Below are 144,179 nucleotides of genomic sequence, written 5' to 3' on the forward strand. Positions count from 1 at the left end.
ACGAAGCCGTGTCCCCTGCATCAGCAGGCGGACTCTCAACCACTGCGCCACCAGGGAAGCCCAATATTATGTTTATTTTAAAGTTTTTAGAACTCTTTGTTGTGTTCTAGAACAATGTAAGTTACACTGAATTAATCTATACTTTAAAAGTTTGATAAAATTTTCTAGTAGAACTATTTGAGTCTGATGATAACCTTGAAAAGCAGCTATTCAACGACTCCACTTTTTTATTCTTAAGTCAGTTTTTGCAGATTGTATTTTCCTAGAAATTAGCCATTTTAACTAGGTTTTCATTTCTTTCTTTTTTGGGTCTAGATTTGAGCAAAGTAGTGGTTTATCTTTATCCTTTCTTATCTATTAATGTATTCATATATTTAAGACTTTATCTTTTCCTCTGAGTAGTGCTTATGTGGAAACTATAGGAAGTATGTATAGTGTTTTCATGATCATTTCTTATAAATTCTTCAATTTCAATTTCCTCTTTGATTTAAGAGTTGTTTGAAAAATTTGGAAGACGTGGGTTTTGTTTTATTTTAATTTCTGGATTTTAGAGATTTTATTTTTCTGGTTTTGCCATTAAGTTCTAATTTTATAGTACTATGATGAAGTTTTATCTCTATTATTTCCAAATTTTGGAAATTTACTGATGTTTTCCTTGTGACCTAACATATGGTCAATTTTTGTGATAGTTTCATTGAAGAAGATAGAACTGGAGACGTAGTCTGTTTTCAGAAGACAGTGTTAATATGTATATATATCAATATTTTTTTCAATATACTTATTTTCAATAAAAGTGAGAAAGCATGATTTTTTCTTTTCTTTTCTTTTTTTAAACATCTTTATTGGAGTATAATTGCTTTACAATGGTGTGTTAGTTTCTGCTCTATAACAAAGTGAATCAGTTATACATATACATATGTCCCCACATCTCTTGCCTCTTGCGTCTCCCTCCCTCCACCCTCCCTATTGCACCCTTCTAGGTGGTCACAAAGAACCGAGCTGATCTCCCTGTGCTATGTAGCTGCTTCCCACTAGCTATCTGTTTTATGTTTGGTAGTGTATATATGTCCATGCCACTCTCTCACCTTGTCCCAGCTTACCCCTCCCCCTCCCTGTGTCCTCAAGTCCATTCTCTAGTAGGTCTGTGTCTTTATTCCCATCTTGCCCCTAGGTTCTTCATGATAATTTTTTCTTTTTTGTTTTTTTTAGATTCCATATATATGTGTTAGCATATGGTATTTGTTTTTCTCTTTCTGACTTACTTCACTCTGTATAACAGACTCTAGGTCCATCCACCTCACTACAAAACACTCAATTTCGTTTCCTTTTATGGCTCAGTAATATTCCATTCTATATATGTGACACATCTTCTTTATCCATTCACCTGTCGATGGACACTTAGGTTGCTTCCATATCCTGGCTTTTGTAAATAGAACTGCAGTGAACATTGTGGTGCATGACTCTTTTTGAATTATGGTTTTCTCAGGGTATGCGCTCAGTAGTGGGATTGCTGGGTCATATAGTAGTTCTATTTTTAGTTTTTTAAGGAACCTCCATACTGTTCTCCATAGTGGCTGTAAAATTTACATTCCCACCAACGGTGCAAGAGGGTTCCCTGTTCTCCACACCCTCTCCAGCATTTACTGTTTGTAGATATTTTGATCATGGCCATTCTGACTGGTGTGAGATGATATCTCATTGTATTTTTGATTTGCATTTCTCTAATGATTAATGATGTTGAGCATTCTTTCATGTGTTTGCTGGCAATCTGTATATCTTCTTTGGAGAAATGTCTATTTCGGTCTTCTGCCCATTTTTGGATTGGGTTGTTTGTTTTTCTGATATTGAGCTGCATGAGCTGTTTGTGAATTTTGGAGATTAATCCTCTGTCTGTTGATTCATTTGCAAATATTTTCTCCCAATCTGAGGGTTGTCTTTTTTTTTTTCTTGCGGTACATGGGCCTCTCACTGTTGTGGCCTCTCCCATCGCGGAGCACAGGCTCTGGACGTGCAGGCTCAGCGGCCATGGCTCACAGGCCTAGCCGCTCCGCAGCATGTGGGATCTTCCTGAACCGGGGCATGAACCCATGTCCCCTGCATCGGCAGGCAGACTCTCAACCACTGCGCCACCAGGGAAGCCCCTGAATGTTGTCTTTTCGTCTTGTTTATGGTTTCCTTTGCTGTGCAAAAGCTTTTAACTTTCATTAGGTTCCATTTGTTTATTTTTGTTTTTATTTCCATTTCTCTAGGAGCTGAGTCAAAAAGATCTTGCTGTGATTTATGTCATAGAGTCCTCTGCCTATGTTTTCCTTTAAGAGTTTGATAGTGTCTGGCCTTACATTTAGGTCTTTAATACATTTTGAGTTTATTTTTGTGTATGGTGTTGGGGAGTGTTCTAATTTCATTCTTCTACATGTAGCTGTCCAGTTTTCCCAGAACCACTTATTGAAGAGGGTGACTTTTCTCCACTGTATATTCTTGCCTCCTTTATCAAACCTAAGGTGACCATATGTGCGTGGGTTTATCTCTGGGCTTTCTATCCTGTTCCATTGATCTATATTTCTGTTTTTGTGCCAGTACCATACTGTCTTGAGTACTGTAGCTTTGTAGTATAGTCTGAAGTCTGGGAGCCTGATTCCTCCAGCTCCGTTTTTCGTTCTCAAAATTGCTTTGGCTATTCGGGGTCTTTTGTGTTCCCATACAAATTGTGACATTTTTTCTTCTAGTTCTGTGAAAAATGCCAGTGGTAGTTTGAAAGGGATTGCATTGAATCTGTAGATTGCTTTGGGTAGTAGAGTCATTTTCACATGTTGATTCTTCCAATCCAAGAACATGGTATATCTCTCCATCTATTTGTATCATCTTTAATTTCTTTCATCAGTGTCTTATAATTTTCTGCATACAGGTCTTTTGTCTCCTTAGGTAGGTTTATTCCTAGATATTTTATTCTTTTTGTTGCAGTGGTAAATGGGAGTGTTTTCTTAATTTCACTTTCAGATTTTTCATTATTAGTGTATAGGAATGCAAGAGATTTCTGTGCATTAATTTTGTATCCTGCTACTTTACCAAATCCATTGATTAGCTGTAGCAGATTTCTGGTAGCATCTTTAGGATTCTCTATGTATAGTATCATGTCATTTGCAAACAGTGACAGCTTTACTTCTTCTTTTCCAATTTGGATTCCTTTTATTTCTTTTTCTTCTCTGATTGCTGTGGCTAAAAGTTCCAAAATTATGTTGAATAATAGTGGTGAGAGTGGGCAACCTTGTCTTGTTCCTGATCTTAGTGAAAATGGTTTCGGTTTTTCAGCATTGAGGATGATGTTGGCTGTGGGTTTGTCATATATGACCTTTTTTATGTTGAGGAAATTTCCCTCTATGCCTACTTTCTGGAGGGTTTTATCATAAATCGGTGTTGAATTTTGTGAAAAGCTTTCTCTGCATCTATTGAGATGATCATATTGTTTTTCTCCTTCAATTTGTTAATATGGTGTATCACGTTGACTGATTTGCATATATTGAAGAATACTTGCCTTCCTGGGATAAACCCTACTTGATCATGGTGTATGATCCTTTTAATGTGCTGTTGGATTCTGTTTGCTAGTATTTTGTTGAGGATTTTGCATCTATATTCATCAGTGATATTGGCCTGTAGTTTTCTTTCTTTGTGTTATCTTTGTCTGGTCTTGGTATCAGGGTGATGGTGGCCTCGTAGAATGAGTTTGTGAGTGTTCCTCCCTCTGCTACATTTTGGAAGAGTTTAAGAAGGATAGGTGTTAGCCCTTCTCTAAATGTTTGATAGAATTCGCCTGTGAAGCCATCTGGTCCTGGGCTTTTGTTTGTTGGAAGATTTTTAATCACAGTTTCAATTTCAGTGCTTGTGATTTGTCTGTTCATATTTTCTATTTCTTCCTGGTTTAGTCTCAGCAGGTTGTGCATTTCTAAGAATTTGTCCATTTCTTCCAGGCTGTCCGTTTTACTGGCATATAGTTGCTTGTAGTAATCTCTCATGATCCTTTGTATTTCTGCAGTGTCAGTTGTTACTTCCCCTTTTTCATTCTAATTCTATTGATTTTAGTCTTCTCCCTTTTTTTCTTGATGAGTCTGGCTAATGGTTTATCAATTTTGTTTATTTTCTCAAAGTACCAGCTTTTAGTTTTATTGATCTTTGGTATCATTTCCTTCATTTGTTTTTCATGTATTTCTGATCTGAACTTTATGATTTCTTTCCTTCTGCTAACTTTGGGTTTTTTGTTCTTCTTTCTCTAATTGCTTTAGGTGTAAGGTTAGGTTGTTTATTTGAGTTGCTCTTTGTTTCTTAAGGTAGGATCGTACTGCTATAAACTTCCCTCTTAGAACTGCTTTGGCTGCATCCCATAGGTTTTGAGTCATTGTGTTTGAATTGTCATTTGTTTCTAGGTATTTTTTGATTTCCTCTTTGATTTATTCAGTGATCTCTTGGTTGTTAAGTAGTGTATTGTTTAGCCTCCATGTGTTTGTATTTTTTACAGATTTTTTTCCTGTAAGTGATATCTAGTCTCATAGCATTGTGGTTGGAAAAGATACTTGATTCGATTTCATTGTTCTTAAATTTACCAAGGCTTGATTTGTGACCCAAGATATGATCTATCCTGGAGAATATTCCATGAGCACTTGAGAACAATGTGTATTCTGTTGTTTTTGGATGGAATGCCTTATAAATATCAATTAAGTCCATCTTGTTTAATGTATCATTTAAAGCTTGTGTTTCCTTATTTATTTTCATTTTGGATGATCTGTCCATTGGTGAAAGTGGGGTGTTAAAGTCCCCTACTATGATTGTGTTCCTGTCGATTTTTCCTTTTATGGCTGTTAGTATTTTCCTTATGTATTGAGGTGCTCCTATGTTGGGTGCCTAAATATTTACAATTGTTATATCTTCTTCTTGGATTGATCCCTTGATCATTATGGAGTGTCCTTCTTTTTCTCTTGTAATAGTCTTTGTTTTAAAGTCTATTTTGTCTGATATGGGAATTGCTACTGCAGCTTTCTTTTGATTTCCATTTGCATGGAATATCTTTTTCCATCCCCTCACTTTCAGTCTTTTTGTGTCCCTAGGTCTGAAGTGGGTCTCTTGTAGACAGCATATATAGGGGTCTTATTTTTGTATCCATTCAGCCAGTCTATGTCTTTTGGTTGGAGCATTTAATCCATTTACATTTAAGGTAATTATTGATATGTATGTTCCTATTACCATTTTCTTAATTGTTTTGGGTTTGTTATTGTGGGTCTTTTCCTTCTCTTGTGTTTCCTGACTAGAGAGGTTCCTTTAGCATTTGCTGTAAAGCTGGTTTGGTGCTGCTGAATTCTCTTCACTTTTCCTTGTCTGTAAAGGTTTTAATTTATCTGTCAAATCTAAACGAGAACCTTGCTGGGTAGAGTAATCTTGCTTGTAGGTTTTTCTCCTTCATCACTTTAAACATGTCCTGCCAGTCCTTTCTGGCTTGCAGAGTTTCTGCTGAAAGATCAGCTGTTAACCTTATGGGGATTCCCTTGTGTGTTATTTGTTGTTTTTCCCTTGCTGCTTTTAATATTTTTTCTTTGTATTTAATTTTTGATAGTTTGATTAATATGTGTCTTGACATGTTTCTCCTTGGATTTATCCTGTATGGGACTCTCTGTGCTTCCTGGACTTAACTATTTCCTTTTCCATATTAGGGAAGTTTTCAACTATAATCTCTTCAAATATTTTCTCAGACCCTTTCTTTTTCTCTTCTTCTTCTGGGACCCCTATAATTCAGATGTTGGTGTGTTTAATGTTGCTCCAGAGGTCTCTGAGACTGTTCTCAATTCTTTTCATTCTTTTTTCTTTATTCTGCTCTGCAGTAGTTATTTCCACTGTTTTGTCTTTCAGGTCACTTATCCATTCTTCTGCCTCAGTTATTCTGCTATTGATCCCTTCTAGAGCATTTTTAATTTCATTTATTGTGTTGTTCATCACTGTTTGTTTGCTCTTTAGTTCTTCTAGGTCCTTGTTAAACGTTTCTTGTATTTTCTCCATTCTATTTCCAAGATTTTGGATCATCTTTACTATCATTATTTTTCTGAATTCTTTTTCAGGTAGACTGCCTATTTCCTCTTCATTTGTTAGGTCTGGTGGGTTTTTACCTTGCTCCTTCATCTGTTGTGTGTTTCTGTCTTCTTATTTTTCTTAACTTACTGTGTTTGGGGTCTCCTTTTCACAGGCTGCAGGTTCATCGTTCCCATTGTTTTTGGTGACTGCCCCCAGTGGTTCACTGGGTTGGGTAGGCTTCCTGGTGGAGGGGACTAGCACCTGTGTTCTGGTGGATGAGGCTGGATCTTGTCTTTCTGGTGGGCAGGTCCATGTCTGGTGGTGTGTTTTGGGGTGTCTGTGGCCTTATTATGATTTTAGGCACCCTCTCTGCCAATGGATAGGGTTGTGTTCCTGTCTTGCTAGTTGTTTGGCATAGGGTGTCCAGCACTGTAGCTTGCTGGTCATTGAGTGGAGCCGGGTCTTGGCATTGCGATGGAGATCTCTGGGAGATTTTCACTGTTTGATATTATGTGGAGCTGGGAGGTCTCTTGTGGACCAGTGTGCTGAACTTGGCTGTCCCACTTCAGTGGCACAGCCCTGACGCCTGGCTGGAGCACCAAGAGCCTGTCATCCACACGGCGCAGAATAAAAGGGAGAAAGGAAAGAAAGAAAGAAAGAAGATAAAATAATGTAAAATAAAATAAAATAATTAAAATTAAAAATAATTATTAAGAAAAAAGTTTTTAAAGTTAAAAAAAAAAACAAAGAAGTGACAGACAGAACCCTAGGACAAATAGTAAAAGCAAAGCTGTACAGAGAAAATCACACACAGAAGCATACACATACACACTCACAAAAAGAGAAAAAGGGAAAAATATATATATATCGTTGCTCACAAAGTCCACCTACTCAATTTGGGATGATTTGTTGTCAATTCACGTATTCCACAGATGCAGGGTACATCAAGTTGATTGTGGAGATTTAATCTGCTGCTTCTGAGGCTGCTGGGAGCAATTTCCATTTCTCTTCTTTGTTCGCACAGCTCCTGGGGTTCAGCTTTGGATTTGGACCCACCTGTGTGTTTGTTGCCTGAGGGCGTCTGTTCTTCACTCAGACAGGACGGGGTTAAAGGATCAACTGATTCGGGGGCTCTGGCTCACTCAGGCCTGGGGGAGGGAGGAGTACAGAGTGCGGGGTGAGCCTGCGGGCTGCAGAGGCTGGCGTGACGTTGCAACAGCCTGAGGTGCGCCATGTGTTCCCCCCGGGGAAGCTGTCCATGGATCACGGGACCCTGGCAGTGGCGGGCTGCACAGGCTCCCAGGACGAGAGGTGTGGATAGTGACCTGTGCTCGCACACAGGCTTCTTGGTGGTGGCAGCAGCAGCCGTAGCGTCCCATGCCTGTCTCTGGGGTCCGCGCTGATAGCTGCAGCTCGCACCCGTCTCTGGAGCTCTTTTAAGCAGCGCTCTTAATCCCCTCCTCTTGCGCACCAGGAAACAAAGAAGCAAGAAAAAGTCTCTTGACTCTTCAGCAGCTCCAGACTTTTTCCCAGACTCTCTCCCGGCTAGCTGTGGTGCACTAGACCCTTCAGGCTATGTTCACGCCGCCAACCCCAGTCTTCTGTCTGCAATCTGAACTCCGAAGCCCGAGCCTCAGCTCCCAGCCCCCGCCTGCCCCGGTGGGTGAGCAGACAAGCTTCTCGGGCTGGTGAGTAGTGGTCGGCACTGATCCTCTGTGCGGGAATCTCTCCACTTTGCCCTCCGCACCCCTGTTGCTGCGCTCTCCTCCATGGCTCCGAAGCTTTCCCCCTCCGCCACCCGCAGTCTCCGCTCATGAAGGGGCTTCCTAGTGTGTGGAAACCTTTCCTCCTTCACAGCTCCCTCTCTCTGGTGCAGGTCCTGTCCCTATCCTTTTGTCTCTGTTTATTCTTTTTTCTTTTGCCCTACCAGGTACGTGGGGGTTTCTTGCCTTTTGGGAGATCTGAGGTCTTCTGCCAGCGTTCAGTAGGTGTTCTGTAGGAATTGTTCCACATGTAGATGTATTTCCGATGTATCTGTGGGGAGGAAGGTGATCTCTGCATCTTACTCTTCCGCCATCCTGAAGCTCCTCCCTGTATATATATCAATTTTTAACATCATGGTTTAGAGTACAGACTCTGAAGGCAGACTAACAGGATCAAAATCCCAGATTCATTACTGGAATCTTAGGCAAATTACTTAACTTCTCTATGCCTCAGTTTCCGCATTGTAAAATGGCTATAATGATAACATGTACCTCTAAGGGTTGTTGTAAGGATTAAATGGATTAATATATGCAAAGCATTTAGAACAGTGTCTAAAATGAAATAACCACTATATATGTATTAGCTGTTTCAATTATTTAGATTTACCTTGTTGATTTTTTAGTTCTTCTGGAGCAGCACTGTCCATGTGAGATATAACACAAGTCACATACACAATTTACAATTTTATGGTAGCTATGTTAAGAAAGTGAAAAAAATGGTAAATAAAATATATTATTAAAAATAATTTTAACTCATTATATCAAAATGTTATCATTGCAACATATAATCAATGTACAAAATTTCTTAATGACATATTTTAGCTTGTTTGTTGTGCACTGTCTTTGAAATCTGACACGTTTTATACATATAGCACACCACAATTTGGACTTACCACATTTCAAGTGCTCAATAACCACATGTGGTCAGTGGCTACTGTACTAGATGGCATAGGTCTAGCAACTTATTTTTTGTGTACTTGGTGCTTGGTATATCATGTGCTGAGTAAGGTGAAAATAAATGTCTTATGCCATTAATATATTTCTGTGTATTTCTCCTTGAATTGCCTTTAGTTCCTGTTCTATAAATGTTGATGCTCTGTAATTTGGAGCAAAAATACTCAATTATTAAATTTTCATTGTGAATTGTATCCTTTAGCATTAAAAATCAGCCTGTCTTTGTCTCTTTTTGTGCCTTTTGCCTTAAATTTAATTTTGTATGATATTATATTTATGACTAGTGTTTTCTCGTTGCATTTGCCCATTATATCTTTGCCTATTTTTTTTTAACCATCTGAATCACTCATGAGAAGTCTCATGTACACATAATAGAATTGAATTTTTCTTTGTTATCAGTCTGAGAATCTTCTTAAAAAATCGTTGAGTTTAGCCCATTTATATTTATATGACAGATATGTTTGAACTTAGTTATGTCTTATTTTAGGTTCTGTTTTCTACTTTTATAACAAGTCATAGAGAATCTCTTTGTTTTGGTTTTTGTATTTATTCTGATATTTAGAAAGATTTAGAGATTTTTCCAGTGTTTACCTTTATAACTATGTAGAATTGCATTCACCTTATATTTCTTTAGAAAGAATTACTAAGAAAAGTCATCCAGAACCTGGAAATAAGGCAAAAGATGGCTGCACTCTCCTTTGGATGTCATTCTAGAGCAGTGTCTAAAGAGTGGCTTAGGAGTTAGCTGACTTCCTAGAGCAGCAATTCTCAAATGCAGTACTCAACTAATAGAATCAGCACTCAGCACTGCCTGGGAACTCATTGGAAATGCAAGTTCTCAGGCCCTCCCCACCCTGACAGAAACTCTGTGGATGGGGTCCTGCAATCTGTGCTTGAGCAATACCTCCACATGATTCTGATGCATGAGCAGTGGTTCTCAGACAAGAGCAATTTTGTCCCAAAGAGGACATTTGGAAATATCTGGAGACATTTTTGATTGTCACAACTTCAGAGGGGAGACGGAGTACTACTGGCATCTAGTGGCATACCCTACAATGCACAGGACAGCCCCCACCCCTTTCCAACAATAAATTATACACACCAAAATGTCAGTAGTGCAGAGGTTGAAAAACTCTTCTAGGAGAATGTAACTTTGTTTGATATACTATTTATTATGGAGTAGGGCCCAGATGCTAACTTGAAGAAAATTTGTTAAGATGCAAATTATTTTTATCTAATAGAGGTGCAAATTATTTCTGTGCAGTAGAGAAGATAATCCAAACGTTATGGTTTAATCACCAAGTAGGGTATTTTGTGTAATAAAACACCCTAAAACTTAGTAGCTTAAAACAATAAGCATTCACTGACATATATACACTACCAAATGTAAAATGGATGGCTAGTGGGAAGCTGTTGCATAGCACAGGGAGATCAGTTCGGTGCTTTGTGACCACCTAGAGGAGTGGGATAGGGAGGGTGGGAGGGAGGCTAAAGAGGGTGGGGATATGGGGATATATGTATACATATAGCTGATTCACTTTGTTGTACAGCAGAAACTAACACACCATTGTAAAGCAATTATACTCCAATAAAGATATAAAAAAATAAGTTTATTATTATCATGGTTTCTGGGATCAGGAATTCATTAAGTGGCTTTAGTTCTTAGCTTTGTAACAGCGATATTTGTTTGTTTTTCTGGTGAGAGGTCTCACATTTAACTATCCTTTTTTTCCCTCTAGTATGTTCTGGGTTTTTTGTTTTGTCTTAACCATTTTAATTTTGAGTTCTTATCCAAAATTTGTAGGAAGTTCCTGTAGGAAAGAAGCCAGGATAATATCCAGGCCAGGTGAAATTTGTCTTATGATCCCAGGTTTTACATGTAACTTTGTTTACCAAAGGCTAATTGGCAGGGATTGGCAACTGTGGGATTTTTTTTTTTTTTTTTCCATCAGAAGGACTCTCTAGCAGTTTGCTATCTTAGAGACAGATCACTTCTTGCCAATATTCCATCTGTGTGTTCCTTCCCTACTGCTTCTCAGAACCAGACCAGATCCAGGAAGCTACCACCACCTGCTGGTATCCACTCCTTTGGTTTTAAACAATGGATTGAGGATTTGCACTTCAGACTGTGCCCCTCTGTGCTGAGAGGGGTATTTGTCGCTGCCTGCTGTTTCTTTGTTTCTTTATATTGCAGCTGCTAAATCCCTCTCCACTAGAGCAACTTCTCTCCATGTTCTCCTGCAAGCCTCTCTGATCAATCTCTGATGCTTTTATCTTTCCTCTGTTGGGCCTAGTATTTCAGATCTCTTCTAGTTTCTCTGCAAATGGAGCTTGGCTTTTTTGTCTGTTTGTTTTTATTTTCATGGTTGCTGTTTTGATGAATTCCAGTAAGAGAAGCAGCAATTTTTTTTTTCCCCACAACTTTTAAAAACTACAAACCTTCAGAAAAGCCTTAAAAATAATACAGTGAGGGCTTCCCTGGTGGCGCAGTGGTTGAGAGTCTGCCTGCCGATGCAGGGGACACGGGTTCGTGCCCTGGTCCGGGAAAATCCCACATGCAGCGGAGCGGCTGGGCCTGTGAGCCATGGCCGCTGAGCCTGTGCGTCCGGAGCCTGTGCTCCGCAATGGGAGAGGCCACAACAGTGAGAGGCCCACGTACCGCAAAAAAAAAAAAACAATGAATATCCATATCTGTTTGTCATACTAGCATTTCCTGATTGACAAACGTATGCTTTAGTCTTCCTCTCCTAAGAAGGCAAAGTTAGGTAAACTTAGACTGCCCAGCAATTAATGTTCTAATATTTTATCCTATTTGAAATGACCCAGATAGTCAATGAATTCTCTTCATTTAACTTAGTTTAGTTTCAAGTTATGAAAATCTGGAGAGACTATTTTAGTTAGACATTCCCAAAACATAATTATTCCTATAGAGTTTATCTAAAACTCTTACCTCATTTACCTCTATTTACTTAAAAGCTTTGTCATATTGTTATCTTTCTTGCTGACAAACTTTGTAACAGGAATAATAAGGTCTTATTTTATTTCTAGTAGACCTAGGTACCATAAATGTATTATACCTAAATTGATGACTCTAAAGACATGTCTGTATTAATCAAACAAGCAAGCTTAAGCTAACTTTAATACCAGATATTAATTCAATACTGAATATTTCCTAGATCACATGAACCCAAAATTCATTCTGGCCAGTCTTTTATGTTTGAGTATTTATATAAGTGCTTAATTTCCTTTAAGCTAATTAAATAGAGCTCTTTTACAAATTAATTTTGGCAGTGCCATGCATCTATAACACACATACAAACACAGGAACCTCATAGTTCCCATTCCAAAATTTCAGCCATGAATCAGGTATAACAATGTAAAACCCATCAGTTACAAAAGAGATTGGATTCAAATTGGGTTTCTGGCAGATGGGAGAAATCAGGATCACCTGTCTAGATGGCTAAACCATTTTTACTAGTATTTATGGAAAAGACACTTCTATTTGTAGCTTTTGGTGATTTTAGGAGTCAAGTGGAAACTTTCTCTTCTCCCTGGGAATGTCCCACTCTTGGACAAGAACAGACAGGGTTTTTTGGGTTTTTTTCCTGATTCTTTCCTCCATTTGACAACCCTCAGAATGGGTGAAAATATTTGCAAATGAAGCAACTGACAAAGGATTAATCTCCAAAATTTACAAGCAGCTCATGCAGCTCAATAACAAAAAGCAAACAGCCCATTCCAAAAATGGGCAGAAGACCTAAATGGACATTTCTCCAAAGAAGATATACAGATTGCCAACAAATACATGAAAGAATGCTCAACATCATTAATCATTAGAGAAATGCAAATCAAAACTACAATGAGATATCATCTCACACCATTCAGAATGGCCATCACCAAAAAATCTAGAAACAATAAATGCTGGAGAGGGTGTGGAGGAAAGGGAACCCTCTTGCACTGGTGGTGGGAATGTAAATTGATACAGCCACTATGGAGAACAGTATGGAGGTTCCTTAAAAAACTACAAATAGAACTACTATATGACCCAGCAATCCCACTACTGGGCATATACCCTGAGAAAACCATAATTCAAAAAGAGTCATGCACCACAATGTTCATTGCAGCTCTATTTACAATAGCCAGGACATGGAACCAACCTAAGTGTCCATCGACAGGTGAATGGATAAAGAAGATGTGGCACATATATACAATGGAATATTACTGAGCCATAAAAGGAAATGAAATTGAGTTGTTTGTAGTGAGGTGGATGGACCTAGAGTCTGTTATACAGAGTGAAGTAAGTCAGAAAGAGAAAAACAAATACCGTATGCTAACACATATATATGGGATCTAAGAAAAAAAAAAAAAGGTCATGAAGTACCTAGGGGTAAGACAGGAATAAAGACACAGATCTACTAGAGAATGGACTTGTGGATATGGGGAGGGGGAAGGGTAAGCTGTGACAAAGTGAGAGAGTGGCATGGACATATATACACTACCAAACGTAAAATAGATAGCTAGTGGGAAGCAGCCGCATAGCACAGGGAGATCAGCTTGGTGGTTTGTGACCACCTAGAGGGGTGGGATAGGGAGGGTGGGAGGGAGGGAGATGCAAGAGGGAAGAGATATGGGAACATATGTATATGTATAACTGATTCACTTTGTTATAAAGCAGAAACTAACACACCATTGTAAAGCAATTATACTTCAATAAAGATGTTAAAAAAAAAAGTTTTAAATATCACAGAATTGATTTGGCTGTAAATAGAGAAACAGTACCAAACAAAATAAAATGAAAAATCCAAAGGACAAACAGAAAATCCTAAATAAACCCTCAAGTTTGGTCTTGGGGTTTTACATACACCAACGACACAGGAGACCATAAATTGTGTAATTAACACAGCAAGAGTAGCAGTACATGGTGCACAGGGCCGCAGGATAACCCTGCCTAAACTCCTGACAGGTACAATGGCTACACATTTTTACAAAAAAATATCATCTTCCTCTCACCCATGGGTTCATAGCTACAATCAGATCACTTATCCAAAATGTGCCACACAGGATTTTCTTTAGGGATAGTTGAAACGTTCCCCATTTTTAAAGACAGAAATTCAAGACAAGCAAAACACAAACTATACACACAAATGCTATCATCCAAAGAAACAAATGAACCAGTTCACAAATTGGGTAAAAGTCCAACAACCCTTCTCTCTCATCAACAGGGTACCCCGCTCAAATACAAAATAAATTGGCTTATTCCAGAGAAAAAGTCCCAGGGAGGAAAGAAAGTGCCAACTGTACTCACCAGAGTGACCTACCTGCTGTCTGGAGCCCATCGGCTCCCAAGTGTTGATTCCTTGCTCCAACTGCCAAGTGTTGGGGCAACCAGTGCCACTTTGGGGAAATCTGAAAGGAGGATCTTCAGGGCAAGTGACCCCTGCAGCTGCTAGGGCCTTAACTGAAAATTCCCCAACCAGGGCTGGCTAGCCACGAGCAGCAAGGCTCCTGGCTGACTGCACCAAAATTTGTTACCAAGTCCAAGCTCATACTGATCACTGCACGACAGGCCAATAAATCAAGAGACTTGCTGGGGCAAGGAATAGCGACTTTATTCAGAAAGCCAGCAGACCGAGAAGATGGTAGACCCGTGTCCCAAAGAACCATCTTGCCTGAGTTAGAATTCAGGCTTCTTTTATCCTAAAAGGGGCGGGAGTAAAGTCAAACATTTCCTGGTTCTGGTCAGCCTCCGGAAGGGGTGTGTTAACTTCTTCCTGCCTGCAGTCATTCACAGGTGGGCCTGGTCAGGATGTTTCCTGTGAGCTAAACAAAGGTATTTTAGCTTAAGGCTCATTACCTGGGAGGCAGGTTTCCCAGAGATGGGCCGTGATGTATAATTTAAGCTGATAGGGAACATCCCTTTAGTGATTAACTTGTAATAGCCCTAACTACTTCACCAGCTATCTCCTAAAAATAAAGACATTCTCCTACATAACCATAAAATCATTATCATACTGGAGTGAATTAACATTCATTCCATGTCATTTAATATGTAGTTCACATTTAAATTTCCACAGTTGCCCTCCAAAAATGTCTGCTTTATTTATTCTTTGGTTCAGAATCCAATCAAGGTTTACAACACTGCATTCTGTTGTTGTGTTTTGTTTGATCCATAACTGCTCCTTTCATCCTTTTTCCTTTTTTTTTAAGACATTTTATTTTTGAAGCATTCAGGTCAACTGCCTTATAGAATGCCCCATGTGATGCTTTCCTTATGCTATTATGTATAAACTGCAAGTCACTTAAATAGATGTGAATTCCAACGTGCATGCCATTAACATTTTAAAAAGAGAATAAATATTGTTGTTTGAGGTCTGAGTACTCTCTAAACTTCAGCAAGCAAGTTTTGGATGAAGCATGGAGGAAGATATTTCCTGAATGAGCCTTAAATTCCAAGTAGTTTCCTATCATTACCACCTTCAATCGCTATAAAATACATTCTAGTTGTCAAATAAATGGAGTCCTTTTTATATGAAAAGTTAATTTTTATTTTCCTCGTCTCCCTGTAGTAAAATAAATTCTTCCAAGAGTCAGCCTCTTAAGCACATTTATACTTTGACCTATTTTTCTCTAAGCTTATTTACATTTTACCCATTTGGTTTCTTAATCTTGTCTACCTATTTTCAAACAGAGTGAGAATAGCTAATGTTAGAAAACAGAGCAGAACTGACCCTATACACACACAGTGCCAGGCGTAAGAAAAACCCCTGTGAATATTTTTTTTTTAATTCTTTGACACAAAATTTAGTTAAATGTTGGATTTAGAGCCTCCAAAGAACACAACCATGTAAACATGTAGTCTGAAGACAATTGTAGAGAAGAACCTTGTTTAACTGTAAAATAATATTAATTTATAAGGTCTTTACACAGTACTTCTACATGTACTATTAGACTTGATCCTTACAACAACTCTATGAAGAAGGTTGTAAAATCTCTCCTTCTCAAATGTGAAAATTGAGGCTCAACTAGATGTATATGACTTGCCCAGGATCTCATGACTACAACTAGCATAGATGGGATTTAAATCTGGCTGTGGATTGCATGCCAAAGATATGCTGTGGGAATCTCATTTGACTGAATTTACCTCCTCAGTCAAAAATCAAGGTGTTTATCTTAGGAATGCTTAAGCTTCTTGCCATCAATAACAGTTTGGTACTTCCTTCTGTAGGAGTCCTGCCTTCATTGTTAAACAGTAAACCTCTCTGTCTTTTGGAGAGGCTGTTTTACCATGGAAATCTGGGGACATTACTGCTTCAGGAAACACCACTCAACATAAAATGTTCAAATACCGGTTAGGATCACTCTCTGATTTAGGCAGATCTCAAAAAGCATCAATACAATTAGCACATCCTTCAATGAAGACCCAGTTGCAGTATCTAACATTTCCTCTCTTGGTATCTAATATTATTAATTTTTTTTTTTTTTTTTTGCTGTGCCATTCAGCTTGTGGGATCTCAGTTCCCTGACCATGGATTGAACCCGGGCCACAGCAGTGAAAGCCCAGAATCCTAACCACTAGAGCACCGGGGAACTCCCAATATTCACTGTTAAGATTTTGATTTTGTTTTTGCTTTGACAGTGATCATCAAACCTACAAAAGGAAGGTCTGGAGGAACCAACCATCATAGTTCTTTTTGCTCCACCATGGGTTTGCCTAATTTACTTATTTTATTGATTATGGGAAAATTGACATATTGGAAACATCAGAGCCACCATTGGTTATGAGTAAATGATATAATCAAAATTATAAAGCAGCTTTATTATGGACTCGAATTCCTCTTCAGCAAAGTAATAATAGTAGTATGTGTGTGTATGTGTGTGTGTTTGCATGCCTGTGTATACATATAAACACATATATACACACATATACAAAAATAGTTTACGTACATATATACACATAATATGTTAGTTTTATTATTTTTTTGGTTTGTTTTTACTCGAGGTTCATTTAGTATCGTTGTAACAGGAAGGCTGATCCTATAAAACTCTTCTCATATGTGAAAAATCAAAAATAACCCAAACTAAGTGGCAAGTGAAAAAACTGCTTTGAGAAGAAAAAGAATAGTCTTAACATTCATTAACAAAAAAAACACACACACAAGAAGGGTTTCTTGTACTTAAATTGCCGTTTTCTCTTTTTAATTTTGTTAACATGTATTTCATTGCGTTTATGAATAGGAATAGAGGGTATATATACATGGAACCAACACTGGGGATGGCTATTTGCTTCCTGAGGTGCTCGCAAATGGTGAGTTCTTACATTTTTGAGCTTAATCACAACTCCCTCACCTAATAACTTCATTTAACTTGCAATATCTCTGCAAATTGATCTCTGAATCTGTTTGGCATGATTAAGTCAGTTCTACCTAATTTAAAACTCTATTTTAAGGGGTCATCTTGCCTTAAATGCCCATGGGCTCTCAGCTCCCAAGGGCAGAGACGAAGAGTTGTTCCTCTTTGTGCATCTAACACAGGACCTGCCCAGAGCAGGTACTCAAGTGTTTGTTGAACAGAACTGTCTTCATTTACCTAATGGAAAATGAGAAGAAAGGCATTTTTTTATTGAAGCGACTGCCCCAAAAGAAACAAATTCAGTCTTATGTGGATTATATATACTTAAACTACCAAATGCAGACCAATGCGCCTCTGTGGGTCCAGTTTCTGACTGGGCACTTGGTAGCAGGTCATTCTCCTCAGCCATAGGCTCAAACCCATCTCTATTTTTGAACGTCTTCAACCAAGTTCTTTCTTCTCTCATCATGTAAGAAACAGACCCACGTCTAGTAATGTTGGGTCAAAGGAAGATATTCAAAATATTGATACTTTAAAAGTTTAAATGAAATGTTAATCAAAGGTGGTTTGTGATGATTTGCTTTCTATGACTCTTCTTAATCATGATGGCAATTTCTGAGGAAGAGCATGAGAGCTCTCTTTCACAACCAGAAAGTTTTCTTTTATAACAAACAAAATTCTCAAAACTATTTTGAGGTTTTAAAAATTGCTGGTTGAATTTTAAAAATTGTATTTCAGTAAGGGGTTTGAGGGATGGTGTGTTTTTCTCCTGAATTTTATTCCCAAAAACTTGAATTGATTTTTTTAATTGTTATTCATACTTCTTAATAGCAGTCTTATGAAAGATGGCTAAACCTAGTGAGATGGGACATGTATTTAGTTAATTTTCCCCCATGGCAATGATAAATATTAGGATAGTTTTCATGACTGTGTCGTAGCTACCTAGTGATACAGAATTGGCAAGACTTATATGATTATAGAAGTGTGACTTGTTACACATTATAATAGCAACTGTATGGTAAGAACAATGTAAACAGCTTCTCCTTGCAGCAGATCATCATTAGAAGAACCACTGCCTTCCAAGTCTGGAAGAGCTTCCTTGTCCCTCAAAAAAGTAAGTCCTGGTCCCGTCCAAAAAGCCCACAAAAAGACCCCTAAATCGACTCCTCGTTAAACACCCCCCTCAAAAGTTTATAAAAATACTGAAATAACATTCTCACAGAAAAAGCAAAGTCTGAGTTTAGAGAATGAATATCAAGTACATGCACAAAAGCTTTCATTTCACCCGTATATAAATGGCTCTAGAGAAAGATAGGAGAGAAAACTACCAACTACATAACACAGTCTTTGTGGCACCTCACTAGGAGCAGGGAAGGAGGAAATAAATAGTTCATAGGGTAAGTCCTCTGTCCCATAGTTCAATCAGGGAGATCCCACAGTGTCACAAGGCAGTAAATGTCCAGATATCTTTTCAGATAACTTCCTGAGTTTTGGAGTGTTCTTCAGAGCATCTCATCTTGCTCCTTCCAAATGCCAACACAGTTGCCTTCAGTGTCCTCAGCCTGAAGTCAGCCTTCCTGCAATACGAATCAGAACCTGTTGTATGGCTGCATCTCATTTAAAAAAATAAGACTACTCCTAGAAAGCAGTTTATCAGATAATTTCAAGGGAACATCTCAAATGATCAGTGCCTTGTATACTCAAGATTCATAGAGGGAAATAAAAGACCATGTAGTCCACGCAACACATGATGTAAATGTTCTGAAATTAGATTGTAGTGGTGGTTGTGCAACTCAGTGAATATACTAAAAACCATTGAATTATACACTTTAAATGGGAAAATTTTATAGTACATAAATTATATCTCAATAAAGCTGTTTTAAAAGTTGGTGTTAGGGCTTCCCTGGTGGCGCAGTGGTTGAGAGTCCACCTGCCAATGCAGGGGACACGGGTTCGTGACCCCGTCCGGGAAGATCCCACATGCCGCGGAGTGGCTGGGCCCATGAGCCATGGCTGCTGAGCCTGCGCGTCCAGAGCCTGTGCTCCGTAACGGGAGAGGCCACAACAGTGAGAGGCCCGTGTACCACACACACAAAAAAAAGTTGGTGTTAAAAGAAAGGAAACAATGGCTCAGAAGGAACTTACGATAAACTTCATACTACTGAAGACCATGTGTGGCATCCTTACTAATTGTCTTCGATGAGGAAGGAACTAGAGGAATTTTGGTTAAAGGTCATTGGCGATTTTCTCATCATAGGAAACTATGGAGATTGTGCGCTTAGATCTCCTGAGGACAGGTGGAATGTGGAGGACCAGTCATGAGAAAAAAGAGCACTGACTTGATCCAGTAGGGTCTCTACCTAACCTAATATTCTGTTTATGAAAATGATTCAGTAGGGAGGCAATGGCTTCCCTCCATGACATTACTTTTAGGTTAGGAATGTGACACCAATTTCCCCAAATCCTTTTTCTTAATACACTATGGACTGTTGACTAATACATTTATCTAAGTCCATCTTGAATCAATTTATATTTTCAGCTTGTTCTAACAAATTCCATATGTTTCCCAATTTGCTTTGGATGATTTGAACATACTTTTTGTGTGGAGGCAAAGCCTGACACATAGAACGCTGAGGTCCCCATGTCTCTGATATTCACCACCCTCTCCTCCATGATGCTGTCAAAAGCCTTTTTTTAATTATTTTTTAAGTAGGGGCAAGAGTTTCCAGCTCTCCTTCTCTATCTACATGTCTTTTGCTTTCACTGCCTCCTCTGAGTTTGGACCCTGATTCTAGCTTGGAAAACTAAGCTGATGGGTATAGCGTACTGTTATATTGGATACAAGCAACAGTCAAGGGTCCCTGGACATCATGTCAGTATACAGACACAGAAACCTTCACTGAGTTTTAGAACCCATTCGGTTCAGTTTTATACATCATAAAACTGATGTCCAAGGAGAAGAGACCATTTGTCCAGAGTCACATAACTAGCCAAAGACAAGACTAAAAGTGATATGTCTTGATTCCCAACCATTCTGCTTTCAAAACTACCAGGCTGCCTTGTGGACTCACTATAACACTCATCTCAGCTGCTTTCAGCCTCCCTCTTCTGATTTTATTTGTGGTTTGACCAGCACTGACCTCACCGTCCTGTCTGGTCTCAACCATGTCAGCTTCATCCTGGTCTGGTTCGAACGCAGTGCCTCGGTCAACAACATCCACACCAGCCTGCACCCTGGGCTTCTCATTTTCCCACTTGGCAAAGCCTTTGTCCTTTGCTGCTTTGTCATGGAACTTGGACTTCATTTTGGGGAAGGTGTGGGACCCTGAGTCCCCCCAGCCAGCCTCTGACCACACAGGCTCGGTCTGGGTGGCCTGGCTGGTGGTGGCCCGCTGCAGCCGCACGGAGATCTTGCGAGAGGAGCCTGTGACCAGTGTGATGGCTCTGCTGTCCAGGTCTCGGTGTCCAGCTGCGACGCCAGGGAACTCGAAAACCTCATCCTGCACTGGAAGGGGAAAGATTACTGTGATTATTGTGATTAATCATACATCTGACTGCTTCACAGCAAACCGTCAAAGTGGGTGCAAACAACAGGAGTCTTACGGGTAAGGTCCTAGAGGAACAGACCAGAGGTGAAATGAAATTGACCTCAGGTGAACTGCATGTTATTGAGACCCAAAAGCCAAAAGGAGCATGTAGGGTTCAAGGGTCTTTAGCCACTGCTGCTTACCCTGAAGACCTTTATGCTTATAATGGCTCTGACTAGCTTTAGATCCAGAACCCAACCAAAGTGCAGGCATGGAAGGTGAGCAGAGAGAAATTGCAGTAGGAAAGAAAGTTGAGGACATTACCTGGAGGCAACGAAGGACTTCCAGGCAGTGACCCATGACCGCTGCCTAAGGAGGGCGCCCGGGCAAATCTCCGGCAGGCCAGAACCAGGAGGTCTTTGCACTGTTTATGACAGTTGGCTCCACAGTCTGACACAACCAAAAGTATCACAGGTGATTAGTGTGAACCACATGTCAGGTGCTGATCAGGCTTCCAGGTTGGCGTTTGGGCTCTTACGCCTCCCCTCCCCCACCCTTGTTTCTGTGTTTAATCTCAGGTCCACAGGGTGTGTCTAGGTCTAGTAAAAGGGCCAGTGGGACTCTCTTCCCTTCCTGGGGTTCCTAAAGTTCTCTCTTGTATTTGTTCAGCTGCTTCTTCTACACAGTTCACTGAAGTGCTGGGGAGCAACAAGCAGGGGCAGCCTGAATGGGGAGTTGCCTTTGCCCAAAACTAAATGCAAATTACATGGAACTGGGGTTCTTCTCCAGACCAAGATGGATTCCCCACAAAGAGGCTCCCTGAGCCAGAATGAGGGTGAGAAGTCTCAGCATCTAGTCTCTCCCAGGACCTACAGTTGCCTCTAAATATTGACAGCAAGCTGTCCCTCCATTCAGTATTTGTCTGCATTTTCTATTCTTCTTCATTTCCCAAAACCTTTTCCAGAGCAAGTGATTATATCTTTTGCTTCCTTTCTTGGCATAGAAGCAGAAGACAAGGTGAGCATATGCTCAATAAACATGTCTCAGATTTGACTATGGCTTGGAAATGGCATGCAGCAGATTCTGTGGCCTTCCCATTAGATGCTTTAGTTAAGAAAGTAGATATTAATTGCTACTTGGGGTACAAAATTTGGCCACTTTGGAAGATAGCAACACAATTACTTCATACGATGAGGGTCCTACATTTCTCTGAAATCACTGAACAGATATGATCATTTTATAGGGTATATTTCTTTCACCATCAAAGAGGAATTTTCTCATTATTTCCAATACCCGTTTTCCCCTAAATGGTCTTGTTTCAAATGGTTTTTTAATAACATCAGGGAAAGATCAAATTGCAATGACATGTCTGGTCTATTTTAATTAGACTTTTCACTCTATATGTCTTTAAGAGAAATACCATCTGAACAGAGATCCTAGGGTTTAATTGATTTTCATCTTCACAAAATTGTGTGTGTGTGTTTGTCTGTGTCTGTGTGTGTCTAGGGGATAAGGGGCAGAAACCAGTATCTCTGCTGCTTGAAAGTAAAAATTCAAGTTAGACTAAGTCAACTGATTCAGAGAACAAAAGGGAAGGGTTTTTTTGTTTGTTTTTTGAGCACTAAAAGGTGGCTCCCATAGAGGTTCAAGGAAGTTCCCTGTCCATGTAAAATGAGGGCCAAATACTGAAAGACAGCTAGAGAAAAAAGGCATCACAAGGGAACATTATTAATCTGAAGGCATTCTGTGATTAAGATATTTCATTTTGTGGCTTTATTATATTTTTCAAGAGCATTATCAGATTCTTAAAAGAACCAGTATAAACAGTCTGCATAAAATATCCAGCAGTTTTCTGAACACCAATAATGTGTAATAATCATATATCTACAAGTAGCCAAACATTCCTATTGCATTTATCAAATATATATTTATTCAATTGCTATAAATTTCAATTAAATGGGGGAAGTATATGAACAAATTCATTGAAAGGGGCAAATGTATCTCCTCTTTTCTCATCATCATCTGTGATTTAGTAGAGAAAGGAATAACTATGTGAGAGTAGAAAGAAACGCATATGTATTACAGAAATGAGCATGGGGTTTTTTTTCCCTTGAAGGACAAAGTTCTTATATACAGTATTTCCATTAGGCTTGCCCTCCTCAGAATTCCCACCTTAAATGTGTGCTGATGATGGGCAAGACATCTTAGAGATAGGGGTTAGATGTGTGTGGGATAATAAGTGTGGTTTCCTTGCTCTTTGTAACAAGCGGTAAAATTCCAGCCTGGGATCTCCAAAACTTCAGGGAGTCCTTTACTGGACCGTTAACTCTTCAGTTGCCAGTAGCCCCAAAGCCCCAATTTCTCTGTGATGCCAAGAGCTTTAAAGTTTCCCTCAGAGGGCTTCCCTGGTGGCGCAGTGGTTGAGAGTCCGCCTGCCGATGCAGGGGACACGGGTTCGTGCCCTGGTCCGGGAGGATCCCACATGCTGTGGAGCGGCTGGGCCCATGAGCTGTGGCCACTGGGCCTGCACGTCCAGGGCCTGTGCTCCACGGTGGGAGGGGCCACAGCAGTGAGAGACCCGCATACGGCCAAAAAAAAAAAAGTTTCCCTCAGACAAATATGATTCCTGACCCAAAAGTCACATTTAAAAATTTTAACAATGGGAGATTGGGATCGACATATATACACTACTATGTATAAAATAGATAACTAATGAGAACCTACTGTATAGCACAGGGAACTCTACTCAATGCTCTGTGGTGACCTAAATGGGAAGGAAATCTAAAAAAGAGGGGATATATGTATATGTATAACTGATTCACATTTCTGTACAGCAGAAACTAACACAACATTGTAAAGCAACTATACTCCAATACAAATTAATTTAAAAAATAAAATAAAATAAAAATTTTAACAAAGTAACATTTACCTTTGCATTTGTATCCTTGCTTGATTATGCCCCAGAGCTGTAACAAAAGACAAAGTAATGTCAGGGAATCTGGAGAGAAATCTGGAAAGAAAACAAGGCCACAGAGAAGGAAGCCCTGGGAAACGTGATGCCTGGTAGAGCACAAACAGGATGTAGCTGCTCCTGACACCCTTCCTGTCAGATAGAAGGACCCTCTCCCAGCCCACCGCAGCTGGGGCAATAACAGGAGTTTTGCTTCCCTTTTCTTTCTGGGAGCCAAACGGGAGCTGGGATGGGAAACTGACGTTGGTGCATTTATTGGACTTTGGCATAATGCGCTCTCAGCAAAACTCACAGGGAGACTCTGTCACTCTGCCTTTGATAGCCCCTGGCTCCCTCTGCTTTTTTTTAAAATCACACTAGCTGCTCTTGGCGCCCCCTACGGTAAATTAAGCGACCCAAGCAATGCATCCCACTAAAGCATTTGGATTTTGCTTGATTCTCTTCTGAGAAGCATTTCTACCTTGAAAGAATACAGAAGAGGAAAAGATTTTGCATTTGTTTGTGTATTTATTCTCTGCATTTGCTGCGTGTTTGGCCTGTGCTGGGGCTGTGGGAGATGCAGAAAAGGCTCAGATTCTGCCAAGCAAGTAAGGAGTAGGATGTAGGAAGTGACGAGAGTCTCAGGAGAGATGTGAGGGCCTACAGTTTAACAAGGGAGTGTTTGCCCAGGCGGTTCAGGGGCATCATCCTGGTGGTGGTGTCTTCACAAACCTCTGCCACACTGTAATCTCTGTGAAGAAGGGAACTTCCCACATTCTTTCCCAGGCCTCCTGCAGCACTTGCATATGGGAACCAGGGGCATCAGGAACATACAGTGCTGATGAATTAAACGGGCTTAGCTCAAGTTGGAGAAGCTCCATTTCTACACTTTGAGTGGTTAGGCTAAGTGGCTGATATCTACCTAATAAAATAATTTTGAAAGAAAGAGGGCTGGTGGGCTACTGGCATTGATGGGAGTGTTGTTCACAATGTGTTATAGCAGAACAATGCCCTGAGTGTGGGCATCATGGCCCTAGGAGAGTAGCTACTGATGTGAAGGGATTCAAGGCTTTGGGAAAGTTGCTCCTTACTCTCTTTCTGACAAGGAAATTCCATCAGTGGAGAGTGATTCCTTTGAGCCTTAAAAGTTATTTGGTCCTCCAGAAAACATTATTAAAATGCAAATGTCTCTTGGGACAGGGCAACACTTTGCCTTGGAGACAGGAAGGATTATTAAGACAACTAACTGGAAGCGAGGCCTCAGGTGCCTAGGATGACTGGAAAAGGGATGGGGAGGTGTCAGTACGGAAAAGGAAAGTGGGTGGGTAGGCCAATCACATCTGTCAGAGCTATAAGGATCTTAACGATAATCCAGTTTGCTTCCCTTTTATAAAAGGTGAGTGTGATGATGCAGGAAGTTAAATAATTTGCAAGGTCCCACATCTGGGAAACTTTGTAGCGATGAGAAATCGTTTCCTCACAGAGCCCTTGGTAATAGTAATAACAAAAATAACAATGATAGCTAACATTTAATGAACTCTTGCTATGTGAAAGGCACAGTTTTAAGCTATGTGTAGCAAGTCATTTTTTTAATTAATTAATTTATTTATATATTTTTGGCTGTGTTTGGTCCTCATTGCTGCGCGCAGTCTTTCTCTAGTTGTGGCGGCGGGGACTACTCTTCGTTGCGGTGCACGGGCTTCTCATTGTGGTGGCTTCCCTTGTTGCAGAGCATGGGCTCTAGAGTGCAGGCTTCAGTAATTGTGGCACATGGGCTCAGTAGTTGTGGCTCGCGTGCTCCAGAGTGCAGGGTCAGTAGTTGTGGCGCATGGGCTTAGTTGCTCCATGGCATGTGGAATCTTCCCGGACCAGGGATCGAACCCATGTCCCCTGCATTGGCAGGCGGATTCTTAACCACTGTACCACCAGGGAAGTCCCATGTAGCAATTCATTTAATGCTCACAATATCCTTATGAGATAGGTAATAATAATTTTCTCATTTTTACAGATGAGGAGACTAAGCTACAGAGAGGTGAAGTCATTTGGCAAGATCTCATAGCTAGTAAGTAGGAAAAGAAGAATGTGAAGAGTATGTCACTTCAGGGAAAGAGAGGAAGCCATTGCTCCTGGGAGTTTTGTGTGTGATCAGAACAAAAGCCGCTGATCTGGGACAAGACAGGATAAGGTTTAAGAAGCATCCAAATCTCTGGCTATGGCACGTTATTAGCACAGCTGCAGAAACTGCTGAAGAAGATAAAGTCAAGCATGAGTCCCATGAGGCGGGCAAGTCAGGGCGTTGCTTGCTAATGCTTACTTAAGAAGCAGGGGGTCTTCCCTGCTGGCGCAGTGGTTGAGAGTCCGCCTGCCGATGCAGGGGACACGGGTTCGTGCCCTGGTCCGGGAAGATCCCACATGACGCGGAGCGGCTGGGCCCGTGAGCCATGGCCGCTGAGCCTGCGCGTCCAGAGCCTGTGCTCCACAGCGGGAGAGGCCACAACAGTGAGAGGCCCGCGTACCGCAAAAAAAAAAAAAAAAAAAAAAGCGGGAGACAACACGAGGCACGAAGAGGCTCTGGGTCAGCGTGCCAGCCAAGGACAGGAGAGGGTACTTCCCACAGTCTCTGATTTAGAGACCTGAGGCTACTGTAAGACTTGGAGTGACTGTGGTGGGAGGAGCACTCGACTGGGAGTAAGAAGAACTAAACATGAGTCATGGTTCTGCTGCTAGTGATCCATGTGACCTTAGGGAAGTCACTTAACTTCTCCAGAGCTCAAAATAAGGGAATTAGCAAAATTCTTTCAGCTCTGGAATTCTAATTCTAAAATCAATGTATTTCAAGCAGTGTCTATTTGTCTTCCTTACCCTTAAAATGGAATTTATTTCAAAAGCAGGTGGTCCAAGCACTAAAAAATAGTTCCTTCTATTCCCCCACAGTTCCTTTCAATGACCCAGCTAGAGCATGGTATTTATAAATCCCTTTGAAAACCAAAGAACTTTTTAAAAAAGGTGTGTGAGTAAAGATCAATTCAAATTATAGCAAGGAAATTAAGTATATTTTGAAAAATAAAAAGGGATATTAAAACTCTGAATGAGTTAATTTCGATAAAACTCCAAAAGCATAAAGGAACACTAAAAAAAGAGAAAGATTCACTCTGAGCTCTGTGGTATGCAACATGTCTGATATCATTTAATACCACAACAACATGGCAGGTAAGTCTTAACCCCCTCTTACAGATAGGAAAACAGCGACTCAAAGATGATCAATAATTTGGTCAAGGACATAGATTAATAAGGGGCAGAATTGAGATTCAAAGTCAGAGTTCTGGACTCCAAGTCCAGAGCTTTCGACCTGATCACAGCTGCATCAAAAACCTAGCGCCAGCAAATCCGCTCTGATGAGTTGGGGAGGGAAGTGTGTGGAAGCTCCCAAGAAAGCCTACCTTGCTGCTTCTATAGAACCAGAGCCTCCATGGAAGGGAGAGACATCCAGAAGGACTGGAGAGCAGAGACAAGACCTTGAGATTTGATAAGGACCTACCAACTCTCACACCACACCATGGGTCAGATGTCTCAGCCTGACTTTTGGCTGTGCCAGGCCAGGGCCAAACAGATTCCCTGGGCCTCACTCTGCAGGAGAGAGTTACACATGGCTCCGTACCACTTGAGCATTTTTCAGGTCTAGATACAGGCAAACATTCCCATCAGAAGAGAGATACATGAAGAAGGAAATGTATTTGTTTGATGATAAAATGGTCAGGTGATGCAATCCCAGTGGTGTAGCTGGTAGGAGAACCTCTCCTTCCCTGGGGTGGGCTAAGAGAGCTGGTTAGGCTGCCTTGCCCCTTGATCACAGCAGCTTCTATGATCATGGGGGGGCCATCTTTGAGGTAACCACTGCCTCTAATTTACCTTTTCTCAGCGGGGTGTGTGCTTGAATTCAAACGCCTGCCCTTTGGCTCCCCAAAGCCAGTTATTCAAGACTGAAAGCGAAAAATGTAATTTAATGGGAGCGTATATGATATCAGCTACGAATTCCATACGGGTCCACAGGGGGACATGACTGCTGAATGAAGCTAACAAAACTGAGCTGGCATCTGGACAAATGCCACTCACCTGGCTGCTGGGCTACCCTTGTGTAGAGTACTACATTTTCCATCTTACGTTACTTGGATATCAACTAGAAGATGTTCAGAGCTCGAGGGTCTTTGTTTAACACCAGGGCCAAACATGACGTTAGTTGCTAAAGGATCATCAGATGTGGGGAAGTGAGGTGTACAACCTTCATTTGTTGCGGTGGTGTAGGTAGAGCCAGAACACTAGAGTTTGAGTCCTGGCTCTAGTCATTACTGGCTGTGAAAACCTGGGAAACTTGAGTTATCCTCTCTGGACCTCTCTACATTCATATGCAAATGGGGAGAGTAAAAGGCCCACCTTATGGGCTAGTTATGAGGATTAATTACACTAATGCCTCAGGAAATATTTTATTACTGTCAAATGCCAAGTAAATGTTATTTATTATTATAACCATCTTCTCTTCGAAAAGATTTTTTTTCCTTTCTGAGTTATGAATTATGGAGCCATATCATGATAGATTTCTAGTGACTGACACCATATGAGACAAGAACTGAGAGGAACCGGCTATAATAAATATACCACTTAACTGCACTCAGTGATGGGTGCCATGGCTCATTGGGCAGAACTTTTCCCTGGCAGGTATTAACAGACAAACTGCTCTCCTGAGTTAATACGCCTCACCAACCTTCCCTGTCTTCTCCAGCCCTGCATTCCTAGAAAGAACATAGCTAAATCTGCAGATCTTGCTTTCGTTTTTAATTGCATGTTTAATTTCAGGGAGCCATCATGTTTTACTTTGGATCTAAGGCAGACAATGGACTCTGTTCATGTATCATTTTCCCACATTCTCAGAATACTGCACAAATCACTACATAGAAGAGAAAGCAATGGAAAACAGACTTACAAATCCTGCACAGTGTTCACAGAAGGTTGGCTTGAGATAGGTCATCTCCTGAAAATTATGGACAAATCCCGGTCCCATTTTACAGTGTAGTTGGGACTTAGCTCTCAGGAAGTAAGCCATCATTTCATCCTTACTAATTAGACCATCCCTGTGAAGAGAATCAAAGAAGAGAGGGATCTTTGAATGCCATGTTGCTAAGTAATTGCCACACTTAAATCACTCACCTCCCAAACCTTTCTGGACAAAAGCGGGGGGTGGGGGGTGGGGAATGTTCACTTTCCTGTCACATCTGAAAAGAGAGAAACTCAAAGGACAGCTTTCAGTGTCAAAGGCTTTCTTAGCAAGCAGAAGATATGTGTGTGTGTGCGTGTGTGTGTGTGTGTGTGGCTTGTGCACTGCAGCACAGAAAGTCTTCTTCATTACCAAGTAGTAGCTTCCAGAAAGACATCTCCTTTCTAGCCTTTGCCTCATAATAGAGTTTGCAAGAATCAGGTTGCTAGAGAAAGGCAGAAAACTGTGAAAACTGGACCTACCATTCTCATATTCATTCTGCCTGATGTCATCCAGGCCACTACCACTGGTAATCTTTTCATTCATGTCTTACTGGCTCACAGATCATTCACTAGAGTGATTCTTCCAGATCTTCTCCACATAGAAGCTCTGGTTGCATCTACCACCACACACCCTGACTTCTTGTTTACCAAAAAAGATCAAATCCATTGGCGTAAGGGAGCTGCATATTGCCTTCTCTCCATACCCTTCCATGCCAGTTCAGAATTCCTTTATATCTCGTCGGTCCTCTCTTGGGGGGTTATTCTCCCCCCCCCACTCTCCAGCCTCTCCAGGACCATGTTTCTCCTGCTGCATCTTGTCACCCACTCTTTCCTCTGTTTACAAATACACTCAGGACTTCCCCTCCTTACAAATGTCTTTCCTCAATCCTGCCTCCATTTCCAACATTTGTCTTTTCCCTTTTTCTTCTCTTACTCCTGCAGTTTTCAAGAAGAGTACTCGTTAGAGATTTTTTCCATTTCTTTCAATTACTCTTTCCTCCATATAACCAGGTTTCTAACCCACCATTCTACTGAAACTGTCACAGTGACATCCTCAGCAGCCTTTTCTCATTCCTTGAACTTGACCTCCTGGCAGCATGTGACATGGGACAGGTTTCCTCCTTTTTGACACTCCCTCCTCCACAGTCCCCTGTGATTCCATGTAGCCCTGGTTTCCCTCCTGCCTCTTATGCGCCTCCTTTGCCAGCTCTTCTGCAGGATCCACGTCTTCCTTTCAGTTGCTGCACGTGGGGAGAGGAGTCCCTGAAGCTGCATTCCTCAGGTCCCCGTGCTCATGTTCCTCTAAACTTTCCCATCAGACTGTGCTAACACTCCTGGAACTCCAGCTAACACGACTGGGCTGAAGACCTAACAATCTACGTCTCTTGCCCTAACCGTTCTACTGAATCTTGGCGCCATATCTTTGACAACTTGTTAGACTCTTCTCCTGGATGGTCCATTCTTCTCTCAAAATCAACATATCTAAGCCTGTCTGACAAAAGAAATCATGTAAGCTATGAATACTTTAAACCTTCATTTTTAGGGGAAAAAAGTTTTTTTAGGAAAAAAAATATATCTGCTGGGACACTCTGTTCCAAACAAGAACCGGCAGAGAAACAAAATGAAGACTGGGAAGTGATTTTAAGTTCATGTTCTACGAACATGTCACTGACAGAAACAAACTGAGGGAAGAAGTGGGTAGTTAGTGGGAAGTAAGTTTTATAAAATAAAACTTAAGTTTTATTTTATAAAGGAAGTGTATGTTTCTAATAACTTAATTTTATTTTAAAAGTATTCTCTATTATACAATGAAGATGGATTAAGGTTTTAAGATGTTTATGATAAAGTACCAAGGCTTTAATTTTCGTTTAATTCTCACACCAACAAAAATATTAGAGAATTTTAATGTGATATAACTTGGACATTTAACCAATATAAAATCCAGCATTTCATTACAGATGATTTTTAAACTAGGAACTGATCTCACATAACTAAAAATGAAGTGATAAAATTATTAATGCCAGGGTTTCTTGGCAAATTTTTTTTTAATCATTATAATTTTTTAATGATCCAGGTTTTAGCCTCTGAAGTTATTTAATCTCCCATGAATCATTTGAAGCTAAAGAGAAATATATTTTTTCCTTTGTTTCTCAAGACAACCTCTGAACTAGCAAATGAAAAAACAAAGCATAAACACTTCTTGGCTATCTGCAGCCATCACCGGCTCTCCTGAAGATCGTAAGTAACGTAAAAAAAGATCTTACTTACTTGATGACTTTTAAGATTGCCCCTGGGTGCACTGATGCTGAGGATTCCACCATGCTAGATCTAACTATATTTAGTCTCTATTCTTTTTTGATGGAGGTTTTGGGGTTGATGAACTAGCTAAGTTGCAGCAGTAATAATCGGAAATGGAGAGCTAGGCTAATTTGTAAGTGAGCACTTGTACTTAACACGATGATGTGGTCTGCCCTGTGATTCCATCCAGCCAGTCATGTTTGTGGACACCAAGAAAAAAATCAGTGAAAAGACACCTTAGACACCTTTCATCAATACACTAGGATCAACTCTGTCAAGACATAAATTAAAGGTTTCCCTGCTCTCCTTTCATAGTAATTTTCTGCTTCGGGACAGTTGCATTACAATAAAACAAAATTAAACTTACTGATCTTTGTCCAGCACACAAAAGGAATCCAAGAAGGGAAAATTGGCAGCTATACTTTCAAAGTCCTCTTGGGAGATGTACCCATCCTGGTCATGGTCATAATTTCTAAACACAGACTGCAAAGGAAAGGCAAATATTTATTGAATGACTATTTATGAATCAGCCTCTGAATTGTTACTGGGAAAGCAATGATAACTAGCATATTATTCTTTCTATCAAGGAGCTTGGAATCTAGTAGGAGATAACAAAATTGAGATGCCTTTATGGTATAATGAGATAAGTGCAACGCTGAGGATAAAGACAGAGTGCTGGGGGAGGGGGAAGGGAGATTTTAAAATGTTTCCTGGAGAAAGCAAGGTCTCAACTGAGACCTCAGGGTTGAGTAGGAGTAAGGCTTGGTGAATTCACAAATGCCAGTACCATGACAATAGAAAATGAAACTTTAAAATGTTAAATTATCTCAAAAATCAAAGTATACATTTAATGTAATTGCAGTCAAAATCCCGGTGGGAATTCGTTTGAAATGAACAAATTGATTCTAAAGTTCCTATAGAAGTGAACATGTTGAGAATAACCTAAAATTGTTTAAGATGAGGAGTAATGATCTCAGGCAAGGGAAACAAAAGCAAAATCAAACAACTGGGACTATATCAAACTAAAAATCTTTTGCACAGGGAAGGAAACTATCAACAAAATGAAAAGGCCACCTACTGAATAGCAGAAGATACTTGCAAATGATATCTCTGATAAGGGGATAATATTCAAAATATACAAAGAACTCATACAACTCAATATCAAAAAACAAACAACCCAATTAAAAAATAGGTAGAGGACCTGAATAAACATTTTTCCAAAGAAGACTTACAGATGGCCAACAGACACATGAAAAGATGTTCAACATCACTTATCACTCATCTCAGGGAAATGCAAATCAAGACCACACAGAGATACCACCTCACACCTGTCAGAATGGCTATGATCAAAAAGACAACAAATAACAAGTGTCGGTGAGGGTGAGGAGAAAAGGGAACCCTCATGTACTGTTGTTGGGATTACAAATTGGTGCTGCTACTATGGAAAACAGTATAGAAGTTCCTCAAAAAATTAAAAACAGAGCTATCATACAATCCAGTAATTCCACTTCTGGGTATTTTTTCCAAAGAAATCAAAAACACTAATTTGAAAGATATATACATCCCTGTGTTCATTCCAGCGTTATTTACAATAGCCAAGATATGGAAGCAACATAAGTGTTCATCAATAGATGAATAGATAAAAATGTGGTATATAAATAAAATGGAATATGACTCAGCCATAAAAAAGAATGAAATCTTGCCATTTTTTGACAACATAGATAGACCTTAGGGTATTACCCTAAGTGAAATAAGTCAGGTGGAGAAAGACAAATATCATAGGATTTCACTTGTATGTGGGATCTAAAAAACAAATGAACAAACAAAAAAAAACCAGAAACAGATTCATAGATACAGAGAACAAACATGTGGTTGCCAGAGGTGAGAGGAGTGAGAGGATGAATGAATAGGTGAGGGAAATTAAGAGGTGCAAACTTCCAGTTATAAAATAAATGAGTCACGGGATGGAAAGTACAGCATGGGTAATATAGTCAGTAATATTTTAATATCATTGTATGGTGACAGATGGTAACTAGACTTATTGTGGTGATCATTTTGTAATGTGTAGAAATATTGAATCACTATGTTGTGCACCTAGAACACCTAGAAGGTCAGTTATATTTTAACTAAAACAACGACGGGTAATGAGGGGCAATGTGCCCTATCAGAAATCAAAGATACATTAGTCAAAACAACATGGTATTGCAACTTACTGCAGAGAGTACAGTCCAGAAACAGATCCTACATATGTATGTAAGATACATATGTATCTTACATATGTATGTAAGAATTCAGAATATCCAAAAGTATCTATTCAAATCCACAGGGAAATTATGGGTTACCTAATAATTGCTGTTGAGTTAAATGGCTGATAATCTTATAAAATAAATTGCCCCCAAACTAAATTCCAGATGCCTTAAATATTTTAATGTAAAAATTAAGTTATAAAAACCCAAAGGTAAATAGATAAAAATATTTTTCATGTTTTATTATCTTTGAGTAGGAAAGACCTTTCTTAGGATGACATCCAAGTCAGAGGTCATAAACAAAAGTATTTCATTACAATAAAATGCAAAATATCTGAATCAAAAAAGCTCAATTAACAAATTTAAATATAAATGACAGAGAAAATCATTTGCAACACTTAGGAGAGGACACAAAAGGAAAACAGAGGATCACCAAAGTAAAAATACAAATGGACAATACATTCATGGAAAGACATTCAATTCTGCTAGTAATTATGGAAATACTAATGAAACTTTTTTTTTATCTCTCAAATTGGAAAACATTAAAACAATTGATAATTTCCTAGGGTTATGAGAAAATAGGCACTCTCTTATCAAGTTGGTAAAGCAAATAGCCACAATCTTTCTGGAGGACAATCAGTGCTTACTCTGACACAGCAATTCCACTTCTAGGAATTGTTCTAAGGAAATAACTGAACAAGCTTTCTCAAAGATATACATGTATATATGTGTGTGTGTATGGGGGGGGGAGAATAAAATCATATAAGATGATCTACAATTTACCAGTGATTAACCCTAGACAGAAGAGACATCAAGTCCTGAAAGTAAAACTTTCTATTTCTGAAATGTTTTAATATTCAGCTTTTTAATTTTTTTATTTTTTTGCTGCACCACGTGGCTTGCGGGATCTTAATTCCCCAACCAGGGATTTAACCTGGGGCCATGTCAGTGAAAGTGCTGAGTCCTAACCAGTGGACTGCCCTGGCTTTCTTTATAATCAGAGAAAAATAAGGAAGATTTTTTTGGGCTTCCCTGGTGGCGTAGTGGTTGAGAGTCTGCCTGCCGATGCAGGGGACATGGGTTCGTGCCCTGGTCTGGGAGGATCCCACATGCCGCGGAGCGGCTGGGCCCATGAGCCATGGCCGCTGAGCCTGCGCGTTCAGAGCCTGTGCTCCGCAACGGGAGAGGCCACAACAGTGAGAGGGCCGTGTACAGCAAAAAAAAAAAGAAAAAAGATTTTTCCATTGCCCTCTGCTAAATTGGATTTTCAAAAAGTTTGTAAGTTCTCCCTGCAAACACATGTATGCAAACATTTGACTTAGAGTCCAGTTATAATGAAGCAATCTCTCTTTCCCCTGTGATTTCTTTTTTTTTTAAACATCTTTATTGGAGTATAATTGCTTTACAACGGTGTGTTAGTTTCTACTTTATAACAAAGTGAATCAGCTATATATACACATATATCCCCAAATCTCCTCCCTCTTGCATCTCCCTCCCACCCTCCCAGGTGGACACAAAGCACCGAGCTGATCTCCCTGTGCTATGCGGCTGCTTCCCACTAGCTATCTATTTTACACTTGGTAGAATATATAAGTCCATGCCACTCTCTCACTTCGTCCCAGATTACCCTTCCCCCTCCCCGTGTCCTCAAGTCCATCCTCTATGTCTGCGTCTTTATTCCTGTCCTGCCCCTAGGTTCTTCAGAACCGTATTTTTTTTTTTTTTTTAGATTCCATATATATGTGTTAGCATATGGTATTTGTCTTTATCTTTCTGACTTCACTCCATATGACAGACTCTAGGTCCATCCACCTCCCTACAAATAACTCAATTTCGTTTCTTTTTATGGCTGAGTAATATTCCATTGTATATATGTGCCACATCTTCTTTATCCATTCATCTGTTGATGGACACTTAGGTTGCTTCCATGTCCTGGCTTTTGTAAATAGAGCTGCAATGAACATTGTGGTACATGACTCTTTTTGAATTATGGTTTTCTCAGGATATATGCCCAATAGTGGGATTGCTGGGTCGTATGGTAGTTCTATTTGTAGTTTTTTAAGGAACCTCCATACTGTTCTCCATAGTGGCTGTATCAATTTACACTCCCACCAACAGTGCAAGAGGGTTCCCTTTTCTCCACACCCTCTCCAGCATTTATTGTTTGTAGATATTCTGATGATGGCCATTCTGACTGGTGTGAGGTGATACCTCATTGTAGTTTTGATTTGCATTTCTCTAATGATTAGTGATGTTGAACATTCTTTCATGTGTTTGCTGGCAATTCCCCTGTGGATTCTGTTATATATTATCTGTATTGCCTTAGGGCACAACTGCTTCAGGAGTATTTTGGGAAGTAGGCAAAGTATAAATGAACAAATTACTTAATTAAAAATATGATTGTTTAGCACCCATTACAAGTTTATCCATAAATAACTGAATTTTTTTGCAAGTCTCACTATCAATGCTTATCCATAATCAAAATTGCTTAAAAATGAACTATTATGGAGTGCTTACGATTTATAGTTTAATACCTGTATTTATACTGAGAGTACAAGATTTTTTTGGAATAAAATTCATTATGGAAATTCAAATGAAACCCAGTCATTTATTCAATTAAATCAATAGTACTCAATCTAACCAAACTGGGCCAACCTTCCCCCATGAAACTGGAATTGGAGAAAACAGGTAAGGTACAAAGGGGTGGGGGAGAAAGAGGCTCCTCGTGTGGAGCAAGGAAAGTCTGTCTGCAGAGAATGGAGTGAGCATTCAGAGAAAAGCAGAGGAGAGAGTAGGAGAAAAAATACTTCATTCATTTCCTGATTCTAGACCTTCCTGAGCTGCAACTCCATGCACCCAGATCCTTTGCCCACCTTCCCTGGCTCCAAGTTGGGTCTGTCACTACCACATCATCACATGGTCTCCACTGGACCTTATGGCTGTCTCATCCCCTTCCCTCACCCTTTCTAATCTCCCCTTCCTGACTCCCATGCCCCATGCAACTTTTCTTTCAGCACTTCATAGTTCCATGGATAATCCAAGATATAGAACATTCTTTTTCTGTAAACGTCCTTTCCCAGCAAAGAGCACATAATATCCCAAAGACTTGTTCCTATTGCATCTGAGGATGTACTAGTCCATGAAGGGAGATGTTTAATCAACAATCACAATTTCTAGTGTCTGAGATATTTCCATCTTTCCCACATTGGTGCATCTACTCTTTTTTTGTTGTTTTTAATATGGAAAATTCTGACACAATCTTGCCCTTCATTAAGTGATGTTTCTGACCTAAATGCTGTTGCGCTGCGGTGTCACAGACCCCCAAATATATACAGCTGGAGAAACTACTCAACTTACAGTCTTTTTTCCTACCCTCAGGTAACCAATTTATCCAGCATTTTATGGTGACCCATGTGGGTTTTTTTAATTATAAATAATAAACTTATTTATTTATTTACTTATTCTTGGCTCCATTGGTTCTTTGTTGCTGCCTGAGGGCTTTTTCTAGTTGCGGTGAGCAGGGGCTACTCTTTGTTGCGGTGCACGGGCTTCTCATTGGGTGGCTTCTCTTATTGTGGAGCATGGACTCTAGGTGTGTGGGCCTCAGTAGTTATGGCATGTGGGCTTCAGTAGTTGTGGCACACAGGCTCAGTAGTTGTGGCTTGTGGGCTCTAGAGTGTAGGCTCAGTAGTTGTGGCGCACGGGCTTAGTTGCTCAGCGACATGTGGGACCTTCCTGGACCAGGGCTCAAACCCATATTCCCTGAATTGACAGGCAGATTCTTAACCACTGCACCACCAGGGGAGCCCCCATGTGGGTTTTAATGAGTAGATTCTAATCCTCAAACAGTCCCTTGGGTTGCAGGAACAATGACAGAAGTGTCAAATGCCTGGGGAAGTGAGGGGTTCTAAGTAGCTGAGAGTATTTGGGCAAGTGAGAACTGACAGACAGGAAGGGGAAAGGGGGACTTCCTGGGAGGTTCTTCCCCAGAAGCCAGTGCCAGGTAGAGCTAAGTGTCTACTGAATTGCTCTTACTTGCTAGAGGGCTGTTTTCATGGACTCCATCTGATTCCTGGGCAACCAGAGAATATTCTGGAAAGAGAAAGGGGCCTCCTTTTAACTGCTCGCATTTAACTGTCCCTCAACCACTTACCTCAACTAATTTCCTTATGTGTTTGTTGATGACTGTAGGATCTGGCTTTGGCATCACGCCTGAGGCCCACTCCAGGGGCACCACGGGCTTGGTGGGCGTCGTAGGGGAGGTAGGCTGCTGACAGAAAACACACACATTTTTCAACTTTATCTGGGGCCTCGAGCAATTTGGACCAGGGACACTGAGAAAGCCATATAAGTTTTGCATATTAATATCAGTAAAAACTTCTGTTTATGTAGTACTTAAATATTTTGAAAACATCAGTGAAAATTTTGTTAATGCAATATTTTGTCTGTAGAATCTAATCTGTAACTAAATACATATTTTGTTTAACAGCAGCCTAGATTGTATTATTTTAGGTGGAAAAAAATATTGCTCTCCCAGCTCACCCAAAAATCCTATCCAAGTTCCCCAGATACTACTAAAACACCCTTAAACATCTCTGTAACAATCCATACAATTTTTTGCTTGTATAATACAAAGCACATAAAACACCAGTTATCTAATTCTTTAATAGTTAGTGCTAGTGATAAATTAGGTGTGTGCAGTAAGTGGCCAGCAGTGCACAGCCAAGTTTATGTCATCTTACCAGCATCTCTCAATATGCTTAATCAGTTCTTGACGGTTTGGCTAATCATTAGCTCTCTCGAGCCCCGCTTTGGTGAACTTGTTTCCTCCACAGGTTCGTCCACATTCGTGCAAGACATTTTCACTTAATCATGTGGAGAAGATGGTAGTAATAATATATAACTCGTTTACACAACACAAGTGTGAAACACAATCCTATTGGGAGCCAAGAGTGCTGTGCACTTCGTATCCTCTCCCTAGGGATCTCATATGATGAAATATTTTTGCTGGTGCATGCATACAAGCCTGTATTAGCAGGTTGTTTTTAAATTTGATACCGAGTTGGGGATAACCATTTTTGCAAGAGGAGTTGAGGCGTAACTGTAAAGATTTAAGCCTCTACCAATGTTGTGAGGTGGGTGCTGCTGTGAGCTACAAACAGGACAAAAAATTATCTGCCATCTGAATATGGTCACTCTCACACACAGTTTCTCTCTCTCTCTCTCACACACACACATGCACACACACAAGCCTTTCATCTTGTCGATATAATAAAGGATTAAACCCTTGGTTCCCAAACTATACAGCAAGGCACACCCCTCCTCTGGAGCACTGCGACGAACTCAGAGGGTTACCGAAAGATATTTCAAACTTCTGAGGGAAATACAGCAATACTCAATATTTGTCAATAGCACACGAACTACCAGCTTGAAATAGTTCACAATTCACCCATCAGCTCATGCCATCTTTCTATCAATGATATCATGCCCCTGAGAAGCAAAAAATCAATGTGGAACAAGCAATAAAGGTGACAGTATCCAATCTGATTCCAAGATTTAAGAAATTGCACCATGCCCAACAGGCACACATATCCATTAGTAATTGTGGTTATTTAAGAATGAAATTAAAATGTTATTGTTTTCAATCTGTGTGTATTATTTTTTCAGGCAGGTAATAAGCCATTAGAACATCAATGTTTATACATATTTAGTTGCTTGGACCTAACTATTCTATAAGTGAAACTGTTAGGTATTTCTTCTGACCTAGAGGGAGCATGAAAAAACTGAGACATGAATTAAAACACAAACAATTATGAGGCACTAAAGGTGCCATGAACAGAATAAGGTTGAGAAGCTCTGGGACTAACTAGGTGAGGTTGGCCAGTGCTAACTGTAAGCACATTAAAGCTACAGGCTCTCAGGAATATAATCCTGACGGGAAATTGTTCTTAGTTACCAGTATGCGTCGAACACCAAATACAAAATAAGGTGACATTCCACTTAGAGAAGAGACAGAAAGGGATTGGGAAATGTGTTTTCATAGATTCATGGGATTTTAGCACTTGGAAGGGGCTTTGAAAGCTTCTGCTTTTACAAGAGATAAAAAGACTTTTTTATGTTGGATGGAAATGTCTCCTAAAATTGGTAAAACTTAATCCTGAAAATAAACCAAAGTAAATCTAAAAGGCACAGATCAGGCATGTGTGCTAAAATGGTCATTCTTACCCTGTTTCTGAACAAGGGGTGGTGGGAAAATAATGGGCAGCATCACGCTGTAGAAAAAGCACAGGCAGTGAAGGCAGACTCCTGAGACCAGTCCAAATTCTCCTACTGACTGGCTCTGTGGTCTGTGTAAGACACCTATGCTCACCAGACTCTGTTTCCTTAACAGAGTTGATGAGATAACATATATATTATGACCTGCCAGGCATCCAACAACCAACAGGTGGCAATTAAGGTGCCTAGTTATAGGTAAAGGAAGGCGTCAGGAGGTGGCAATGCTGTGTGTGCATGTACAGGACAGCTTCATCACACCAAAGCTATGGAATGAGGGAGGAGCTTACGAATTCCTTTTTTTCAGTAACATTACTTTTCTTTCTACCTCTCTCTTCATCATGCGAACTTTGAAGAGTTTGGTCCTAACCCCTCCCTTTGCCTGTGCTGTATCTTCCCATATGGCTGCCTTCTGCAGTGTCCCCCGGAGATGGGCTTCTTGGGGTTGGCAGGGAGGGGAACATGGTGATGGACCATCACAGACATTATTTTAAGAACAGATGCTACCAGGTCAACTGACTCAGACTCAAGTTCATAGTCTCCCACCTGGCCTTTACTGTGAACAGCATTCACAGTCATTCTGCCTCTTTCAGTTCGATGGTTCAGAATGGTAGTAGGTATTAATAGATGGACAGACTTAGGCCCTAGGGTTTGCTGGCAACGTGCCACAGAACTCAACTGGTACGGAGGTAATGAATGAGACCTTCATAAGAAAACAGATCTCAGGATATAAGAAGCAGACAGAAATTTTTTTTCAACATGCAAACCTCATCCTCATTGTAAATTTCATATTCACCCAGATATTTGTTTTTTTACTAGTGCAAAGCATATCTGAGCTACAGTCCACTTGATAAGAGTAATGAGCAGTGTACATTCAGTAATTCAGTTTCTTCAACTCATTATATAATGTTTCTTTACTAAGACTCAGCTATCAATTAAGTGAGACTCTATCCAATGTGATACTGAAATTCTGAGCTGGATGAATCATTAGTAGAGAAATTTGTGAATTATGATTAGGGTATTTAAAATTTATTAATTCTAATTTTATGTAGAATCAGTTTTTTTAAAAAAAGCCTAGAATGGTCATTCAAATTATTGTTCCTTCTTTTTTGGGGGCGGGGCAGGTTCTCAGAGGGAACATGGAAGATCAACAATAAAACAGAGTAACTGGAAATGATGTTCTTCTTTGTTAGCTTCTAATGTGAAGAAATAATTATCTGTCAGGGCTAAGCTGTTCCATTGGTAAAATGGGAAGAATATAGATTTTTTAATTCTTCAATCTTTAGATCACAAAGCACTATTGTAATGGTCAATTATTGTAAATATAAAATAATGGTGTTTGTCACTGAACCTGACAGAGAAAACAATACTCACCGATTTAGAATTTCTAGGCTCCAGCACCAGTGATAGTTTGTAAATATCATCTTCTGTGTGATAGAGGTCCAGAGAAAGCTACAACAAATTAGAAGGGATAAATAAGGATGTTGAATCATTTATTTACTTATTTACATTACTGAAATTTTTCCAAACTGAATGCTTAAGCTCAATGTCTAATAACTTGAGTGAATGTAGAACGTTAAAAAGATAGCATGCAGAGGTGGAAAATGAAATTTTTTTTAAAGAAGTTTTAATATTTTATTTTTTGGCCACGCAGGATGTGGGATCTTAGTTCCTCAACCAAGGAGCAAACCCACGCCCCCTGCATTGGAAGCGTGGAATCTTAACTACCGGGCCGCCAGGGAAGTCCCAGAAAACGAAATTTTAAAAAGAAAAAAGTTAAGCCTAGTGTGGTCATCAGCATCAACAAGAACCATTGACTCAATTTTTCTTGATAATTATTTAGTAGCTCCTAAGCACCAAGCACTGAGCTGGAGGTAAGGGATCCTTGATGTTACAGGCTAGGACTGGGGACAGGTGTATAAAATAAGACTTGGAAATGGAATAAATGGTGTCTTGGAGGTTTGACTAAAGAACTGCAGAAATGAAAGAGCAATGAATAGGTTTCTATTATTTCAGGGCATTGTGCTAAATTCTGGTGATATAAAATGGTATAAAATCATTCCTGCCCTCAAGGGCCAGACACCTTATTTGACTAAATAGGACCTGAACACAAAAAGATATATTCACATCAACAAAAGGCAACACATGCTAAATGTGAAGGAAGTTGCCCCACTCTAAGTGCTATAGGAATTTTTCAGGGAGGCGGCGTGTAAAGCATGAGGGAGAGGTTTTGGAGACCGGTGGGTTTGCGTTCAAATTCTGAGCCTGCCACTGGTTAGCTCTGTGGCCTTGAGCCAGTTATTTCCTCTCTGACACTCAGTTTCCACTTCTGTAAAATGATCGCGAAAGTCCCTATCTAATTGGATTTTTATCAGGATCAAATGAAATAATGCATGTAAAGTACTTTACACAGGACCTAGTACACAGTGAAATCTCAGGAAATGTAATCTGGTGTTGTTGATGTTATTGTTATTATTATAGCTGTTACAACTACTTTTATTATTATGTGTGGGGGCCACTGAGGACAGAAATGATCAGGATGGATTCACAGAGGAACTTGTGAACTGGGACCTAACTGGGAGGACTTGGAGAAATAAAGACAGAGAGAAAGATTAGGGTAGGCAAGGATAAGAATGTAAATGAAGATTAAACTGCGTGGATAAAATCTGCAAAACCTTAAAATGCATGGTCCCACTTACCTAAAACAGAAGTCATAAGATTTAAAATAAGCCTGGATAATTCCCACACGTGCCCTTCAATGTTAAGAACCTGATGAATCATACCATTTTATCAACAGGGAAGAGAACCAGGTGCCCTGTCCTTTCTCTGACCATTTTAAGCATGAAAATTTTCCTTTGACATATTTTGTCTAAAGATAAAGGCTTAATGTGAGAGGCTTTATTCCATTTCCAAGCCTTCTTTTATACACCTGTCCCTGGTCCTATCCTGTAACATCAAGGATCCCTTATCTCCAGCTCAGGGCCTGGTGCTTAGGAGCAAGAGAAAACTCAGAGGCACAGGATGTCTTTCAAGGACTTATCTTGCTGTTCTATCTCATTTTTTTAAAAAAGAAACTGGCATTATAAACTGTCATTTTTGCATCATTCATTCAACAAATATTTATTGGTCACCTAATATATGGTGGGGACCATTGTAGTCACTATTCTAGCTACTAAATACAGCAGTTAAATTAAGGATTTCACATATCTGGTCATGTATTGCATTATCTAGACTTTGTCATCTAAAGGTTTTTTTAAGCATAATAAAATTGACTTTACTATAAAATTGCCCCAGTATCATTTCAGATCATGAAAATCATGCTCACAAAGAACGCACACTGTATCCACCTTCCTCTGAACAGCAGTCACTTCTATGTCCGGGCCCTGCCTTTTTTCAGGAGAGGAACTGTCCCCACGTCACAAACAAATGCTTTGAGGAACCAGTCCACCATATAAAAGAGTGAAGGGAGATGCATGAAAGGGATATTGTGATAGAGACATTGGTATAACAATGTATTTGGTAAAAGAGTTTTGCAGATATGATTAACTTGGGGATCTCTCCTCATAGCTCAACAATAAGAAAAATTTGTGCTGATAAGTGGAATTTGACACTGGATCTCTGGGTTAGGGAAGCAATAGGGGAAGGTGTGATCACTGATAAATGGGAGATAGCCACTACTCATCTAAGGCAAATTGTTGTCAGTTTGATGACAATTGCCACATCTAATTTGTCAAGAGAAGTCAGAAATCTAGAGTTTTATATAAAAAATCCTCATTTTTAAGCACTGGCAACTAATAACAGATTTTTTTTTATGATTCCATGTGGGCCAAATAAAACACATCTGCCATGGGCAGTTGCCCACTGTTTTGTAAATTCCACAACAGAAGACTCTACTGGTCTCTAAGCTTCATAAAAGGAGACAGTGCATTTGTAATCCCACCTCTATAATCCCAGTCCTAGTTTGCTATCTTGCACTGTGAATGTGACATAGACAGAAAACTGACTGACTTCTTCCTTTTGACTTCCTTGTTGTCAGGAGTTAATCTGGGCTTTGATGAGTATGTTCTTGTCCTCCTGACTCTTCCTCTGATGACAGCACTGGCATCTGCTGGAAAGGAGATGCCAGCAGTGCAAGAACATCCAACCAGAAACCCAAATAAGCCACACACTAAATAGGGGAGATGCTCTTTCAAAAGACACAGAACATCCCTGAGTATTTTCATACGTCACATGGACAGATATCTGACTCTATGATGGAAATATTTTTGTTGTCTCCCAATGTTTGCTCTCCATTTATTAGTGGTCGTATGAACCTAGGCAAGTCATTAATCTTCTTGAGTCTGTCTCTTGAGCTGTAAAATGGGAGTCATCAATAATAGCTCCCTCCCAGGATTGTTGTGAGGATTAAATGAGCTAATGGTGTCCAATGGGATTTGTTTAGAGGGCCACACAGATGGGAACTGCAGGGTTTGGCTCCCAATCAGTGCAGCAGCCAAATGCCACTGTGCTCATCCACGAGTGCAGAGCCACCTTCTGGGTTAACTCTAGCCATCTCTCTGCTTTCCAAGCTGCGATCCTACTTGCTTTCTCGGATCTCCTCTGGGCCTTATGGCCCTGCACAAAGTGATCTGTTCTACTTCCTACACACCTTTTAAATAATATAGGCAGCTTGTCAATGGGATCTGTTTTTGTGTCTAACATATCTTAAGCTTGTTTGTTTCTAAAAAATGTTCTGAGTCACTGTTTCAGGTTGTTGCTTTTACAACCAAGCCTATCAGCAAAGATGGCTGTGGATTTAGTCTGCACCTCAGGACCGACATTGTCTTGACTGGAGAATTGTAAAATAACACACACTTGGTCATCAAACTATCTCCAGTCACCATTTTTGCAATTCTTCCTTTTCCTCCTCCTCTTCTTCTTTCTTCTTTCTTCTTCTTCTTCTTCGATTGTAAAAATACAGGGGCTTTCCAGTAATTTGCATATACTCAGAATGGTAAATGTAACTGATAGATCTAAAAATACTATGAAAAAAAATCAGACTATTTTGTATACCATGAAACAAGAAGCGTCAGTTTAAAAGCTCCTGGTTACATGAATTGGGATCACAGTGGAAAATGTTTTCTCCAGATCTTCCCTAAAAAGGGGAACAATACAAATCCCAACAGTTTGGCGGTGTGGTCCTCTTTCCTTCATGTGCCCAGTACTGTTCAGGGGGCTCAGATTACAATGATAAAAATGGCAAACATAGTCCCTGCTTGCATAGATTTCATTTTGTAATTAACTCTTTCTTTACACACCCATGAAGAGGGAGAGAGATTATTTAATTTTCACAGATGCAAAATAAAGTAAATGTCAGCAATATTCCCACATTACAGAGTAAATGTCCATCAGAGAGAGAAAGAGAGACACACACACAAACTGGGATTCAGAAGTTGGCTATTTGCAAGCCTTTTGTCCGTTATGAATCGCAGCTTCTTCATTTCTAAAATAGGAAGGGGCAGGGGTGATGTTACACCCTCTGACCTGCCCAGGCTACATCACAGGGTGTGTGTGTGAGAATCTACTGAGGAAATGTATGTGAAAAGTGCTGTGAAAACGGTAATCAACTATTACAGAAAGTTCAAGCATTGCTATACAGCCTACTGCACAGAGCAGGCATTTAGCAATTGTTCATTAACTTAAGAGTTCTCATTTTCTTTCTTCCAGGGCTCTCAATCATATATCAGCTTCCTCACCTGGGACCATGTTTAGAAGCAGTCACTTCAGGCAGAAACTTGACCTAGAGTCTTGGAGCAAAAAGGATCACCCCTTCAATGCTGTGCTTAATAAGAATGACCTCACATGCATTTGGGCAGCTGCAGTCAACGTATGGTTCTAATCTCAACATGTATGTGGTTCATGAAATGCTCACTGGGCTCCAGTGAACACCTCCTGGGAGTCTCCTCCATCCTCATTCTGAGGAGATTAATCTGCCTAGGGCCAGGAAGAATGAATGCACCGAACTTTCTCCTTGGTTGTGGGGAGAGAGGAAGGCTTTTGGCTTTAAATAGAAACTGGCTTGACAATTGTGCTCATCTGCGGAACTGTGCTATCCTGATGAGCCACTGGGCCGGAACCACAGAATTAGGTTGACACTTGGTTCCTTAGTCCCAAGGCTCCACCATTCCTTACATCTAGCACCACAGAAGTTTAGAGCTGGATGAGATCTTACAAATGAGCACAAAACCCTTTAGGAAAAATCCAAAGTCAAGACTAGTTAGCAAGGAGACAAAGCTAAGTAACTGCAGAGGCAGGACAAAAAGTTATGTCTCCCATCTGAGACTCTTGCCATTATATTACACTATACTATACAATGCTGCTGTGACTAAATATGGTGCTTGGTGGCTTCTAAATTTTCCTTCAATTCCTGAGAGAGAGAGAGAGAGAGAGAGAGAGAGAGAGAGATACACAGAGAGACTGAGAGATTGAGTCTTTTTCTTTTTTCTTTTGTTTCCAGCAAAAATGAATTATTTCTTAGCTTTTACTTCTGGAGTTCAGATTTTCCATCTGCAGCCCCAAAATTTCATTCCAAATCCTTTAGTATTTCTCAAATATCTGTCCTGATGTTGCCTGCTGCATTTACAATTCAAATTTCTTTTCCCTACTCCATCATTATTTTTTATCCAGATGAGGAATTGCCCAGCATAGGCAGCTGCTCATGAAGTTCTCCCCCAGCTCGTGGAGGCAGCCTGAGCACAGACACTTGGAGCCTAGGCTACCCCCTGAGACTGGTCTTCAGACATCACCTGTGGCTGTGGGGTTACAGTCTGATTGGGGCTGCAATTCTGGTCACTTATTCATGGAAACAGATTTACATGGCAAATGGTTAATAAAGGCAGCTGCCTGGATTATTGTGAGGTTCCCCCACCCTAACAGAGAATGTCTGGGTGTTTACTATTTGTTACACAAACTCAGCCCCAAGAGATTTGTGCTTCTGTGTGTTGGCTACTTCTGCTTTATACAAAGAATGCAGCTACCATTATTGCCTACACCTAGGGGTTCTCTTCCTTGGTAAACAATTCTGTGTTCTAGGAACAGTTTGTGAGAAGGTCTAGGAACTGCACTCTTATCCCAATGCAGCAGTCCTAGAGGATTTAGCTCTTTGGAGTTCCAGAGGGCTTCTTGTTTTCATTCCCCATGGCTACTGGAGGAAAGTAGTCAATTCGGTATTGCAGCCAAGTTTCAGATGCTACAGTGTCAAAAACCCAAACAAGGAAGTTGCTCCTCCACTTGTTTAAGCAAGGGTGAGAGAATTTGCTTATGCCTCTTTCCCCCTGACAAAGAAGCAGCCAATGGGAAATGTTCTCTACTATACACCTGTGTGTCTAAAAGTGCTAGGACCTAGAGACCAGCTAATGGTGCGTGCCGCCAAGGCCAAAACGTATGAGCAGTAGGTGAATTTCTTCCAACCCACTCCTAAATACAGCACCCAGTTCATCTGCTGAGTTCCTAAATATGCCAGGTATTGGGTGGGCCAAAAAGTTATTTCAGGTTTTTCCGTTAAGATGTTATGCAATACTATGAGAGGTGCTGGGGACGGGCGATGTATAAGGCAGGTAAATAGAAAAAAAATCTAATGTCAAGTGATACCTCCTATAGATAAGAAAGTACAAGGGCAACGCATGTGACAGATGCCTTACTGCTTTGGAAGGAAACAGAGAATGCTCCAGAAAGATAGAGGCTTTTGAATTTAAGCTAGTCATGGTGGGGTTGGGGGGTGGGTAAGGAAGGAATTTTCCAAGAAAATGCAAAGCCAGAAAGTAGAAGGCAGCAATTTGTGGTGGAAAGTATAAGTCCCACATTCCTCAAAGGCAGGTGTAATGCGGGATCAGGTGATGACAAACGAGGAGAAACTGATAGTCAGAAAACAAGTTGTGAAGGGCTCCAGTGGCAGACTGGGACCTGTATCTGGTGGCTTGGGGAGGTTGGTGGGGGTAACGGGGAGGGAGATCTCAGAGGAGGTCCCCGCATTACTCCAGGCTTCAACTACAGCAGTGCAGTGAGGATCAAGAGAAGCCGATGAGTTGAGGGCATAGAGAAGGAGGTGATGAATTAGATGAGTGTGATGAGGCACTGAGGACAGGGCTGGAGGGCCTCTCTAAGAACTGCAGAAGCCAGAGCCGTGGAGGCTGAGACTGGGACCCTCAAAGCAAAGGGAACTTTCTTTGCTCGGAGATTGGTGTCTCAAGTCACTTGGGTTACAGGTGTGTTTCCCTCCCTTCATCCTTTGAGATTTCTTCCCATCTACTGACCCTGAATTCAACACCTCCCCCACCCCCATTGTGAATTGCTGGCATAGATCTTCCTGCATACCCTGGGAAGTGAGGTGCAGGAGAGTTATTAGCACAAACTCTAGTCCGTTGGACTCACCGTGAGCAAGTTGATCAAATCCAGGTTGGGTTCCAAGTGGTGAGAGGCATTCTGTAGGGAGACCAGTTCACTCAAGGTAACGGAGAGCTGGTGCATTTTCACAATGTTCACTTTGTTCTCCTCCATCCAGTCTGGGAAAATGACATGGACTGCTATCAAGTCTTTCAAGTGGACGCCAAGGATTGGGATTTTGAAGCCATCACAGTCGGCAAAGGCCTTGCGGTAATTACAGTAATTGCCGTTGGAGGAGACCAGCTCCGTCATTTCATTCCAGTTCTGGGAACAGATGGAAAAGTAGTATTTTCAAACAGCCTTCCCTTCTGCCCACCCTCAGGCCCAACAGTGTGTGGCTAGGAAATTCCTCGCCTACTGAAAGAAGTATCAATTGCACCAACGTTGATGCAGGGAAATATTAACCAGGGAAAAGAAAGTTAGAAAAATGTACTAGGCTTGGCTATGAGTTGGACAGCCTGTTCCATTCTGCGTCAAAAGAGAAATAGCCCACAACTCTGCCTACCTACTAGGGGTGTTGAGATGTTAAATAGCATCATGTATATATAAGTATTTTGTAATTCATGGAAATATTACAATCCACAAATACAAGCATGTATTGTATTGAAGTATGTAGTATATTAAAATTTCCTAGTTGTTCCAAGAAAGTTGCATTCAAGATATAACTTGAAGGGGCCAGTATGGGGTAGGAACAGTCATACTGATGTGTGAGATAGCTGTGGTTTTGGACTCTGCCACTAACTAGGAGGGTGACCTTAAGCAAGTCACTTCACTTTTGGGGACCTCAGTTTTCTTTTCTGTAAGAAAGGGGAGTTCAAATAAATAATTTTTGAAGACACACTGGTGGTTGCAAGCTTCTATGAGCCTCCACTGAATTCTTATTCTTTACAACATTTAAAATATGTTTTGCTCTTTACTGGAAATTCATTACTAATCTAAAGGAAAATGAAACACATAATGAGCCCCATTATACTTGGAAAGGGTGCAGTGTTTGAGGTCACTCAGCAGTGCTTCTGTGGTTTATATTCTCCTGTTTATATGCACAAGCTATTGTTGGTTGCCTAACGGCAGCCATACCTTCCTAATAGACCCATGTGTCTACTTTTGATCAGTCTACTCTTTCCCATGTGTCTCGGATGACGCTGTTTCCGTGCCCAGATCCAAGGATGGGTTCTGATCTACCATCTTCATAATTCCATCCCTCTGGTTTGTGATTGGTTCAGGAACACAGAGTTAAGCCAATCAGTACATTGTATTCCTCTGGATACTGTTATTGGCCCAGGGGTGGGCATGTGATTTGAGATGGTCCAATCTGTCTAAAAAAGAAGGTCTTTTATTCCATGGGTGCAGAGCTGAAGAGAGGTTTTCCCTATCTCCAACTTCCATAAACAAGAAAGCATAATTTTCCCGTTGCTGCAGACAGCCCAATCAGGAGGGAAACCAATCCGATGAAAAACAAAAACTAAAACAAAAACCTCATACTCAGAGGAATACAGAGCAACTGAGCCAGAGCTCTGATCAGACCATGCCTGGACTTGGCCTTGCCTCTGGACTTTCAGGTATGTGAGACGATCCATTTCCTTATTGTTTAAGCAATTCCAAGATTTTTTTTTTTTAACTTACAGCTGAAAGTGTCCTTACTGATATAACAAAGTACACGCTTACAAGGAAATCTTTTCATAAGGACGAAATGTTCTTTTTTGCTCAATAAGGAAAAATATTATTGTAGTCTGGAAATAAATATGGCAGAAAAAGTTCAGTTTGGGAAACAATCATTGCTTAAATTTTTTTTTTTTAATCCCTGAAAATTGAGCTATAAATCTGAGGGCTTTCTGTACAAAAGATTTCTTTCTGCCTCCCCTTCCTTTGTGTCTTCCACCGTGTTGAACACAGTACTATGAAGAGAGCAGGTGTTCAATGACTTCATTTGAGGACGGGACGGTAGGAATGATTTCTGTCATATTTGCCTTGTAACCCCCATGTATTTCACAATGCCTATCACATAGTAAGCACCAAACACATATTTTTTGAATATTTACAACTGCAGTATGTTAACAGTGTTCAAAGCATTCCTATTAGGACACTTGTTGCCACCTCTAATCTGTTTTTCCAGGTGGTATGGCTGTAACCTCCTATTGTCTAAGAAGAAAACTTTCCCCTTCTGAGTGACATTTGTTAGGATCATCCTACCCCCAAACAATTTACAAACAAACTTTCTACTTGGGTTATGATCTGATCCACTGTACCTTTGTAACTTCTGAAGAAAGATGAGAATGGGTCTCTTTGAGCCGGGAAATGGAACTATGACTAAGGCCTCCTACCACTGCCATCAGGGTGTTAAAATTTTTGAGCTGAAGGAGCTTCTGCAATAGAAAAGGTTAACTTCAATACTTAGTAACAATTTTTGAATTATTCTGACCTTTTTGAGGTACAGATGAAGTCCTACAATTTAACAACAAGGATGTAGGGAAAATAGTATCAATTCAAAATGAAGTACAAATGAAATCCACTAGAAAAATATATCAATCATTACACAGAAAAATAGCTACATTAAATGCTTCCAAATACGGCCAATTAAAAGCAATCTTCTTGCATGAGAGAAGTATATTTGCTCATTAGACATTTATGGGTATTTTAATTGGCTTTTATATTGTGAACCCCAAATTTTTTCAACAACTTTTCTCAGTAGAGAGAATGAATATCTAGAATCCTTTGAGAATCCCAGTCTAATTAACAGAAATACATACCTTGGCAACATTGATAAACTTTGTGATGACTTCTGCCCTTTGCTGAGGGGTTGGTTTGCTTAGAACCATCAACTGGACCCACTTAGAGATTCCATTAAATAAAGCAATAGATCTCTCCAAGGTTGGGTTATTCTCCAGGCAGCCATGGATGACATAGCTTTGGTAATCAGTGAACTAGTAAAGGAAGATTCAGAGACTCTGAATTATAATGGAGTCTTTGAAAAAATTATAAATTAGAATGTTGCATGGAAGGGGTGAGATAATGTTTCACAACAGCATAACGATTTCTTTCATTTCACATTTATAATGGCATCTTACAAGTTTGAATATATCTGCATCTTTAACATGTTATTTTGCTGCATTTCACTCTTCCACACCCAGATGCACACTTATTACACACCACAGTGTTGATGGGAGGAGGAAGGGACAAGACTCAAAGTCATATTCCAGTGAGTCCAAAATTTGCTGGATCATAAGATCCACCTGGGGCATTTGCAAAAATACTGGTTTGGGGGAACATGTCAGACCTAAAGGATCACTGTTCCAGAGGAATAACCTAAGAATCTCCATTTTTCACCCACTACTGGTGATTCCAATGGTCAGGCAAGTTCGAGATACAATGGCATACATTAAAGAAGAGGAAATGAATATAAATATTATAATTTCAAGTCAGAATAAGTTTGCAATGTGTTTTCAAGAAGAAAAGAGAAAAAACAGAAATTGAGTAAGGCTGCTCTTTGGCAAAACTGACACATTTTCAGGAAGTCAGCATGGATGTCATCAGATACATATGAGCCTCCTACCATAGAAACAGAGCAGGGGATTCCCTCTCATGGCCTGCCTGTGGGGAATCAAAAGGTCCTCTCCAAGTAGGGTTACTTAGTGAAAAGAATCAGTCTTTCAGAAATCCATACTTCTAACCTCATGTTCTTCTTTGCAAGCAATAACGTAATTCATTCTTTGGCATCTTGGAAAAGAAGGAGTGACTTCCCCAGAGCTTGGTTAGACAAAGACAAAGGCTGTTTGTGAACCATTGTGGAAATATCATAACAAATGGATAGTGAGTAGGTGGCTAGGAAGAGATCACAGTCAGGGGGAAGAAAAGGGATGCAGAGGAAGAACTCTATCAAGACAGAGTAGGAAAGAAAAATTTAATCCAGGATATCCATCCCTGCGAAAGAAACAACCTGATGTTGAGATTCTCCTGAAAGCTTACAATTCCTATTTTCAACCTATATCCATAATCAGGTATTTATACATATCCCAACCTAAATAAATATTTCTTCTCCCAAAATGAAGGGCCCAGCTAAACATGTTCACTTGGGAGAAGTCAACAGAGCTAAATAAACCTTGAATGGTTAAATCTCCACTGAATATTTAGAAAATCATGCTTTAATCCTATGAAAGGAGACATTGAAAATAGCAACAGAAATATAGCTCCTGAGCCATAAAATAAAGACAGGATAATATTTATCTTTGGTTAAAAGGGATTGTTCCTGTGAGTTAAGGGCACTTTTCCAGTGGAGCACAGTGACAGAGGCTGCCAACACTTCAGAGTATGAAAATGCAGCTCTTGGTAAAGTTGGCATGGTGGTTGTTATCCTTGGAAGAATAAGTGTCCAGTTTCTTACTGAGATCCTTCTAAAAGATTTATGCTCCAGAAAAGTGAGGTGCTCAGCCAATTCAATGGGCTCCAGATGGTCAAAGAGCAGACAGGCTTTTCCCTTCTTGGATACTTTTTTCCTCTGTGTGACTCTTCTCATCCAGTCATAGGAAGGACTATAAAAGAAGAGTGAGTCTGGTCAATGTGCTGAAAGCTCATTTCACTCAATGGAAGATATTAACCTACTGACTGTGTAACTCTTGGTGTGCTTCCAGGGGCTTGTGCAAAATACACGCCCAGTCCTTCATATTTGAAGAGAAAACCACTGACCCATTGCCAATAGAATATAAACTTCGAGTTGTTTTTCCATACAGGGTAGGTTTGCACTGATTCATCCAGAATCCCTTACTTGGTCTCTCCTGTGACCAGTAAGGTTTGGATCATGAGGGAGAGGTTAGGGCTAGGTATATAAATTTTGGAGTTTATCAATATATAGGTGGTGATGGAAACCATCAAAAGCTGGTTCTCACACTTCAGCAACATATGGATTTTTTGAAAAGCTTGTTATAAAGACAGAGACCTAGACCTCACTACCAGAGATTCTGATTTACTAGGAATGAATAATCTGAATAATCTGTATTTTTTAGTATAAACATTTATCAAACTCTTAGATGTCCCAGGCACCACTATAATCACAAGTATTAACTCATTAGATCTTCACAACAACTCTACCAGGTATTACTACTATTACTCCCATTTTATAGATGAGAAAATATAGGCACAGAGAGATTAAAATTTTACCCAAGATCACACAGCTAGTAAGTAGAGGAGTCAGGCTGAATAATCCTTATTTTTAACAACATCCCTAATAACTCCTGGATCACTCACCGTTGATCACTCTTGAAGAAGTATTCTAGGAAAAGAGACTAGAGTATGAATGCCTAGGACACAAGAGCACATATTTGCAATATGGCTAACCATACTCACAGGCCTAAAATAGTTTTGTCTGCAAAGTTAGCTAGTCAATATAAAATGCTAGCCTAATTAGCACCAAGTTCCTAATCCCTGAGCTAACGAGTTCATGGCACAACTATGGTCAACATTTGTACAGCCTCAGGCTGACCTCAGAGCATCTCAAACTTGAATGATCATATGAATCAGCTGGGGATCTTATTACAATGCAGTTTCCAGTTCAGCAGGTTTAGGGTGGGGCCTGAGATTCTGCACTTCTGTTGAGCTCCCAGGTGATGCCAATGTTGCTGACCCACAGACCACACTATGAGTGGCAAGGGTATAGGAGACTAGATTCAGTAACCGAGTACTGAGCATCTGTTATGTGCCAAATGCGTTCACATATTATCTCAGGTATTCATTGGATGCTCATAATACCCCATGAGAAAGTACAATCCCCATTCTACAAATACAGAAATTGAAGCTTGGAGAGAGAAACTCTGTCCGATGGGACTGTGCTCATTGCATCAAAGCTTTCCTCAGAGAAGCACACCTTGATTCTGAAATGGTATGGATGGAGGTCAAGTGGGGTCATCACTACCCCCTCCCTCAAACAGTGGACTCATCTTGTTTGAAAGAAGCTTGTGCCACTCTTACATGCTGGATATGTCGATGAGGCTGACGTGTTTCTCATATCCTAGTTGACTAGCTACTTCCCGGAATTCCTCAGTCATACGGATCAAACCGAGGTCCAAATTAAACTCTGCGGGAAACTTCAGAATCCAGTACCTGAAAGGCATCAAGTATTTTTGACAACTGGAAGATTTCAAGCTAGACCTCTATGGAAACCATGGTATCATTTTACAGATTACATTTAACAATGCATCAAGACCACATGCCAAATTAGCAATCTCCCATCCCTCATCCATCACATTGAGTCTCCCTCTTCCCTCCTTTAATCAAGGACTCAAATCCACTACTCCCACCCTGAGCCTTTCTTTCTCTCTCTTCAGAACCACTGCTGAGAAGAAACCCTTATCCCAATTCATGGCAAGTAGGTGGGAATGTGTATGGTGAGGGAGTAGAAAAAAAATGAATGTACTCTTTCTAAGAGCTGCTTTCATTCCCTAATCACATTGACCACTGCTTGATCTACAGTCCAAAAGAAAGATGAATTCTACTCCCAGGAACAGTTTTAATAAAATCAATAAAAGGGGGACTTGAGTCGATTCTATTGTCAGGCTAGGTCTGTTGTATGGTGAAAAGGAAACTGTCAACAATCGCAGAACTAGAAACCACAAGACAATTAAATTCGTAAATATTTACCTCATGAAGTAACAGATCTTTAATCGAAATTCATCACAGCTTTCTCCACTGGCATTTCGATACGTACACTAGTTAAAGAAAAATCCTTGCACGTTGTTTCCTTTGCACAGACCTGCAGCTGTTTGATCAATTTACATGAATTCCTAATAAGAGGGCCGTACTAGGAATATTAGGGTTATGTGTACCTTCAAATGGAGAGAAAAGTGTGTTCTGATGACATCAGTGCTAAATAATTGACACAATGTATTATTGCTCTGGGATGTATTGTTTTGGTCTGGAAGAGAAGCCATTTATAAAATTAGTTTTACCTTTCTGAGCACTTACCAAGTGATGACTGTCAGCTGTAATTACAAATATACTACCAACTATAGATGATTTAAAATCAATAGTACATAAAAGCACCATTTCAGCCAAAAAGATTTTATATATAGGATTAATGCTTTATATAAGTACTCTAATTTCTTTAGTATTTGAAAATGTCATTTTTGGGTATATTAATACACATGTTGTGTTGTGATTTAGTTTCAAGTCTATTTAGTAATACTCTTTTTAACTAACATATATTGAGCTCCTACTATATGCCAGGCACCATGGATATGCAGTGAGCAAGGAATCCAAAGGGAGGAATATCTAAAGAAATGTTAATTCATAGGCAGTTTCAACTTTCATACAATCTGTACTTTCAGATATTAAACTTTACTGTGCCTAAATATCCCTTTCTATTTGTGTTTCATACAGCAGCAGACCTACTAATGATGAGGGTGCTGCTTGTGGGCACATTTCTGGACACTGTTTGGATCCTGAGGCGGGATGGACCAGACTGAGTCAGTTCCCTCCATCCTTCTCTATGTACTGCCTTTCAGTAGTGGGACCTGTGGAATCCTTGGACCACTGGGTACTAGTATCTTGCTCACTTCCAGGGGCCTCTGTTCAGGGTGAATGTCCCCTTATCTTCTCTAACATCCCCTTCTGCCCCGAGGTTGGGGGCATGTTGGAAGAAAGAAGTAGAAAATGGAGGAAGCTTGAAGTAAGCAGATGGAAGCCACGCTGGCCCTAATAGTACTCAATGGACCCTCTCCCTCTGAGGCTCCCCTTGTCCTGAAAAGCTTCTCACTCATCTGCAGGACCCCTGGGCTTGCAGCCGGCAAAGACTGTAGGAACCAACATTAGTGGTTATATAATAAACATTAGATCTCGGGGAATAAAACCTCCGTATAAATGTGTGACTATTTTGTAGCCATTTTCAGTCATTTGGCCTTTAACTACCTTTTAGGACTGTACCGTGTACAAAAGTGGTGGACTGCTAAAAGCCCTTATTATAGAATGGGATTTCTAACTATGGATCCTTTTTTTGCTTTTATATCAGAAGAAAATTTAAAATTAATATTAACAAATTGTAATAAACCTGCTAGAATATTCCTTGTGTCTTGCCAGCAAGGGAAGTGTGAAAATTTAGGTGGTGTTTATGCCTGAGCCAGATCATATTATTTTGGCTGGCATTTCCATATGTCTAAACTGTATCCTCTAGGTCCACCATTCTGCATTCCTAAAAGGAATAAGTTAGCTCTTGAATCAGTGTTAAATATTCTTTCATTATACTAACAGCAGAAATATTTAAGACAAGTTAGAAACATTCAGTCTACAGCTCCTGTTTCATTTTATATCTAGTGATTATTTCCAAGCAGAGCCAACACATCCAGATGGATAGTTAACTATTTGGTCAATCATCCAGATGTTTTGTCTAGACATGTATATATATTCACAAAACAGCTGGATAACCGACTGAAGACTGTTTATTCATCTTCATTTACTGGCTGTGGTTAGACACTCTATCTAAATACAGAACTTGATTTATGATTGTAAAAATTACACAGTAGTTGAAAAGATATATGCAGAGAAGTTTTTCTGCCAACTCAGTGGAAGATAAATACCATCGGTGCATAAGTAGAACTATTCTTGGCAAATAACTATTATTCAGCTCTCCATTGTCATCTGTTAAAAAATAAAATAAAATGAGAGGTGAGGAGACGACAGTACATACTACTTTTCTCTTTTTCTAATATCAGTAGAGAAACATCAGTGTCAAAATTTTCTTGTAGACCCCATTATCATTTTCCTCCTACTTCTGCTGGTATTTCCTTGCAAATTAAGTGGGTAGGTCTCACCCTTCCTCTGATGTAAGGTTGCCAAATTTCACAAATAAAAATACATGACACAGTTAAATTTGAATTAAGTAAACCACAAATAATTTTTTAGTATATGTATGTCCCATGCACTATTTAGGACATACTTATACTAAAAATGTGGGTCATCTGCAATTCAAATTTAACTGAGCATCCTGTATTTTATCTGGCAACCCTTTTCTGTCTGGTTTAACTCTTCCTATAACAATCAGTTCAACAAACAACTCCTCTGTGACTCTGTTTGTGCAAGGAATAATCCAAAATGCTGAGGTAGATGAACAACATAAAAGGCATATAACTGTAAAGTCTACAACCTAGTAGGAGATACAAGACATATACATAAAGACAGAATGCAGGAGCTTGGGCAACTCACTCTTGTCTAAGCCAAAAGACCAAGAAATTATCACAGCAGCATATACCACATACCATAAGAAAGTCATAAAGGGCTGTGGGAGAGTGGAGGAAGCAATCAGCATTCCTGACAGGGGAGATTAGGAATGATATTATGAACATCTAGGGTGACATCTGAAATGAGCTCTGAAGTAGAATTTCAGTGAAGTAATATGATAGAGGCATGGAGGTAGAAAGATGTAGGGAATGTTCCAGAAACATTAAGTGAACAGTATGGCTGGGGTATCAGCTGTGGGCAGTAAAGGGAAGGAAATGCAGAGGGCAGTGATACTGGGGAGACAGATTGGGGTCAATCAAAAAGGCCTTAAATACCAAGGTATGGAGATTGAGTTCTGTTCCACGGCAACACCTACATCTGAACAGGGGGAAGTAAGAGTAGCAAGATGTACAGAAGGGAGAAAAGGCTCATACCAAACATCTCAATGCAAGTGCTCAGCAGTTCATCTAATGTTGCCGCTTTCCCAAGTCCACTTGACCCCATGGTTATTTAGCCGTTGTCAAAAAACTAGGGGCATTTTCAACATCATGTAGACCATCTCCATAATCATGCAAACAGGTGATGTTTGTGCCTAGTGGTGGTCTCTGTCCTAGAGTCTCAAGACTCTAAAGAAACAAGAAGAAAAAAATATCAGACTAGAGTTCTGCTATCCGTTAAAGCATGACTTTCCTACCTGAAAAGATAATGACTTTCACTGACTATATTTCTGCAAGAAAAGCATCAAAGTGACAGAGATTGTGTGAACCACCATGATGGTGAAATGCCTGCTAATCTGTTCCTTAGCATGTATGATGCTCTGAAACCATGGAAACGTTCCCTATTAAATACCATCCCATTTAGCAGCTGAAAAATTTTTTTGATACAACATGTTACACTTCATATTCTTAAGTGATAAAGACGTTCAAGAGTACATTGTTATAAGCGTTACTTGGTTTAATATTATTACAAGTATATAGAGGGAGATAACTTTAAAGAGCAAATATATTGATGAGCGTTATCCTCAGGGATCATGTAAACGTTCAACAACTGGTAAAAAAAAATCTTATTTGCATAACTTCTCTAACAGTAACAGTATTATTAATAGTAGTAAAATATTAACAATAATCTATTGAACATCCACATTATGTACCAGGCACTACACCAAATGCTTTGCATATATTATACAACTTGATCTTCATAACAATATTGTAAGGTAGATTATTATTTCCAGTTTACAGACAAGGTCATGAGATTCACACAGATTTAGCAACTGGTCCAAAACCATACAATTATTATGGCCTTGAATCAGGACTCCATTATAAAATAAAGTTTTTGGTTTCCCTTTTTCCTTTTTATTGCTCTCCCAAGTGGGGATATCATAAGGCTGTCATAATTTTGCCCCCTAATCTTGTGTGAAAAATGGCACTCCACACCACCTCAGAAAAAGGATATAAACCAGATTATCTGTTACAGAGGTAGTAGAAAAATGTTGGCATGACAGCTGTCCCATTTTATAGCACTGTCATGGGGAAAGTGGGATTAGAAACAACCTCTAAGAGATGCTTATACCGAAAGTATCCCTGTTGGGAACATACCATCATTTTATTTTACAGAGCAAGTCCTTGATGCCAGCTCCATATAAGGCTTAGAGAAATTGAGAGGTCATCATGATGTAAGACAGTTACCCACTGTGGATAGTTTAGGAGGTAAACGTGGCCATTGGGAATTCACTCATGAACTGTTTAAAGTCGATTTTACTCTCAAAGTTTATTTATTCAACTGGTAGTCATGGAGCACCTGACAATTGCTAGGCACTAGGCAAGGCATTGAGGCTGCCAAGATGAACATATCATTGTCTTATCCCTGCCTTCAATGGGCTCATAGTCAACTTCAGAAGGCAAACACGTGAATGAATCGAAAAAAAAAACTAAGGTCCATATGTGTGGCTGTATTAGTTTAGTGGTACCACTGAAGAGTGACATCTGAATGAGTCTGTTCACCAGCTGTATAAATCAGGTGGAAACATACTCTTGTGCAAAAGGTACTACTCTTAGAGCATCAAAAGAAGGATTATTTCATGTGTCATAAAAATAACGGAAACACTGGGTCAATGCTGTCCCACTTCTGGAATGGGAATATTAAAGCTGTCTAGAACCAACTCTTACATCTCTTAACCAAGTCACCTTATTGGTAAGGCCTTTCCCGACCACCATAATTTAAAACAACACTCTCCCTCCAAGCCCACCTCCCAATTGGCATGCCCTACCTCTCTTACTGGATTTATCTTTCCTCATAACACGTATCCCCATTTGACATACTCCATATTTTACTTGTTTATTTCCTTTTTAATCTTTCTAGCACTATGAACGTAAGCTCCATGAATGCAGGAATTTTTGTGTTAGTTCTCTGGTGTACTGCCCAGCTGCTAAGATTTTTGCCTCTCATATAGAAGATACCCAAAAAAGAATTTGCTAAACTCATGAATGAGTGGATGGATGGATAAAGAAAGAATAAAATAAAAATGGTAAAAAGTTTGTCTTTGAATATGTATATATTTGTACGAGTGGATACTATAAAATTTTAAGGGATTGTTTTTTAGTTTGTTTTACTTATTTAAACTAGCTTTTAGTAAACATCACTGGGACAGAAGTTTTCTAGACTTTCTGCTAGCCTTCTAGATGTGATAGGATCTGCCTATACTCTATTCAGAATAAGAACTTGGTACCTCTTCCAGGACATTTTGGGGCAGCATTTCTCTGATTTCCTTAACGTAAATTCTGTCAATCCCAAGAAAAGTCAACAATGGACAATTGACAGGTTTGATTACCTTCCTGTATAAACAGGAAGGTTTTTTATCTTGTTAATTCTTGTTACTGAATAGTAAATGTATTACTTAGAACCAAACAACCTAGATTAACTAAACTAATTCTTAGGTCAAACCCAAAATTATTCAGCTAATTTGTTTGGGGAAGATATTGACTTTCCACAAGAGGTTAGAAATAACCTCGCACCAAACACCTGTCACCATGTTTGGAGTTATATTTGTGATCTGTAAAGAAGCCAGTACCTGAGAGCCAAGTGGGCCTCTCCAGTTGCAATCTGTTTCTTCAATCAGTAGATGTGTCTGTGTCGCTGCTTAGCGTTCTGTCATCTGCATATGTACCTGAGATCTCATTTCATATGTGTGGATATTATTGTATCTACAACTGCTTTTTCAAAAGTAAAGCTTCTTTATTGCAAAGGCAATATACATTCATCATTTAAAATACGACAGTAATGAAAAAGGAAAGAAAAAGAGTTTACCCATAATCTCATCATCCAAAGGACTCTTGTTAATACTACGACATGTTTCTCTTAGTTTTTCTGGCATAATTATTTTGGTGAGTTTCTTACATAATCTAAAATGGTTTAAAGAAACACTTACTTACTGGTCTCACACAGGTAGATATCCAGGTCTGAAAGAATTTTAAGGGCAGTTATCATCACTGGAAAATGCATTGGGGACTCAGTCTGCTGAACTGGTTTACCCAACTCGAATAATAAGTACTTTGGAGAACCTGATAAAAGAACAGAAAGAAATCCCCAGAGTTAAATAATAGAAACACTGAATAATCCACATTGTTTTAAAGCATTTCCAAAACCCTTCAATTATAAGTGGTTTTTGTCTAAATGTCACCCACAACATTAGTTAAAAAGAGAATACATTTGAAGTAGTTATTTGGTGCCATGATACTTTTAAGATCAAACTGTTTTTAAAACATTCAGCCTATTAAAAATGATGTGTGACCAAACCAAAATTTATACACATAGTGTAAAATACTATTTTAGTCCAAATATACTTCTATGGGTGGATTTCCAAACACTGACTTTGGAATGTTAATAAATCTCTAAAACAATTTGTTGTGGTGATCACCAAGCTCTGACTATAAATCACTCCTGACTGTCTCAACAAGAATGTCAATGTTATTTTAGTCCAGGTTGTTTAGTCTCTTGATGGCTTAGGAGTTGCTTTTGTGTTGATAGGTATGCTCTGGCTGCACTGAAAATTATTGCTCCTCAGCATAAACATTTTCTCACAAATCTGAAAAGGACGCAATAAGCCAAAATTTCCCCAGGGCTTGAATTATTTCTAAGAGAGAAGGGCTCACTTCAGAAGGGCAATAGAGTTCTGTTTGGTGTGATTTCCAAAGGCCATGATGTCTTCATGCAGCAAAAAAGACCATTAACGTGACTGGTGAAGACTCAAAAACATTGTGAGGTTGCCTAGGACAATAAGAACTATGCTTTCAATGTTAGAAATAGTGAAAAGGAGCCAATTCCATGCAACTATACACGGACAGATCTTAATTAGCATCCCAGGCTCTTGACTCAGAACATTTAGAAGTTTTTAAAAATTGGATTTCAACATTAGATAGACAAATGGGGAGAATTTTACTACTTTGAGTAAAACGCCATTAACGCTACTTACTTTACTAGATTGTTTAAGAAGTTAGTGAGGTAACATAAATGTATCCACTGTCAATCCTGCAAAACACTGGGTGCTCAGGAAGGTGTCTCCCTTTGTCCACACTTCCTCTTCTCTTCCAGTATTTAAAGGCTTTTAAGTTGAGGACTTAAGGTGAAGTAGAAGATCAACATTTAGAAGTGACAGAAAGAGAGATGTTAGTTTAGAGAAGGGAGAAGGAGATAGGAGAAAAAATACTGTGACACTAGGGCATCTAGTAGTGGGGCAGGTGGCCTCATCAGCAATGGAATCCCATTCCCGAAAGTGCTCAAGCCAAAGTAAGGTAATGACTGTCAGAGATGTTGTAGACTAAATTCCCAGACAGTGTCTAGGAAACACACCAAAATAACAGCAAAGTTTGCTCCTGGCTCTAGGATTGCAAAATGTATAAGGTGAAATATTATATCTATTCAAGAAATAGTTTTGAAATTATATTGGCCATATTAGAACTTCCAAAGATAGTCTTGTCTATAGCACTATCTCTGTTGTAAGAAAAAACAAACAAAAACTCTTGAATACTTTTCCCTCCTAATGGCAGATATTGTCTTTAGAGATAAATAACCATGTGTATGTTCTTACACTCATATGACCTTCATATGGAGACATGGGGTTTCTCCAAATGCCTAAATCCTTTGATAAAATGAGTGGTAATTATTACAAATCTTTACACTTTAAGGATTAACAACAAGGGTGTCATAGCATTTGTTATTCTGGCAACACTCAAGCTTAATCTTCCTTTCTTACCACAGACATGAGATTTTAAAAGTGCTGTCGTTATATTCTCTGAGACTCCACAGGAGAATCAAGATTATTGAGTTCAGTAAGAGAAATGACAAAACTATGAAAGACAGAATTTATTTGACAAATACTTACTGAGGATCTATTAGACACCAGATACCAAGCAAGCTACTAGAGTGACTGGTAGAGGAAGTTGCAGATAAGCAAAGAGAAGGATAAATTGGTGAGCAGGACAAACACGATTCTTGCTCTTACACTCCAGCAAAGAATAAAACAAGTAATTACCATAAAGTATCCTATGAAGTTGCAGGGCACTAATACAGTCTAGGAGCCAGAGGAGTTTTAGCTAGGCCAAGTGTGGGTGGGAAAATGGTAATCAAGAAAAGTTAAAAGACATTTAGAATGACTGAAGTATTGAATGAGACAAGAGATGAGACCAAAAGGTCGGTAGGAATAGCTCATAAATAGTATTGTAAGCTATATTAAGGAGTATGGACTTTATCTAAAGGGCAATGAGAAACCATTGTTTTAAAGGTGAGTAGGAGAATGGCATGATCATATTTGGATTTTTTAAAGATCCTTCCATCTGCAGTATGGAGGAGAGATTAGTAAAGACCTACACTGATGATGGGGAAATCAGCTGGTGGTCAATTATAACCATCCATGAAAGAGAAACCAATGTGTGGAAATGGAGATGGAGAGAAGTGGTTGGTCACAGAATATATTTTGAAGATAGGTCCAATGAGATTTGTTGATCTATTGGCTATGGGGAATCAGCAGAAAGGAGGAATCAGGGATAATTTGCAGATTTCCAGCTAGACATTTGGTTGGGTTATGGAGCCATTTCCCTGAGATTGAGAAATTGAGGGATGGGGGTAGGGGTAGTTAAGTTCATGGAGGGGGCAGCAAAGGATGAATTCACTTTTGGATGTGTTTAGTTAGAGATGTCTGAGACCTCTTAAGGGGAATGCTGAGTTAGCTTCTGGATATCTGTTACATGATCATGTTTAAGTGCTAAGCATCAGTGGAAAGGGAAATTTAAGGGGCAGGAGAAAGAGAATTTATATAACAAGGTCTCTGGGAGGACAGGAGTGATAGACCATGCACAGGTGGAGGGATTTACCTTGGATAAAGCTGAGGGTCACCTCTTTCAATGTGACAGCACGAAAGAGGAAAAAAATGGGTATAGATACAGGTATATTCATCCTTTTGATAGCAGGAAGTCAAGGAGGTTCCTGTCTGGTGACTTCTATTTACTCTAAAAAGAAGGAGATAAGGTCGTCCACTGGAAGGTCTGATGGAAACAGATCTGAGATTTATCCAGAGGAGAAAATAAACAAAAGATGCTGTGAAGAGCAGAAGAAAGAAACCAGAAGTATTGGGGTTATTTCCATCCAGAGTAGAAGGCTGATGTTTCTCTTCTTCTGGAGTTTGTTTTGAGAGTAAGTTTAGTGTTCCTTGTTCCTAGGGTGACATCACTCACTTGTGTCATGTTTCTGAAATTATTTAAGGTAACTTTTCTGGAACAAGTCACATGGCAAGTTTCTCCTGTATGGACCAGGCAGTTCTGAGTTTCTGTTGTTAGAGTCTAGTCGTATAAGTTTCTGTAAGTATGAACCTCAGAGCTGAAGCATGGTTGGCATTTTCTAGGTGACTTCCAAATGAGGGCATGAGCCCCTGCTCCAGTCTCACTTAGCTTTGCTTGAAACGTGGAAGAAGATACTATTGGAACGGAAATTATAATAAAGAAATAATTTACCTCCCATCCTTTGACTTGCTCCAGAATATTTCATTCTGGCAACTTCAACCTCAGCCACAATTCCCATGTTCTCTACCCTCCCAGCCAATATTTCTGTATCTCTGTCTCACCATGCACAGTCTCCAATGCCCTCGTTATCTGTTACTTTTCAAAAGGTCATAAATCACAAGATACATTACTGTTGTTCACTCTTCATGCATTCTTTGGGTACTTCTACACTGGTCTTGTTTTAATCTTCTTTCTCATTTCTTTCAACTTCACCTCTCAGCTCTTTGAATTTATCTTCCTACTTTATTTCCTTCAATCAGTTACTTTTCCTAGAGTGCTCTGTCATAGTCTCATTGCCAGCACTATGAAGGTTGATTCCATCACAAAGCAACTGGGATAGTATGAGCTTAAAAAATGAGCCCAGTGCTTACAGCAAAGTTAAAACATTCTAAATGGGCCATAATGGTGACCCATAGAAGAAAGTATCCCACATTTATGGATAGTGGAGCAATATCCCTGAAGTTTATTTAAGGCTGACAGGAGGGAATAGCCATGCATAATACTGAATTTCTCAAATCTAAAAGTAATTTTTTCATTCTTGCCTTAGACGGGTGTAATTAATGTAACCATGAGGTTTTTCTGGGTTTTAAATTGTTAGCTCTTGTTGTTTATTAATTTTTCCCTACGAAAAGCTTTTACTAAATTAATGGAGCATTAATAATCAACATTGTCCTGGATTTTAGAAAACAATAATTTCTACAAATATTACTTGTTGGTGGCATATAATGTGATACACATGATGTTGGGAAAATTACCTATATTATGTTTAAATCTTATAACACCCTGAAAGCTAAGTGCTAGTCTCACCATTTCATACAGGAGGAAATTGAGGCCTAGAGAAGTTAAATTATTTGTCCATATCATATTACCATGTAAGTTGCAAAGCTAGGCCCATCTGACTCCAAAAATTTATATTTTTTTCCACTACCCAGACAAATGTTAGCTGTTGTTAAGGCTGCCTATTAGATCAATTTCTAGGCATTGTCTAGAACAAATGTTTACTATTCCCTTTGCTTAGCTTCTAGGCATTCTATCACTGGCCCTATTGTCTGCAAATGAATAACCGTCATTAGTACAGCAAGCCTGACAATTCAGGGACTAACTGGTACCAGACACTGAACAGAAGTCAATAACCAGCTCAGAGCGCATCTCATAAGGCCTCATTGCATTTTTTGGTAACAAGTAACAAGGTTAAACTGCATTTTATTTATTTTTTTCTTGGTTAACAGTATTTAGTATTGGAAACCAAACTAACACATTTACAGCCACCTGATATGAGTTGAATGAGAAATTAAAGTCTTGAAGAAGCTCTAGTAATAAATACAATGGAATTCTAAAGTCCAGCCAAGGAGGTGTTTTCCTGGCATTTGGCTGTAGCCGAACATGGAAGAGAACTGACATATACACATATGAGGCATTTGCAATCAGATGGTTTCCAGATGGACACGTTCAACCACACGGAAGGGTTATGGCTACTACGGCAACTCCAGCGTTCAAGTTGTAAATAATATCCCCCAAATAAGGCCCATAACTAGGAAAGGCTTAGCTCAAAAGTTAACATTTTAAACTTTGGGAAAATAGATTTGTTTGTTTTTTTTAAGATCAATATTTTCTTCTCCTGAAGATGCCAATATTATATTCATAACAATCCTGTTTGCGGCACTAATACTTTGGAGGCCCTGGTTCCAAACGCCTTGAAATAAAGTCATGTTCCCTTATCATTTGATTATTCATTTACTTCCGAGTGAGTTTGATGATGATGATGATGATGATGGTGATGATGAGGAAGGAGAAGGAGAAGGAGGAAGTCATCTTACTGAGTGCTCCTATCTAGTCACTGTGCTGAGCACTGTACCCAATGAACTTTGGAAGGCTAGGCCCCACCCCAGAAATTCAGCGATAAATAAAATGCAGCTAAACTTTGCTATTTAATTGTTACCAAAAAAAAAAAAATGCAAGGAGGCTTTGTGAGATGAGCTCTGAGCTAGTTATTGACTTCCATTTAGTACTTAGTATCAGCACTAGCACCCTCATGCCTATGTGCCCACCATGAGCAGGAGGGCATTCTCAGTACTTGGCATGGGTTAAGTAAAACTTGGGATCCTCCCACTGGGACCAGATGACAATCTCAGGGGACAGAATCTACACAAAGGAGGCTCCAAGAGAATGAAGACACTACACAGAAAACCTCTAAGAAGCAAGAGAATGTGAACAGAAGACACAGCCTGGAGGACAAAATCTCTCGCTCACATATCACCACTTGGAGCTGGGAGTGGAAGCTGCCTGTCTCTGAAGATACCAAGAAAGGTTTTTTTTTTTTTTTTGCGGTACGCGGGCCTCTCACTGTTGTGGCCTCTGCCATTGCGGAACACAGGCTCCAGACGCGCAGGCTCAGCAGCCATGGCTCACGGGCCCAGCCGCTCCGCGGCATGTGGGATTTTCCCGGACCGGGGCACGAACCCGCGTCCCCTGCATCGGCAGGCGGGCTCTCAACCACTGCGCCACCAGGGAAACCCCCAATAAAGGATTTTAAAACCTGAGTTCTAAGTTGCTACACAGGAATGCAGCAAGAAGCACTAATATAATGAAAGATTGTTTTCAAAAGTATCTCCAAGCTATCAGAGAAAGGCGTTTGTTTGATTGAGCTAAAAGGCCGATGATTATTGAATACCTATTAAATATTCAGCACTGTGTTATGAGCTGAAGACGTAAAGAGCTATTCACAAGGACCCAAATCCCTGTGTGGGAGACACATTATAAACTGGTTATTATAAAACAATAAGCCTGTTAAATCCAGTGTCAGAGACACATGCCCAAGATGTTGTAGGAGCATAGGAATTGGACCAAATTCAACCAAACAGATCTAGGAAGATGTCCTCAAAGAGGAGACACCTGAGAGTGTTAAGTTTTATGGATCACAGAACTAAAACAAAAAATACCAGCTAAATTCACTTGTGTCAGACAGCAAAGTGGCTAGAAATATCTGAGTATGATTTTAGAATTGGGCATAGGATAGATATTACCAACCTGCTATCAAAACTTTTCATCACGTAAAAAAAGAATAAGAATACACATAAGACAATATTAGAATAAGAGCTGGTGAGAGTAAAATGATTGGGATTGGGTAGGTATGCGTTGAGTTCTGAACTGTTTTTGGCTTAAAAAAAAAAGCATAAGTAAATGAATGCAGCACAAAAAGATAGGGACTGTACAATGCTTTATTATCACCATCATTATTATTTATTTTATCTAATTTTACTACTGACACTGATAGGCTTTAAAAACTAGATTTCTTATGTCATTTTGATGCCAATTTCTATATACATAGATACAGACCTACTTGAAGTTGTAATAGTAATTTCTCCTTATCCAGTGAAACCGTACAGTGTTATCATCTAAGTGAAAACATTTGGCTCTTGTTCAGAAACTAGTATGTTTATAGCATTCTTTTATGGTATAGTAAATTCTTAGTTTGAAATTACTTCTGAATCAAGGATTTGGAGCTACACTTTTTATTGGAACCAATTAAAAGTAAAATATAGTAACCCCCCCAAAATGCTTTTTAAATTATTTCTGTATTCTCAATTAAATTTACACAGCTTGAAGCCCATAATTAGAAGGTGCCACTTAACGACTCTGTCATTCTCTTTTATTTCAGATTTTTCTCCTACAGAAAACATTTCTTCCTTTCTCTAAAAGAAAAACAAATCTCAAGAGATGGTGATATCTCTCTTCCTCCCAACTAGGACATTAACTATTTTCACCTTCCTTTCTCTAAGGTTCACTCTCATCATCCCTAACACGAGAGAAATAACATTACTCTGCCTTCCACATCAGAACAACAACAAAAAAACTTCACTTGAAAAGGTTTTAAGGGCATTTAACACAACAAAAAAAAGGAAGCCCTAGGGCTTCCCTGGTGGCGCAGTGGTTGACAGTCCGCCCCCCTATGCAGGGGACACGGGTTCGTGCCCCGGTCCGGGAAGATCCCACATGCCGCGGAGCGGCTGGGCCCGTGAGCCATGGCCGCTGAGCTTGCGCGTCCGGAGCCTGTGCTCCGCAACGGGAGAGGCCACAGCGGTGAGAGGCCCGCGTACCGCAAAAAAAAAAAAAAAAAGGAAGCCCTAAAATTACGAAATGTCCCAAACTATATTTGAAAAGTCATTATTCAGAATTTAGAATATATTTCCCCATTAGGACAATATTATAAATGGATTACTAGTAGGTTTACACACGGAGGACAAGGAGGTCGGTGGAGACTTGTCAAAAATACTGAAAAGAACTTTTGGAATTCCCAAGAAGTTCAGAGGTTGACAGCACTGGTTCCCTATATGCCAAATTACCCTTCAGAAATTGTGTAACTCCTAGAAGCATGAAACTAATGGGTATTTTTAGATCTAGAGAGGCAAAGGAGGAGAAAGAAAGATAGAGGGAGAGGAAAATAGCTTTTCACAAAGCCACTGTTAAAGAGTTAGAGGGGGCAAAGAAATGGGAACAAGGATTTTGTTGGCACAGTTGTAAAACAAGGGAGGAACTGATGAACTGGCACTAAATTGTTAGCAGTTTAAGTAAACAGGAGGTGTCTTTCCTCGCCTCAGGCAAAAACAAAGAATGCAAGCTCTCCACTGGCCATCTCTCCTGTCTTCCCATCCTTCACAGCCAAGTAGAATTGGCTTATTTCATCCCCTCTTCGGACCACCAAAATCAATTCTCCCTCCACTCCGCACCCGCACACCTCTCCAAAAAGACTCTGGTAGAGGTCACTGCGTTTTGTCAGAAGTTAGATTAAGCCTCAGCAGCCATGTGTTACCTCTTGACCACACCCTGCCTAAAATTCTCCCCTTGGATGGTTTTCCTGGCATCTTCTCTTCCCTCATTTTCCTCCTGTGCCTCAGGTCACACGTTTCCAGTCTGATATGCAGATCTTTCTCCTACTGCTGAGGGCTCGCAGGTCTCTACGCCTTTTCCTTTTGCCTCAGACCCTCCATGTAAACTCATCCACAACCACAGATTCAACCACCACCTCTGTGTTGGACTCCAGCTGTGTGGTGTGCTGTAGAGGACAGAGTGGGCTCTGGAGAGAGGCATGTTTGAGCTCTGCTCTTTACTAATGAGTGACTTTGGATGAGTTTTACTTAACTTTTGGGTAAGTTTTCATATCTTACCATCATGCATTGCTAGTGGAAACGTAAAATGAGACGGCCACTTTGGGAAACAGTTTGGCTCTTCCTCAAATCTTAAACATAGAGTTACCATATGGTCAAGAAAATTCACTCCTAGGTATATACCCAAGAGAATTGAAAACTTATGTCCACAAAAAACTTGTATGCGAATATTCATAGCATTGATATTCATAATAGCCCAAAAGTAGAAACAACCCAAATGTCCATGAACTGATCAATGGAAAAACAAAATGAGGTATATCTATACAATGGAATATTATTTAGCCATAGAAAGAAATGAAGTACTGACACATGTTTTAATAAGGATAAACCTTCTAAAAGTTATGCTAAGAAAGTCAGACACAAAAGGCCATACACTGTAAATTCCATTTATATGAAATGTCCAGAATAGGTAAATCCAATAGGTAGAGACAGAAAGTAAACTAGCAGTTGCCAGGGGCTGAGGGAAAGGAGGAATAGGGAGTGACTGCAAAGAGTTCAGGGTTTCTTTTCGGGGGTGATGAAAATGTTCTGGAATTGGGTTGTGATAGTTGTACAACCTTGTTAATATACTCAAAATCACTGAACTATACACTTTAAAAATGTAGATTCTAATGGTATGTGAGTTATACCAATTAATTTTTAATTAATTAAAAAATATGCCCTCTTCATTTTCCTAAACTACTACATCTCCTATATTTCCTTCCTTGGTTTATGGCTCAACCTTTCTCCCAATATTCCATGCCAGAAACTTGGGACTCACCCTAGATTTTCTGATGCCTTCTTTCATCATCCCTCCATGTCCAAGTCTGATTATCTGTCCGTGGAGAGTTTCTCATATACCTCCACTTCTTTTCCTCTCCACTGCCACTCCTGGGTTTAAGCTGTCCTTACCTTTCCCCTGGCCCACTGCAATGCTTAGTTGTCAGGCTTCCAGATTGACTCTTACCTCCTGTTTATCTCTCCTCTCTATTGGTGCCAAATCAGTCTTTCCAAATTATCAGATTGATCACATAACTTCCCTATCCAAAATTCTTCACCATCCCCTATCTACTCAATCTAAAGTCTTTGCTTGGCATACAAAGCCTTTCATGAATGACCCTCACTCTGTCCACCCATACCCTCACTCTTCTTTCTTCACCCTCGCTTTACCTTTTGCTGTAAAATGAACTTCTTTTTTATAGTGCCCATGTGATAGGGACTGAACGTTTGAGTCCCCCCCATATTCATATGTTGAAACCCTAATCCCCAATGTGATGTTATTTGGAGATGGGGTCTTTGGGAGGTAATTAACTCATGAAGGTGGTTTGTTTTTTAAGCCACCCATTCTATGATACTGTTGTTATAGAAGGCTGAACTAAGACATCATGCTTTGCACATATTCTTTCTTTTTTTTTAGAATGCCTCTCCTCCCCCAAGTATGTCTGCATGGCAATCACATACTCACTTCTCAAATGCCTACTTGAATTCTCCTCCTCCCTCCCAATTCTTCCAGGCAGACTTTAGCACTCAACGTATTGACTTCCTTTAGGCTTTGTATGATTTATGTTACTGAATGGTTCTGTCTCCCCAGAGACAGTTCTTAAGAACTAGACCCTGTCTCTTGTCTTTCTAGCCCCCAACACCGAAGTATGTCTGTTATCTTTATATGGTTATCTTTCTCTGCCATCTTATTCTTCCAACATGGTCTTCAAACTTCAAATTTGTTTCTTCTCCAATTTCATCTTTAACCTTATTCTTGTCTCAAACTTTTTCTTTTGATTATTGAATGAATTTACTTCTTTTATATTAACATGTCCATAATGGAATTTCAAGACATGCCTCCAGATTTGTAGTAGCACAGATTTATGTTAGAGAGAATAAACATACACCAAATACTTCTTCCAGTCATTTTCTCATCTATTTAATAAATACTTATTTCTGTGTCAAACAGTGCGATTAACACCATGGCAGAGATACAAGTATATATCAGGTACAGATTTTGATCTCAGAGACCTTAGGGTCTAAAGAGGCGACACACATGAACAGAAATTATGACACAGGGCATTATGAAAGAGTCATGAGAGAAGTAAAAAACAAGTTCTGACTCACAGAATTGAGCTGTGCCTTGAAGCATGAGTGAGGTTGCACTAAGCAGAGAAAAGAACACTGAAAAGAAAATGTTGCAAAGAAAATGACACTGAAAAAAGCAGATAGGTATGGAAAAGCAGGAATGCCAACAGAATGGTGAGGTCTTAAAACTGGACTTAAAGTACCTATGTGTTTATTTACTTACTCAACAAACATGGAGAGAGAGAGAGAGAGACTACCATGTTCTAAAGATCAGAACTAAAAGCCTCTGGTGGGATGAATTGGGAGACTGGGACTGACATATATACACTACTCTGTGTAAAATGGATAACTAATGAGAACCTACTGTATAGCACAGGGAACTCTACTCAATGCTTTGTGGTGACCAAAACGGGAACAAAATCTTAAAAAGAGTGTATATATGTATATGTATGACTGATTCACTATGTTGTACAGCAAGAAATTAACCAACATTGTAAAACAACCATACTCCCATAAAAATTAATTAAAAAGGCCTCTGTGATGGTCTATGTGACGTAATCCAATGTAGCCTTTTCCTGTGGGGTCTGTGTAGGCTTCACACATTTTACTAATTTAATGATTTCTGAGTATAGCTTAATGGTTAAGAGCCTGGATTCTAGAGCCAGACAATTGGGATCGAATTCAACTCTTGTGCTTTCTAGCTGTGTGCCCTTTAGCAAACTCTGTCTCTGTATCTTTCTCTATATGGTAGGATAATAGCGGTATCTCTGTTGGAGGGTTGTTATGAGAATTAAATGGGTTAATACAATTAAAGTGCTTATTCACTGGCACATAGTATATTCTCATAAATGTTAGCTACTTTTATTATTTTCCTGGCAAGTAACCAATAACTGCCTTCAACTTGTGGGATAAAATGATTCCTATATATGTCATCTCTCTCAAACTCATAAGTCACATATATCTTACCTATATATACACATTTTGCAAGAGAGAGAGTGATAAGGAGAGAGGAAGGAAGGAAAGAAAGGGAGGGAAGGAAGGAGGGGAGGAGGGAGAGAAGAAGGAAGGAAGAAAGAAAAAGAGAAAGGGAGAGAGAGAGAAAAAAAAAAGGGGGAAAGGAAGCATAGGCCGGAAATTTGAATAATGAAATAAGAACTAGTTTAAATTCCATTTCTACCAACTGTGGCTTAGTCCCCAAAATTTTTTAAATGAAGATTCTGTAATCAGCTACCTACTCTAATATTCATTATTTTGGAAGGATAGACCTAGTTGTCTCTAGACATACAACCCAACCTATTATATTTTTATTGTCAGTTACAGTCTATTTTTTTTAAAGAAATATTTATCAAGCACATAAGATATGTACTTAAGGGGATACAAAGACACATACATGCCCCCAAAGAGACCAGGAGAGTTCAGTAAATACATATAGAAATGCCAGCAGTATCTCGTGTGTACCAATGAGTCATGAATGGGATCCCAGTCCTGACACTGCATTCATTCCTCTGCAGAATGGAAATAAATGTCAGCTTAATAATATCCTCAAAAACAATTCTTGAGAGTGGGTATTACACAAAAACATTTCCACCAGAAGTTTTGCTGATGGATCTACTTGTCACAAGAAAGATGTTGAAGAGTTGAAATAGTAAGTGAAACCGAGCTGTGTGCTAAAATTAGAACAAGAACCTCATCGGCTTCTGTGGTAATTTGTGGGGATTTCACAAGTCTACATGTTCACACAGTTTTATACCCTTGCCAATCTTTATCTCACCACAATATCTTATCTTCAGTGACTTCTTTTCAACAATTGCTTCTAATTTCTAGTCCAGGAGATTGGACATGTATTTATTTATTTACCTTAGACCCTCTTTAACTATTAATCACATAAAACTTGAAGGTATTCACCAAGAACTTGGTAAAAAGATACTTCCTCACTACTAAATGCAACACAAATTAGTAATGGCATTTTAAAAACAGAAAAATACAAAAGAAAATGTTTAAATCAATCATTAACTTACCACTCCATAATAATGTAGTAAAACTTGGTTTGGGAGATAAAGGCAAAAACCCACCATAAAAACATCAATGACTAGCAAAAAGTACTGGAATATCTGAAGCAGTATCTCACTGAAAAATCAAAGAAGGCTCAAGACCAAAATATAGTACCTTCATGCATCTAAAGTAATGTGAAGGGAGTCCAGGTTTTGTAAAAGTGTTTCTGTTTTTCAGTAATTATAGGTTCTTTCCTAAAATCTAATTTTGATTTTGGATAAGGAGTTTTTAATTCAATAATGTGTTGTCTATAAAGTGCCAAACATCTGTTTTATAATGTATCCAAACCTCCATCTCTTCATTATAATATGGAACAACCTGAGTCTTTCCAATGAGTTTTTTGGGGTTTTGTTTATTGAGAACCATATTCACACCAAGGTGACTGAACAGATGTCATGCTTGACATCAGCAACATCCCACATAGATATGCTTGTGGGTCTTAACACAAAATCATGATTTCTGTAATAACCCAAGGACTCTAGCTCTGATGTTACAGCAATTAGATATGAAAGTATAGTGGCTGTACACACATTATAAACATTGTTCTCAAATGCCCTTCTCTTTTGCATTTTTCCCTTTATCTGAGAAAGCCTACTTAAAGACATACAAATAATAAACCACAAGTGTTAGCTTTTTCTCCAAAGTGAAGAGGGTGTATGTTAACAAGTTCTTCCTCACTCAGCATCTGCAGGTTATAAAATAGTGACCTCCTAAACAGAGATCTAACTCATAGATGTACTTTTTTGTTAGGCTCACACAGGATTGGCTCTCACAAAAGTTGCAAAAATGTACAAAACCCAGACTTCCACTTGAAACAATCCAGTTTTCTAGATTCTTGTGGAAACATCAGATCTACCGGCTTTAGGGCTGCATTCTTACGAGGGAACATGTGTTTGGAACTGAGTAGCAACTGCCTCCCAGTTCCCCAAAGTCTCCACTACCCTCTATTGTCTCCCCAATCTGAGGCCAAGTGTCATGGCCATTTATCATCCCACTATGTGCCTTTTCTTTTTTAGTACATTTAAGAGGAAAGTGAAATATCACTTGTCCCAAAGAGAATTCTTTTTATCCCTAATCCACATCACTTATTCCGGTATCTTCTTGGCCCTGCAAACATTTGCCTTTGCAAGCCCCTACCTCAGGCCCACCAGGCTGCCCCCTGACATCACAGATGCTAAGGAGGACTCTTCACAATGTTCCTATTTTTGGATTAGACAAGGAAGAGTCACAAGCCCACTACTATGCCTTCTGACCTATTTCCATTAAAAGAGTAGGTTCAAACTGCAAGACAAACCCTTGCCCAAGCAAGAAAGTAAGTTTGGGGATTTCTATAGCATTTGTCAACGCTGATCAGGCTAATAAATTCTTATTTATTTCCACTTACAATATGTTTAAAATGTCCAGATGACCTCCAACTTTTGCAATTTCCACAGATTTCTATGTTTTTCTTTTACAGAAAAGTTCTTGGGGAATTCCCTGGTGGTCCAGTGGTTAGCACTCCATGCTTCCACTGCAGCGGACCCTGGCTCCATCCCTGGTCGGGGAACTAAGATCCTGCAAGTTGCACAGCACAGCCAAAAGAAAAAAGAAAGAAAAGTTCTCATAATCAACAAAACAGATGTTCACTAACGATTCCCAAAGAGCATGGGACTTGGTGCCAATGCCCTCTCAACACTTTACTTTGTAGATTCTGGAAAGATTATGGGAAAATAGAATGTATACTGGGATAGCTATACAACAAATATGTACCTACTCATGCTTAGAGGCAAATACATTTTCAGATTCCTCACACTACAGTAAGTATCTAGTTTCACTCTCTCCCACTTCCTCTCTCTGCTGCTTTGGATTTGTTGACTACAATTAGTGACAGCTTATTCCTCCCTGTCAGATTCAAGTAACTCACAGGTACTATGGACTTCTCAGGATAATTTCCTGTGGATAATTCCGAAGATCATTTCCAGCACTTAGACAATAAGTCACTTGGATGACTAGGAACTACACAAGTTGAGCTGGTATTCTTCCTTTGTTGTTGTTTATGATTGTAAAGAAAGAAACCAGCAATCAGGGGAGGGTTATTTACTAGTCAGTGCAGCTGCAAGGATTAGCCTCTAAACACCTGATTTCATCATTTTGCTCATTCAAGTCTTCTGATGGAGCTTTTTTTGTCTATTCAGAGAAACTCTGTAGTTCTAATAGAAAAACAGCTTGTGGTACAGGAGAGACAGAGAGATGTTTTTCCACTTTTCAAGGGGACCTTTTGTTTATCTGGTTAACAGCCTCACTTTATAAAGGAGAAGCCCAGGACCAAAAAGATAACATAATCTGCCCAAGTTTAAACAGTGAGTTAATGGGAGAAAGGAAAATATGCCATCACAGTAGAGCTTCCATAGAATCCAGGCTCATACTGGGTGGGGTCCCTGGGACATAAAAAGTGCATGTTTCAGAGGCTGATTTTGAACTAATCCATCTGCTTAAGAAAGTGTGAGTTTTCTGATACGAAGCAGCTCTTTTGCCATTTAGATATGGAGAAATGAATCAGCACTGATGATGTGGAATTTCTGTTCACCAGTCTGATTTCAAGGGAATTTGACTCTCTGATTTTGCAAAAACTATTCCAACCTAATCATCTCCCTTCGTCAAAATAATTTTTGTATTCAGGGGTCTAAAATGATAACGGAGGTTTTAAATCCCTGGTTGGTGGATGCTGGGCATCAGAAGCAGTTCTGGGTACCTCTGAGATGAGTAAAGACGTGTAGTGAAGGTGAAATGAGAAGGTAGAGCCTTGGAACTCAAAATTCATCTTGGCACATCTGGCTCTCTGGCTCTGATGCTTGGATCCTAAACCCTGTCCAGTCATTTACTCTTATCACGTGGAACCCCACATATTTTCTTGGTTACCTTTGGTCACTCAAACTTTGACTTCTCTTTTTAAGTCTTCTAGAAAAGAGCTGCACATGCTCCACTCCCCCAGTCTAAACTCGCTTCTTCAACACCGCTACGGGCTTTGAGACTCTGTTCCTGTTCTCCCAGGTTGGGGACCAAATAGTCTACGAATTGCAGCTCTCATTGTCCTTGTCCTCAAATTCCATTCACATCAGACAGCAGCAGCTTTTTCAAGAGGGATAATGATGGAGCAAATACTTCCCACATTCCCAGCAATTTGTTTTTGGCTCAGGTGGCTCCAATCTTAACTCCGGGGGAAAGGATTTCTCTACTTTACAAAAAGGGATTTTTGTATTCAGGAGGAACCTGCCTCTTATTAAATATTTGAAAGAAATTCAAGGAGGTTTCTGGGCTCAGATGGACAAACTGCCCAGTGAAATGAAGGAGAACCTATAGAAAATGTCCAAGCCCAGCATAGGAGCACATCATCCTTCTGCATGGCCTTCATACTTTGCTCTGTAGTGTGGACTCATGAAGCCCAGGGCTGACAGAGAGCCAGGCCTGGTGCTGCCAGCTGATCTTGTCCCTGTGCTTCCAGGCTCCCACACACCCCTCAGGGCAGTTCTCCCACACGCAGTGTTTGCTCACTGGGGAGCCCTTTCCCCAGCTCCACTCCTTCAGGAATCAGTGACCATAAACATAGCTACTTTGAGGGGAAGAGCAGTTTCTAGGATAGAGACTTGTATTAGTTTGCTCCTACTGCTATGACAAGATATCACAGACTGGGTGGCTTAATAGAAATTTCTCATAGTTCTATAAGCTAGGAAGTTCAAGATGAAGGTGCTGCCAATTCAGTACCTGGTGAGACTCTCTTCCTGGCTTTCAGCCTTCTTGCTGTGTCCTCACATGGTGGAGAGCAAGAGCTCTGGTGTCTCTTCCTATAAGGGCACAGCCCTATTGGATTAGGCCCCCATGCCTAAGGATTCATTTAACCTTAATTACCTCCTTAATAGGCCCTATCTCCAAATACAGTTACATTGAGAGTTAAAGCTTTAACATATGAATTTGGGAGCACACAATTCAGTCCACACCAAGGCTTTTAACCAAGAATCAGAGATTTGTAAAACCCCTGACATCATATGCAGAATTTTGTTTTTGTGCCCATGAGCTTCTTTCTGAAGAGAGTGTCTCAAAGGGGCCTGTGATCAATAAAAGTTAAAGAACCACTGCTCAAACACAGAGAATGATTGCCCTAGAGGATTTCAGAAGACACAGGAAAATCCGTATTCCCTGAGGTTGCACCATCTGATGTCATTTTTTTATATCTTAAAACAGATAAAGTTGCCTAATGCAGAAGGAGAGGAAACACGACATTATTCCCTGATTCTCACCACCAGCTTTTTAGAGTCACAAAAATTTGAGATACAGAAATTTTCACACCCTCCCAAGAGTCCATGAGCCACCTTAGACTTAATATCCAATTAAAAAACATAAGGTTTCCTTTTTGCAGAGGCATCTATGCCCCTGTCAAGGTCTAGAAATACTACCCCTACTCCTCCCTGTGAAGTTGCTTCCTTCATACCACTTCGTTCACCTCCATTACCCTTCAGTACCTTGGTCAGACGCCACCAGCCAGGGAAGTGGGGGGTAGGCACTGTTCTGTGTGGTCCACCAGCTTCATAAGACACTTCCCACAGGGCAGGGCAGCCGAGAGGAGTGCTCTGAGGCTGCATCGACAATGATATAATTCTAGCCACGCCACAAAAACACTGTCAAATGGTGTCCTTTCAAATAGGGCGTATAACGCTTTAGACTGATGACATTTTGTTGGCTCACAAACCACAGCAGTTCAGACATTAGTGCAGTGCAGTTCTCAGACTAAAGAAATTGATAGTATGTGTAATCTCTGCACCATCTCAAATGGGACTTTGTGTGTGTTTAATGTCTTTCTTCAAAAGAGATTAAAGGGCAATAATCTAACTTTGCCCTATAAAATAATTCTGGAAAAGAGAATTAATAGTATTATTTCTATGTTATAACTAAATGGGAATTAAAGGAATTAAGTAAATATTCAATTGGTTAATCTATCCATCAATCAACAGGCATTTATTAAATAACTTGTTTTTTTCTCTTTTTTCCCCCCTCTGGGTGATGTTTAAATGCTACCTTTTAATATAATTAAAAATATAATTCTAACAGCAAAGGACCTGATTCTTACCTTCTCAGGAAAAAAAAAAAAAAAAAAAAGAGTCTGTTTTATGTTCAGTATCCCAATCCCGGGTCCTTTATTGTTTCAACAAATATCAACTGAGCACATACCTCTACCTTCCAGACATTATGCTAGGGCCAGGGTATCCAGTGGTGAATAAAACAGATCAGGTCCCTGTCCAGTGGACTGTACAATTTACCAAGGGAAACTAACATCAAACAAATAGACAAGTTGGCATATCATTACAAATTTTTATAAAAGCTATGAATGAAAATCCAAACCAGATGGTAAACTAGAGAATAAGAGGGATTATTCTAGGTGAGTGATAAGTAAAGATCTCTTTGAAAAGATAATACTTAAGCCAAGAGCCAAAACTCGGAGATTAATTTAGAGAAAGATGTGAGGGAAAGAAAGGCTTGAAAACCTGGCTGGATCATAATTACATTTGCCAAGTTGGAGAAGGTTGACTGGACGGAGAGAGTGGGTATACTGGAAGAAATCCAATGCTTAAGATGCCTTAATGTTAACACGCCTGTGAAACTCCTGTGTGCAGGTCTCAAGAAGCTATTATTTATACAAATATGGAGCTCCAAGAAAAGTTCTGAGATGGAATTTAAAATTGGGAGTTAACCCCATGTGAATAGCATTTAAAGCCATAAGAATGGTTCAGATTCCTTAGGAAGAAAGTATAAAGAGAAAGGACGAAAGAGTCCAGGCTTAAGCCTCAGGCATTCCAACATCTAAAGGTCAGAGAGAAGAGGCAAAGCAGCAAAGCATCTTAAGGAGCAGTTGTCAGAGGGGTAGAAGGAAAACTTAAATCATTTTGTGCCATGAGGCCAAGAGAAGAACATACTCGTGGAAGTTAAAACAACCAACTATGTTGAATGCTACTGAGAGGTCAAATAGGAGAAGGATGGAAAACTATCTGCTTTAAAATTTTTGCTACAAGGAGATCACTGGTAACCCTGACAAGAGCAGCTTTAGCGGAGCTGTTGGCAGAAGTCACGTTAGTGTAAGTTGAAGAGTGAATGGAGGATAAAGAAACAAAGACAGCATGTGTAGAATGTGAGTTTATTGAGTTTGTCTAGGATTAGAATGAAGAGAAATTGGCAGATGATGTGGGGATCAGGGGGTTTTTTATAAGATGAGAGTTGCTGGAACATACCCGGGATGCTGATGGGGATGATCTAGTAGAGAGGAATACGTTAAAGATTCAGAAGGAGGAAGAGATAATTGAAGGTGAGGGCATGGGTGCCAGTTGTAACAAGAATGAAGAAAGAAGGAGAACATGGTTGCAAACACAGGTAGAGTATATACAATTGGTAAGGGTAAGAGGAAGGAGAATAACATCAATCAGAGGCATATAATCATCAGGTTGGCAGCAGGAGTTTATCTAATCTACCTGCTTCCAATACCCTCAGATCTCCTTCCTGAGTTTTTGAAAAGGAGAAAATGAAGAGAGAAATGAACTCCCCAAGTCCCAGAGGGAGATGTCCCAGGATGAACCGTCCCATGACTTAGGATCTAATGATCCTTTTTCCTGCTCCAGTAAACAATGTGGCCCTAATTCCTTGGAATACTGCTGTTGTACTATGAACAACTAACAGTAAAAATACTGTTAGGTAAATATCTGTATTCTTGCCAGACAACATTTGATGCTCTTGCACACCAAAGAGTGCTGTCAGCTTGTGTTGTGAACCACTCAGCTTGGCTTTTCGTGAACCTTATTCTGAATGACTAGTCATTTTACATCTTATTTTTGCCCTGGTGATGATGCAGTAGCATTTCATTAAGAGTATTAGGTTGTCACTACTTACTGTTCAACAGCAGTTACGGAGAAGAAATGTCGTCTGTAAATAATCTGAAGTTTTTTGAAGGCATGTTAGAGTAAGATTTGTAACTGACTCATATGGATCAGGGTTTCTCAAATTTGGTACGATTGATACCTCAGCTAGATAATTCTTTGCTGCAGGGGTCCAGCCTGTGCATTGTAGGATGTTTAGCAGCATCTTTGGCCTCTACCCACGAGGTGCCAGGAGCATTCCACTCCCACCCCCAATAGGGACAGCCCTAAACCGGCAGACATCGCCCAATGTCCCGTGGAGGGTAAAACTGCTCCTAGTTAGGAACCATTGATATAGACAGATGTCATAACATCAAAATGGAAACTGAAAAAGTCAATCAAACACTTAAAATTTTTTTCTAGTATCAGAATGTCTGCTTTTTGTGTAGACAAATGTCTGACTATTTGAATTTTTCAGTTTTCAAATGAATCTTAGATATCTTCAGCAACAACAAACATTTGAACAAACACATCTTCTAGACATCATCTCAGCTTGAGTTTCAATTCTTGAACCAACTGGCAAGATTTAACATGGCAGAATTTGATTCAATTTACAACATTTCAAAGCTTTCTAAGTCTAAACTTGTTCCTCACTCTACTAACTGGCATATTTTGATGCTTGTTTTATTCCTATGTTAATTATTTGGAGTTTCATTTTATTTTATTTTTGCTGTTTATCATAAGCTGTTTTAATCCCTTTTGGATGATATCAGATGATAAATATTTATGAACAGAGGCTTTTTTTTCAATATGTGAATAAAGAATCCTATTTTGCGAGAACAGTTCACTTCCTTTCCCATTGTCCAAATACTGGCTCCCCTTGAATAATCTCAGGATGATTCTATATAGAATGCATTGCCTGTATTACAGTTTTTACTTATAAATCATCCACTCTGTTCCCTTGTTACTCTGCAGAGTTGTTCCAGGCAGGGAGTGATGCTCAATGTGAAACTATTAGAGGTGATTTATTCTCCTACCAGCTCTATCACTTACTGGCAAATAGCTTATGCTTCTGGGTCTCATTTTTTTCACATTCAAATCCAATTAACATTTACTGAGAGGCAGGTAGTTTGGCCAAGTCAATACTTGACAGGGCCTCAAAGGCTGTTTTGTGGGAGGGTGTGTCTGCTCCATATGGCAACAACTTTTGAGGATCAAGAGGTTCTCAAACAGCTTTTCGTTTTCATAAATGACCCAGTAACAAGCAGCCATGAATTTTGTTAATCTTTCTTGAATCATAGCCTTTCCTTTTGGCAAAACAAATGTATAAATTTAATCTCTCGTGTAAAATATAAATTCTGCATAAACAAATATTGAACTCCAGTTAATGATATGTATGATGAAATGTTGAGGAATGGAGTGTACTGCTGTCTACAACTAATACTGAAAAAAAATATGGACCAATGGATGGATAGAGGAATGAATAAATGCATAGATATGTGAAAAAGCAAACATAGTAAATTATTAATGGTAAAATTGAATTGGCAGTAGATGGATATTCACTATACAATTCTTTCAACTTCTTCTTGTTTGAACATTTTCATCATAAAGTGTGAAAAATTCCTTCCATTATTTTATATCTTATTTTTATGTTTTTTATAGTCAACTAATCTTTTATAAATTGAAGTATAGTTGGTGCATAATATTATATGTTACAGGTGTACAATGTAGTGAATCACAATTTTTTAAAGGTTATACTCTATTTATAGTTATTAAAAATATTGGCTTTATTCCCCATGTTGTACAATATATCCTTGTAGCTTATTTTATACATAATAGTTTATACCTGTTAATCCCCTACCCTTATATTGCCCCTCCCAGCTTCTCTCTCCCCATTGGTAACCACTAGTTTGTTTTCTATATCTCTGAGTCTGCTCCTTTTTTGTTATATTCACTAGTTTGTTGTATTTTTTAGATTCCACATATAAGTGATATCATATCTTTATCTGTCTGACTTATTTCACTTAGCATAATATCCTCCAAGTCCATCTGTGTTGCTGCAAAATGGCAAAATTTCATTCCTCTTTATGGCTGAGTAATATTCCACTATATATATGCATATACATACACACACACACATACCACATCTTCTCTATCCATTCATCTGTTGATGGATACTTAGGTTGCTTCCATATCTTGACAATTATAAATAATGCTGCTATGCACATTGGGGTGCATGTATCTTTTCTAATTAGTGGTTTTGGGGTGTTTTTTTGGATATATACCCAGGAGTAGAATTTCTGGGTCATAAGGTAGTTCTATTTTTAATTTTTTGAGAAACCTCCATACTGTTTTCCACAATGGCTGTACCAGTTTACATTCCCACCAATAGTCTTTTGTGTTTCCGTACAAATTTTTAAATTATTTGTTGTAGTTCTGTAAAAAAGTGCCATTGGTATTTTGATAGGGATTGAACTGAACCTGTATATTGCCTTGGATAATAAGGTCATTTTAACAATATTAATTCTTCCAATCCAAGAACACTGTATATCTTTCCATCTGTTTGTGTCATCTTTGATTTCCTTCAGACATGTCTTATAGTATTCCAAGTGCAGGTCTTTTACCTCCTTAGGTAGGTTTATTCTAGGTATTTTATTCTTTTTGATGTGATGCTAAATGGAATTGTTTCCTTAATTTTTCTTTCTGATAGCTTGTTGTTACTGTATAGAAATGCAACAGATTTCTGTATATTAATTTTGTATCCTGCAACTTTACTGAATTCATTGATGAGCTCTCGTAGCTTTCTGGTGGCATCATTAGATTTTCTATGTATGGTATCATGTCATCTGCAAACAGTGACAGTTTTACTTTTTCCTTTCCAATTTGGATTCCTTTTATTTCTTTTTCTTGTCTGAATGCTATGGCTAGGATTTCCAATACTATGTTGAATAAAATTGGCTGGAGTGGGCATCCTTGTCTTGTTCCTGATCTTAGAGGAATTGCCTTCAGCTTTTCACTGTGGAATATGATGTTAGCTGAGGTGTGTTATATATATGGGTGTTTAGATGACCTTTATTGAGGTATGTTCCTTCTATGCCCACTTTCAGGAGAGTTTTTTTTTATCATAAATGAATGTTGAAATTTGTCAAAAGCTTTTTCTTCATCTATAGAGATGATTATATGGTTTTCATTCTTCAATTTGTTAATGTGGTATATCACATTGATTGATTTGTAGTTATTGAAGAACCCTTGCATCCCTAGGATAAATCCCACTTGATTGTGGTGTATGATCCTTTTAATGTATTGTTGGATTCGGTTTGCTAATATTTTGTTGAGGATTTTTGCATCTGTGTTCATCAGTGATACTGGCCTGTAATTTTGTATGTGTGTGTGTGGTATCTTTGTCTGGTTTTGGTATCACGATGAATCTGGCCTCATAGAATGAGTCTGAAGTATTCCTTCCTCTGCAATTTTTTGGAATAGTTTGAAAGGGATAGGTGTTAACTCCTCTTTAAATGTTTGGTAGAATTCACCTGCAAAGCCATCTGGTCCTGGACTTTTATCTGTTGGGTCCTGTCATCATTTTAAATTTACATCTTTCAAACTTTTAGTGTTTGGGGATTTGGTGAATAAGTCACGTTCATTAGCCTTTATGATTTTATAACTATCAGTCATATGTAAACTAAAGAGGTGTCAGTTATGAGGCTGTCCAAGTGGCTCCTTTCTACCCTGGAGAATTTTAGATGCTATTCTCTGGATGTTTTCCAATTTTTGCTAATGACTTTCTTAAGGTGGAGCAATCAAACTTACTCCAAATAGTCCAAGTCTCAAAGTTTTTTTTGAGGGTAATAAGAAAATATTTTTGGATTTGTTTCCAGTAGTCTCTGGCTAATGAAGAATCGGGCTAAATTTCTTTTCACGGAATCCCTACACTACATCAGTTATTGGCATATTCATATGCTGACCACACAAGTTTAAAATCTCCAAGTTAACACAAGTTTAACACAAGTTAAAATTTTCTCAACTCCCTCCTCTCCTTCATCTGCATATCCAATTGCTCTCAAGAACTATCAACTTTACTTTTTAAACATTCTGAAAATTCTTCCATCCTCACCACTGGCTTGATTCATATTCATCTCTGGAGTCGTCTATTGGTCTTTGGCATTTTTTCTCTCCAACCTGTCTTCCTCATTGCCTCCAGAGTTTTCTTTCCAAAATGCAAATATATTCATATCACTCCTTTACTTGACAAGCTTCAATAATCATTAAGAACTATTGTTAATTATTTTACATTTATTAATGGTACTATGGATTTTTCAAAAGAGAACTTATCTTTTAGAAATGTATACTAAAATATTTACAGGTAGAATGATGAAATGTCTGGCATTTGTTTCAAAACTAATATGGGACAGAGAGAACATGGGTGGGGATATAAATGAAACAAGATTGGCTATTGAAAATTGTTAAGGTCAGGTAATGAACACATGGGGTCTCATTATATAATTTTACCTACTTTTGTGTATGTTGGAAATTTTCTATAATAAAAATATTTTTTAACTTTAAATTGTTCTCAAAAATATCTAAATGCTTCAGAAGGGCAAACAGTACCCTTAACCATCTGGAACTACCTTATCTTTGAGCCTTTTATCCAGTTCCTCCTCCAACATGTACCCTATGATTCAGCTCTACCAAGTTACATGTTACTTCTGGAAAGCAATCTTTCAAAATATAGTTTTTTCTTCTTGAACAATGGCTACTTATCCTTTTATACCCAGTTCAAATGTCACCAACCCTAAGGAACCTTCCCTGACTCACCCTAATATAGTCATCTCCTTTCCCCCAGACATCTATAGAACACTGTACAAACCTCTTTTATAGAAAAATATTTGTAAGATGTTTGATGTAATAATTTTTTAAAATATCAATGTGCTTAACTAAGTGGTAATGTCCTGTAAAGTCTGTGCCATTATTTATGTTTGTGCAATATGCAGTGCAAAGCATATGTTTAAAAATACTTGCCAAATGAATCATAGGAAAATATAGTTTGGATTTTTCTTTTACTTTTGTCACCCAAATGTGAATTCTGACTTCCATGTAAGAGGTCCCGTAAACTAGAATGTACTTAGTGAGGTTTTGATAACTTCTGGTTGAGTGAAGTTTCCAAATATGAGGATTACAACGCTAAACCATTTTTCAAATATCTTAGCCTCTTCCACAAACTTGATGTGAGACAGTATTCCAAATAGTTGCAGAATTTTATGCATGTCATAAAATGACATGCTATGCATGCTACTCAGTCATCCTTGTAGCTAAAAAGATAAAGCCTTAATTCTTACACAATAACACCATCAGTGGCTTAAGTCAATCAAAGTTCTTGCATCTTCCAAAGAGTTTGAAGGTATTTCTTCTAAAACATGGAGAAATAAAATAAGGTGAAATATGTTCCACTGGTCCTGCTTCAAGTTCTGCTCAGCCCTTCTATCTACTTGTAACTATGGCCCCAAGAATCAATTCATGGAGTGAATGTAATTGCCATCTTGGTGCCAATATTGTGTCATTTCTTGTAAAAACCAAACATAATGTAAAGCAAACTGTCACTGCTGGTTAATCAGCCAGGTCCTAGAGTCATGATCTTTTTTATACCTGTCATCATCTGAGACAGTATAATAATTTTTGAGTGTTGCCAGAGGCTTAGTTCTGCAGGGGTGCCCTGGCCAGTGTACAGAGCACCACAGTTGAGGGAACACCTCAACAATGGAAACAGGATGATACTGTAGAATTCAATCTTGAATCCAGATTCCTAGTATGTTTCTTTGTCTTGCAGCATGCTTCTAATGGATATCGCTATGCATTGGGCATGACAAGAACAGCAGAATCCGGACTCCACAGAATGGCTGCCTTTTCCATAGTGAGCATCAGTTTTTAACATAAACGTAATGATATAGACAGTGTGATAGAATAGAAAAGGCATGCACTTTGCTTCTATGAGGACCAGGGCCAGAATTCTGGCTTTACTACTCACTGCCTTGTGACCTTGGGCAAGGCCCTCATTCTCCCTGAAATTTAGTTTTTCTTCTGTAAGTGTCACAGTAGTGTCTGCCTCTGGGTGTTGTAAAAATAAACATCAGTTTCTTTCCTCTCCCAGCAGCAGATTCAGTTTAAATGCCTACTACAGAAGGAAAATAGAAAGAGACAGATTCATCTTAAAATCAGAGTGATGTGACCGGGGACAGAAAGAGACCACAGAGAAATCTTGAGCACCACCATTCAGACTGAGCTCTGTCCTAGCCATAAAAAAATAGCGATCTCTAAAATATTCTGTCAACTTATAGGATTTTGAATGGCAGTCATTCCATGCATAAATGAAATTCTATCTGCTTCTAAAAAGCAGAACTGTTAAGTGGAGCAGAATCCAAAGTTTAGTCAAATTGAACTCATGGTATTAGTTTTCTAGAACCAAATATGGAAATTATACTCAGTTCTTCTATTTTAAGACTGTTTTAAATTCTTGCATAGTTTATGAGCTCCAGAAATCTATATTAACTAGAGATTTGGGAACGTTCATTCTTCATAGTTACAGGGCAAGTTGTTAGTGTGGCTGGAAAACAACATTAGTCCTTCCTAGCTCCTTGATCCTAGGTCTAAAGAGTTCTGCAAAACCAGGGTGGTTTTACAGTGTGTCAATTCCTAAAAAGGAATCCCTAGGTGGAACATTCCCAAAGTGAACTTAAGTAAAAGACTCTAAAGAAACTTGGTTCAGCCCATTTTGAGTTGTTGGATGAAAGGAAAAATATTACTTTCTCAAAACAAATCAGAGGAGTGACTAAATAGTCCCTTTTTCTTTTCTGTTTTTAAAAACTATGGAGTCTGATTCCATGGCTGATTGATGGACCCTCTGCCTGAGTTCTCCTTGCATTTAGCCAGCTCATCAATTGCTAAAGTCTCTGCCACAAATACCTCAGAGGGGGAAAAGAGAAGCAATTAAAATCACTTAGACACATTCCAATGTAGTTACTTGTCTGTGACTTTTGCAACAATTAAGCATCAGCAAAGTGGTGACTAAAATGAAATTCTGTAATTAACTATGAACTTAATCTTTCCATGTTATTGATATTTTCCCTCCTTACTAGTTCTCGATCAAACATTGTACCTGGAACACATTCAAAGACAAAACTCTGAGTACGCTTATAATACTAAAGTAAGCCAATGGCATAATGATCTATGCAAGGGTCTTGGAACATTTTGTGAGGTAGGGACAGGTTCACCTAAACCAACACTAAGTGAAGTGCAAAGATAGGGCAGCAACTGGCAAATAGAGAAGCCTTCAGAAAACAAAATTACCAGTTTGATCACAGAGAAACCTAAAAGATGTTGAGATATTTGCAGTGTAAGTCATTCATATATTGAGTTGAATTTTCCACTTAACAATAGGGGCATTAAGTTTATATTACTTCAGGTTCCACAGACTATAACACAGGAAGGTAAGCCTTTAACCCACTATTTCATCTTTTTCTTTTCTTTTTTTTTTTTCTTTGACAGGCACAGAAAGTTCTGATTATTACACTGTAATCACTAAGGAAAAATGCTCTTTGAGTCATTTTATGAATTAAATATTATTCAGGAGTTTTTAAATTTGAAGAAGGATATTTTTCACACGCATATTTTTAAAAAGCTACTTTAGAAAGAAAAAACATAATAGCTGTTATTGTCATAAAGCTGTTCACTTGTTTCGCCCATCCTCTGCCTCTAAGCCCTAGCCATCATAACGTGCAGCTGCACTGTAAAATCATCAGGCAACACACCCTGTCATTTTTAGGACCTTGCCAATGTACTGATTATGCTGTTATACAATGGACTGGATTGCTATAACAGAAAATTGACTAGTAGTGAAGATTCTCAACTAGTCTAGCAAGCTAAGACTCTCTCAGTTGTGGGCAGATAACTTTGCAGAGGGAAATGGTGGCAGGGACTCTCTTCCTGGTGGTCAGAGTACACTATTTTCCCATGGGAATAAGGGTACTAAACCAGGCAGAACTTCCAAGAATGCTGATGGTTTTGTTGGGTAAGGGGAGTACATAGTGGACATCAGACTATACTTTTTAATCTCAAAAAACAACAAGATCCCTTCTAAAAGCTGAATATTACATCATGCCAAGGTCGATATGACTCCAACTTAACCACATTGGGTCTGCAGGGTAGGAAAATGACCACTAAGTTCCTTCACAAATATTACCAAAGCAAATATTATTGTGTCTGTAACTAAGCTGACCCTGTTTCTGAAGCCAAATATCCAAAGGCTTTGGAAACATCATCATTGACATGTGTGAGATGGCACATCATGAATCAATCATCCATTTACCTTTCACCCATGAGAAGATAACACAAATCATAGCCCTATGATCACAAAGAACAATTCCATGGATATTATCCAGAGTCTGAAAACTGGGGATTTAGTTGGGTTTGGTCCCATGACCATGGATAAGTCACTCACTTTCTCTCATTCTCAGTTTCCTCACTGTAAACAATGGTAACAGTGTCTCCTCTCTTTCATAGGATTGTGGCAACGTGCAAAAAAGTGTCTAATACTGGAAGAGTTCCATAAAAATGCAGGAGTTTGTCTTCTCAATAGAGTTGATGGGCTCAAAAAAGATGAAAGCACAGCGAACTCAGATACACACCGCAGACTCCAGAGGTACCCTACTGTGATCATTTGAAAGCAAGAAACCCAAACTTTCAAATCCATAAAACAATGGGAATGTGACACACAAACAGCTAAACAACTCCAGCGGAGGCGCATGAGCAACCAATACAAAGAGAAAGTGAGACCCAAGGGAGTTAACTCTTTGGGAACAGGTTCTTTGGAACACAAGCTGGCAAAAAAAATAAATAAATAAAACAAGCACTGCATCACAAAATTTGTTTCCTTATAAAAGATCCCATGAAAATAATCACTTTATTTTACTTCAAACCAGGTCTGGAGTATGACTTGTGGATTCTGCTGCGATTCTGAATCCATCTCACAAGTCCCCACATAACACCCACCGCAGCACACCAATTGCTAAGAATTGGAGGTAATTTCCAGTGGCTTTGGGTTAGCAGACTGTATTGCTGGCTGCTCTTGAATTGGGCTTAGGTTTAGAAGCAACAGGCAGGTGAGAAGTAGATGAAAAATTCCCTCTTCTTTTTACAAAGAGCTTGGTCTTCAAAATGTGTAATCTTGTTATAACAGCCTTGAAAAAACATTGAAGACTTTCTCAAAGACATGCCTGAATGCTCTGCTTACTAAACTTTCCTCCTGATTAACCAAAAGACCCTTCTGCTACTTACTCAGTGCTCTTTCTCATCGCCAGCCCTCATTTTGACATTTAACCACATGGAGGAATACAGAGAGTTAAATTAAATTTTTAGAAGAGTTTGAGAAGTAGGTTTTTCTCAGGGCTCTGTCTCTGGTTGATGACCCAGGCAAGCCACAGGTTCATGGCCCACAAGTGAGAAGGTCAGTCTTCAGCTATGGGGCAGGTGGGGGGAGGAGTGTGCACCCAGAAAAATGCAGGTGCAGGTAGCCTCCCAGTCAGCAGAGAAAAGCACATCTCTCCTCTCCCCCACCTCCCCCCACCCCCCCACACCCCCACACCCCCCCACCCCCACCCCGTCCCCTGGCCAGCGACCCTCTCTCACAGCCAGGAACAAACGGAGCAAAGAGAGGGAAGGATTGCATTGCTTCTAAGTCCTAAACAACAACAACCTCTTTGGACAACCAACCTTCCAGGTTGAGTCACACAATGAACAGGACTGACACTAGTGCTATCACCACTAAGCCAGCTGTTTGGGGTGGGGCATGGGTGGAGTGGCTGTCCTCCAAAGGAAAGGAGTGACAGGAAAAAACGAGGCAAAGGCCAGCAGGGGCAGCGAGAGCAGTGCATTCTTGGGAAATAAAAAAGCTCTCAATTGCTGTTCTGACCAATGTGAGGGCCATCAGTGAACTACTCTCACGGAGAAAAACACGCTGCCGGTCAGTGCTGCTACATAGCCTGGGCTTGGACTGTCCCAAGGGGAAACCTCACCCTTCCTGCCATGGAGAGTTCGAAAGGGCCGTAACACACATTGTGTGTCTAATTGTATTGTGCTGAAATAGTCTCATTTGCATTTCATGAGCTTTTAAGCTTCAATGTGTGAGATTAGCATATGAGCTCCACTTTTATTTGTTTAATGTGTGCAGGTTCTGGAGTCTGATCTCGGTGTCACTTCTGCCTGTGTCATGTATAGCTGAGTGGCTACAGTCTCTGAACTTCAGTTTCTCTAGCTATAAAACTGTAATAATTATATAAAGCACATAGACTTGCTGTGAGGATTATATGAATATAAATACACTTGTACAGCACATCATTTGGCAAAGTGCACAATAAGTGTAAGTTATAACTATTAGTGTTAATATTATGATGGTAGTAGTAGCAGAAGCCTTGAGCTCTTTTCAAGCTCTACCACTCACTAGCCCTGGGACCCAGAAAAATGTTCTACAACTTCCTCATCTTTGAAATGAAGTTATTAAGTTGCATGTTCTATAATTCCTATCCTAGAATTAAAAGCTTTGGTTCTATGGACATACTATCTGCATGTAAAATAATTGTCTCTGTTATTCTGATATTAATATTTTGAAAGTCAAGATATCATGGGGTTTTTCAAAATAATCTGTGGGCTTTCAAAAATGCAACACTCTTTATAATTCAAAGGATACTCAGATTGCCATTAAGACCCTCTCGGTTTTATGGTGTGTGACTCTGATTCTGGAGACACAATTTCACCTGAGAGTTCCTTTCCACTATCAGCCTTCAGAAAAAGGGAAACTAACTATACCAGAAGCAAACTCCCTAAAGAATGGCCCCTTGGGCAGCCGGTGCCCTGCAGTCAGACAGGGAACTCACTGGCCACGTGGCCACAGGCTGACCCAAGGACCTCACCCAACTGGCATAAAGAGGAACAAGAGTTGCAAATATTATTTTCTCATTGGACATTCTAGGTTTTGTGAATCCTACATTTTAAGGGAAAGAAGGAGAAAAACCTCCCAATGCCAGACTAGCCAGGCATCTGAATCTGCTTCCATCCCAGATCTTTGGCTGATGTGGCAACTCAAGACCAACCATGCTGAGGGAAACTTGGATAGAACCAGCGTGTCATTTTCAATCCATCCTCCATATACGAGGAGAGGTGGCAGGGGTGCAGGGAGAGCAGTGCTCCCTCCGTGTAGCAGGCAGAAATTGCAAGCAAACTGTACAGCTTGAGCCTGTGTGACCATCTGTCAGTCACTTGGGGAAACAAGCACACTTCGGGGTGCCCTGGGTTTCTCACAAGCAAAATAACCGTTTGGTCAGAATTCAAATCAAAACACCACTCTCTGCCCCCCTCTTTAATGTCCAGGCAATCCAGAAAAACGAATTTGTTTGGTTACCTGCCCCCATTGGTCTGATTCAGAGGCCTGTCGCTTTCAGAGGTTCACATCATTGATGCAGGGCTCTGCCCTCTCCCTTTCCCCTTTTCCTTTCTTCTTAAACATTCTGTCTGGTGACAACCATGGAAGGACAAAAGCCTGTGAACAACAGCTTTGTTCCAGGGTTGTGCCTGCTTCGCTGCTTTCCCAAGAGAAAGCTTCATGACTGCCGAATGAACCAAAGAAAGAACAAGTCCTCTCAGTTTTGGATGCCAGGACACCCCCCCACACACACACCCTAGAGCTGATAATTGGCTTCAGACAACACTTTCATGATCCAGGTCATAAGCAAGGAAGAAAGACTCTGCCCATCATAAAGACATGAGCTTTCCCGTATCTAAAAGAAGGAAGACCAGGGACAACTAAAAATTTTAGCTGTAAAGTGATGAAAGTGAGTTAGAAAAGCTGTAAAGTAATGAAGATGAGAAGAAAAGAATTATAAAGTATATCTTTCAAAGAATTAGAAAGCATGCCTAAAATCTAAATATAATTGCTAATCTAAATATTTTACTAGCTTTCTGTATTGCAGATTTTTACACATAGTTAAATGAGACAGTCTTCAAAATTGACTAGGAATGGTCCAGTCAGACCTACAATTGATTCACAAGCTATTTCTCAAACAACATTTTCAATGGTTAAAAAAAAAAAGTTTCAGTGATAAAACTGACTAAAATCAAATCTAGTCATCAACTCACTTCAATAGTCTCTACTTCGTAACCTGAATCTTGGCTTTGAACCTAAACACCATGGACCATAAAAATTCCGAATACCAGGAAATAAACTCGCTGTTTCCTAGATAAGAATCAAGCAATATGCCTCACTAATCCTTAAAGTTAGAAAACAACATTGCTGAAAAGAACAATTAAAAAAAAAAATCAGTAAAAAGACAAATGGTTATTAGGAACAGGAACAAATAAAATACCTCCTTTAGTGCCAGAAGGAAATAAAAATTAAAAATTGTCAGTGGCTTGCAAAACACGTGTGCACACGCACGCGCGCGTGCACACACACACACACACACACACACCACGCACACGCACACGCACACAGAAGAAAGTTCTCCTGTTACTTACTGGGGCGGTTGGGCGCGGTATTCCTCACATCAGCACCCTGCCTGTTCAGCTGCCAAGTGCCAGAGCACTCTGCGAGCAGCTGTTTCCTTCATGCTGGGGCTCTGTGTCTTAACCAGTCACATGCACCTCCTGATAAATGCCGCTGCATGCCAGGAGGTCAGAAACTGAAGATCATTATTCTCCTAATTCACAAACCTTCTCGTAACCCTTGTGCTGGCTCAGCCATTTCATTAGCCTGTAAAGCAGTACATTCCATAATTTGTTTTCTTTTAGTGACAAAACCCAAACAGCTGTTAGGTCACCCTGGAGAGCAGGTCACTGCAAGTGGAAAGTTGATGTGTTTGTATTGGGGAGGGCGTTGGGAGGGATGGGCTGGCAGTCCGTCTGCTCTCTTATCTCCCGCAGGTTTTCACTGGGACACGTGAACAGCAGGAAGAAGGAACCCCAGGCAGTACAGCAGGTGGCAGCAGCTCTTCTTTCCAGGTGCCCCTAGACTACATCAATCTGCCACTTACTTTGCTCCATCTTGGTTTCGTTTTCTCAGCATCCCAGCCTCCAGTTTGTTGGAAGAGCCACAGACTAAGTGGACTCTTCTGAGGAGGGCAGACTAGCAGCCTAAGGATGCTTAGGTTTAGTTTCAAAGGACAGGGCTGCTGTGCCCAGTGATGCTGAGGGCCAGATGTGTGTGGGGTTAATGAGGAATATCAAAAACGCAGCTTTATCTAAAGAGCTAATGGAAATGATTTCAGGCAGCCGAAGACCAAACTTCCGCATAGTTATCTGTTGGATTGTGTCAACATTTGGGGGCACTGTTGAAATTACCAGCCAGGGAATGAGAGTGGAAACAGAAATTATAGAAATTTACAAAGCACTTTACAGATGTGCTCCTGCCCCCTTTGGTATGCTAGGAAATGGGACCAGCCTGCTGTTTCCTGTGTTGCTCACAAAAGTGGCAAACCATCCTGAATGCTTTGTTGAATTCATGCTTCTCACCTGGGCTGCTTTTCCCAACGCCTCCACTCCCCACTTCCTATTCGTCCCTCTCTCCAAAGAAAACCCTTCAACTATCTGACTTTGGGTGGTATCTAACCTCGGGTATCTGATCTCTTGGTGTAGTAAGAGTGACACTTCCCCAAATCAGTGCCCAAGCAGGGTAGAGTGGAGATATGACAGAGAACGTAAGCCCTTTGGGCAAACTGAACATCCAAAAAAGATTTTAAAAGGTTAAAATGTCCCAGGGGATTTCTGAACCATAATGAGCCTGTTAAACTTTCAACTTTGATTTTTAATAAGTGAGATCTTACTCAATAGAAGAGCCTGTGTGGGCAATTTTTCATATCTCGATTTTGTCTCATAATTATTTACAGTGTTAATCAAACCAGAAGTTTCCCTCCATACGGAAGATAGACTCTTTTTCCAGAATAACAGCAAAGGACTAAAAACCCCTCAGTCTTACCAGTCTTTCAGGGGATTCACTTGTTAACATCATGTGAGAGCCCAAAGTACAAATGAAAATTTTTTTACAAGCTTCAAACTGTATCCCTTTTTAAGGGTTCAAAGTTAGTAATAGAAATAAGACATCAACATACAATGTTCTAAAATACATGTCAGCTTCATAAACATTTTTTCCTTGTATGTTGATATGACAATCATTAATCAGAAACAGAAAAGGAGGCCTATTGAAGATTTAAAATATTACTTTGATTTATTTTTACTTTGTAACTACAGAAACTTTTGTGACCTTATGACATCCATCAGTTACTTCATTTGCAATTGACTTGTTCATTGTTCTGAGGATCTATTGCATACCACATCGTTAGCAAAAGAGAGAAACCCTTCAATTACCAATAGAAAAAAAAACAAACTCAGGAAACGGTAAACACAGAAATGCCTTTCTCCTTTTGGCAGAGAGGAAGGGATGGATCCTGAATCATACCTAGGAAGCAAGCTGTCAACTGCAGACCAAGACCCGGGAACTTCCCGGGTCCAGGAATGTAATAGAAGGTTCTACAATGACACCTTCCAGCCTCGTGAAGAAATGGGGAGATCCCACCTCCCTGCCCATACTGTCTACAGGTACCAATCATTTCCTTCAACTTAAAAAAAGTCGCCCTCCTCCGATCAGAGGCCATCCACCCCCTGGGTTTGTGTCTAATTCTGCAACTCCTGAATGTTTAGGATGTTTTTGCCAACAGCCGTGCCTTCATTCCCTGTCTGCTCACCCTCCTAATTATCTAAATATGCTCACGGTTTTCTATTTCCTAAAAAAGGGATCCTTTGCTTCTTTAATTCCTGACCTAACCCACTCATTCCCTTCACAACCAAGCTTCTGGGGAAATACTCCATGTCTCCATCATCTCGCATCCCAGTTAAGTCTCAACCTGCTTACAGTCTGGCTCCTGCCATCCATTTCAGTGAAACTGCCTTCCCCAAGTCACCAAACACCAAGGCCATTGGCTCTGCTTTTATTTTACTCGACTTCTCAGCTGCATTTGACCCAACTGTTTCAAATGTTCTCCTGAGACTACCGTAAAATTTTACTCCTACCTCCTTCAGCCTCCTATATGGACTCTTCTTCTACTTGCCCCTTAAGTGTGAAAATCCCCACTTTTCTTCGTGTTTTCTTACATCTCTCATATGTCTTAATTTATTACTGAATGACTATAGTGGTTTCCTAATTAGTCGCTTTGCCTCCAAAAGCCTGTCTCTGCCTTCAATTTATTTATTTATTTTTACACTTTTAGAATGAAAGCCTCTCAGGGGCCATGGTGGTGTCTTTGGTACCTTCATATTCCCAGAACCTATGACTGGGCTTGAATTTTTCTCTTGTATTTTCTGCTGCTGTTGCATTTCTTACTCTGTATTATAATTAGGTCTTCATGTATCTATGTTGCATCTAAACGTTGACTACCTTAGAAAAAGCGTATGACTTATTCATTTTATAGCCTGCAACACCTAATACAATGCCTGACATATAGGAGACACGTGGCTGAAACCATGCTGAATGAATAAATGAATGATTAAAGACAAGGATTTTCTGCCTACTCCTTTAAGAAAAGATAATTTTTAAAGTGTGCAAAAACATTTTATATTAGGTCATCAAACCATCCTAAGCAATTTCCCCCCAAAAGAAATTATTTTGTCCACATTCTATGACCATGCTATAGTAAAACTATAAAACAATGACAAAAGTGTAAGTTAGAAAGGAGCCAAGCTCTTGGAAAATTTTTATAACTCTTCTTTAAAAAAATCATTGACTGGTAAAGAAGAAAAAAACATCTATAGAATGCTTAGATTTCAATAACGAGAACACCACATACCAAAAAGTGTGCACAAAGCCAAAACAGTTAATTAGAGGCAAACTGACTCAAAAAGAACCTGAAAAACAATAGCTCAATAATCATGGAAAAAAGCAAAAGTTATTGAGAACTTGTTTCCAAGAAAACTTTTTGGTCCAAATTACTTACACAATCAAGTTCTCTTGGGGCTTGAAGCCACAGATAATTCCCAGGCTATATAAAATGTTCAAGTGGACAAAACTAACAGAAAGCTAACATAATACCCTTGACTTAAACAAACAAACTGATAAAACATAATAAAGGAAACCACAGACTAACCTCCTGTATAAACATAGTTTACCCTTGAGATGAAAAAAAAAACTCAATATTAAAGAATGCACTAGCATAGTAACATAAGTATATCAATGGAAAAAAGCTTTCAGTTTAGCACAATAGGTAATCTTAAGTCTTTTGATAAAATTAAATATCAATTTTTAAAAAATAAAATAGGAGAATTTTTCTTAGCGTGGTAAGATTGTGTATCTCAAACCAAACACAGGCATCATACCTAAAGGTGTAATACTAGAAGTATTAACATTAAAATCAGAAACAAACAAGAAAAGGATGCTCATTGTCACTACCATCATTTAGCATACTATTCTGGACCAGATAAGAAAAAGAAGCTAAAAAAGAATTATGAGAGAGCAGGAGACAAAATTACCCAGCTTGTACGTGTTATAATCATTTACTCAACAGAATCAACTTTTTAAATAATTGGAAATATCAGTGGGGTGAACAGTTAAAAAATAAATACATGAAATTAATAGAATTTTCCACATAACAGCCAAAACCTGATAGGAAACATAATGGGGGAAAAAAAACCTCATCCATAATAGTAACAACAACAACAAAATTTCTAGGAATGACAAAAAAAAGTGAATAACATATTAAAAAATTTTATAAAACTCTATTGAGAAAATAGAAAATATTTCAATAAATGGAGAGTTATACAATTTTCTGGGACTGGAAGACTCAACATTGTCAAGATGTCAATTCACCCCTATTTAATTTATAAACATAATTAATTTTTGGTTAAAATTCCAAAGAGATTTTTTGAACTGCTTAAAAAAGAAATCCTGAAGTTTATCTGAAAGAATAAAAAACAGAATGGTAAAGAAATTTTTAGAAAACAACAGGGGAGTGGCCCTAGGTATTAAATAGGCTAAAAAATCAAGAATTAGAAGATTGATACTGATGTCAAGAGAGGCAGAGCAATAGAACAGAACAGAAAGCCCAGAAATATAAATACAAGTACTATAATAAAATGTTTATTTGTTAAATACAGTATTTAAACCCAGTGGGGAAAAATTATTCAGTAACTTGTTGAATAGTTAATTATTAGGAAACATAAAGATCCATTATTACCTCACATCATACACAAAGTAAATGCCTAGTGAACCAAAGAGTAAAATGTGAGAATAAAACCACAAACTTGAAGAAAATGTATAACCTTAAAATCATTTTAATCATGATTAAATATTTTTATTATGAAAATTATTCTATGATCATAAAAGCAGAAACCATAAAGAAAAAATTACTATTTAAATGAATAAAATGTAAAATTTGTGTATGTCAGAAATAATCCCACCATAGCCAAAATTAAATCACAAATGACAAAATGAGATTAAAAAATGAAACCTTTATGTTAAAGGTTTAAGAGCCTTAACATATGAATAGCATTTGTAATTAACAACTAGGCAAAGGATATTATAAAGAGTTCACAAGGGAAGAAATATAAATGACCAATATACATCTGAAAAATACTCAGTTTCCTAAAAATGAGTACAAATTAGACAATAATAGGATACCATTTATTACCTATAAGCTTGACAAAGATGGAAAATTGATACTTCCCAATGTTGGCAGGAGGTCTGAAAAATGGCACTAACATAGTCTGCTGGCAAAAGTATAAATTGTTACAACATTTGAGGAAGATAATTTTGTAATATGTAGCAAAACTTTAAAAAATATGTATAATCTTTAATTCTTCAGTTCCTGTTCTAGAGATATATCCCAAAAATATAATATGGATTTTCATATACAATGGTGTTTCTCACAGCATTGTTTATACTAGCGAAAAATTTGAAACAATCTATGTGCCAGAAGTAGTAGAATAAATCATAACACATTCATAAGAGGTAGCACTATGGAATCATTATAAAATAATGTTGAAATATATTAACGTGGAAAAATATTTGGCATAGATTAAGTGAAAAACACAAGTTACAAAACAATTTATTCAGTATGATTTCATTTTTCTAAGAAAAGATGTGAACATGTAGAAGTCTGAAACTTTAGATATCAAATTTTTAATAGTGGTTATCTTTGGGAGTTGGGGGTCACATGCAATTTTCCCCCCTTCTTTATGCTTATCAGCTTTTTTTCTACTGTTTCCATGACAAATGTGTATCAGTTGTTCATTTTCAAATGAGATCTTTTTTATATAAGAAAAAAGATATAGGGCTTCCCTGGTGGTGCAGTGGTTGAGAGTCCGCCTGCCGATGTAGGGGACACGGGTTCGTGCCCCGGTCCGGGAGGATCCCACATGCCGCAGAGCGGCTGGGCCCGTGAGCCATGGCCTCTGAGCCTGCGCGTCCGGAGCCTGTGCTCCGCAACGGGAGGGGCCACGCAGTGAGAGGCCCGCGTAGCACAAAAAAAAAAAGAAAGAGAAAGAAAAAAGATATAGACCTATAACTCTACTTAAGTACTTTAATCATCTACGCAAAGAGAAAGCCATTGACAAGAAATATGATCAAGAAAAAAGGACCAAGAGCAGGAAAGCCTCACCATCCATTAACAAAGCCAGACACTTCCTCTCAACTAAGTCTCTATTCTCTAAACTGCTGGTCCTGGATGCAATAAATATTGCAAATCACTGAAGTGGTGGAACTACCAGGTTCAAAGGATGCAGGAAGAAGAGGGAAATGCGGTCTGGCTTGAACACCTTGGATTCAGTTTCTCAGAGACGTCCTGATGGGCCTTTGTGCCTATCAGAGGCATTCCCATAAGCAGAATTTCCCAAATGGTATCCATCCCATGCACGCATGATCAGGTAGCATGAACCAAGCCCTGCCAGCTGCCCCCTCCTAAAGCTGCCCAGCCAGCCATCTACTTTGTGCCAAACTCCAAACAAGCTGCTCCAAGTTGGTGACACACCACCTGCTGGTCAACTTGAGGTACTAATTCCATGCTGCATCCCCACTCCCACCTTCTTTTCAGGGGACATTGTAGGCAACATTACTCTCTTATTTTTTGAATTCAGTAAATTCTACCTGATCATTTCTTTCTCAGATACATATACTTTTGGGGTCCTTTCTCTCTGTCTCTTTTTTGTCCAACATTTGTCTAAAAATCATGGGGAATTTTCTCTACCCCTCTTGTTCTTCCCTTTTTCTACCCCTTGAACCATGTGTGAACCAAAATAAATACCGAATCACCATCAATTATAAGAGCTGTGCTGGCTACATGCCTGTAACAAATAGAAAGAAAAAAATTGTGAAAGAATCAGAGTAGAGCTTTTAATCTCCAAAGCCCTTGAACAAAGCAAATCATTGTCAATAAATGAGAAAACACAGTGTCTTGTGTTTAATGTGCATTGCATTTAGGGATTCACCAAAGTACGTGACAAAAATCTCTGCTCTCAAGGCTTATAATGTCTCTGGAAGAAAAGTGGAACATGTAGAAAGCCATATATAGGAATAATGATAATTATATATCATAACAATCAGTATCTATCAGTACTGGGTTGGCCAAAAAGTTCGTTCAGGTTTTTCATCATACAGAAAAACCCGCACAAACTTTTTGGCCTAACCGATATTATACTATATTAAAATATTGTTAATAGTATATAACAAGCTAACATCTTTGCAAAATGCTCCTTTAATTCTCACAGCAATGCTCTATGGAGATGCTGTTATTATCCCCAGATGACCTTTAATGAGATTAACTAGCCTGCCCACAGCTAGTAAGCAGCAAAGGAGACATTTGGTTGTGACTGCCTGTCTGACTCCAAACCCTGCACATTTACCCCACAAAATGATTTAGTAGTCATAGAAGTTTTCGTAGACTTGCTTGTCCTTTTCTAGTTAAACCTGCTTATCCTCAAGCACAACAGCCAAGTCAATTGTATTGCACTTTGGGGGCTAACTACTGGCATCACCACAGTAGTTTGCTGCTATTATCCATTGCAAATGTACGCTGTTTCAGCCAGTGATATTGGTTAAGTGGTCGTGAGGTGGCCTGGTAGACTGAGTGGCATTTATAACATTGCTTCTGTGGATACTGCTTCTATGCGTTAAAAACATCTTGAGTTCCAAATAACTGATTCAGAAGTGAAACTTTGGAACCGAAGCCTTTCATAAATTGGAGACCGGCTGTAGAAAAATACAGAGGAGAATGAATAAGGAGGACAGTCTTCACCAGAGGATGCCTCAGCAGAAGATGCCCTCACACCCCATCCTCTACGCCTCCCTTTTATGCACCATCCCTGAAGAAACTCGCAAATTTCTGGACAAATCAGTCCAGATTAAAAATAGGCTTCCACTTTCAGTCTCTTTCTTTTTCCTGCCTATCTCTTCTCTTTTCTTCTTCCTTTTTTATAAAATTTCATTTACTTCTTAAAAACACATTACATATTAGTATAGTTGCATTTATTCAATCTAATTCATTTAAATTTATCTTTATGGCAACATTTTTCCCTCCATCTAAGCTTCTTAGACTTCTTAGCATAGCTTCTTAGACTACGCTAGATTTCTAGCTGAAGCTGTATTCAATAACCCAGGAAGGAGAATTAAGCGTTCACGGCATAAAACACCTTACTTAGCATAATTACTTACATAATAACTTTTCCCCCAATAGTTTTATTTCAAAACCCTGACTTGACAGCAAATTTCATCGGTCTTTGAAGATCTCACCCCTAGAAACCACAGACTCGTGGTAAAGTTAAACTAAATCTAAATCTTCTAAAATGCCACTGCTGTTTCCACAATTATTTTAGTTCTTGAAAAAGGCTGCTTAGAGTAATAAATAAATAAATAAATAAATAAATAAAATCCCTGAGGCCACCTCTGTGCATTTTTCTGAGAATCATTTAGTGTGTAGAAAATAATAGGAGGGGAGTTTTCAGATTTACGGTTTCCTTTCTATTTAAGGGTCAGCATCATTGCTATTTCAAAGCATAAAATACAAATCTGATTCAGTGATAAATGAGGCAAAGAAAATATTTAAATTTATTTTTTTTCTTGAAATGTGTGATAGCTAAGTGCAAGAGGTGGGGCACAATTTGATCTTCCTAGGAATCATAGGAAAAGAGTAGTGAGAAACTCCGAACCCTCTTATTCTCATATGCAAACTATAGGCCCCCTCGGCCTCACTTCTCCCCATCCTCTCATTGCTGTTTTGCTCCTGTTAGACACTGGCCTCCTTCTGAGTCAGCTAAGCTGTCCTGGGTTCACACCACAGCCCACTGGCCTGAACTGCAGGATGATGCTCAGTGGACACTTCCTGGATGAATGAATTTATGTTTACACCATGGTTATACTTATACATAGCCACAATATTTTGATACCAAATCCAATTGCTCAAAATTGTGCATAGTTCTAAACAATGTCAATGTTCTACTTAATCACATTTGCTCTTCATTATACCATATTATCCAAACCCAGTCAGCTGACTACAAGTCCTGTTTTCCAGTCTTTTTTTTTTTTAACATCTTTTTTTTTTTTTGCGGTACGCGGGCCTCTCACTGTTGTGGCCTCTCCCGTTGCGGAGCACAGGCTCCAGACGCGCAGGCTCAGCGGCCATGGCTCACGGACCCAGCCGCTCCGCGGCATGTGGGATCCTCCCAGACTGGGGCACGAACCCGTGTCCCCTGCATCGGCAGGTGGACTCTCAACCACTGCGCCACCAGGGAAGCCCCATGACTCTTTTTGAATTATGGTTTTCTCAGGGTATATGCCCAGTAATGGGATTCCTGGGTCGTATGGTAGTTCTATCTGTAGTCTTTTAAGGAACCTCCATACTGTTCTCCATAGTGGCTGTATCAATTTACATTCCCACCACCAGTGCAAGAGGGTTCGCTTTTCTCCACACTGTTTTCCAGTCTTTAGTGCCAAACTACTTGCTCAAGTTTTAATCCAACCATCACCACCTGTAGGTAATAAATCTGTGAGGCCTGAGCTTCTAACCTCATTTCCATATCTTTTCCTAAGGTATCACTGTCTTTATTATACACTTGGTTAAATATCGCCATGGTTTACTTGCACTTTATTTGCTGAAACTTTTGGTTGCATCTCAGGCTTACTTATACTCTTTGTGTGTAGAAAGCCTTTGGATAAGATATTCTTTTTTATGACTTCCTGGCAAAACACAAAGGCAACCACAATCAGAGTGGGAACCTGCCAAGGAATGAGGATCTAATATTTTGCTACAGGGTTTTCTTATTTGCAGATCACAGGGAATAAACTAAGAAAGCCCTTTTAGAAGCACATAAAAATGTGGTAGGGACATTTCTAGTTTTCCTTCATGTTTTAATTAAACAAGCAGTGTTTGTCCTCAGGGTTTTTCTTGGTGATTGCCATTCTTATCAGTGAAAGGCAGTAGATCCATTTATGTTGTGGTAAAACTCTCAAATTGAAAGGCAAGCGCAGGGGAGGGGTCAGAGCTGAGAGGTGGGTGCTGTTTCCTTAATACAACCATAGGAAGTAAGAAGGTCAGCCAAAGCTTCTTGGCTGGTGGAAATAAACACATGGTAGTGAGAGATCAATGCAGGAGAGCATGGGCTAAAACAGCTGAAAAGTAACCTAAATGGTGAGGCTTCAATAGGTATTTGAATGCCTATAAATTCTTTTTAAATCTGTATTTTAGTGGTCAGAAAAACTACATTATCACTTGGAAGAATGGTCTTGTTTCCCTTTACAAAATAAGAAAAACAGGATGCTTGTGTGTTTTTTAATTTATAAGATATTTAAACTTAAAAAGCAATAATGCTCATTGTAGCAAGTCAAACAATACAGAGATACACATAAAGAAAATATATTATTATGGAACCCCTCTTTCTCACTGAGATAGCACACACCTATGAGAAATGTATCTCATGCATACACACACAGGTAGGGTTCTATTTTTCCATTAAAAAATTAATCTGTAATTTGATTTTCCCCCATAACAGTGTATCATGGTTATATATATTGGCTCCAAGATCAAGAATACAGATTTAATTTATTCTTTTTAATAGTTTCATACTCCTTCACAGTGTAGTTATATTATAGTTAATTCACCTTATTGCTGAACACTAAAGATGCTCCCAGTGTTTTGCCTCTGTAAGCAGTGTTACACTAAACATTATAGCACATATATCTTAGTTTCTGGTGCTCTTATTTCCAGAGTATAGATCTCCAAAACTGGGATTATTGGGATTGCAAAGTTATTCATTTTACTATGCATTCTCATTTATTTTCCCAAGACTAAACTAAAAGCAATGCAAGAGTCATGGCCTTTAAAAGACTGATAAATGTCAACTTAGAGCATCAAGATTATTCATTATTCATTTTTCTGAATCCTATCCTACCAGGCATATTAACTAAATCACTTGTATTGAAGATATTTGCCTGCTTTTCATGTAGAATAATATTTTTTTTAAAAAAAAACAAAGCATCTTAAGACAAATTGACTAAAATTGGCCAAAGTTAAAAGCTGGAGTCTATTTCTCTCTGGCTAATCCTTATTATCTGCATACACCAAAAATTCCATGAACTCTAAAGGCCATTCCAATTGTAAAATCAACTGCTGATTGATTTTTAAAAATGTATGAGCAAATGCGAACTGATAGAAAGAACAAAAATGTTAAGGTTGGACTAGAAATTTTGGACTATACTTTCAAAGCATGCAATGGTACTAGTGTGAAAAGGGGTCTCACGCACCCTCACTTGTTTCTATCTTATTTTCTGGACTGTGGCTGTAGGAACTGAAGAGACACCTCTTCCACTTGCCATCTCAGTGAGGCAGGAATGGGGCCCACAATCCAAACATAAGGATAGGAGCACCCAAGGTCTGCAACTACACTCCTCCTGGCGTGGGGTGTTTATCACAAACCACCTCTTCTGATTTATATGCTTTCACCATGTCGTTTGCTTTGGGACTTTGGAGTGAGAGTTTGGACTATATTAGTCTGTAATTTAACAGCATATATATTCCACATTACCATTAACTAATATGGCTATACCAGCCAACACATTCTAAGACACAAGCGACTGAGCATAGGGTTCCCTGCCTTCAGGAAAAAAAAAAGTTATATTCAACATAAATTAAGGGAAAATTGTTCACATTACCAAAGCATTCTTTGTTTTAGAAAGCCACTCATTGCAGGATTACAAGAAATATGTGTACCCCTGGTGCATTAAAAATGGCATTCGACCAACCAAAATTCAACTCATATTATTCAAGAACACATTTATTAAGTAAAATAAACATGAGTCCGGTTTTGGACCCAACTTACTGGCCTAGATGGTCTGTGTCCTTTCCTTCAGAACAAAAAATTAGGCAAGCAATTCCTAGCATCCTGTGGTAGACAGGCTATTTCACAACCCCTCCAGGGATGCTTAAAAGTAACCTGCTAAAAATAGCCCCTCAACTCTTATATTCGTGTCCTCAACTTCAGGGCCAAGTGAAACTATAAATTGCCTGAAATATGTCCCCTGCATTCTAATTCCATAGGACTACTATTAGCTGAAAATCCCCAGTAATCTTCCTGACAATTCCAACATTAATAAACTTTTCCTTTTTTAACCATTTTCCAAACTAGGCTGAGCAGTGAGTGGTGAGGATGTTGGCACATTGGAGAACTGGGAAATCAGGATTCTCATACCCTCATCAGCCTCTCACTAGCTAAGTCACTTAATCCTTTAAGTACAGACGGTCCCCGATTTACCATGGTTCGACTTACAAATTTTTGACCTTATGGTGCTGTGAAAGCTATATGCATTCAGTAGAAACCGTACTTTGAATTCTGAATTCTGATCTCTTCCCAGGCTAGCAGTGTGCACTCCGATACTCTGTAGATGCTGAGCAAGCTGCACCTCCCAGTCAGCCCCACAATCACAAGGGGAAACAACCCATACACTTAACGACCATTCTGAACCCCTACAATCATTCTGTTTTTCGCTTGCAGTACAGTATTCAATCAATTACATGGGATACTCAACACTTGGTTATAAAATAGGCTTTGTGTTAGATAATCTTGCCTGACTATAGGCTAATGTAAGTGTTCTGAGTATATTTAAGGTAGGCTAGGCTAAGCGATGATATTCAGTAGGTTTGGTGTATTAAATCCATTTTCCACTTAACGATATTCTCAACTTATGATGGACATATTGGAACATAACCCCCTTGTAAGTAGAGGAAGATCTGTGTAAGATTCCTCAACTGCAAAAGGGAAATGATAGTATCTGACTCAAAGGGTGGCTGTATGGTTTGGAAATAATGCATTGCGTTGCATTTCAGACTTCTAGCCTATTAAAAATATTCAATAAATGCACAAGGATATACATAAGACAAGTTCAATACAACACTTGTAATAACAACAATAAAAAGGAAACAACCTAAAATTAAGGGAGATTGATCAAAATAATCACAATGTATTATCAATGCTGAATAAATCATGCAGTCATGAGAAGGATGGATGGGAAGATGGCTTTGATGTAATAAGTGAAAAAAGCAAGCTGCAAAAAACAGTAAGCAAAAATGATTATTGTTTTAAGCCAACAAACAACCCCCCAATGTATCTAGCCCCATTTTTATTACAATCGTTTATGTTGTCAAATGCATAGAAAATATCTGCAGTGACAACAAGCAATAAACATGTATCTACTCTGAAGAAAAAAGAAAGAGGATTGCAAGTCTTTCCTCTTTTATACTATTCATTTTGATATTGAGTACATTCACTTATAATAAACTCGCAGTGCATTTATAATTAAAAATGAAAGACAATAAATAAAGAAATGAGAATAATTAATGTAAAGCACTTAGCAGAATGCCTAGCGGGCTTGGATGAATGGTGATTATCATAGTTACTTCTGTCCAGAAGCAACAGAACCCCTTAAATAAAACAAGTTTACATGCAATCAGGTATGTTCGTGTGTGAACTCAATCAGTATTTTTTTTAAGGGGTTGATTGCTATGTTTATTGTGGTGATACGTATGGATGTATACATATGTCAAGACATCAAATTGTGTATTTTTATTACATGCCATTTATTATATGACAATTACACCTCAACAAAATTGTTTATAAAAAGTGGAGCTAAAATTTGCAACTGTAAGAACATAAAAGATGGGAGCCTGAGATTGGGATTAAAGGTTTCTAAGATCTTTATGTTATTCAGAAGAAGATTTCTTTATGTTATTCGGAAGATGTTAATATGAAGATATTAACATTAGGCTTTGCTAAATCAAATATGTATTTAAAATTTTTAAGTATAACTAATAAAAGAAAAGAAATAGATTACATAACTCCCAAAACACTAGAGGGGAGAAATTGGAATACAGAAAACTTGAAAAATCCAAAAGAAAGTAGGAGAGGAGAGAAAAAGAATGGAAAATAGAAAATAAAAAATACCTCAACAACCACAGTGTTGATTGTCTGAATTCACCATTAAAATGCAAAGACTATCATTAAATAACAAACAAAAAAGATGGATCCATTTTTAATCCATTCAGTTCCACAGGTGTAGGATATGTGTGTGTATGAGTGTAAGAGTATGTGTATATGAGTGTATGTGTGTGTGTTCACACACACAGATAAGAGGATCAGATAATGCTCCCTGACTCAACTTCTTTTAACTATTTTTCTGAAGCCTTAAAACTAATTGAAGGATACCCAAAGCAATCTACAGATTCAATGCAATCCTTACCAAATTACCAATGGCAATTTTTACAGAACTAGAACAAAAAATCTCAAAATTTGTATGGAGACACAAAAGACCCCGAATAGCCAAAGCAATGTTGCAGGAAAAAAATGAAGGGGGAGGAATCAGACTCCCTGATTTCAGACTATACTACAAAGTGACAGCAATCAAGACAATATGGTACTGGCACAAAAACAGAACTATAGATAAATGGAACAGGATAGAAAGCCCAGAAATAAACCCATGCACATATGGTCACCTTATCTTTCATAAAGGAGGCAAGAATATACAATGGAGAAAAGACAGCATCTTCAATAAGAGGTGCTGGGAAAACTGGACAGCTCCATGTAAAAGAATGAAATTAGAACACTCCCTAACACCATACACAAAAATAAACTGTGTGTGATTCCAAAAATCATGTATGTTCACCATAAAAAAAAAGAAAAGTATAGAAAAGCACAAAGAAAAATAAGATCAGCTCTAATCATACTGTTCTTAAAATTCTTATTTCAGTGTATATTTGTGGTCACCTGCCAATGGTCCCCAGTGATCCTCACATGCCCTGTGTTGTCCTTGCTGACTAAAGGCTGACCCAGGGCTGGCCCTGCATGACTACTGGAATACAAGAGCAGCAGTGGTGTGTAACTCCCAAGGCAAGGTCATAAAAAGCATTCCAGCTTTCATCTTAGTCAAGGATCTCTCACTCGGAAGGAAGTCAGATGTCATGTCATGAAGATATTCAAGCAGCCTACAGAGAAATCCAAGAGGAGAGGAACTGGGGGTCCCAGCCAACAGCCAACACTGACCTGCTAGCCATGAGCATGATGTGCTTCAAAAGTAGGTCTTCAAGTCCCTACTTCAGATCAAGTCTTCAGATGACTGAAACCCCACCTGACACCTGATTGCAACCCACTCTTTAAAGGCACTTAGTTTGGGAATGACTTGTTACACAGAAATAGGTAACTAATAAATATCTTTCCTATCTTTTATAAAATTTAAAATGGGCATATAGATTTTCAGTCTACCTTTTTAATTTATCATAAATATTTCCAATGTCAATAAATATTCTCAAAGATTCCAATGTCATCAAATATTCCTCTGAAACATGATTTGTCCCATGGCTGCACAATGTTCCATCTTACTTACATAGTATATTATATTATGTCTTTTTTTTGAGACTGAAAGAGCATAAAGCTTTATTTAATGGCCAGAGAATGAAGAAGCAGGAATCTAGTTCACAAATCAACTTCTCTTTTAATATATTATGTCTTAAGAGCAGATATTTGGAAAACAATATCTCAGCCCTAAAGAATGAAACCCCAGTGATGGTAAGTTGGTGGCGGAAAAAAATACATATATGAGTAGAAATTCTGTATACCTTATTAATATTTTTATTCATTCTTTCACCAAACATAAAATTAGTATATTGGTGTGTAATACTTTATAGCAGGTACTCCACAAAAGATAAAAATGATTGACAGAATTTAGGATCTCAAATCATACCTGGGCAGCACTTGACATGTGTCTCAACACCTACCTTAGCACCAAGTGCAGAGTAATCATGTTATACCTTGTATATATAACTGAGAAAACATATCTGCTCCTCTATCACATTTAAATTTGTGTCTTAACGAATCTCATTACAAATTATAATGTCGTGATGACTCACAACAAATGATAAAAGTATTACTTACACACTTATTATTCATAGTATCTGGTTCCCAGAGGGAATTTTTAAAAAATAGCTTTATTGGGACATAATTCACATACCATACAATTCATTGGTTTGGGTATATTACATTATTATTATTTTTAAAATGTCGTAAGATATATGTAACAAAAAATTACTACTTTGACCGTTTTTAAGTTTACAATTCATAAGGATGTTACATTCACAATGTTGTGCAAGCATTACCATTATTTCCAAAAGTTTTTTACCACCCAGATTAGAAATTCTATAACCATTAATGAAGAATTCGCCACTCATCCCTGCCCCCAGCCTTCAATAACATCTAACTTGCTTTCTATCTCTATGATTTGCCTATTCAAGTTATTTAACATAAGTGGAATTACACAATTTTTCTCCTTTTGTGTCTGGATTATTTCACTTACAAGACACATCCATGTTGTAGAATATATCAGAACTTCATTCCTTTCTATGGCTAAAGAACATTCCATCATATGTATATACCATTATTTGTTTATCCACTCATCTGTTGATGGACACTTGGATTGTTTCCACTCTTTGGCTATTGTGAATAATGCTTCTATGAACACTGACCTACTCCAGAGGGAGTTTTTCAAAGCACAAAACATGGCTCATACCTCAAGGAATTCATAATTAGGTCGATGAGAGAAGGAACTCCTGGAAAATTAACTATATAGGCAAATAATGGCTGAATAAATGAAAGAAATACCACCAAACATCATGTGATTAAATATATTAGACAATTAGTGTGTTACAGTATTTCAGAAGAGGTGATGTCACAGAAGACTAGCGATGGTTTTATCAAAGAGAGCACATCTGTGCTGCATCTGGAAGCATATGCAGGCTTTGAATTGAGAGAAAGGAGGGGGGTGGCATAACTCTAGCTGGCCAGATCAGCACAGGAAAGTCTGGAGGGAGACTTTGGCGGTCTCAGCTCAAGCCCCTCTTTGCTGAAAACTGCCCCATCTGCAGGATTAGTATAGTGACCCCCCACTCCCAAGGCCATAAATGACTAGACAAGGTATTGACACCTGAGGCAAGTATAGGTCAACTGGATAATTAGATTCTTTCTCAAGAGAATTTGGAATTTAGAGCTATCAGTGCTTGAACAAAAAGGACAAACAGGAGCTAATGGACATCCTCTTTCTCCCTGTCATGGTGAAGCAGGGAAAGATGGAGAGAGAGAGAGACAGAGAGAGAGAGAGAAGCAGAACTTCCCAGGAGGAGTGGAGGTAAGGAACCATCAAGTTCTCCAGTCAGGTCTCAGACCCTTTATCAGCTGGTTTCTGGAGGGAGGCCCCTGCCAGTCTCAGCTTCATTACTTGTGCTTCTGTGAGATACACTTTTTCTCTTATAACCACTATAGCAACTTTGAATGTATTTCCATTCATTGCAACTTGGCTAAGATCCCAAGCAGTTTGGCTGCCGAGCGTTTAGCTAAGCGACTCCATTTTTTTTTGCGGCCTCGGCATCCATTTTGTTCGGCTAAGTGGCCGTCTGGGTGCCTTAAACTGACCCTCGCCCCTCATACAAGGGCATGCCCTAGAAAACAGCCAGAAGAATCACAGTTAACTTCCTGCTATGACTTCCCCAAGAACCCTCGTGATCAAAGTCTCCCCTACCTCCAAGAGCCCTGTGTCCCTTTGTTAGGAGCCCCGTGGAGCTTACCAAAACCCTGCTCCTTTTGGTTTGAATTGAGCCTTAGCTCAGGAACCCCAAAGCATTCCACCCACGGATTCTACCCTAATATAAGCGTGTGCCCCATGTCCTGTCCCTGCCTTGACCTCCCCCTCCAGGGCTGCTGAGTACTTCCCCCAGGATAAACCTCTCCATTTCAGTTTCTCTTGTGGTCTTTTGTTTTGCTCACCATCCTACACCTGGGGCTCTCCTTAACAAATGTTAATTCAACGAAGTCACAACAACCCCCAAGACAGATTACAGTTGGTCAGTTCTTCTGTATCCGTGGGTTCAAAAAATTTTTTTTTCGGAAGATCCCAAAAAGCAAAACTTGAATTTGCCATGCACTAGCAACTATTTCCATAGCACTTCCATTGTTTTAGGTATTACACATAATCTGAGATGGTGATTTAAAGTATAGTATGTGTAGTTTAAACGCAAACACTATGCCATCTTATGTAAGGGACTTGAGCATCTGAGGATTTTCATACCAGCAAGGGTCTTGGAACCAATCCCTGTGGATAGAGAATACTAAGGGACGAATCTGCTCCCAGGCGTGTGGAGAGTTGAATGTGTGGGGAGGGGGGACCCTGAGGGAAGGAAATCAGGTGGAGTGAGTCCTTGAATAAGGGGAAAAGGAGCAAACATAGAAGCAATAGTGACGGTAAAGGAGGAATGGGATAATCTCAACTCACCTGTATGTCCCTGAATTCTCTTGCTGATTTGTGAAATCAATCAGTGGCCCCACTCAACTCAGACTTCTTGACCTTGCCTAAAGACCAGTTAGTGCCTAATCTTGCCACCTGCTCCTCGTTTACTAGTGATAAGGAAAAGCAGCAGTAGTATCTGCAGGATCCAACAGCTAATGGCGCTCACGAAGGTATGAAAGACTGACTCGGAAAGCACACTCCACACGCAAAGGTCAGTTGCACATGCCGCCTCCCTCCCCTCCTTTTTCCCCTTCTGGAAGCTGCACAGGAAAATTTAGAGAATGACCCAAGTCCTGGTTCCCCCGTGCTCTGCCTCCCCACGCCCGCCCACGCCCCCAGAAGGACGGAGCAAGCTTGTAGAATTCTCTTTCTCAGGTGTCCCTACATTCACTTTCACTGCAACCTTTCTCTACCTTCTTCTCTTCTAACCTCTCTGCCAAATGTGACTTAGGAAAATCACGCCCTATTTAGGAACCAAAAAAAGCTCCTAGTTATGGCTACACCCTGAAGAGCAGCGTTAGAGGTACTCGGTCCTAAGGACGGGGGAAAAATAGGAGAATCCAAAGTTTAGAAGTTAAAATTAGACACAAATGAAAAGGCCTTCTCCACCTAGGCGTCACGCAGATAATAAGGCCGTCTCCTGAGAAAAGAATTCCATCTATTTCCTCATTCTTCTCCAGTGAAGTTGCTTTCCTACTGACATTAGCAAAGAAGATAAATACAATTTATCTTTTATGCTTGTCCCGGCATCTGATAGAGCACCTGGCACTTCCTAGATTCTCTATCAGTGCTTTTGCTTTGGGTAGATGGAGATTGTAAGTTGATTCAATATATTATTTTTCTGTTTAGGTTAATTATTCATGTATTATTAACGTATAAATGTAATGTAGTTATTAACATAGTATTAGTGCATGGTATAATGTATTAATGTAGAAATGATACATTAATAGTTATATTTCATTGTAAATGCATTGGAATAATTAATACACATTTATAATAATTATAATGATTTAAGCATAATAATTTAATGTAATACATTGTGAATACGTTGTAAATACACTGTAATGATTTCATTGTAAGTATATGAGATATGATATTTTAGGTGCACACACCAGTCACTCTACAACTTTGCTTCTATGGGAAAAATGAAAAGTTTATTCAGAGGGCCAAGAACATTCTTAAAAACAAGCTTTTGGAACACTTCCAATCTGTATATCATGCAATGGATGGTCATTATTTATATTTTAAATGTCTTTAACTTTTATTTTGATTTTAGAATTTTCTGATTGCTTTAAATCTAGCTCCGTAACCAAACCTTCATGGAATAAGAAATGAACCCAAAATATGATCATTTCAGTTGGCTGTGACTCCTTGCCAGGACTTCAGAAGCCCTTGTTTCCAGGTCTCTTGCCATTGGCGGGGCCTTAAGAACCTACAGTGTCTTTTAGTTTTATCCACTTCCATTGGTTCTATTTTTGTATCTCCATACTTAGCACACAGAACTATCTTTGTCACTCCAGCTGACTGGCATGAGAGTCCCCAGGGCATAGTAGTTATACAAGATTATTGAAGCATACTTCCTACCCTTCAAATAAGACAATGCAGACTGCAGAAAAGACATCAGAAATGGTCACAATGGTAGAAGAAGTGTGTGTGTGTGTGTGTGTGTGTGTGTGTGAGTGTGAGTGAATTGCTAAAGATTTCTTTGTACTAAGTTTTATGCATTATTAAGAGCACGACATCTATAATGCTTTCTAGAAGTTCATTTTAGGCTGTGTAATATCTGTTACCATGTCTAAATTCACTTGGAAACATCATGATAAAATAAAGTTTCTTATAATCATATAACCCAGATTTCAAAAATTGAGAGTTTTTTAAAACCTCTATTACCCTTATTCTCAACTGAAAAATCCATCGTTACTCGCAGCATTCCAGTTGATCCAACGAACAGTTGGACTGTTCTAAGAGGCCAAAACTTAGAAACTCTCAATCCTTTGCTTGCCTTTCAGTGATTCAGTTTTATTTGATACACGTAAGAGTGGCCTGCTGAGTACATCAGAAAGAAGACTGTGAGTCCTGAACAGACAGCAGAATCTCTCAGCCCAAACTTCACATGCCATTCATGTAACTGCATAGCACTGCAGCTCTGCTGTTGAGATTTGCACTGCCCACTCCAGTAGCCACTAGGCACCTCAAGCCACTGAGCACATGAAATGAGGCCCGTGAACCGAGATATGTAGCAGGCATAAAATACACCCTGGATTTCAAAGACTTGGTACCAAAGAAGAAGGTAAGATATCTCATTAACAATCTTTTATATTGATTGCACGTCAAAATGATAATGTTTTGGATATATTGGGTTCAACAAACGAGATTCTTAAAACTAATTTTTACCTGTCTCTTTACTTCCTTAATGTGGCCACTAGAAAATATAAAACGATATTTGTGGCTCACTTTATATTTCTACTGGACAGTGCTGGTCTAGAGGCCTCCACAATAAATTGCATGACCAGTAATTAGTCTTTCAGATTGGAAGTCAGAGCCGCTGCAGAATTTTATTCCAAACTGGGCTAATCAGAGGAGAATATGACCAGGAGTAAAGATTAAAGCAGCCCCTCATGTTTAGTTTTCCCAACCAAAGCATTTTAATAATACCCAACAGGACAGTTAAGTCATGTCTAAGGACACAAGTCACTGGTTGAGATACTGATAAATGTCACTGCAATGCACGTAGTACCTGCCTTACTTAGCTCTTTCCCAGTTGATAACACATCCTTCTTTTTCATCTCAGTCGTTGTTAACTGTACTCATTTCATAGCATGGAAACAGGAGAGGGAATCATGAATTCACTTGTTTTGACTTTTTGTTGTTGGTTTCCCCCACCATTGCTGTTAAAATGAAGACAAGGGATCTTTTCACAGAAAATAGAAACGTGAATTTGATTTTTAAAAATTTAATGGAAAATAAAACTTTTAAGATTCTGCATACGGGCAACAGAGGGCTAGTTATTATTATAGCAGCATTATAACTGGACACGTCATGCACGTGGAGAAGTTCACACTGACACTGAATATTAACATACATAAAAATTCATTCCCAAATCACTGATGTGGGATTACCAGATTACTGAATTAAAAACACATTGGGGGTCACTACTGCCAGCAAAGAGTTGTGTAACTGCTGGTAAAAACAATAGTGATTTCAGGAGTAGATTGAAAACAAAACAATAATATCTTTGTAATGTTCTGAAATTGTTGCACTAATAGAACTAAGACAGGCTCCATTGCATTTCCCAGTCTGATTTGCTGACCATCTTGTCTGCCCATAATTGTTTTCTGCCATTCATTTCCTCCAATTGTCAATTATTGCTAAAACAATTATGAAAAAAACAAGTGTCTGTCTTTGTTTCCTGTTGCCCATGAATACAGTGAAGTCATAGACCAGACTAGTGCATCATAATCTTTTCCATTACAATGAATTATGCTGTCACAAACAGGATACAGTGCTTTACTGGGCAAAGAAGCCAAAATGGGGCTGAATTAGCACAAACCTGACTGTCAGCCATGACAGCAAGAAATTAGAGCACTGGGACTTAGTTTTCCACTTTTTCAAAATATACTGGTTTTTGTACCTGATTATAAAAGTACATGGATAGACCTAGAGACTGTCATACAGAGTGACGTAAGTCAGAAAGAGAAAAACAAATACTGTATAATATTGCTTATATGTGGAATCTAGAGAAATGGTACAGATAAACTTATTGGCAAAGCAGAAATAGAGACACAGTTGTAGAGAACAAACTTATGGATACCAAGGTGGGGGGAGTGGGATGAACTGGGAGACTGGGGTTGACTTATATACATTATTATGTATAAAATAGATAACTAATGAGAACCTACTGTATAGCACAGGGAACTCTACTCGATGCTCTGTGATGACCTAAATGGAAAGGAAATCTGAAAAAGAGGGGCTATATGCATTTGTATAACTGATTCACTTGGCTGTACAACAGAAACTAACACAACATTGTAAAGTAACTATACTCCAGTACAAATTAAATAAAAAATAAAAGTAGTACATGCTATCCCAGAGACAAAGTAGAAAATAAAAATCACCATTACCTCACTGACCAGAAATTCTTACTGTTAACATTTTGGTGTATGAATTTTTAGTTCTTAACTCTTTTTCATATATACATTTATAATTTTTAAGAAAATGGGATCACACCATGTACATAATTTTTTGTCTTCTCTTTTTCACCTAACATTTACTACAAAGAGTTTCCAATGCCATTAAATATTTTAATGTAATTTAATGGCTATTTGTAATTCCATACTGTGGGATATTATTTGGCAATTTCCTTATTTTGTATATTTGTCCAAAATTTGTGTGTTTCAAATAGATAAACATTCTTTTACATACATTTTTGCCTCGATCTATGAATGTTTCCTTAGGATATATTCCTAAAAGATAGACTATTTACTTTTTTATGTATATATATATATATATTTTTTAAATTTATTTATTTTTGGCTGTGTTGGGCCTTCGTTGCTGCACGTGGGCTTTCTCTAGTTGGGTGAGCGGGGGCTACTCTTTGTTGCGATGCGCGGGCTTCTCATTGCAGTGGCTTCTTGTTGTGGAGCATGGGCTCTAGGTGCACAGGCTTCAGTAGTTGCAGCACGCAGGCTCAGTAGTTGTGGCTCACGGGCTCTAGAGCACAGACTCAGTAGTTGTGGCACACAGGCTTAGTTGTTCCACGGCATGTGGGATCTTCCTGGACCAGGGATCGAACCTGTGTCCCCTGCATTGGCAGGCGGATTCTCAACCACTGCACCACCAGGGAAGCCCCAGACTATTTACTTTTTAGTAGAAAAAATATTGTGTATTTTGAGATAAATATTTAGAATAAAATGTCTAGGAAAATTCCTTAACAATCAAGGCACAGATGTGCATTAAAAATTTAATAACCGAGCTTGATATATGTACCTTCCTAACAGGATAAACAAGTGAAATATTTTCAATGATTACAAAGTTTAAGATAAATCTACAACGGGTCTATCCGAAATGCCCTTTGGGCCAGCCAGCTGTAAAAGTCTAAGTAATTCCACGAAGTCCTTTTCCAGAATCTTTTAGCACAACTAGCCTCCAAACCCTTTAGGAGCCCACAGATGATTCTGCAGTGATTCTGTGACCTCTTAGTTTCCTAAAGAGCTTGCTTCTAGCGGCTGCCTGCACTGTCCCTGACCTGGGCTGAGCATTGTTACCTGGTTCTGCCACTAGAGGGCAGCCAAGGACAGGGAGAGGTGTTTAACCCCTTTCTTGGTCCTGTTTTCTCTTCGGTATGGTATAATCTTTATTTCATAAGATAACCGAGGAGAAATCTAAAAATGAGGCACTGAAGGGAAAAACAATTTAGGTAATAAATATACAAATAAGTAAAATCAATAAGAAAATCTCTGTGTATAAACTATTCCCGTTTCCTCAGAGAGATTAACCAAAAGGTGCAGAATTGTGAGGGCTACCGTAGTGAGGAACAAAGACCAGGCATCTGGTTAAAAATTGGGTTACAGCATGAACAATTGTGCCCTTAGATCTTTGCAGATGGAGAAAGTGAATCCACAGCAGATACATTCTCCAGGGGAATGAGTGGGTACATGGCTTTGAGCTCATGCACACCTGGCTTCCATTTTCTGTCTCTAGCTAGGTAATTAAGGACAAGTCCCTTAACCTCTCTGAGCCTTAGTTTTCTCACTTATACAATGTGGCTAGCAATGGAACCTGCCCATAGGTGGTTGTGAGCACGAAATAAGAGAATGTATATTAAAAAGCTTGGCATATAGAAAATTCTCCATCAATGTTGGCCGTTGTTATTATTTCCAGCCCTCACCTTTCTCCTAAGCTGTTTCCCATTTCCAGCTGTCCACTTACTATTTCTACTTGATTATCCCATCATCACCTCAAATTTAATATGTCTGGTAATAAAATCCTTGCTTCCCTCACTAACTCCCTGACCTGCTTCTATCTCTTTGGCTATTTCTTTGAATGGACTCTAAGTAAAACATAATATCCTCTCTAACACTTCTTCTCCTCCTAAAACCATATCCAATCAGTTTACAAAACATGTGGGATATGTTCTCTAATGTGTCCCCAATCGGGATGGTTTCTTTTTCTCTGTTGTCACCAGCACCCAGACCTTAGTGACCTGCTCTTTGCCCCAGCAAGTCCTGCCTTGAATGGGCAGGTCTTATTGATGTCATTTCCCTTCTCAAAATCCTCAGTGACTCCCCAGTGTCTTCAAATTAGATTCTAAATTCCTTAGTCTGGCATTATTGTCCCACTGCAGTCTGACTTCAACCTCCTCCAGATGCTTTCTTCTTGTTCTGTATGGGCATTGCCCCTGCTCCTATCAAGCTGGTTGACACAGAGTTCGCTGGTAGGGTTGCCAGTAGGAAATAAAAAACACAGGACACTCAGTTAAATGTGAATCAGATAAACACCAAATATATTTTGTATAAGTATGTCTCATGCAATACGCCTCATACACACCAGTGAAATAGGACATACTCTTACTAGAGAAAGTATATGTCGTTTATCTGAAATTCATATTTCAGTGGGAATCTTGTATTTCATCCAGCAACCCAAGTATCAATACATTCCTATCTCTTCCCATGCACACAGCTCCGTTCTTGTCTTGGATGCCCTTATCTCTTGCCGTACCCATGAGATCTCCCTCTGCCCTTCAAGGCTCAGCTCAGCCTCATCCCTCCATGAAGACTGCCTGGATCAGGCCTTCCTCATCTGTGCTTATTATCTACATCATTCATTTCGTTCCATATATAGTATGCCTTGTGTTCTGTATAACTCCCACTCTCCAAGTAAATGTTGAGTTTATCAAAGGTAGAGAATGTATTATTATAAGTAGGAGAACTTAACAAATATGCTTTGGTGGTGTGGTGCTGTGCTGACCTGTAATATAGGATGTGAGAGGATGAGAGCACAGGAGAAAGAGAACATCCAGAGGCCACTAATCTGGATTTAAGGTGCTCATAGACCCACGAAAATCAATTTGCAATTCCCCCTCCTTCCATAGCATCAGGCCAGGTGGGTATGGCTGCCTGGCCTTGGCATGCTTCTTCCTACACCCCACCTTCAATACATCCTACAAGTTGTGGATTACATTGGTGACTAAATTTCTTAAAACTCCACTCTATCTGAAGAGTAATCTGATTTCACTTATATTTCTATGTGAGAGTCGGGGTGGCTATACTATGCAACCTGTAAACATATAGTGATTATAGGAGTTATGCAGGAAATGAAGAAATAAATGACTATTTAATTAATAGAGAAGTTAAAAATTGGCAATTTTTTTTTCAGAATTAGCTAACTCTAATAACGTACCATATTCTCAGGAGCTTGAGAATACATCAAGAAAGCTATGAAACTATTAAGCCATTCCCAAGAAATCTATTTTAAATAACTGGCATTTCATGGATACATTTATAAGCATCTATGGGCAACCAGAAACCAATGACCAACAATAAGACTTTTAAAAGTGAAAAAATACATATTCTTAGAATAAAATACATAACTCATTATTTTATCTATTATTTAAACCTTCAATAGTGTTTAAAACATTTTTATTCTCATCATGTAAACATATGAATGTGTCAAGTGAGAATGTTGTTTTGAAATTATAAGAGGAAAGGTTCAACATGAACAGAAATCAGGATCACTGTAAGCAATGTCCCTGTCGCTGACCCACCTGGAGTAGCAATTAATTAGGTTACCTCAGACTTTTCTTTGTGGAAATAATAAAGTGGATTCAGCACTGAATTCAGGACTTTGCAGCACTGGAATGTCCTGGAAACAAGGGCTAAGAGTTTGTTTTATTTGTTTCTTCAGACCCATCATATTTGTCCAGATTAATTTTATTTCACTCTATTTTTTACAACTTAATTTTAACTAAGAAATATCGCTCTTTCTACTCAAGAATATTATACTTTGATATTTCCATGGAATGAATTATAATTTTCTAATCAGAAGAAAATAACCCTTAAATTCTTCCATGAAAGAGAACAGCCAATGCGATCCACATTGAGACAGAACTGAGCCTTGGCCTCCTGCACTAGTTGCAATCTGGCTGGCTCAGCTTTTCTGGCTTCCAGATTTGCTATCTTCTTAAGACAGATTCTAAACATACCAGTCTCAAACTGGGATAAGCCAAAATAACAGCAACACATTTCCTTTGGCTCTTCCTTTTCAATAAACCACCAGAACCTTATTCCTTTGTTTGACATCATGGTGACATTAATCACGTTTCTCCAGGACACGAATGTGGATATTATCAGCGGTGAATGCAAATACGGTGCATCATCTAAACAAACGTACTTGTTTGATGGCAAAGAACGTTAACAGAAGTTGGAATGTCTCTAGGAGCTTTACAAGTGTTTGTGGGCAGCATCAACTGCTCTTGGATTTAATCCATTCCCTTTTGACCTTTCCACTTCCAAACCCAGGGACATTTTTTCAGGTCACTCAAAAATATATGTTGAACGAATGTTTTGAAATAATAACTTAAATGTAAATAATTATTGTGAACAGTTTCTATCACTGGAGCTGTTCAGTGCTGTTTTTTGTGCTTCTAGAGGGTTTTTCTTGGTCTGAAGATGAATGTTCAGGAGAAGCCCTGTATTAAAAAAAATTTAACCTTCACATAATTTTATACAAAATTTAATTTTTAGTTAAAATAACTTTTCTAAAATAGACCACTTTTGCTTGAGGGCCTCTCTATTAAATGTATTCTAAACCAGTATTGATACCCCCAAAATGGTATATGGATCACTCATCAGCACTTTGAAAAGGGTAGAAAAACAGACAAATATCAAGAAATTATTTTTCAAAAATGATCTTCAATGAAATTATGTATACTGTTTAATCCCCTGGTGATAATGAAACCAAAGAAAACTTAGTGGCTATAAAGCTATCTTAAGGAAACAACTACTTTAAAAACATTATTGTTAAAAAGCGAAGATGTCACAAGTGAGGCTGATTTCCACATTTTTTCAGAGATATAAGCAAAGCTTATGAGCTCTTCATGAGTGACCGCCCTCAAATTATACGCACCGTCTGGGGTTAATATCCACAGTGCATAATATGCATGTAGACACAACAATAGACAGTCTTAAAAAGGACACTTACCTTAACTCGCAGGTGTGGAATCATTTCAAGCGCATCCCTCTGTTGAATCCTCTCTTCTGCTTCACCAACCCGTTACAAGTTTCTCTTCCACGTATCTAAACACCTAGAGATTCCTGTTCTCTCTTCTAAAATGCTGCGTTCACCTCCATTGCCCAAATCCAGTTCAAAAATGGGGAGAGTAAAAAATTCGAATTTGCAAGCTGTTTACGCCTAACGACGACAGCGAAGCTGCTAAGCTTTGAGCTCACTGAATTAAAGGTTGTTTGGCTAAATGGCAGGCACACTTCCTTCTATTCTTTCTGAACTTAGTTTTCCTGCCTCCAGCGGAGCTTTTTCCTTTCCTGGGCTATAAATAGGCTGGTCGTAAGAGTCCGGAGGAAAGAAGAAGGCAGGAAATACATTTGATTTCAAAAAGCAGTCTTAGGGTTGTGTGTGTGTGTGTCTGTGTGTGTGTGTGTGTGTTTCTTTCAAGTGAACACCAATAAACAAGTTAAGGAAAATTCAGCTTTGGTGTGTGCACCATAGTCAATATTTTCTTTGATTTCCTATAACCTCAGTTTGGCTATAAGCTGTCATTTCTCATAAGCAAAGCTTGGGTTTAGAGATGTATTATTTTCTACAGACCATAAAAAAATCTACATCTAAGCCTTCATTTTTCAAAGGATTGCCAAATAAATCAAAATTCCCGGGGGAACTGAGGAAAGGGGCAGACAGGGGGGTTACCGTAGTTGTTTCTTTTCATTCAAAAGGAGGTGAAGCAGTACTTTTTGAAGCAAGATTCAACAAAAGGAAAATATCAGGTGAACAAGAAAAGCAGATACTTTTGCTTGGATGAAAGTATGACGTCGAATTTATAAGCCAGTCAGCTATTTGTACTAAATTAATAGATTGTCCACAGTCTTGCTACTCAAAGTTGTTTAACTTCTCTTATAATTATATGCAACACAAAGTAAAATAAAAATTAGACGTCATTTTTCACATGTCAGAATGGCAGATCAAAATTTTGGATATTGTCTGCTACCATTGAAGTGTGGAGAAATAAGCATCTGTATCATAGTAGATGGGAGTGTAAACTGGCATAGACTATTTGATAGAGGGCAATTCTCAACCTCTTTCAAAATGTGAAGTGCACATACTCTAACAAGATACTTAAACATGCTTGATTCTGCAAAGCGGGAGTGGAGATCTAGAAAGGGGGAACAGTTTAGTTTCTGATATACATATTTTGTGCTCTTTTAACCTTTTTATTTATTTATTTTTATGCGGTATGAGGGCCTCTCACTGTTGTGGCCTCTCCCGTTGTGGAGCACAGGCTCCGGACGCGCAGGCTCAGCGTCCATGGCTCACGGGCCCAGCCGCTCCGTGGCATGCGGGATCTTCCCGGACCAGGGCACGAACCCGTGTCCCCTGCAACGGCAGGCGGACTCTCAACCACTGTGCCACCAGGGAAGCCCTCTTTTAACTTTTATACTGTGTATGCCATGCTTTAAAAACTTATTAAAAGGTAGAATTTTTAAAACTGTTATTACTTAAGTAATAAATAATAACATAGGATTCATAGGATTCTATTATCTATTTATTATCCATCATCTATCTGTCAATCATTATACACTTACCGTCTCAACAAGCTTTTCTTTTCATTGGTTTACATTGGGTAACGCTTTAAGAAGCAACCCTGGAATACCCAGGAATCTCTTTGCGGGGGAAGGGCTGAGTACTGAGAGCACTGTCCACAGATCAATAGCATCAGTAGCACTTTGATCAGAGCCTCCAGGGCAGGGCCCAGCAATCTGTATTTTAACTCCAGATGGTTCTCATGCTCACTAAAGTATGAGAAGCACCAGCCTATAGAATTATTTTGTTTGTTTATTAGTATCCCACCCTCTAAAAAGAATTTGAGAGCACAGCTGGGTGACAAGGGTTAATAATACCATACTGCATATTTGAAAGTTACTAAGAGAGGAAATCTTAAAAGTCCTCATCACAAGAAAGAAAATTTTTTGTAACTATGAATGGTGGGGATGTTAACTAGACTTACGGTGGTGATCATTTCGCAATATACACAAATATCAAACCATTAGGTAGGTTAGGTAGGTTATATGTCAATTATACCTCAATTAAAATAAGCAAAAAATGAATGAAAATGAAAGGGTTTGAGACAAGTGATTTTATTTTGTGGAAAAATAAGGATAACTTTAAACACTTAATGCCAGTAACTCCTGTTTAGAAGGTTAGAAGAGTTCTTACACATAAAGGTTAAGAAGACATACTAATTTCCCAGTTACTTAGGAGGAAGCTATCTAAAGCAAGGCAAAAGCAGTGGAAAGAGCAAGCTGATGGTATTTAAGGGAGAGACAAAAGCACTCTCTCATTTGGGGTTAATCGTAATTAAAAAGGATGAATTCAAGGCAGAATTTACTAATGTGGATGTTTGAAAATCGTTGCTACCTGAAATAAAGCAAAACAAAGAAAATATGAAGAAATTAAAAGAAAAGTCTCTAAATGCAGACAAAATATTCCACTCCCTATTTTTGTTTAGTAATTTGATGACGGTTTTCTGAGCCAGCCGTTTTTTGTCCATTCGTAGCCTTAATGCAAAGCCCTCTCTTTGAGAAACAATAGGTTGAACAATGAGCGCAGCCCCAGCTGGTGAGGGAAAAGCAACAGTATCTGCATCCCAGGCACAGATGGGGAGGAAAAGATTTCTTTTAAAAAAAAGAGAGAGAGAGAGAGAGAAAGGAATGAATGACCTCGTTGTAACAGCAGAAAGGAAGAAGGAAGTCCACGGTGGTCAGGATATAACAGCTGCAGTGTACTGAAGTGGCTAAAAGGTACATGAGTTGACTTTGGCAGAAAAATGACTGGCAACGGGGTAATAAGTTTCTGGGAGCAAACCACCCTCCCGTGTGCGAAGAATGAACTCTTCTAAGAAACTCCGAGTACAATTACCAGGCTTTCATTGTTCTCTGGAAACTTTCCTTCTCTTTTTGTGGGGAAATATTTTACTTCTCAAAAAGAACAACTTCACAGAGCTCCCCATATAGCCCATCTCTAGGAACGAAGCATTAAAACATTTATGGAAACAGAAAGGCTCTGTACTCTTCATCTAAAATTAACGATAGACTCTCTTAAAAGGCATTAGGGGAAAAAGCCAAAGGCCTCGCAAGGAAAGGTAATGTGCAAATTTCTTCAACTGCTTTGGTTTTGCAAGTGGAGGAAAATACATTTTTTTATTGTAGTCATCTACAAAGAATTTCAATGTATACAATATAAAGGAAACCCAAGCAAAAGTCCTCAAGGAAAATGTGAAAGGAGTCTGCATATTATTTCTCAAATGACCTGAATGCACTGCATGTATCTGAGCCTGTATGCCTTGCAGGTATTTTTTTAAAAAGCCTGTCTTCGTTCACAAAGTGCAGAAGTTCTAGGTATTACCAAATTGTGGGGAACTGTGTTCCTTTGACTTGAATTGTTGTATCATACTAATAAAAATAAATCAGAGCTGCTGGAATGAATAATCAAAAGGACATCAGTAAAGGATGGGTCTCTAAATTTTAGCAGGAACATTGAAAAGCTGGTTGAAAGTCAGGAATGAGCTCTATGTTATAAAAATAAAATATAAAAGTTAACTCTTTGAAGGAATTAGAAGACTTAGTGGGATAAAGGTGAAACTTTTCCATTAATTTCCATAAATTTTGTTCATCAGTAGTTTATTTTTTACTTAGCCTGATAATGTTAAAGTTACCTTGCAAAATTACAGTAATCCTGGCACAAATGAAACAGTTCACAGTATCGCCCAGCAGAAGCCCAGCCTTGGTTAAAATTCAGTGGAGAAATCTAAATTAGACTGCCCTCACTGGATTTAGCTTTGGACTGGATTAGTATTCTGTCAGTTTGCCATGCACCTAAAATAAAACAGCACTAGTTTCCGTGTAATGATGATTTAAAAAAAATGATCTTGAAACTCTCCAGTTATGAATGTCTAGAGCTTATCAGTTTTGTCAAGACTAAAATCTGATGTCATAATAACCAAAGAAAATTCTAACTGGTGTTGTAGTAAAAGTTTTTCTATTAATTTTAAAACATGGACACTTTCATTTTATTGTTTCTGTCAGTTGTGTGTTCTTTTGGGGAAAAACCTTTGGACTCAACCATACGGTGGTTTGTGAAGCTAATCACTGGTGGAGGCAAGAAGAAGCAAAACCATCACTGGGAGGAAAATATGCAGAAAAGAAAACAGATCATTGTAGGCACAGTGCATGGCACACTTCTGAAGACAGAGGGAGATTGCCATGGGCTCCAAGAGCATTGGTGCCCAAATATAACATTTTGGTGCAACATTTGGAAAGAAGGGAAGGAAGTAGGGGAGAGAACATGGCAGTGAAATTGATTTACCTACCTAAGGTAAAATTTATTGCTTTGGCAGACACTCTAGTCTAGTGAAGGCCAAGAGGTAGGTTGGTTGCTGATTTAATAGTTCATACAGGTTCCTTGCTTACACAATAGATTAGTTTGAATTCATAATAGAGTCAATATACTCCATAATCCCCTGAAACATATGACTATACAATTAATGAAAAAACTATAAACTGAGTTTATATTGATGTTGTCAAGGTGAACACAATCACAAGCTCTAGAATCCTAATATAAATTACGGGGTGCAGGGCTTCCCAGGTGGCGCAGTGGATGAGAGTCTGCCTGCCGATGCAGGGGACACGGGTTTGTGCCCCGGTCCAGGAAGATCCCACATGCCGCAGAGCGGCTGGGCCCGTGAGCCATGGCCGCTGAGCCTGCGTGTCCGGAGCCTGTGCTCTGCAACAGGAGAGGCCACAACAGTGAGAGGCCCGTGTACTGAAAAAAAAAAAAAAAAAAATTACGGGGTGCAAATTCACACCAGTTAGATGCAGCAAGTTAAAATAACTGAGTCTGATTTAAAGACCTAAATGTAAGGCCAGACACTATAAAACTCTTAAAGGGAAACATATACAGAACACTGTATGACATAAATCACAGCAAGATCCTTTTTGACCCACCTCCTAGAGAAATGGAAACAAAAATAAACAAATGGGACATAATGAAACTTAAAAGATTTTGCACAGCAAAGGAAACCATAAACAAGATGAAAAGACAATGGGAGAAAATATTTTCAAACACATCAGTGGACAAAGGATTAACTCCAAAATTTACAAGCAGCTCATGCAGCACAATATCAAACAAACAAACAACCCAATCCAAAAATAGGCAGAAGACCTAAATAGACATTTCTCCAAAGAAGATATACAGATTGCCAACGAACACACATGAAAGGATGCTCAACATCACTAATCATTAGACAAATGCAAATCAAAACTACAATGAGGTATCACCTCACACCAGTCAGAATGGCCATCATCAAAAAATCTGCAAACAATAAATTCTGGAGAGGGTGTGGAGAAAAGGGAACCCTCTTGCACTGTTGGTGGGAATGTAAATTGATACAGCCACTATGGAGAACAGTATGGAGATTCCTTAAAAAACTACAAATAGAACTACCATACGACCCAGCGATCCCACTACTGGGCATATACCCTGAGAAAACCATAATTCAAAGAGAGTCATGTACCACAATGTTCATTGCAGCTCTATTTACAATGGCTGGGACATGGAAGCAACCTAGGTGCCCATCCACAGATGAATGGATAAAGAAGATGTGTCACATATATACAATGGAATATTACTCAGCCCTAAAAAGGTACAAAACTGAGTTATTTGTAGTGAGGTGGATGAACCTAGAGTCTGTAACACAGAGTGAAGTAAGTCAGAAAGAGAAAAATAAATACCATATGATAACACATATATATGGAATCTAAAAAAAAAAAAAAAAAAAACGGTTCTGAAGAACCTAGGGGCAGGACAGGAATAAAGAAGCAGACATAGGGAATGGACTTGAGGGCACAAGGAGGTGGAAGGGTTAGGTGGGACAAAGTGAGAGAGTGGCATGGACTTATATACACTACCAAATGTAAAATAGATAGCTAGTGGGAGGCAGTCGCATAGCACAGGAAGATCAGCTCAATGCTTTGTGACCACCTAGAGAGGTGGGAGGGAGACGCAAGAGGGAGGAGATATGGGCATATATGTATATATATAGCTGATTCACTTTGTTATAAAGCAGAAACTAACACACTGTTGTAAAGCAATTATACTCCAATAAAGATGTTAAAAAAATAAAAAAGATAAAATAACTGAGTGTTCTGGTTGTAGCCAATGTGACCCAAAGACTGTCCCTTGCTGGCTTTGAAGAAGCAAGCTGTCATGTTGTGAGCTGCTTCTGGAGAGCACCACATGGCAAGGTACTGACACAGCCTCCCTCCAACAGTCAGCAAGAAACTGAGGCCTTCAATCCAGCAGCATGCAAGGACTGGACGCTGCCAACAACCACATGAGCTGGAAACAGCTCCTTCCCAAGTCAAGCCTCAGATGAGACCAAAGCCCCAGCTGATAACTTGATTGCATCCTTGTAAGACTCTGAATCAGTGGACCCAGCTATTTCATGTCTGGCCAGGCAGGCTAAGAGAGTCTCCTATCAAGTTGGTTTATAGTCATGTGTAAGGTCATCATATACACATAACCATGTATATTCCATCACCTTTGCTGCATTCTATTAGTGAGCAGGAAGTCATAGGTCCTGCCTATACTCGGGGGGAAGGGGATAAAAGTGTGTGAATCCCAAGAGGCAGGGGATCATGGTGGCCACCCTAGAGTTTGTCTACCACAGTGGGTAACCAACCTAGAAAGAAGAAACAAGTAGACATAATACCAAGTGGATTTCTAAAGGATAGTGAGGACAGTGTTATCCACAGGCAGAACAGACAAAACAACTTAATTTTTCCTCCTTCAAAGCAGTGGGAAGTGCACTGCCTCAGCAGAGAAGCAGGTCATCTCTCCACCATTATAGACTCTTGAGCAACTCAGTAACCTAAATGTTCTTCTGCTCCAACTCTGAGGTCCTTTCAGTTCTAAGCTTCTGTGACTTTGGACCTGCCCCTTCAAGCCTCTCAAGACATTTTGGAATGTCACAAATCCTGGCTGTATTCATACAATGCATTTGGTGACCATTGTGTTACTATTGAAACCTTAAAATGGGGGTGGGGGTGGGGAAGAGCATATATAAAAGCTTAATCCCTTAGAAAACTTAAAAGACAAATCAGTTGGGGTGTTACTATCTGATCCAATGTTTGATTTTCCACTTGAATGTTTATATTTCTAAAGTATGACATCATTCTAAAAATACATGAAGATAAAACTATTAGACAATTCACTTTGTACAGACAAATTTTGGGCTAAAACTATGTTCTCCGTGGGGAACAAATTACATTTCACGTTACATCCAAGTAATATTGAGTGTATCAAAAATTACTTTGGCAGTATAAATTCACAGATTCTCAGGGTTAGATAGAGCCTTCACAGACATTTATCTAAACATCCATCTAATGGGCAAAAATCCTCCAGAACATGAAGAACAAATTGTCTTATTAATTTCTAAGTAAAAAGACTGTCATTGCACATCCTTGTGATATCATAAATGTAAATGACTATTAAAATTATGAATTTAATCTGAATGAGGCAACTCCAAATTGCTTTGCTCACTAGATAAATGACACTTTTTTTCTTCAGACAAAAAGTTAAATTCTAAAATATATGATATTTAAAAGTATATTCACAGTTATTCTTGTATGGACAGACTACACGATGAAATGAATGCTATAAATGTTCTCCAATACTTCCTTGAGAACACATTGAAAGTTGCAATTCAGGTTGAAACTAGGAATGCTTCATTTCCATCTAGAGGCTGAAGAGGGATAAAAAGTTCAAAAAGGAAATGACATTTTTAGAGCTGTATGAGATCAGAGTCTCTCAGAGTCTGGATTTCAAAACACTAAACACTAAAGCCACATTTTTGGAGATAGCATCACATTATAGCTCTTTATTATATGGCTTGCTCAAATACATATTAATGCACAATTAATTCTAAAATAAACCACATGCTACAGATTGTATTTTATTTGGACAAGTCCAGCAAAATGCTTTTTTTTTTTTTTTACTGTATTTTTTCAACCACATGGGAGTCCTTACTAAGTACAAATCTCTGAGATTGAGCCCATAGAAGAAAAAATAAAATTAAATATTTGGTCCTTGCCTTAAAAACAGCATACCTTCTAAAACAGAATTTCTCAAACTGTGGTTCAATGACAGCCTGTTTCAACATAACATAGAGTTTATTTAACATGCAGATTTTTGGGCCTCAGACTCAGAGGATTTCTAATTCTGTAGGCATAGGGTAAGCCTTGGAATATGCATATATAATAAGCCTGTGATTGTTATTACACACTGAAGTTTGAGAACCCATGGTCCAGGGGTCAAAACATATATTTTTAACTAATACAAGAGAGTGATCCAAAGGATCAGGTTATGTAATTACTGCATGAATTCTGACTATAGCCGTAGCCAACATCAAGGTTCCATATTGGAATACATGTTATAGCATAAACTTCCCTTAAAACAAGTTCAAATTTGTAGCAAATTTAATTTGTGTCTCTCAGAAAAAATCAGGATGGAGGGACCATTTATTTTTTTCTGGGTGCTAAAAAAATTTTTTTTCTGCATTTTTTTTATTGTGGCAAAAAACACCTAACACAAAATTTGCAATCTTAACAAACTTTAAGTACAGTTAAGTAGTGTTAAGTATATTCACATTGTTGTGAAACAGATCTCCAGAACTTTTTTATCTTGCAAAACTGAAACTCTATACCCTTAAAACAACAACTCCCCCTTTCCACCCTCCTCCAAGCCCTTGGTAACCACCATGCTACTTTCTGTTTCTAAGATGAAGGAGCCACTTTTAAAACACTATCCAATGACAAAGGGTCAGGTCTGAGAAAAAGAGAGCAAGGAGAGTTGAGTCTAAACACCAAAATTGGGGGTTGGAGTTAAGAAATGAGATCATAAAGCAGAAGGAAGGAGCAAAGCAAAGACAGATGGATGTAGAAGCAGAGGCATTTTCCAGAACTGAGTTGATAGAATTTGGCCTTCTGGCTGTGCGTGTTGGAGGCCAGGGAGGTGTGCTCTCTGAAACCAGATTAGAACTGTAAGCCACTGTCATATCAGATAATCTTCCTACATCTTTGGTGAACAAATGACTATGATGAAAGTAGATGAGAAGGAGGTCAGAAGATGAAGACTGGGGATTATAAAGGATATTTACCACCTCCAAAATTTGCTGCAGATTTGGGAGATGGGCAGATCTGTGATAAAACCCACTGTGATAGTTTACTAGGACTGGAGTGCTTGAGGCAGGCTGTGGGGCATTGTGGGTCTCTGCTTTCTGGGCACAGATGTCATTAGAATTAAATGTCAAAAGGCACCATTCGAAATACAGAGCCATCAGAAGTTCTGAAGGGCCATGGTTAATGCTTTGAGTAGGCCAGGATCATCCAACAGGGCTGCGGAGATGGCCTGAAGGAAGTCAAGAACTTATATGAAGGTTCCTCCAAGACATTAAACTAATCAATCTGGAGAACTAGGCACCTCTCCTGCTGTGTATGCTGGGGTGGCTCTGAAGCTCATCCAAGCCATGCTCTAGGAAAGAAAGCATGGAAAAAGTAGAAAGAGCCTACACTTTGAAGCCAGACACACCCAACTTCAAATTCTACTGCCGCTTACCATCCGGATGACCTTTAAACCAGTGGTTCCCACCCTTTCTGGCACCAGGGACCGGTTTTGTGGAAGACAATTTTTCCACAGTGGGGCGGGGCGGGGGAAGGGAGGGGATGGTTCAGGCAGTGATGCGAGCGATGGGGAGCGATGGAGAGCAGCAGATGAAGCTTCACTTGCCTGCCCGCCACTCACCTCCTGATGTGCGGCCCGGTCCCTAACAGGCCACGGATGGGGGCTTGAGGACCCCTGCTTTAAACCATCTAAATATCAATTTCCCTATCTACACCTCAAATTCTAACAATAACTACCTACTGGGGAAGGACATGGGTCAAGTGCTGTGTAACAGGAAGATGCTCTCCTGGTGCAGAGGCACAATTTTTCTTCTCAATGATGAAAGCATCTTGCTAAGAATTAGATGTGGTAAGGATCCTAAGGTTGAGAAGGAACAAGGAAGTCTGGGAGGTATATGGAAGTCTGAGAGTTCTTTGGCTAATAGGTTATTGGGATCCCTAAGTTATGGCGTGGTTTTCATAGCAGAATTGGTAGTCCAAGTCATAGCACCAAAGGGTGTCTTAAGAGGGCCATTAGCTCCCATGACATCCATTAGCCTCCACACCCAAAGTCATCCCAAATAAGCATACAAAGTAAGTAAAAATAGGATGTTTGTTATGCAAAAGCAGTTTAATGGCAGACTCCTTAGCTCCCCCTCCCAGCTGAATTGCTACCCCCAAGTCATGCATGGAAATTTTGATGCTGTTGGGAGCCTCTGATTCTACTATGGCTTGAACTTGGAGGTGGGCACTGATTGTTCTGATCTCTGTGTGTGGGGCCTGGCCAGCTTCATTTTCCCAGTAGCAGATGTGTGCTGCTCAGACCAGTCCCCATATATGTGACGTGCCCCAGCACAATACATGGATGGCTATGTGCCCACCTGGAGGTGGCAGCAGAGAGTGGTGACCATAACCAGCTATTGTGGCTTGCAGTTCACCCCTGGAGTTGTGTAGGCTGAGGACGGAAACTAACTCTTCAGGTAGCAATCTCCATTTGTCTAGATTTGGGGTTGATGAATTCCAAAGGCCGCTTGCAAAATGATTCCTAATGTGTGTTGCCTATGGTCATAGAGTAAGACACACCTGGAAAAGAGGGATTTTTTTTGCCCCGTGGCTCTTTCTGGCCCACCATGTTTACTGCAAGGACCAGAATTGCTTTGAGACTGAAGTTATGAGAGCACTTACTCAATGTGTCCTCAGAATTACTACCTGAACATTGCAGAGTACTAATCCCAGTGGCCTTTTAAGCTCTAGACTGGTTCATCTCATGGCATCTCAACATCTCCACTTGGATGTTCCTGGGCATCTCAAACTCATCATGTTCAAGATTGGATTCCATTTCTTTTTCATTCAATTTTGCTCATGAGAAGTAGGTGAGAAGCAATAGCTTTCTTTAATGCAGCCACTGAAACCAGAAATCTGATGTCATCCTAGAATCTTCCCTTTTTCCTCTCTCTTACTGACTTCAAACTGCTTGGATAATCTATGTGACATATCAGTGAATAAAATGAAATTTTGTTGCCTAATTGGGAAAAAAATCAGTGAAAGGTAAATCTGGGAAAGACTTTTATTCAAATGTCTCTCTTACAAGGGAATCATGAGCAAATGGGGGGTGGGGCTGGTGATTAGATACATGGGGAGAGAATTCTGAAGATCTCTAGCTCTGATCTGCAGGAGGAGTTTGAGAACACAAATTCAAAGAGTTGTTTGACTCCTGTTGCCTGATTCTGAAATGCAGAAGTGCCCTGGCAGGCAACCCTGTGGAGAGTACAGACTACACCATCCTGCCATTGTCCACCACACAAGGGGCTGAGCAACTGGAGCAGAAGGAAGTTGTGTTTTTTTGTATTGTTTTATTTTTGTCTTAAAGAGATATCCTTCTTAATATGTATATTAAAGTTGTGAATAAAGACGTAGAGGGTATGCAAACTTGAAAGAGATAGCAACTATACTGAATGACAGAATCAGAATCTCAAAAGATCTTGACAGGCTAAAGTACAGGGACAGATGACAGAAAGTGAAATTAATAGGAGCAAAGGTAAAATTCTGCATTGAGGTTAAAAAAAACAGTTGCACAAATTCAGAAGGGGGAGACATGGCTTAACAGGATCCCATACTTTTCAAACTTGTCGTTGATGTTACATTAGTCAGCGTATGCTGATTGCTATAATTTCCAAGCCTCAGTAGTTTTAAGATATCCAAGGGAGGAAAAAGTGCCAAAGAGATGACAGTCCTGGCTCAGTCAATTGACTGCTTCTAGCAAGTCTTCAGACATTCCATTAACGTGTGCCCAGTAAGGAGATTTTCAGATAATATCTCATTTTAACTAGTTTAACACTCATTTTGGAAAAATGGTTTAAAAAGCTTTCTACAAAAAAGTAACTGGTGAAAGAAAGATAACAGCAAAATGAACTTAAAGAAAATGGCATAGCAAACCTTTCTACTCTGAGTACAAGTCAGCTGCATTATGGTAAAAAAAAAAAAAAAAAGAATGATAATGCGATTAGAACAGCAAGAAGGAGTCCCTCCAAATCTAAAATTATCAAGAAGACCATTTAAAATATGGATTTACATCGACTTACACTAATGGACATATACATTCATGATAAAATTCTCCCTAGTTGGCTAGCATATTATGTCTTGAGATCTTATCTATTAATAATATGAATTCCAGTGATTAACCAGACATTTAAAAGCTAAGCATTCAGAACAGGAAGACAAACTTCAGCAGTTTTTTGGAGATTTTTAAAGTTATGTGGAACAAACCCAGTTCTTGACATATCTCATGAAACCTACTGATAATTGCTTAGAAGCCTCTTTTGAGGTTTTTCAGTTTACAATTAAGGAACAAAAGCCACGAACCATCAGTGTCTCTGGTTCTTCCTGCCACAGTAAAAGATGGTTGAAGTAATTATAAAACAAAGGACCAACAAACTCAAAAGCATTGCTTTGTCAGCACATTTTTGGTGAAGTCACATAGAAAACATTGCTGAAGATATGAAGAAACAAATATTAGAACAGATTGGCCATGTACTGGGGTGAAAGTACAAACGTTTGTAACATGTCTACATCTATGGTACTTGTTAGATTCTATTTCAACAGTTACATTCCCAAAGAACTGATTTTTTTGTGAGGCATTTAAAAAATGTTACTGAAAAATCCCACCAAAGAATATCCCAGTGATAAATGATTTCATAAATAAAAACAATATTTTTATGGGAAACCTATTGAAGTGTAACCACTGAATTCGAAGAATAAAAGGTATTCCTGCAGAGGAATACAAGGATTTTTGAAACCCTGACAGAGATGTTCATCTCTGTGGTGTTCATCCAATGTTTCATTCTTTGGGGGAGTTAATTCAGTGAAGAAATTGAGGCTAGAAGTGCCAGTGATACTACTTGATGCCACCGATGTGATTGGTTTTAATGAAAACCTTTAAACAGTAGAACTTTACAAGATTGTAAGGAGATGGAGAGTCTGCTGACTTTGAAAATCCATTTTCTTCTTCTACCTAATACCACTTCCTTCTCTTCCCTTCTACAAGCATCGTTCCCAAAAACACTCCCTAATGCAATTCCTGTGTGATGAGTCTGCTTCCCAGGAAACTCAACTTGCAACAGTGGTAGGAGTGGTCCAAGAAAACAGATGCTCATGTGGGATTCTGAAGCTGCCACCTGACTAGCCAGCTAGCAGTGAGGACCCTGATCATCAGAAGGAGGAGGGCTGCTCTATATAATGGGACAGAGAAGAATGTGATGGTATCCTTCTGATCCACTGGAGTGCCTCTTGACAATTCCTTGCTCATCTTGACGATAAATGGATAAACACAGCAGTAATACTTAAGAAAGGCATGGAGATCAGGAGCTCAGAGGCCTCAGAAATGAAGATCTGGGTCTTGCCAACAGGTAAAGCATCTACTTGGCAAAGACAGTGGCTGAGAATGAGACAATCTGGAATGGGTAGTAGATGATGAGTATCAGTTGTGGTCCCAAGTGTTTGGGCTCCAACTGCTTACAGCCAGGGGTGTAATTTATCTATTAACCTTCTTATCCATATTCCCCAGGAAAAGAGAGCCAACAGAATCTTGGAGGAACTCTTCCCAGAATTTATATGAAGTGGATCTGAGTAGTGCAAATGGTGGACCATAGTGGAAGCTGTGATGTGCCACTCTGTCTCCTCGAAGACTGAAGGACTTATTCCTCCAGCTATTAAGGGCACCATTGGCTGACAGTCCTCAGAAATTACTATAGGCTGGAGAGTTCTGCCTTGCACAAAGTTCCCATGCTTCCTTCCCCAGGGCAGCTCAGATCTAATAACTGGTCAATGTATAATATAAAGGCCCAAATCCCTCACCTTATTTCAGGACATTAAAGGACATCAGAGCTTCAGGGTCCCCAGAGGGTTAGCCTAGCCTTTGCTGAGACCACATCACAGTGCAGTTTCTTCTATTGCTTCCTTCTCTCCCTGATCCTGAGGGTGCTCCCTAGAAAAATTTCTGCACACTGATCTCCATCCCAGACTTTGCTTCCTGGGAACCCCACCCTACTACAAAAACACTGGGACACCTGATGAAATTTGAATATGGACTCTTTTTTAAACAATGGGGTTGTACCAATGTTAAATTTCCTGATTTTTGATCATATATTGTGTTTATATAAGAGAATGTTTTTGTTCTTAGGAAACACACTGACAAAAACAGGAATAAAGGCACACAATATCTGCAACTTAATTTCAAATGATTTAGAAAAAAATTGTACATGGAGAGGTGGAAGATCAGACAAAAAGAAGAAAATAGGGCAAAATGGAAACAATTGGCGAATGTGGGTAAAAACTGTGGAGGTTATTTATACACTTCTTGCAACTTTTAAGTTTGAATTTACATCAATATTAAAAATTACCAAAGTAAAATGACTAGACCTTATACCATTCTCAGAGATTCTGATTCCCTTGGGTGTTATTATATTTCCAGCACTCAGCTCCAGTCTGTAGGTATTCGATAAATATTTATTGAGTAAATGAATGAGTTAATGAGTAACCTTGAAAGTTAAGATAATGAGTTCAATTTTGGATATGGAGACCTTTGAGTGCCTGTGAGTCCTCTTTTGAAAGTCCACTCTAGGGACTGAATAACCTTTTGCTCAATTCTGAAGGTAACAAGTGAAGATATAACTCCTGTGTCCTTTTTTGAGACCATTATTCTCCCTAGCATTTAGAAGTTTGAAGTCCCTATGAGACCTTGTGTAAACAATATCTCATCTCTTTGGACCTAATTTGATTTTTAAATGACATAATGACTGAGTATTGACCTTAAATGATGGAGAAATTGCCTGACTTTTGTGGGCATCCAAATTTCTGTATCCTGTTTTAACCACAGTACACATAATTATCTTTCTTTTTTTTATTTTTGAACTTTAGCCTAGCAAGTCATAAGCATATCACATTAAGGTGTTCTGGTAGAAGTTAACTCTAAAAGCATGGCATTTGTAAGTGGACAAGATGGACTAGCTAATGAGTAGAAGGGAAAAAAAAAAAGAGGGGGGGAACTCCAAGGATTGTTACTGCCATCCAGTGGTGGTGCTCTCAGATAAAGGTGGTTCAAAGCCCATCATTAATCTCTGTTTTCCACTGCAAAGTCCCAAATGCCATTCATTCAAGCTTAGGGACTAAACTGCAATGCTAACTTGCCATGAAATTTGTATTACGGTTTTCTGATTTTAAAGTAATGACTTCAGTTTGTCCTCTTGTGGTCCTGAAGAAGATCATATGCTTCCAGAGCAACCACTTTACTCTGAGAGTTATTCAATGTGGGGAGAATCTGGCCCATTAGAGCCCTTGTCTTGATGACACCCCAAACCCCTGCCCTGTTCTCCCTAGCTCTGCCCATTTACACACCCTTAGAGAGAGAGAACATCACTGATTCACCTTTCAGTCCCTACTGGACATTTCCAAGTCATTTTTTATCTGTGAGCGCCTACATTTTAACTGTGAGCGCCTATATTGACTATTTCAGACCCAGGGAAATAAAAAAGGGAATTGGCCAAAGTCCAACTCATTAATTTTAACCCAGCAAGAGCCTTTGCCTACTGGAGAAAAAAAAAAAAAATTACCACCAAATTTAGAATAAAAGAAAAAAATTGGCCCAAGCATATCATGTAAGTTTTATATAAAGCACACTTTTTGGCCTTGACAAACACCATCCAGTTTACACAAAGCTCATAAAAGCGTTAATGTTTCCTACTTTTAAAATTCACATATAGTGTTCTCTGTGCACTAACGATGTGTCCTGTTAACCAAAGTTTGACCTTTCTGTGCTATAAATCCAAGCCCACACACCAGCTTGTACAATGCCATAATCTCTGGCAGTGATGTCATTCCTTGACACTAAAAACAAACACCACCCAGATCTGTTTCCTTTCTCCTGCAGGTTTGTAGTCCATTGTAGAGATGCCAATGGGTAGGGGCTCAGGAGACCACAGGGCTTTGCTTGTATCTAGTGGCTTGAGCAGCTGGCTTCCAGGGACTGGCCCAGACCAAAAACCAAAACCAAAACAACAAGAACAACAAAAACCCCAAACCACCTCCAGAGAATGCTGTGCAAGCTCTGCTTATATAATTCATAAGGATGTAAAGACCAAAGCAAGCAGTTGGCATCCAATAAAAGGTCAATATATATTGTATTTACTGGCAGATAACTTATGCCAGTTTTACAAGGAAATTTGGTAGATGGGAATGTGGAGGAAAAAATTGAAATAGTTTTCATCTTACTTGTTTTAAAGAGAGTTTTAAAGGGGTTCTGTAGATATAGTATTCAATATACAGACGTCCAGATGAAAATCATTGGTTTTGATTATGCAAGAATATTCTACTAATCCTGGAAAAAAAAATAAATTCACATGGTTAAAAAGAAATATATCAGTGACATTTGGTACTGAGTAGGCTATAAAACAAAACAAATTTACTGGTAAGTGAAATCCCATATCCCACATGGAATTCTGTATAAATAGATATCAATACACTCTTCCAACAAATAATGGAAACCAAAAGTTAATAACAACATGAGATAAATTTGAATAAACTTTTACAAAAGCTAAGACAAATCAACTAGCAAAACAGAATACATAAGAACAGTTTCTTCTACAGTTGCAAAAGGAGTCAGTAAAAACTTGGTACAAAACACACAGCAAGAAAATAAATGTGAAAGAATGCCCATTTCACACTCATACATATAGTAAAAGTAAATATTTCACTGGCTATTAGTACAGTCATCCCTCCGTATCCGTGGGGGATTCGTTCCAGGACATCCACAGATCCTCAGACGCCTCATACATTGATAAAATGGCATAGGACCATTGGCCCTCCGTATCTGCAGGTTCCATATCCCAGAGGATTCAACTCTTGAATCTTAGAATGCAGAACCTGTGATATAGAGGGCCGACTATATACAGTAAACAGCAGAAAAAAATTAATGGATTCTAGTGCAAACCCTTGACACTAACATCATAGCAATGCCTCCACTGGCTCTTAGATGGACAATATCCACTTTGCTCTGATGTTGGTGTCTCCATGCTCTTTTCACTAGGAGATCTCATTATTGCTATTGTCTTCCTGTTTTTTACTCCACCCTTCCTTACTCCCTCTCTACATTGTTGGCTCTTTCATCTTTAATATGGGTACACTGGGGGATGGGGTGGAGAGGATGTATGCTGCCAGAGCAAATAAAGTAAATCTGTGCTTCCTAGATGCTAGGGCACTGCATTTGATTGTTCTATGCCTCTGAACTGAAGGCTTCTAGACAAGCCCCTCTGGAAATACAATACACTCATGGTTTTAATTTTGCACCAATGTATGTACTTAGAGTTGTACACTGTTTGAGAAGTCAAGTTATAATTTCCAGTAATTGACTAACTTAGTTGCCTGCTTAAAGGGAGAATAATAAAAGATTTTATTATCTCAATCGATCAATGAACATTTTTATAATCCTATGTGACCTGGGTTTCTTGGATGACTCACTGAGTATTCCCCCCAAACAGAGGCCAGTTCAGGCATGTCAGACTTAAAGGTTTATTCTTGAGTTGCATGAGGTTTCTGTAGGCAACAAAACCAAAAGGAATATTTTCTTCAGCTGCAAAATAATTCAATAAAATTCAACATTTATATTCATATTAAGCCCTCTAGCAAATTAGGAATAGGAAGGAACATTCACCAGATAAAAGGCATACATGAAAACAATTAAGCACACACCATATTAAAGAGGGTGACAGTGAAAGGATTTTCTTTCAAATCAGGATGGCTGCTCTCACCACTCTACAATTCAATATTGTACTGGAGGTCTTAACTAGCTCAGTAGACAAGAACCCTCTGTCCTTTCTCTCGATCTTTCAATAAACATAAAGCTGCCCCCAAACAAAGTCTATTAATTAAAAAAAAAACAAAAGCAATAGTGAATATACTCCTTAAAACAAAAAAAGGGGGGGGGGGGATGGAGGAATTGACCTTACCAAAAATGAAAGCTTTAAGAAAAAGCTATAATAATAAAAACCTATGGTATAGACTCAGAGATAAACCAAAAGTGATGGAATTGAACAGAGTGCTCAGAAATAGAACCATGCATAGTGGGAACTTGATCTATGTCAGAGCTGTCACTGCAGATCAGTGGGGTAAAGGATGACTATTAAATGAAACAATTGCCTCCACCCACAGGAAAATACCCTGAAATAATGCTTCCTAGTGTTTTTCAAATGATGGGAAAAAGCCTATTTCACAGGTATTTATTTGGCACACTGGGGTAAGAGGGAGGGAATTTGAGGCCACTAAATGGAGCTTGAAGGAAAAAAATTCATTAAAATTTCTTTACATTATACGTATACTCATTTTTAAGAAAGATAAAATATGAAAGCAGCAGGTATAATATTAAGTATGGGACAATTTTCCTAACCCTTCCTAATAAAATGTCTTTTAAAGTTTTATTGAGAAACTCGAGCTTGTAGCTGCAAACTTTAATGTTTTATCTTTTAAATGACCACCTGCAGTTCTTATCAAGACTTTTGCTTTGATCTCTCAGACTTTAATAGTCATCTTGAGTGAAAAATTTGTACAAATAGATGGCTAAAAATTTTTAAATCTTCTAAAAATCATTCAGAAACTTAAGACATTTGAAAGAATATTCAAAGAAGTTCTTCCTTTTTCACATTGGCAAATATAAAATTGAAATTTCTTGTCATAATGCCAGTGGGTTTGGAGTCTAATCAATGTTTTTCATGTCAAGTCTTTCAAATGTTGAAGTTCTAATCTGCAGAATGCAGTGTATTGTTAGAGCACTCACCACCTGTTCTTATGCATCTGTGGAACACAGAAACACCCAGCTTTCCAAAGATTTTTCCTGAGATTGCTTAAGCCACTCGAAAGTAAGGAATCATGTATGTGCTCACACTTAACAGGATTAAGAAATCAGGCTGGGAAAGAGAAGACATTTCGATAAAAGGAAATCGAAGAATTAGACAATTTTTGACATGGTAGGGACTTCGGAGCTCACGTTACTGATCAAAAACCAAAGTTACAAGAGATACAGGGTCTTGTTCAAGGTCTCATAGCTGGCTGTGGAAGAGCCAGAAATTAGGACCAGGTAGGTAGTCTAAGATGCCAAGTTCGGTGCTCTAAGGAAGGACAGATGAAGTGGCTGTGACGTTGCTTTCTTTTTCCTAGTGAAATTTAGGTCCAATACAATTTCAATCATCTCATCTTCTCCCTAGGGCTTCCACCCCATCCCACCCCACCCCCGCAGCCAGGCAGAATCAATTGTGTCATCCTTGTTTCCATAACACTGAGCTCTAGCTTCCACTGAATTACTTACCTCGTTGTAGTACAGCTAGTTGGGCTCACATCTGTTTTCTGAGCTAGCTGTGGGGTCAGACACTACAAGTTATTCATCTCCGTGTTCCCAGGGCCAAGCACAATATCTGGTAAAATAAGCATTTAACACATGTTTATTGGATAGATGAGATAATGACAATTCTCTTTGGCCTTTAAAATCTCAGCAGAAGCTAATTAGTGCCCATCCAGTTCTATGTGGGAAAAATCTAATCAAATCATTTCCCCCTTTTCAACCACTTTCCCTCTGCTCCCTGCCCACCTGTGGATAAGGTGTACATAACACCCCAAGGATCCCACCTGGTAGGAACTCCTGGGTCTAAAAGGAAAGGAGCTGAAATGGACCCTGCTGGGCGTGTTTCCTAGTGACCACCCCTTGCAATTGCTCTTTGGGCTTCCAAATGGTGAGAGGAAAGGGCTGTTTTCTCTTCCAAGAGCTGGCCACCTAAGGCTCAGGAGCAACGTGACATCCTGTTCTGTATGCCGTAGGATGCCCTGGGATCTTTATAGCCCAGAATAATCTGTAGGGGACTGTAAAAGCCACAAGGGAAGGAACAAGCGGAGATCACCCCTATGGCGAGGAAGCAGAGTTTGCTTACAAATAGCAGAAAAATGATTCACCATTTAAGGACATTTGAGTCTGGAAATGGAATGAAAAGTTGAGATGCCTAAGGTTGAAGGGGAACGTTTAAAACAAGTCTTAAGAAGTAGGAAAACTTTCTTACCCGGGCCTGTAATCCTCACAGGAGAAGGATTCCCTCTGCCTCTCTGAAGCCATCACTTACTGCTCTACCCCGTGCTCCTTCCACTGCATCCACACCGGCCTTGCTGGCCCGAATGTTCCCCAGACACCCCCACCCGAGGTTCTTTGTACTTCCTCTAAGACAGAACAGTTCCTTCCCCAAGATATTTGCAGGCCTTTCATGCCCTTACTTCACTGAGGCCTTTGCTGAAATATAATCCCAGGAGATGCCTTCCCTGATATTACAGGAAATAGCTGTCTCCATCGCCCTCCATCTAACTTTAGAGAGGTTTTACTAGCATGATGTTATACTTATTATTGCCCCCTCACTAGAATGGAAGTTCCATGAAGACAGGACTATTGTTTACAAGATTGCTGCTGGATCCTATCACCTCATATGCCAGCCAGTACATAGCAGTACTCAGTAAATCTTTATTGAGGGAATGAATGAAGGAATGAATGAATGGGAGGAGATATATGCACTTGAGCCTGACATTGTTCTTTAGCCTCTGTGACCTGGGGCTAATTAATGCTAAGTAACCAGGAGTCTGATAAAAGACTTGCCCTAAGAGACTCTGCAGGAGAATATCCTCTACACCCATTTTAATTTCCTGATGTAAACTGAGGAGTGTATGTTTTCTTCCTAAGCAAGAGTATGCAAGACTGTGGGCAATTGAGACATGATGGATGGGAGTATGGGCTGGGAACTCAGCTGAGGCTCTCGGTAATATTCCTTGTGGAACCCTGGGCCTTTCTTTAACCTCTCCAAGCCACAGTTCCTCATGTATAATATGGAGATGGAATAAGGTTCTCATGAAAATCAGACGATAGGCTTGACACAGAACAAGGGATCAATAAGTAGCAGGTTTAATGTTTGGAAAGGGAGACCAGAAAGAGATGGCACAGAAAGGGATGGTTAATGCAGCTGTGGCAGAAAGTGCTTTGCTGGGAGTGGGGCCCATAAGATCAATATGTAGAACACTACTGTATTTCTCTACAGTAGCCATAAGTAAACTGAAATTGAAGTTAAGAAAACAATTCCATTTATATTAGCACCAAAAAGAATAAAATACTTAGGAATAAATTTAATCAAGCAATGTACAATTTACATTCTGAAAACTGCATAAAGTTGTTGAAAGAAATTAAAGAAGATTTAGGTAAATGGAAAGATTGATCATGGTTTGGAAGACTTAATATTGTTAAGATGGCATTGCTCTCCAAATTGACCTACACGTTCAGCGCAATTCCTATCAAAATCCCTGTCTGTGTCTTAAGATCCTGTTCAGGATGGGAGAACAAATCCACAGTTAAACTTGAGATTTCTGCAGGTCAGTGTGGCCAATTTTTCCAAGAGAGGAGCCAAGAAAACCTTAAACATAAAAGACCTTCTTAAAGGGGAATGATTTCAAAAATAGTTAAGGCTGTACTCAAAGGCGTGGCTTTATTGTTATCCAATTAATACATTTCCCCTTCCACCCCACCTAATTCTATCAGTTTGAGCTAATACAGCCCTTTCTGCCCTACACAAGGGCAGAGGCTGGTGCCTTCTGGATGCCCCCCCAGTTGACTGAAACAAACTCAGGTGTCACCAGGAGAGCCTTGTAACAAAAACAGGCTGATTTGGGAGTTACAAGACCCGGGTTAAAATTCCTATATATGCAATCTTGGCCAACTCAACTTCATTGATCCTGTTTCCCTCATTTATAAGAAAGGATCATTCAGTGGTGCACTGGTAAATGTTTAATAATCTGCTCTCCATCTGCCAATTTCTTTGGTGTAAATACTCTCACATGGCCAGTTTCCAGCCACCAGTGAGCTGGGAATAGATATGCACGATTAGCTCTCATGAGCTGGTAACGGCCAGCTCCAGCAACACCTCTTAATACTTAGGTTACAGGGTTGTTATGATGATTAAGTGTGGAATGTATGAAAAATAATTAGTGGAGTGCTTTAGTAGACCATCAATAAATAAAATACTATCCAGCACTATTGGATAAGGTGAGAAAAAAGGCATTTACTTTGGGCCCACTTGGAGGGGTGAAGTTCAGGCTGGTTAATAGGAAAAGCTGGTGGGTTGGGGGGCAGAAATAGGAAAAAGAGAATGCAACTGAGCTTTTATCTCAAGATCTGTGCCTGGGAGCTCATTGGGTGTAGGATCTTCTTGAAAGAAGTCCCATGATTTCTGGAGCCTAGTGGGCACCTGTTGCCCACCAAACAGATGGTTATTTATGGCAGCGATTCTCAAACATTATGCATCAGAATTCTCTGGAGGGCTTCTTAAAACATTTCTGGGCTGCAACCCCGGAGCTTCTGGTCCAGTAGGTCTGGGGTAGAGCTGAGAATTTGCATTTCTAATGAGTTCCCAGGTGATGCCGATGTTGCTGTTTGGGGCCCACACTTGGAGAACACCTGAGTTATGGCAATGACGGCCAGAGGAGCTAGAGATGGAGTTTTCTCTGTCTTGGCAGGTATCTCTGGCTTTCTTTCTCCGGGGTTCAGGGCTCCGTAATCCTCCTTTTGCCCCTGTTTGCTGCTATGCCAAAAATGATTGATTATATTTGGCAGAAGTGAAATGTGTGTAGTGATCTCTGAAGGTAAGACAAGATGATTTATGTGAGTTCATTTGTTGTTTTTCTTAAACATTGATTGTAAATTTGCTTTGGAGGGCTGTGGTAGCCACAGAGACACTGTTTCCTTTGCCATAAACAGCTTTCTGCCTAGTACTTCACTGGGGAGCCACAGGTTGGAGGAGGGAATTGGGAGAGAATGGATCCTCGTGAAGTGTGAGGGCCAGTGTACGGTCAGACCATAGGGCTGTGCTGTCCACACTAGCCACAGGTGCCTATTTAAATTTAGATAAAATTATCTAAAAGTAGATGAAATCTAAAGCTCAGTTCCTCAGTTGCACTAGCTAATTTTCAAGTCCTCAATAGCCACATGTGGCCAGTGGCTATCATACAGGATAGCTCAGATATAGAACCTTCCCATCATGGCAGGAAGTTCTATGGGACAGCACTGGTCCAGAGAACTAATGAAGAGAATGCAAAGGAGGATTTGAAAAGGAGGGAAGGAGTGATATCCCTCGGGAAGTGAGTTTCTGGCCCATCAACCAGGCTGGGAAGATTTTGGAGGACATTTAAGTGCTCTCAGACAATTTGCAGAAACTGCAGTGTTTTCAATGCAGTGAACAAAGGTGAAAGTCGTCCAAAGGTGTCCCGGCCCTTGTCCAGCTAAGTAATTTTGCAATTAGAGCTTGAAAATCATGAATGGCAATTGCACTGAATGATTTGAGTGCTTTTCTGGTCAACACATTGTTTCTTGGTCACACAGCTTCTTGGTCCTCAAGCTCAATGTCATGGCCTTGCTGGGAAGAAAGGTGTCCCAGGAAAACAGGCTGGGTGTTCTCAGACCGAGCCTACCATGCTATCCAAGAATTGCTTGCCTCTCACTCTACATGGTGGTGGAAGGTTTCTGGCCTATTCT

At 39.2% G+C, this 144,179-nt stretch overlaps 1 protein-coding gene across 6 annotated transcripts; it reads right to left on the reverse strand.

Moving 5' to 3' along the window:
• Positions 1-14,335: 14,335 nt before the first annotated feature.
• Positions 14,336-120,635, reverse strand: RASGRP3 (RAS guanyl releasing protein 3). 6 transcript variants are annotated; one of them, XM_073791450.1, is made up of 19 exons: positions 120,342-120,635; positions 60,490-60,618; positions 57,496-57,687; positions 56,380-56,482; positions 54,491-54,553; positions 53,822-53,953; positions 52,242-52,389; positions 50,611-50,784; positions 50,110-50,226; positions 47,852-48,127; positions 40,817-40,894; positions 37,323-37,439; positions 31,291-31,406; positions 28,573-28,720; positions 23,574-23,610; positions 20,969-21,094; positions 20,258-20,622; positions 17,227-17,354; positions 14,337-14,581 (listed from the first exon to the last, which is right to left on the reverse strand). In XM_073791450.1, the coding sequence occupies exons 3-19, from the start codon at positions 57,563-57,565 to the stop codon at positions 14,554-14,556; spliced, it is 2,226 nt and encodes a 741-aa protein (XP_073647551.1). In that variant the 5' UTR covers positions 57,566-57,687; positions 60,490-60,618; positions 120,342-120,635; the 3' UTR covers positions 14,337-14,553. The 6 variants fall into 6 exon arrangements, with proteins under 6 accessions (XP_073647550.1, XP_073647551.1, XP_073647548.1 ...); XM_073791447.1 differs by lacking the exons at positions 54,491-54,553; positions 56,380-56,482; positions 60,490-60,618; positions 120,342-120,635 and having other exon boundaries at positions 57,496-57,647; XM_073791446.1 differs by lacking the exons at positions 56,380-56,482; positions 57,496-57,687; positions 60,490-60,618; positions 120,342-120,635 and having other exon boundaries at positions 14,338-14,588; positions 54,491-56,249.
• Between the last annotated feature and the right edge of the window lie 23,544 nt (positions 120,636-144,179).

The sequence above is a fragment of the Tursiops truncatus genome, chromosome 14, assembly GCF_011762595.2.
Source record: "Tursiops truncatus isolate mTurTru1 chromosome 14, mTurTru1.mat.Y, whole genome shotgun sequence".
Classification (NCBI taxonomy): Eukaryota; Metazoa; Chordata; class Mammalia; order Artiodactyla; family Delphinidae; genus Tursiops; species Tursiops truncatus.

Bases quoted from the DNA above. Each gene is read 5' to 3' on its own strand.
- RASGRP3 (XM_073791450.1), bottom strand. From the start codon at position 57,565: ATGGGGTCAAGTGGACTTGGGAAAGCGGCAACATTAGATGAACTGCTG. The intron at 53,954-54,490 runs GTAAATATTTAC...GATGCCTTTCAG, and splicing joins AAGATCTGTTACTTCATGAG to GTACTGGATTCTGAAGTTTC. The intron at 52,390-53,821 runs GTAAGAGTGGCA...CTTCTTTTATAG, and splicing joins CTCATCGACATATCCAGCAT to TCCTTCCTATGACTGGATGA.